Here is a 127,500-nt window from a genome sequence, read left to right on the forward strand (position 1 = left end):
ACTTGGGACAAGAACTTCTCAAGACTTGGGACAAGGACTTCTCAAGACTTGGGACAAGTGACTTCTCAAGACTTGGGAGTATAGTCCTGATAAGGATGGGACAGGTCAAATTTAGAAGGAAAAATTTTCAAATTTTTCGAAAAATCAAAAAACGCTGCAAACCTTCTGAAATGCGCACAAAACCAAAAATTTTCGGAATATTCGGAAAAAAATTAAAAGTTGAAATTTTTCAAAAATTCTTAGTTTTGTGCGCTTTTTGGACGATTTGCTACGTTTTTCGATTTTTTGAAATTTTTCGAAAAAATTGAAATTTCTCAAAGGGGTACCCCTTTGAGAATTTTCAAAAATTTTCGAAATTTTAAAAAAATTAAAAACGACTGCAAATGGCGCGAAACGCGAAGAAAACTAAGAATTTTCGAAAAAAATTGAATTCAATTAAGACAGGTGAGGCACAGCCCTAAACAAGCAGACAAGACTTGGGACAATAACTTCTCAAGACTTGGGACGAGTGACTTGTCAAGACTTGGGACAAGAACTTCTCAAGACTTGGGACAAGAACTTCTCAAGACTTGGGACAACAACTTCTCAAGACTTGGGACAAGAACTTCTCAAGACTTGGGACAAGAACTTCTCAAGACTTGGGACGAGTGACTTGTCAAGACTTGGGACAAGAACTTCTCAAGACTTGGGACAAGAACGTCTCAAGACTTGGGACGAGTGACTTCTCAAGACTTGGGAAAAGAACTTCTCAAGACTTGGGACAAGTGACTTCTCAAGACTTGGGACAAGAACTTCTCAAGACTTGGGACAAGAACTTCTCAAGACTTGGGACAAGAACTTCTCAACACTTGGGACGAGTGACTTCTCAAGACTTGGGACAAGTGACTTCTCAAGACTTGGGACAAGTGACTTCTCAAGACTTGGGACAAGTGACTTCTCAAGACTTGGGACAAGAACTTCTCAAGACTTGGGACGAGTGACTTCTCAAGACTTGGGACAGTGACTTCTCAAGACTTGGGACAAGAAATTCTCTACACTTGGGACAAGGACTTCTGAAGACTTGGGACAAGTGACTTCTCAAGACTTGGGACAAGTGAATTCTCAAGACTTGGGACAAATGACTTCTCAAGACTTGGGACAAGAACTTCTCAAGACTTGGGACGAGTGACTTCTCAAGACTTGGAACGAGTGACTTCTCAAGACTTGGGACAAGTGACTTCTCAACACTTGGGACAAGAACTTCTCAAGACTTGGGACGAGTGACTTCTCAAGACTTGGGAGTCTAGTCCTGACAGGGATGGGACAGGTCAAACTTAGAAGGAAAATTTTTTGAAATTTTTCGAAAAATCAAAAAACGCTGCAAACCTTCTGAAATGCGCACAAAACCAAAAATTTTCGGAAAATTCGGAAAAAAATTAAAAGTTGAAAGTTTTCAAAAATTCTTACTTTTGTGCGCTTTTTGGACGATTTGCCACGTTTTTCGATTTTTCGAAATTTTTCGAAAAAATTGAAATTTCTCAAAGGGGTACCCCTTTGAGAATTTTCAAAAATTTTCGAAATTTTAAAAAAATTAAAAACGACTGCAAATGGCGTGAAACGCGAAGAAAACTAAGAATTTTCGAAAGAAATTTGAATTCAGCTAAGACAGGTGAGGCACAGCCCTAAACAAGCAGACAAGACTTGGGACAATAACTTCTCAAGACTTGGGACGAGTGACTTCTCAAGACTTGGGACGAGTGACTCCTCAAGACTTGGGACAAGTGACTTCTCAAGACTTGGGACAAGGACTTCTCAAGACTTGGGACAAGTGACTTCTCAAGACTTGGGACAAGTGACTTCTCAAGACTTGGGACAAGAACTTCTCAAGACTTGGGACGAGTGACTTCTCAAGACTTGGAACGAGTGACTTCTCAAGACTTGGGACAAGTGACTTCTCAACACTTGGGACAAGAACTTCTCAAGACTTGGGACGAGTGACTTCTCAAGACTTGGGAGTCTAGTCCTGACAGGGATGGGACAGGTCAAATTTAGAAGGAAAATTTTTTGAAATTTTTCGAAAAATCAAAAAACGCTGCAAACCTTCTGAAATGCGCACAAAACCAAAAATTTTCGGAAAATTCGGAAAAAAATTAAAAGTTGAAAATTTTCAAAAATTCTTAGTTTTGTGCGCTTTTTGGACGATTTGTCACGTTTTTCGATTTTTCGAAATTTTTGGAAAAAATTAAAATTTCTCAAAGGGGTACCCCTTTGAGAATTTTCAAAATTTTTCGAAATTTTTAAAAAAATGAAAACGACTGCAAATGGCGTGAAACGCGAAGAAAACTAAGAATTTTAAAAAAAAATTCAATTCAGCTAAGACAGGTGAGGCACAGCCCTAAACAAGCAGACAAGTCTTGGGACAATAACTTCTCAAGACTTGGGACGAGTGACTTCTCAAGACTTGGGACAAGAACTTCTCAACACTTGGGACAAGGACTTCTGAAGACTTGGGACAAGTGACTTCTCAAGACTTGGGAGTCTAGTCCTGATAGGGATGGGACAGGTCAAATTTAGAAGGAAAATTTTTTGAAATTTTTCGAAAAATCAAAAAACACTGCAAACCTTCTGAAATGCGCACAAAACCAAAAATTTTCGGAAAATTCGGAAAAAAATTAAAAGTTGAAAATTTTCAAAAATTCTTAGTTTTGTGCGCTTTTTGGACGATTTGCGACGTTTTTCGATTTTTCGAAATTTTTCGAAAAAATTGAAATTTCTTTGAGAATTTTCAAAAATTTTCGAAATTTTAAAAAAATTAAAAACGACTGCAAATGGCGCGAAACGCGAAGAAAACTAAGAATTTTCGAAAAAAAATTGAATTCAGCTAAGACAGGTGAGGCACAGCCCTAAACAAGCAGACAAGACTTGGGACAATAACTTCTCAAGACTTGGGACGAGTGACTTGTCAAGACTTGGGACAAGAACTTCTCAAGACTTGGGACAAGTGACTTCTCAAGACTTGGGACGAGTGACTTCTCAAGACTTGGGACAAGAACTTCTCAAGACTTGGGACAAGGACTTCTCAAGACTTGGGACAAGTGACTTCTCAAGACTTGGGAGTCTAGTCCTGATAAGAATGGGACAGGTCAAATTTAGAAGGAAAAATTTTCAAATTTTTCGAAAAATCAAAAAACGCTGCAAACCTTCTGAAATGCGCACAAAACCAAAAATTTTCGGAAAATTCGGAAAAAAATTAAAAGTTGAAATTTTTCAAAAATTCTTAGTTTTGTGCGCTTTTTGGACGATTTGCCACGTTTTTCGATTTTTCGAAATTTTTCGAAAAAATTGAAATTTCTCAAAGGGGTACCCCTTTGAGAATTTTCAAAATTTTTCGAAATTTTAAAAAAATTAAAAACGACTGCAAATGGCGCGAAACGCGAAGAAAACTAAGAATTTTCGAAAAAAAATTGAATTCAGCTAAGACAGGTGAGGCACAGCCCTAAACAAGCAGACAAGACTTGGGACAATAACTTCTCAAGACTTGGGACGAGTGACTTGTCAAGACTTGGGACAAGAACTTCTCAAGACTTGGGACAAGTGACTTCTCAAGACTTGGGACGAGTGACTTCTCAAGACTTGGGACAAGTGACTTCTCAAGACTTGGGACAAGAACTTCTCAAGACTTGGGACAAGGACTTCTCAAGACTTGGGACAAGTGACTTCTCAAGACTTGGGAGTCTAGTCCTGATAAGAATGGGACAGGTCAAATTTAGAAGGAAAAATTTTCAAATTTTTCGAAAAATCAAAAAACGCTGCAAACCTTCTGAAATGCGCACAAAACCAAAAATTTTCGGAAAATTCGGAAAAAATTAAAAGTTGAAATTTTTCAAAAATTCTTAGTTTTGTGCGCTTTTTGGACGATTTGCCACGTTTTTCGATTTTTCGAAATTTTTCGAAAAAATTGAAATTTCTCAAAGGGGTACCCCTTTGAGAATTTTGAAAATTTTTCGAAATTTTAAAAAAATTAAAAACGACGGCAAATGGCGCGAAACGCGAAGAAAACTAAGAATTTTCGAAAAATTTTGAATTCAGCTAAGACAGGTGAGGCACAGCCCTAAACAAGCAGACAAGACTTGGGACAATAACTTCTCAAGACTTGGGACGAGTGACTTGTCAAGACTTGGGACAAGAACTTCTCAAGACTTGGGACAAGTGACTTCTCAAGACTTGGGACAAGAATTCTCAAGACTTGGGACAAGTGAATTCTCAAGACTTGGGACAAGAACTTCTTAAGACTTGGGACGAGTGACTTCTCAAGACTTGGGACGAGTGACTTCTCAAGACTTGGGACGAGTGACTTGTCAAGACTTGGGACAAGAACTTCTCAAGACTTGGGACAAGAACGTCTCAAGACTTGGGACGAGTGACTTCTCAAGACTTGGGAAAAGAACTTCTCAAGACTCGGGACAAGTGACTTCTCAAGACTTGGGACAAGAACTTCTCAAGACTTGGGACAAGAACTTCTCAAGACTTGGGACGAGTGACTTCTCAAGACTTGGGACAAGTGACTTCTCAAGACTTGGGACAAGTGACTTCTCAAGACTTGGGACAAGAACTTCTCAAGACTTGGGACAAGTGACTTCTCAAGACTTGGGACAAGAACTTCTCAAGACTTGGGACAAGAACTTCTCAAGACTTGGGACAAGTGACTTCTCAAGACTTGGGACAAGTGACTTCTCAAGACTTGGGACAAGAACTTCTCAAGACTTGGGACAAGGACTTCTCAAGACTTGGGACAAGTGACTTCTCAAGACTTGGGAGTCTAGTCCTGATAAGGATGGGACAGGTCAAATTTAGAAGGAAAAATTTTCAAATTTTTCGAAAAATCAAAAAACGCTGCAAACCTTCTGAAATGCGCACAAAACCAAAAATTTTCGGAAAATTCGGAAAAAAATTAAAAGTTGAAATTTTTCAAAAATTCTTAGTTTTGTGCGCTTTTTGGACGATTTGCCACGTTTTTCGATTTTTCGAAATTTTTCGAAAAAATTGAAATTTCTCAAAGGGGTACCCCTTTGAGAATTTTCAAAATTTTTCGAAATTTTAAAAAAATTAAAAACGACTGCAAATGGCGCGAAACGCGAAGAAAACTAAGAATTTTCGAAAAAAAATTGAATTCAGCTAAGACAGGTGAGGCACAGCCCTAAACAAGCAGACAAGACTTGGGACAATAACTTCTCAAGACTTGGGACGAGTGACTTGTCAAGACTTGGGACAAGAACTTCTCAAGACTTGGGACAAGTGACTTCTCAAGACTTGGGACGAGTGACTTCTCAAGACTTGGGACAAGTGACTTCTCAAGACTTGGGACAAGAACTTCTCAAGACTTGGGACAAGGACTTCTCAAGACTTGGGACAAGTGACTTCTCAAGACTTGGGAGTCTAGTCCTGATAAGAATGGGACAGGTCAAATTTAGAAGGAAAAATTTTCAAATTTTTCGAAAAATCAAAAAACGCTGCAAACCTTCTGAAATGCGCACAAAACCAAAAATTTTCGGAAAATTCGGAAAAAATTAAAAGTTGAAATTTTTCAAAAATTCTTAGTTTTGTGCGCTTTTTGGACGATTTGCCACGTTTTTCGATTTTTCGAAATTTTTCGAAAAAATTGAAATTTCTCAAAGGGGTACCCCTTTGAGAATTTTCAAAATTTTTCGAAATTTTAAAAAAATTAAAAACGACGGCAAATGGCGCGAAACGCGAAGAAAACTAAGAATTTTCGAAAAATTTTGAATTCAGCTAAGACAGGTGAGGCACAGCCCTAAACAAGCAGACAAGACTTGGGACAATAACTTCTCAAGACTTGGGACGAGTGACTTGTCAAGACTTGGGACAAGAACTTCTCAAGACTTGGGACAAGTGACTTCTCAAGACTTGGGACAAGAATTCTCAAGACTTGGGACAAGTGAATTCTCAAGACTTGGGACAAGAACTTCTTAAGACTTGGGACGAGTGACTTCTCAAGACTTGGGACGAGTGACTTCTCAAGACTTGGGACGAGTGACTTGTCAAGACTTGGGACAAGAACTTCTCAAGACTTGGGACAAGAACGTCTCAAGACTTGGGACGAGTGACTTCTCAAGACTTGGGAAAAGAACTTCTCAAGACTTGGGACAAGTGACTTCTCAAGACTTGGGACAAGAACTTCTCAAGACTTGGGACAAGAACTTCTCAAGACTTGGGACGAGTGACTTCTCAAGACTTGGGACAAGTGACTTCTCAAGACTTCGGACAAGTGACTTCTCAAGACTTGGGACAAGAACTTCTCAAGACTTGGGACAAGTGACTTCTCAAGACTTGGGACAAGAACTTCTCAAGACTTGGGACAAGAACTTCTCAAGACTTGGGACAAGTGACTTCTCAAGACTTGGGACAAGAACTTCTCAAGACTTGGGACAGGAACTTCTCAAGACTTGGGACAAGTGACTTCTCAAGACTTGGGACAAGAACTTCTCAAGACTTGGGACAAGAACTTCTCAAGACTTGGGACAAGTGACTTCTCAAGACTTGGGACAAGTGACTTCTCAAGACTTGGGACAAGAACTTCTCAAGACTTGGGACAAGAACTTCTCAAGACTTGGGACAAGTGACTTCTCAAGACTTGGGACAAGAACTTCTCAAGACTTGGGACAAGAACTTCTCAAAACTTGGAACGAGTGACTTCTCAAGACCTGGGACAAGTGACTTCTCAAGACTTGGGACAAGAACTTCTCAAGACTTGGGACAAGGACTTCTCAAGACTTGGGACAAGTGACTTCTCAAGACTTGGGAGTCTAGTCCTGATAAGGATGGGACAGGTCAAATTTAGAAGGAAAAATTTTCAAATTTTTCGAAAAATCAAAAAACGCTGCAAACCTTCTGAAATGCGCACAAAACCAAAAATTTTCGGAATATTCGGAAAAAAATTAAAAGTTGAAATTTTTCAAAAATTCTTAGTTTTGTGCGCTTTTTGGACGATTTGCTACGTTTTTCGATTTTTTGAAATTTTTCGAAAAAATTGAATTTCTCAAAGGGGTACCCCTTTGAGAATTTTCAAAATTTTTCGAAATTTTAAAAAAATTAAAAACGACTGCAAATGGCGCGAAACGCGAAGAAAACTAAGAATTTTCGAAAAAAAATTGAATTCAGCTAAGACAGGTGAGGCACAGCCCTAAACAAGCAGACAAGACTTGGGACAATAACTTCTCAAGACTTGGGACGAGTGACTTGTCAAGACTTGGGACAAGAACTTCTCAAGACTTGGGACAAGTGACTTCTCAAGACTTGGGACGAGTGACTTCTCAAGACTTGGGACAAGTGACTTCTCAAGACTTGGGACAAGAACTTCTCAAGACTTGGGACAAGGACTTCTCAAGACTTGGGACAAGTGACTTCTCAAGACTTGGGAGTCTAGTCCTGATAAGAATGGGACAGGTCAAATTTAGAAGGAAAAATTTTCAAATTTTTCGAAAAATCAAAAAACGCTGCAAACCTTCTGAAATGCGCACAAAACCAAAAATTTTCGGAAAATTCGGAAAAAAATTAAAAGTTGAAATTTTTCAAAAATTCTTAGTTTTGTGCGCTTTTTGGACGATTTGCCACGTTTTTCGATTTTTCGAAATTTTTCGAAAAAATTGAAATTTCTCAAAGGGGTACCCCTTTGAGAATTTTCAAAAATTTTCGAAATTTTAAAAAAATTAAAAAAGACGGCAAATGGCGCGAAACGCGAAGAAAACTAAGAATTTTCGAAAAATTTTGAATTCAGCTAAGACAGGTGAGGCACAGCCCTAAACAAGCAGACAAGACTTGGGACAATAACTTCTCAAGACTTGGGACGAGTGACTTGTCAAGACTTGGGACAAGAACTTCTCAAGACTTGGGACAAGTGACTTCTCAAGACTTGGGACAAGAATTCTCAAGACTTGGGACAAGTGAATTCTCAAGACTTGGGACAAGAACTTCTTAAGACTTGGGACGAGTGACTTCTCAAGACTTGGGACGAGTGACTTCTCAAGACTTGGGACAAGTGACTTCTCAAGACTTGGGACAAGAACTTCTCAAGACTTGGGACAAGGACTTCTCAAGACTTGGGACAAGTGACTTCTCAAGACTTGGGAGTCTAGTCCTGATAAGAATGGGACAGGTCAAATTTAGAAGGAAAAATTTTCAAATTTTTCGAAAAATCAAAAAACGCTGCAAACGGACAAGGACTTCTCAAGACTTGGGACAAGTGACTTCTCAAGACTTGGGAGTCTAGTCCTGATAAGAATGGGACAGGTCAAATTTAGAAGGAAAAATTTTCAAATTTTTCGAAAAATCAAAAAACGCTGCAAACCTTCTGAAATGCGCACAAAACCAAAAATTTTCGGAAAATTCGGAAAAAAATTAAAAGTTGAAATTTTTCAAAAATTCTTAGTTTTGGCCGCTTTTTGGACGATTTGCCACGTTTTTCGATTTTTCGAAATTTTTCGAAAAAATTGAAATTTCTCAAAGGGGTACCCCTTTGAGAATTTTCAAAATTTTTCAAAATTTTAAAAAATTAAAAACGACTGCAAATGGCGCGAAACGCGAAGAAAACTAAGAATTTTCGAAAAAAAATTGAATTCAGCTAAGACAGGTGAGGCACAGCCCTAAACAAGCAGACAAGACTTGGGACGAGTGACTTCTCAAGACTTGGGACGAGTGACTTCTCAAGACTTGGGACTTCTCAAGACTTGGGACAAGGACTTCTCAAGACTTGGGACAAGTGACTTCTCAAGACTTGGGACAAGAACTTCTCAAGACTTGGGACGAGTGACTTCTCAAGACTTGGGACGAGTGACTTCTCAAGACTTGGGACGAGTGACTTCTCAAGACTTGGGACAAGAACTTCTCAACACTTGGGACAAGTGACTTCTCAAGACTTGGGAGTCTAGTCCTGATAGGGATGGGACAGTCAAATTTAGAAGGAAAAATTTTCAAATTTTTCGAAAAATCAAAAAACGCTGCAAACCTTTTGAAATGCGCACAAAACCAAAAATTTTCGGAAAATTCGGAAAAAAATTAAAAGTTGAAATTTTTCAAAAATTCTTAGTTTTGTGCGCTTTTTGGACGATTTGCCACGTTTTTCGATTTTTCGACATTTTTCGAAAAAATTGAAATTTCTCAAAGGGGTACCCCTTTGAGAATTTTCAAAAATTTTCGAAATTTTAAAAAAATTAAAAACGACGGCAAATGGCGCGAAACGCGAAGAAAACTAAGAATTTTCGAAAAAATTTGAATTCAGCTAAGACAGGTGAGGCACAGCCCTAAACAAGCAGACAAGTCTTGGGACAATAACTTCTCAAGACTTGGGACGAGTGACTTCTCAAGACTTGGGACAAGGACTTCTGAAGACTTGGGACAAGTGACTTCTCAAGACTTGGGAGTCTAGTAATGATAGGGATGGGACAGGTCAAATTTAGAAGGAAAATTTTTTGAATTTTTTCGAAAAATCAAAAAACGCTGCAAACCTTCTGAAATGCGCACAAAACCAAAAATTTTCGGAAAATTCGGAAAAAAATTAAAAGTTGAAAATTTTCAAAAATTCTTAGTTTTGTGCGCTTTTTGGACGATTTGCCACGTTTTTCGATTTTTCGAAAAAATTGAAATTTCTCAAAGAATTTTCAAAATTTTTTGAAATTTTAAAAAAATTGAAAACGACTGCAAATGGCGTGAAACGCCAAGAAAAGTAAGAATTTTAAAAAAAATTCAATTCAGCTAAGACAGGTCAGGCACAGCCCTAAACAAGCAGACAAGTCTTGGGACAATAACTTCTCAAGACTTGGGACGAGTGACTTCTCAAGACTTGGGACAAGAACTTCTCAACACTTGGGACAAGGACTTCTGAAGACTTGGGACAAGTGACTTCTCAAGACTTGGGAGTCTAGTCCTGATAGGGATGGGACAGGTCAAATTTAGAAGGAAAAATTTTCAAATTTTTCGAAAAATCAAAAAACGCTGCAAACCTTCTGAAATGCGCACAAAACCAAAAATTTTCGGAAAATTCGGAAAAAAATTAAAAGTTGAAAACTTTCAAAAATTCTTAGTTTTGTGCGCTTTTTGGACGATTTGCCACGTTTTTCGATTTTTCGAAATTTTTCGAAAAAATTGAAATTTCTCAAAGGGGTACCCCTTTGAGAATTTTCAAAAATTTTCGAAATTTTAAAAAAAATAAAAAAGACTGCAAATGGCGTGAAACGCGAAGAAAACTAAGAATTTTCGAAAAAAATTGAATTCAGCTAAGACAGGTGAGGCACAGCCCTAAACAAGCAGACAAGACTTGGGACAATAACTTCTCAAGACTTGGGACAAGGACTTCTCAAGACTTGGGACAAGAACTTCTCAAGACTTGGGACAAGAACTTCTCAAGACTTGGGACGAGTGACTTCTCAAGACTTGGGACGAGTGACTTCTCAAGACTTGGGACAAGTGACTTCTCAAGACTTGGGACAAGAACTTCTCAACACTTGGGACAAGAACTTCTCAACACTTGGGACAAGGACTTCTCAAGACTTGGGACAAGTGACTTCTCAAGACTTGGGTGTCTAGACATGATAGGGATGGGACAGGTCAAATTTAGAAGGAAAAATTTTCAAATTTTTCGAAAAATCAAAAAACGCTGCAAACCTTCTGAAATGCGCACAAAACCAAAAATTTTCGGAAAATTCGGAAAAAATTAAAAGTTGAAAATTTTCAAAAATTCTTAGTTTTGTGCGCTTTTTGGACGATTTGCCACGTTTTTCGATTTTTCAAAATTTTTCGAAATTTTAAAAAAATTGAAAACGACTGCAAATGGCGTGAAACGCCAAGAAAAGTAAGAATTTTAAAAAAAAATTTCAATTCAGCTAAGACAGGTGAGGCACAGCCCTAAACAAGCAGACAAGTCTTGGGACAATAACTTCTCAAGACTTGGGACGAGTGACTTCTCAAGACTTGGGACAAGAACTTCTCAACACTTGGGACAAGGACTTCTGAAGACTTGGGACAAGTGACTTCTCAAGACTTGGGAGTCTAGTCCTGATAGGGATGGGACAGGTCAAATTTAGAAGGAAAATTTTTTGAATTTTTTCGAAAAATCAAAAAACGCTGCAAACCTTCTGAAATGCGCACAAAACCAAAAATTTTCGGAAAATTCGGAAAAAAATTAAAAGTTGAAAATTTTCAAAAATTCTTAGTTTTGTGCGCTTTTTGGACGATTTGCCACGTTTTTCGATTTTTCAAAATTTTTCGAAATTTTAAAAAAATTGAAAACGACTGCAAATGGCGTGAAACGCCAAGAAAAGTAAGAATTTTAAAAAAAAATTTCAATTCAGCTAAGACAGGTGAGGCACAGCCCTAAACAAGCAGACAAGACTTGGGACAATAACTTCTCAAGACTTGGGACGAGTGACTTGTCAAGACTTGGGACAAGAACTTCTCAAGACTTGGGACAAGAACTTCTCAAAACTTGGGACGAGTGACTTCTCAAGACTTGGGACAAGAACTTCTCAAGACTTGGGACAACTGACTTCTCAAGACTTGGGACAAGAACTTCTCAAGACTTGGGACAAGAACTTCTCAAGACTTGGGACAAGAACTTCTCAAGACTTGGGACAAGAACTTCTCAAGACTTGCGACGAGTGACTTCTCAAGACTTGGAACAAGAACTTCTCAAGATTTGGGACGAGTGACTTCTCAAGACTTGGGACGAGTGACTTCTCAAGACTTGGGACAAGAACTTCTCAAGACTTGGGACAAGTGACTTCTCAAGACTTGGGACAAGAACTTCTCAAGACTTGGGACAAGAACTTCTCAAGACTTGGGACGAGTGACTTCTCAAGACTTGGGACAAGAACTTCTCAAGACTTGGGACAAGAACTTCTCAAGACTTGCGACGAGTGACTTCTCAAGACTTGGGACAAGAACTTCTCAAGACTTGGGACAAGAACTTCTCAAGACTTGGGACGAGTGACTTCTCTAGACTTGGGACGAGTGACTTCTCAAGACTTGGGACAAGTGACTTCTCAAGACTTGGGAGTCTAGTCCTGATAGGGATGGGACAGGTCAAATTTAGAAGGAAAAATTTTCAAATTTTTCGAAAAATCAAAAAACGCTGCAAACCTTCTGAAATGCGCACAAAACCAAAAATTTTCGGAAAATTCGGAAAAAAATTAAAAGTTGAAAATTTTCAAAAATTCTTAGTTTTGTGCGCTTTTTGGACGATTTGCCACGTTTTTCGATTTTTCAAAATTTTTCGAAATTTTAAAAAAATTGAAAACGACTGCAAATGGCGTGAAACGCCAAGAAAAGTAAGAATTTTAAAAAAAATTTCAATTCAGCTAAGACAGGTGAGGCACAGCCCTAAACAAGCAGACAAGACTTGGGACAATAACTTCTCAAGACTTGGGACGAGTGACTTGTCAAGACTTGGGACAAGAACTTCTCAAGACTTGGGACAAGAACTTCTCAAGACTTGTGATGAGTGACTTCTCAAGACTTGGGACAAGAACTTCTCAAGACTTGGGACAAGAACTTCTCAAGACTTGCGAGGAGTGACTTCTCAAGACTTGGGACAAGAACTTCTCAAGACTTGGGACAAGTGACTTCTCAAGACTTGGGACAAGAACTTCTCAAGACTTGGGACGAGTGACTTCTCAAGACTTGGGACGAGTGACTTCTCAAGACTTGGGACAAGGACTTCTCAAGACTTGGGACAAGTGACTTCTCAAGACTTCGGACAAGAACTTCTCAAGACTTAAAACGAGTGACTTCTCAAGACTTGGGACAAGTGACTTCTCAAGACTTGGGACGAGTGACTTCTCAAGACTTGGGACGAGTGACTTCTCAAGACTTGGGACAAGTGATTTCTCAAGACTTGGGACAAGGACTTCTCAAGACTTGGGACAAGTGACTTCTCAAGACTTGGGAGTCTAGTCGTGATAGGGATGGGACAGGTCAAATTTAGAAGGAAATTTAGAAGGTAGTCTCGTGTGTGAATCACGTACGTCATTGCTAAAATAAACCCCTGCCTTGTCTTGGAAGTGGAAGTGTCAATGACTGATTTCAAATCAGATTAAAATTTCAAAACTCCTTTGCGTTCGTCGGACTCCGTGAGAGACAATAATAACTCTACATGATCGGAAAAATCAACTACCTTTGCACTACAATAATTTTATTCACCGTCTTTACACAAGCTTATAGATTGTTAAAATCACATAAAATTATAACATTTCAACATATGATATTGTTACATTTTAAAATGACGACATGTTTCCATGTTCATTCCATCATCGTCAGGTCTATCAATTAAAATTAAAAACTGTTGCACTTGCTGCCCTGCGTATACTGATTTGTTCTACCCGTTAGATTTTATTTGTTTAACCTCCAGGCTTCTTCCATTTAATTTTTGAAGACTGCGCCTGGATGTCTTAAATCTGCAAAATCAATTTTAATTTTCATATCCTGATCCTGGCTACTGACATAGGAAATGGAATAATTTTAAAGAATTACTCAATATATCGTAATACAAGCAAAAGAAAAGTAATCACAAAATATTTAAAGTATTATAACATACCGGGTTGTGTGTGAGGTGCGTGTCCGATATTAATCTACCAAATACGTTTAACATAACAAATTCTATAAAATTAATAAACGAAATCCAACAATTGAATTTTCATAATAATAAAAATATACAAATTTGTTCTTTTGACATCAATAATATGTATACAAATATTCCAACAATCATGCTACGAGATATTGTAAGAGATATTCTAAATAGACAGAATATAAATACAGATCTAATAAATGAAATTACAAATATAACTAACATTATTATTAACCAAAATTATTTCCAATTCAACAATGAATATTGGAAACAAGAAACAGGATTACCTATGGGAGCTCCCACCTCGAGCATATTATCTGAAATATTCTTACAATATCTCGAGCATGATTATATAGTAAATATATTAAACAAATATCAAATCAAATACTATAGTAGATATGTTGATGATATACTCATGATTTTTGATGCAAAAAATACAAATATAAAAAATGTTTTAAATGAATTTAACAACATAAATCAAAATATACAATTCACTTTAGAAACAGAACAAAATAACAAATTAAATTATTTAGATCTAACTATAATACGAAACGAAAACAACTCTGAATTCAAAATATACAGAAAACCTACAAATACAAGCACCATAATTCATGCCTCTTCATGCCATCCAAATGAACATTAACAAATGGCTATTAATTACTTAATAAACCGAAAAAATACATATCCCATGACCACAATAAACAAACAAATTGAATGTAACATAATAAAACAAATTCTAATAGAAAACGGATATAATAATTATGAATTAAAACCCAAAAATAAAATAAACAATGTAAACAACATAAATGAAGACAAAAACGAAAATAAACAAAACAAATGGGCCACATTCACATATATAGGAAAAGAAACCAAATATATAACAAAAACATTTAAAACAAATAACAAAAATAGCATTTAGAACAAAAAACACAATAAAAAACATCTTGAAACAAAAGCCACAAATAGACACAACAAATCAATACGAAAAACCAGGCATATATAGGTTAAAATGCAATGATTGCCCGTTAACCTATATAGGCCAAACCGGACGCACCTTTAGTCAAAGATACAAAGAGCATATTACAGCAATTAAACACAATAAAGATCATTCAGCATATGCAAAGCATATATTAAACACAGGACATACATACAACAAAATAGAACAAACAATGGACATTATAAAAATAATACAAAACAAGCGACATAGAGACACCATAGAAAAATATCATATACAAAGAACACATAAACAAAATCTTGCATTAAACGACAGTAACATCTACACGAACAATCCGATATTTAACATTCTACAGTCCATCGACCCAACCCCCTAAACAACTTTCACCCAATATATATAGCCATACACGATACTCACAGCTTAGTTGCAGTCTACAGCTCCGTAATATCGGACACGCACCTCACACACAACCCGGTATGTTATAATACTTTAAATATTTTGTGATTACTTTTCTTTTGCTTGTATTACGATATATTGAGTAATTCTTTAAAATTATTCCATTTCCTATGTCAGTAGCCAGGATCAGGATATGAAAATTAAAATTGATTTTGCAGATTTAAGACATCCAGGCGCAGTCTTCAAAAATTAAACGGAAGAAGCCTGGAGGTTAAACAAATAAAATCTAACGGGTAGAACAAATCAGTATACGCAGGGCAGCAAGTGCAACAGTTTTTAATTTTAATTGATAGACCTGACGATGATGGAATGAACATGGAAACATGTCGTCATTTTAAAATGTAACAATATCATATGTTGAAATGTTATAATTTTATGTGATTTTAACAATCTATAAGCTTGTGTAAAGACGGTGAATAAAATTATTGTATTGAAGAACACAAGCATGACGCAATTAAGATATAAGTTACCTTTGCACGTTGCACCAAGTACTACACCATACGCCATTCAAAGTAAGGTGATGAACGATACCGCAACACACACAAAGAGCCATTCGCCTCGAGTCCCCTCCAGAACAGGCCGCATCCACTCGTACGTGTCCGATGCACTGGCGTACATGAAACACAAACACAGATTATAAGTCAAACATACCAACCAGCAATCGCCAATGCTCAGAACTTGGATCCATAAAATGGAAAGAAAACAACACACTCGCACCATAATTTAACTGTATCACCCTTTTTTAAGTTAAAAGGGGGAGGCTCTTAGTGTCATTACATCCACCGGCAATCCCATTTTACGTAAACTGGATGTAAATGATCAATGATAAGGAGATATAAATACAATACCAATTTCAAAAGAATCAAACATGAGCATACATTTACAAAGTTCAAAAGCACGACAACGAAGACTCAACCAATCTGACTCAAGTGATATCTCAACCTCTCACAAGAAATAAATAAAACACTCTCTCAAAAAAAAGAAACTCGCCCTCAGTCTCTCACCGAGAGATAGGGAAGCTACCTTACCTATCCTGGAAATCCTCTTTCTTGGCCAAATTAAAATACCAATGCCAAACACATAAAATGAAGGCAGAGCTACCTCCAATGGAAAACATGGTAGAATACTATTATTATTATTATTCAGTGTTCTGTCTTACGACAAGTCCTTCAAACTGTGAAACTTGTTACAATGCAGATATCAAAACATCTTGTAAACATAAACAAGTGCATGTGCATGGTGGAATATTTCGCTATCTTGCCAAAGAATTTGATTGTGTGAATCATGAATTAGCACATTTCATAATCATATTTCTCGTATACTTACACAATGCATGTCAAGTAGACACAGAGATAAATCTCTCGCAGACATGAGGTCCTTCGTGATAACAGCCGATTGATTTCCTGTCGTCATATCAGTGAGCCAGCAAAGTGTTTCTGCACATACTCCACTCTTTTCCTGGCAAGCAGTAGTCATGTCAGGTGACGCATCCTTCAACCTCAGTAAAGTCCCATGGATCAATCAAGCTTCTTCTCTGCAGCTATTACCAGAAAAAAAATGCAATCACATTCAACACATCACCTAATTTAAAGGTTTCATAACCGATCCCCTTGCTCAAAATTAACCAAAAGCACAGAAAATATCCCAGCAGCTCCGGTCACTGTGCACAATACTCACACGTCAACAAAACTAAATTCCTTACCTACGCAATTAATCACTTATTAATTAGTAAACACATCACATTAAAGGCTCCACAGCACTACACACATCACACATGTAACAAAACCACTCATTAACAAAACCTTATCACAAATAGTCACCACCCTCGTCTACAAGCTATACCTAACCTCCAATTTTGATGTCCTATGAACAATATATTCACTAGAGAATCATGAATGCCTCTAGCATACCACAGATACAGCAATTATGCCAATCTCTCACCGCACATAGGTCTTTCAACATATCAAATCTCACATTTAAGTTCACAACATCTGAAGTACCTAATAAAATTGGACAGACTCATCTCTCTCACACGACAACCACATCAAATACATTCTAATGCTCATGTACTCACACAACGAATGCCTCGTTCAGACTGATATCAGTTTCTTGCGGATACGATGTTCCTTCTTTGTCCCAGCAGGTTTAATCTTCTGACATCAAGTCGGTCCGCCAACTGTTACCGCACGTACTTCAATGCTTGTCTGGCTGGCAGTACGCAGGTCACGTGACAAACAGCATGGTGCTCAGTAGAATCTGAAGGATCATTCTGTTTCTCGTAATCTGCTACTCCCAGAAAGAGAAAATACAGTCACATTCAAGAAATCAAGACATCACACTCTTCTAAGAGCACACAGTTTTACTTCACCAAGCAGTTAACACTCCTACCTTAGCCAATGAACAAGCACCTTCCATTTTCAGAAGACAAATTCTGTCAAGTTCATTACAAAACCATTCACAAGTTAACTTTAAATACGGGTCACGACAGTGTCACAACCAGCGACCTGACAAATTCTGAACTCCCTCACTCACAGATTCATACTGGAGCCTTTCTTTCCTCCCCCCCCAGCAAATTTAAAGCATTCGCCAAGTGGGCCATTATTCCACACGTCATAATACTGCAACTACAAACTCTACAACTCACACACATCACGTCAGTCCCACGCAACTTCTGTTGCCACTGATTCAGTGGATATTTAACGAACAGTTCGCTTGCCGTCTGTTTGGAACCGAGGATGTTGATCGCTGTCTCCAAGATACACGGCTCCCTCTCCTCGTGCCCCATTATGACAGCAAGGGAGTCTACAAACACCAGTCGGTCCATGCCCCTCAGGTTCGCCTGTTTTGATGTCATGGAGAAAGGACCTAAATGAAAGATTAAGAAATGGCAAGCCACTACAACACACCCAACATCTGTAGCACTTCTACTACTAAGGTGAATTCAACCGACAAGGGGCAAGAGGTAGCCGTAGCAATTAGATTTTTTTTCCATATCACCATCAGTAATGCCACTTTATCATACCTTCTGGAAGCAAAGGTGGAAACTTCACCATCAGTAATATAAATTGTTTCAATGTTGAACAATCTAAATTTATAAAACTGAACTCACCAGCTACCTGAGATATCGCCACCATTGTGTAGTGACAAACAAGGAACACACCGTCGTAACTCTTTCATGGCTGCAGCAACAAACACTCCTACCAACATACACAACAGGCCTTACTGGCTTTTCCAGATATGAAGCAGACGCTTTCAACAAGTTCACATACTAAATGTGGTTTTAAGAGAGATTTCAGGTTCTCACAGTGGTCTTTGGGTTCTAACACCACTTGGACTTACAGAAAACCAACACAGATTATGATTTTTAAACATTTAATGGTTCGCTATATCAGCTGCAGTTATCCTTGTGACTAAGCGCAATGCCATGAGGCAGTGGGAGCATGGAGGTACACTCCATGCATTCTCAATTATAGAACAATGTGGAGGTCAGCCTCAAAATGTGGTTCCTTAAACTGGCAAAGAAAAATCACGTTCTTCATTGTTTCTTTGTAGTCTCAATAGAAGAAATAGACAAGTTCTTTATTTCATTAAAACCATTTACTACTTTTCAGGAAAAAAGGTCTTCTTCTTTCAATAATGGCATTGCAATTCAGAAAATAAGTTCATTAAACAATTTACTCAAATGGATGAACTTGCCTGTGACTGCCATCTGGTGAGTGGCTCTGGCTTGCTTGTCCTGCAATCTGCACGCAATCCCATGGACTGCGGAGATCTCCACATGTGGATCATCAGAACTGCAACGGCGAATCACAATGAGTACAGATAATTACACTCACATCCTAATGTTCAGTGTACAAAATGTTGGTCACAACAGTGGCCAATGCAGTAGCTGCTTCCTAAATCAGCAACTGATGTAAAAGGGACAGAGCAAATGGGAAATCTGGGTTTATGATATGAGAAAGAAATACATTACGTGCAGATGCCTCCTGGTACTGGCAGGATACTAAACACAAACTAATTGTGATACAGCCTCTAACAGGCTCACTGTACCAGTAAATAATGAGTTCTGGGTGCTCAGAGAAAGATCTATACCAGTGCCTCATAGACTGCCATGGGACTCGCTTACAATTCTGCGTTGAAAAGCCAGTGATTAACAATCTGTTATGTCATGTTAGTACCATCAGGCTGGAAAAACATCTTTTATTTTGTACACTTTTTTAATATCAAGAATGAGGTTAGTTTTACAATATTCTTCTGCCTCCAACTGCTCTTATATACCTTGGACAGGAGAAAAGCTGCTGCACTGTATTCTCATCTTCATTAAAATTCAGGGATGCCACCAAGAAACAGCAAATTATTTCCCAGCACTGACGACGGTAACGGATCCGTCGTGCTTGACTTCAGAGCAATACATGCTGTCTCCACGACCTGGAAAACACAAGCAACAGTTTCAAGTTATAACGAGTGACAACGCAGGCCAGATTCACTGGTAAGGGAAGTCAAATGTTTTAGTTACAGTAACTTTCAAGTACTGCACTTACTGTAATACTCTAAACACCTTTTCTCCACATCAGGGCGCATGTCATATTTATTTCCAGAACCTTTGGGATTCATGGACACCAACATATCATTGACTAGACTTTTATTTTGTAAGTGGACTTTGACAAATCTCAACAATAAAATAAAAATTAATTACAAGTATATAATTTTTCTATAGTCTATGCTAACCGTAATAAACGTCAAAAAGGAACGTATTATACGCGTATCAAGTCATTTAATGATCTTCCACCAACAATTAAAACTCTAAATGATTTAAAGGTGTTCAAGCCTGCATTTAAATTATTTTTCATAATTGAATTGCAGAATCTGAAGGTTATGTACATTCACATGTGAAACACATCCTTGTAATTGTGTCAAAAGTACTGAAGTTTATATGTATTGTATGAAATGATTTGTTCTCCATCCTTTGGTTTAGTCCTAAGAAGGATCTATGGAATGTAAATAAACTGTACTCTCTAACATACCTGAACAATGCAATTCCTTATCCAAGTCACAAACACTACAGGTGCTTCGTTCTGTCTGGTTCTTCACATCTCCAACTCCAAAAAAGCTGCTTCCCCATCACGCACACAACTGATCTTCTGAAACGCTGATATTCAGACAAATTAGTCCTCCATGTCTTCGTTGATACCAGTAAACACACACTACAGCTACAGTTCACATGAAAGTTGCTACTCAGTACATCCCCTGATCTCAAACTACTCTTTGAGACAGACTAGGCACTCCCACTAAATCTATAACCGTACACCTCCTCGGAAAGCAAGGTAATCGCACGAGGGCCTGAGGTCTTCCTTGTGGCATTGTGAGGCATGCTACGAACACCCCATACTTGGTCACTAGGAATCAAAAGTGGGCAACGGCTATAGTATCCCACATGCTTGCAGGCACTCCTACCTGAAACAATACCAAATACCAAAATAAATATCCGCATTGTGACACCAGTCGTAACTGCTACTACGAATGCACTCTACACCTCATCAATAATCAACTGGCCAACTAAACCAACCCTCCATGCAACCAAAATATTTCACACTTATGTCCTTCACACAAGGGAAAGATGACACACATCAATTCAAATTAACTTCCACGCCCTGGCAATATATATGAGAGTAAATCTGCACTGGACTCAGAATGCATCCTAGCAACCAAAGAAATACAGAGGGGCAGAACGCCCACGCCATTTTATCATAGGCAGGGACGGCAACGTCTGAAAAACAGCGAACTCATCCGACCTCCTTGTCATAGCAGAGTAGTAGTAAACTACGTCTTACGCAGGAAAAGTCTGAGAACTGTTGGACAAAAAACAATCTTCCACGTGCCAAATTCCTGTTGCGATAAGAAGTGAGCCTGCCAAGTGTACTGAACATACTCCACTGATTTCCTGGCAAGCAGTAGGCTGGTCAGGTGACAGACAGCTTTTCCCCGAGTAAAATCCCAAGGATCAATTAAGCTTCTTCTCTCAGCTATTCCCAGAAAGACAAAATGCATTCACTTTTAACTAACACAAATGCAAAAATAAACAGCATTCTGATGACGCAGTTGATTGAACATGTACTTTTGTTCTTGGGGAGGGGGGCACACCACACACACTTCTGAGTATATAAATGTCACTTATCAATGCCGTAAACGCCTCATGGCGTTTATTTATTTGATTCCTCGGGAATCATCGACACATAACCTCAACCGTTAAACGAGAACACCCCATCATTCCGTAACCTGATGACAGCCCACCTAGTTCGCTGTTCGCACACATAAACTTACAGCACCTCCAAGACTCCGAAGACTAGACTCACGCTTACCAACACACACTCACTCTCACTCACTCTCTCTCACTCTCACTCTCTCTCTCACTCTCTCTCTCTCTCTCTCTCTCTCTCTCTGTGCGAACTTGACCACAGCGAATTATAGTAGCGAACCCAGTAAACTACGTATTGAGCGGGAACAGAAGGGCAGCCGAATGGCATCGGCAGTTCGAGACCCAGCGGATTCTTACAGTAGTATTAAGTGTAGTATTAAGTTCTAAATATAAAACGAGGGCAGGACTGAACCGATTTCTGATTTCTGCCCTCTAAAAAAATAATTGAGGGTTAGCGGGTGGGTGGGGAGCCGAAGATGAGAGAATGAGGGGGTTATGCAAAAATATATTTATGAGGGAGCAGCCAAAGGTGGTCCAAACAGACATCATATCAATCAACAATCTTTAACCAAAATGTGTTCAAAGCACTTGAGTCGAAAGAAAAAATCCAGCCAAATAAATCAACAAATCTGTCATCTACTGGGCATGAGATTTTTGCAAGCAAATCCAAATTCATAACAAACACCACACGCCAAACTTACAAGTTTACAAGTTTTAAAACCTTTATCCTTGCTTAACACACCACAAGCACAGAAAATACCCCGGCAGGTCACAGCACTACATAACAAAAACCAAAATCACTTCACAAATAGTCTCCACCCACGCCTACAAACGATACCTATACCAACTGGAAACAGCAATAATGTCAATCCCAAACTGCATTTACTTCTGTCAACATATCATCTCACACTTACAATCACAACATTTAAAGTACATCCTATAGGTCAGGTAATTACACACTTCATTCATTGTCCCATCAGGTTTCCTGTTCAGATATCAAGTCAGTCTGCGAACACACTCAACAGCTTACATGACAAGCATGCAGGTTTGATGGTTTGATTTATTTCGCTGGATTGTTTCTTTTTCGACTCATATGCTTTGATGTCTGTATGTTGTTGGTATACCCCCAACTGAGCCCCCTTTTATATATTTGTGCATAACCCCCCTCATTCTATCATATTAGGCGCCCCACCCTCCCGTTAACCCACAATTATTTTTAGAGGGCAGAAATCAGAAATCAGAAATCAGAAATCGTTTGAGTCCTGAGTCCTGCCCTCGTTTTATATTTAGAACTTAATACTACTGTAAGAATTAAGAATTAATACTACTGTAAGAATCCGCTGGGTCTCGAACTGCCGATGTCGTATTCCGCAGGCCAGCACGCTATCCATTCGGCTACCAGGCTCCTACAAGATTACGATTCTGGATCTTCCTGATATATCGATGCCCTGCATTTCCCGCTCAATACGTAGTTTACTGGGTTCGCTACTAGAATTCGCTGTAGTCAAGTTCGCGCAGAGATAGAGAGAGAGAGTTGGTAAAATTTGTTGCGTGAATCTAGTCTTAGGTGCTGTAAGTTTATGTGTGCGAACAGCGATCTAGGTGGGCTGTCATCAGGTTACGGAATGATAGGGTGTTCTCGTTTAACGGTTGAGGTTATGTGTCGATGATTCCCGAGGAATCAAATAAATAAACGCCATGAGGCGTTTACGGCATTGATAAGTGACATTTATATACTCAGAAGTGTGTGTGGTGTGCCCCCCTCCCCAAGAACAAAAGTACATGTTCAATCAACTGCGTCATCAGAATGCTGTTTATTTTTGCATTTGTGTTAGTTAAAAGTGAATGCATTTTGTCTTTCTGGGAATAGCTGAGAGAAGAAGCTTAATTGATCCTTGGGATTTTACTCGGGGAAAAGCTGTCTGTCACCTGACCAGCCTACTGCTTGCCAGGAAATCAGTGCAGTATGTTCAGTACACTTGGCAGGCTCACTTCATATCGCAACAGAAACCTGACCTGCCTACTGCTTGTATCACAATGTTGTTGCACATTAAATCCCTTACCAGCTGTAACATTAACTTCACAAAGTTTACAGAACAGAATTGTTCCATCAGAACTAAAATATTCCTCACCGAAATCTTTAATGAAAGCTCTTAACTTTGCACTTTCAGAACACCACTTTTGGCATCTGAACTAAATGAAGGATTCACTGTAAATGCCCGAGAAATGTAGTTTCAAGTAAGAATTTCATACCCAAAATATGAATTTTATCCTCAAAATATAACCAAAATGATCCTAACCATGAATCACCAGTATTGTTCCCAACAAACTGTGGTCAACCGGTGTCCTTGAAGATCTAAACATGATTTTGTGATTGTAAATAAAATTTTCATGAAGCAGAGTCCTTGAGAAGCTAATAGTAGATCATACAGTAAAGACTGCACCAAACCCTTAATTTAGTATGACTCCTTCTTGTTCCTGTACGAACAAATATCTTTGAACAGAATGAGCAGTTGATTGATCCACTGGTTGCTTAGCCGCCTGACTGTGATTAAGAGATCAAGTGGCTAAAAGGGTGAATGAACTGACTAATTGATTCGTAGGCTTTTTAATAATTATATTTCAACCGTACAAATTACTTAATACTAAATGGGATTAGGATTATTGTGAATGGAGGATCCAAGACATGAAATTGTAATCTGAACAAAATTAAACAAACAGCGATGCAAATACATAGTAATTAAATGGCTAATTTGAAGGAAAAAAAACATGCACAAACAATATTGATTATATAACTATCCACTGCTAATACTAAAGTGCCACTACATTCCTTGGGCAACACCAACCACCCACTGGTTTCTTGATTTGAACACTTTCCCAAAAAAACAGCACAATTCATGAAGCTCCTCATTATGTAATTTTCTCTCGCTGCCTGTATGTTTCTCTTAGTTACATGTATTCTGCTCATCACAGACATCAGTGCAAGACACCAAGTTTAACACCCACACAAAACAGCAGGTGAAATAAGTAGCCATTATTATCTGTAATTAAGAACTTTTCCAAAAGCAGGAACTTTGAACAATGAAGCATGAACTGGCCTTCAACCTAATAGAGGAAATAAATGTCTTAAATATACTGTCTCTTAGTATAACGATATTGCACAGTTCAGTATCACCTCACAATTGAATAAATATAGTCATTTCTTTCACTCTGATGTTGGAAACATACATGGCACCTATCACACCGTGCAAAGACGTCCATTCGACACAGCCCACACTGACAGGTTAATATTTCCCACTTATAGGACCACAGTTCCCTTGTTCTGTAGTGTCCTCTGTATCAATGAAACATTATGTCCATGTGACCATGCACTCTTTCTCCTACACAGTAACAATTCTAAGGCCATGTGATATCCCCAATTTCATCATGATCATGTAGTGACTGCTTACCATAATATACTACCAACATAATAAACAACAGGAAGCAGCAATTACCTGGCATGTCACAGCATTAGTGGGGGAGCCTACACAGACAAGACATGCAACATAAATCACATGCGTTGCGCATATGCGCATGCCAATCCAAATGTTCTTGGATCAGCACACAAGAACAAAACACAATTCTAACACACATGAAGAATCACAGCAAGGTGAAAAATCACTAACACACTGTCTGACCGGTATTCTACACTACTGTGAATGAAACAGTGATCCACAGAGCAATAAAATTAATTTAGTGTCCTACAAAACAACTCATTACAAAGATGGTTGCCTGCGACGTTGCACAAACTGATTTTTACATTAAATGGTGCAACAACCTGCAAGACAGCCACCTCCATATTCACTATCATAAGAACCTCAAAACTCAATTCAGTAATGGCAGATGACAAAGTTAAAATGAACAGAAGATCAAGAGAACTGAAATGGTAGATATTCACACCAAATTTCACAAAAACCAGTCAACTGCTGTGTAACTGAATCAGGCTAGATGGACATACACATGCAGCTTACTTAATTAATAAGACTGCTTTATAAGTCATTCAAAAACCACTGGATCAACTGGCATATTCTGATACACTATGATCAGATTCAACTGGAAGATCTGAGGAAACTGACAAAAAAAACCCTCTTCAGTCAGGACAGCAAATCCCCTGCTGAGACTTGTGCATAGGACGTAATTCATTTGAGAAACAGGAGTGCTAACACAACACTGCTATAATTTACTGGTAGAATCACTCCTTCCCAAACGAGGATTTGCACAGAATAGTTTTGTCCATGTACTACACAACAATTCAGATCATTTTTTCCTTACGCATAGGAGATATTTATTTATGGGGGATTTACACTAGTGACAGACTTCCTTCCTGTTGCTATAAAACAAGTTTGTGTCCCAAATTCCCCAAACCCTATTTCCTTCATGTATTCTAAAACACAGGTAACCCACAAATTTAGCATTCTGTACTTGCTATAGTACATTCTTTTCCAACTGAAACACATTTGCTCATCTTACATTCAGTTCACATATGAATAAAATGGGAAGAACCCTGAGAGAAGGCACAGACAGACCACAGAAATCACGTCCACAACATTCACAATAACACTCACCTGCGAGCTTCTTCATACTTAATCTGCTGTCGCAAGAACACCGCATTCTTCAGCAGTTCCTGTATGTTACCAAGGTTATCCTCTGCCCCCTCCATAGACTTCACTGCCCTGGAGAACAATACAACTGCTGAAAAAACTACACAAAGTTCTGGGAAGGTCTTGTGATTCTCACTTTTCTTCCAAATCATATATATATATATATATATAGATAGATAGACACATGCACACACACCATATTTGGCGACTTTGTGTCAGGACTCAGGATCTTATTCCTTTGCCAGGCAGAAATGTCAAATGAATGAAGGTCTAAAATCACTAAGTTAATTGATTAAATAATAAGCTTTCCTTGTAACATAAAGAAATTACACTTCACATAATTCAAAATGTCAACTAGAAATGAGCAAGATGCTGCTACAAGCCTGTGGAAAAGTATTCACTTGGGAACAAGGTTCCTCTTGAATACTAGTGAACGAACAGAATTTCCTTTAAACCTTACCCAATGGCATACTCCACATCGTAGCAACGTCCCTGCAACTCATGATGCAGTCTGGTAACTTCTACCCTCTTCTCCACCATCGGGGGCAGTGCTTTGCAATGTTACGTATATAAGTTCAACATAAACAACTCAATCCATGTTTGACACGTTTTCAAACCTTTTTTAACTTTCATTTCCAATTCCGGGTCTGATGACAGAGACATCGACATGATTCTCAACACAGTTACGTTATATTACCGATAACAAAGCACATCCATATGTGCCTAATAATTATTCCAAATAATCGCATACAAAGTACAGCCGATTAACAAACTACAGTTCTGAGTTACAAAGCATGTTACAAACTATGGAACTTCTAAACTTCCGTGTTTAACAGTGAAGCCAAAACAGTTTCATTTTAACATTGGCAACGGCTGGAACGGTATATTTTATCGTCATTAACTTTTAAATTGGTGACAATGAAGGGAACCGGAACTAATTTTTAAGTGCGGTCATTGCCAGTAGGAGTCGAATTACATGCTTTGTTGCTTGTGAGTTGGCAACGAGTTGGAAGTTTTGATAAAGAAGTGCCATTCCATTGGGAAAGATTCGAAGTACTCGTGCGTACAACACGTTGGGGAGTGTATAAATTAATATTTCGTTAAAAGTCTTGAAAGAATGAAATTTATAAGTATTTTTGTTCTCGCAGCCCTAGCTGCTTATGTAGATGGTAATGAGGAAGAAGAAACGGGTGCCAGATTGCTAATTTCGAAACAGATACTGAATAGATATCTGGTTGAAGACATGGACATAGTAGCTGGGATATTTAGATGTCATATTGTTTCAGAAACATTATCGTCCGGTTGTTTTTGCAGAATAGAAATTTTTACATATCATAGGCCGTTTATGTTACAAGCCAAAGAATATGGAGCATCTCATGATAATATTGTATTTAGTACCCATATAATACCAACATACCTCATAAACTTGTTTGATTATAACACACAACATTCTTTGCAGTACACACTATATAATGTTGGCACAAGTACTGCTCTTGGTGTTAAGCTGAGTGACAGTAGCTTTCACAAAGAGGCCTTCACTTTGGTGGGTGGTCAGCTCAACATCAAGATTGACAGGATCCCTGCAGGGACAAATGTATCTCATGTAGTAGCTGTCAGACCAAGGAAATATGGATACTTCAACTTCACAGCTGCAGAAGTCAACTACAGACCAACAGAGGATGCCTCTGAAGTGAGTTATCACTTGCATGGACCGTGGTCAAAATTTATAGAAATGTTTGTAATTTCCATTGTGCTGGTCCTAAATTATATATTTAGAATGTACAGGAAGCCATTGTAAAATAATGAGCATAAAACACAAATTCTTCAGATTGATAAAATGATTTTCATTTTGAAACATTTAAATATTATGTAAGACTTGAGGTTCTCACAGCGGTGAATATGAAGATTTCTGTCTTCTGGGTTATTGCGCTGTGTAGTCTGGTCGATGTTAACCAACGTTTCAGAGGTCATCCAGTTCACCATGGAGACTGAAAAGGACGGCCATCTCCCATTCCTCGACATAGACATTCACCGGAAACCTGACGGCTCATTAGGCCACAAGGTGTACCGGAAACCAACCCATACCGACCTTTACCTCAACTCCAATTCCCATCACCACCCGTCCAACAAACAGGCCGTGCTCTCGACCCTGGTACACAGGGCTAAAGCCCTTTGCGACCACGACAGCCTACAGAGTGAACTGGAGGCACTCACCACCACCTTCAGGAAAAACGGATACAGCAACCGTCAGATTCAGAAAGCTCTCAATCCGCCTGCGAGGCTGCCACCGCCTACTGAAAAACCAGCCTCGGTTGCCTTCCTGCCCTACGTCGGGACGACCTTCAACCGCATAAGCAGGTTGCTGGCCAGGCACGACATCAAGTCTGTTGGTCTTCCGCCAAAGAAAATTCCCAGTTTTCTCCGGCCGGTAAAGGACGACCTAGGACTGAAGACGCCTGGCGTATACAGAGTTCCCTGCGAGTGCGGAAAAGTCTACATCGGCCAGACAGGCCGTTCCGTTGAGGCCAGGATCAAGGAGCACGAACGCCACATCCGGCTCGGGCAGCCCGAGAAATCTGCGGTTGCTGAACACCGCTTCAACTTGGAGCACAAGATACAGCTAGAGGACACTTCTATCCTCTCCTCAAAAACCGGCTACATGGACCGGTTAATCAGGGAAGCCATCGAGATCGAACTTCATCCTGATAACTTTAACAGGGAAGATGGACTTCACCTGAGCCGGTCCTGGAAGCCTCTGATCCACACACTCCGAGGACTCCGAGAACGAGCAAGAGTGCGCCGCCAGAACCAACCAGACCACTAACTCGGCCCCTTTCAGGGCCTTTATCCATAAAACTACACTCACCTTTCTCTCTCTACTTTCTCTCCCTCTCCCACCCTCGCCCACGTGCTACCATTGGTCCACTCCCATACCTGCTCCCATTGGCTCGGGGCAGGCTACACCTTTCACTTCCCTGCCTATAAAATCCAACTCCTCACACCCTATTGGCATATTCATCGCCCTGATGACGGAGGCAGTATGACCTCTGAAACGTTGGTTAACATCGACCAGACTACACAGCGCAATAACCCAGAAGACAGAAATCTTCATTTAAATATTACTTGGAAAATCCATCTATGGACACCATACTTGTTTCTGTCTGCTTCTCTGATATTCAAAGCTCATAATTAAAATGAACTGAGGACTGAATATAGCTAACATCAAAGCTAAAATTGAATATTAATCTCCAAACTTCTTACAAGTCTTCCAAGTGGTGTTCCTCAGGTTTCACCATCAAATTTCTGCATACATTTCATTTTTCCAGAACTTCTTGACAAATACATATGCCACAAAGCCTGTAATCATGTAAAATTCCTAAGTTTATCTCTTGTTTTGTTTTTTGGGTTTCTGTTAACATCGTCACACACTGCTCCTGTAGGACGCAACAGAAATGCATAACAAGTCTTTCCGTTTCAGCTGCAAGTGGCCGTGACAAGCGAACCCGGCGAGGGTCTCATCATTGCCTTCCGTGACTATGATAAGAAAACCCTGTCTCTCAAATGAGATACAAACCCAAGATCTGCCAGATATGAAGTAGGAGAGTTAACCGCACAGACAAAACGTTTAACCGATGAAAGTTTTAAGTTAGTCTGTATAAAATTTACTCTCTAACAGTGCTGTAAATCCATGACAACTGTGTGATACATACTCCAGGTGGCAACAGTATTGCCATCTTTGGTGATGTTGTACTGGAACACACCACCGATCTTCTTGGCACGCTCTGGGTTTGCCGCAACCCGCTTTTTCAGCAAGTCAAACACACCATCCGAATCCAGCGCTGATGTGGATGCCTGCACCAACAATGCAACCTCACATTACAGTTTACAAAGCCACCAACATCATACACCATTTCTGCATGTCTCTAGGAACCTGTTAACTCTCTGGTGATAGAAAACGAAGGTCGAACATTGCCAATACCAAACAGTATCACTAGCTGCAGGACCAAGCCACTTTGGCACAGTTCAAACACATCTGTATTTGTCTAAGATCCAGCTTAATATTATCCTCCCCTTAAATTCTCAGTCTTACTTATGTCCAATTTTTTTAACAGGATTCCCACCAAACTATGCATACATTATGTGTTTTCATCTTATGAACAACACATTTAGTCCTTTAGTTCACTATCCTAAGAATCCACTTATTTGATCCTTCAAGATCCCAAATAATATTTGGTTGTTTTCAAACACAATTTAGGTTCTTCACACAAAGAAAGAAACCATATTTTACAACCATACAAAAGTGGAAAAATATGGATATGATGTAATTTGATCTTTAGCATTACTGAGAGTAGTTTCGATGGTTACACACTCTGTAATCAATAATGAGTACTTCCTGAACGTGTTAAATATTTATGAATACTATATTTTTAGCTTAAAAACAAATGCAAAACAATGTTCATATTTTCATTCTATGTCAGGACATGAGATGTGCCTCTCAACTACAAATTCCAGTTTTCACTTCCCTCACCTTGGTGGACCACATCACAGCAGGCATAGTGACTGACTGATGCAACCAGCATACATCAGAGCTACTCACTTGTGTTTCTTCCATGACCTTGAACACAGCTACTGTACTGTACTGTACTGTACATGTTATCAAGACAACCTTACATGTAGGCTAAAGTGCAAAGTCTTTCCTGCCTCCTTGACAGTGACTCAGCTAGTCAAAAAACTTACTGCTTTTACAAAACAAAGGTTCATTATTCTGTTACACAAAACACACACAAATGGCCATATCATGACTCGGCTCCACCCCCAGCTTCATGCCAAAATTTTTTTCCAAGTCTAAGCCAATTTCTGACCTAATGACATTTTACATAAACAAGTGTAGTGAAACAATGTATTCATGTGACAACTTCTCTTTGTCTCCCACAGTTCACTATTCACAAAGCACTAAGTGAACTGTACAAATCGTGAAGTTTGTTCCTCACTTTGCCCACTGAAGATGCAAATATCCTGAGAAATTGATTTGCAGATATTTACCATAAGCTGGAAATGTAACTAGGAAAGAGAAAACAAAGAAATTCCATAGAGCTCTTGAGTAACCTCTGAAGACCAACTAGGAAATTAAAGAAAATAATTAACCCCTTCAGCCACAGTGAAGGTGCATAATATTCTATCAATCCATTGTTACCTCAAAGAAAACACAACACGTCTCCACGACAACACTAAACTAGTTAATGCTGCTTAGAGAAATAAATTACTGTTTATTCTGAGATCAATATAAAACCCACATTATATATTCTGTGGGCAAAATGCAGAGATAATGACTGTTACAGCAGGTGGTACATACAGTTACAACTCAGCTTTAAAGGGTTAAAATGGATCTTACTGAAGATGTGATACTAGCAATGCTGTAATGTTTGGGATCTTAACAAAAAGGAAACATAACCTTGTCACTGAGAGTAAGAAATTGCTAGGCTGAACAATGCAGGTTATCACAAGATAACAGAATATCAGTTACACTTTATATCGATTATAAACACAACTTGCAATCTGTAGGAACAAACACCACACAGCTCAGGCCTGCCTCATGGACTTATCTTGAACCACTTGAACACAATCCACAACCTAACACCCAGTATTTTAAAGATCCATTTTAATATTACACTCCCATCTATGAGTTGGTCTCTGAAGCCATCTCTTCCCTCAGGTTTTCCACACAAAATTCTGTACTCATTTCATGTCTTGCTCATGCATGCTGTATGCCCTGCCCATCAGAGCTTTCCTATCATTTTACTAAAAATCCAGAATTAAATCTTATATTTGGCTCATTAAACCCACACTAAATTAAACATTCTCCAACACACAATTACAGAATTTACATCAAAATGTACATTTATATTAAGTAAGCTTTACATGCAAACAACACAGCTCAAATGCTTCGTCTTGTTTAGTAGCAGTGTACTGCATAATCAAATTGCATTTTTCTGTGAGGAACCTGCAATATGTGTGACTTTTTATTTCCACTGCGTAGACATGAAATTTGACACAAAAATTTCATTGGAAAAGCTGAAAGGAAAACAGTACTTGGGAGATCTACACACACACACACAGACATTACTAAAATGCACCTTAGAGAAATATGATGTGAAGAGATAGATAGGACTCAACCAGCTCATGACAGAGCATAAGGGCAGAATTATGTGAACGTGATGAAAGGCCAGCAGCAACGAAATTTCTCACCAGCAGAACAACCATCATCAAAGATGATCTTGGCCCATCAGTCAGCCACAAAAACGTACCTTGTGCTGCGGGACGGATGCCTCGGTGAGATCGACATATGCGCCAGATATCACCACGCTCCCCGTCTCTTTCACCTTGGTCTGAAAGTGGATACGGTTCCCCTGTTGCCACATGTCAGTCTGTAGTGTCTGCCCAGGGATAACCGGCTTGCTGAACCGAGCCTGTAAACCAGTGACAGTCATCATTTTCTTCATACCCTCACACTCTGATGGCCTGTGTAGTGCAACGATCTAAACCATATTAATGGGGATATCAGGTTGCATCTCAGTCCAGTTTCTGACTATCCTTCTCAGGCTAATCAGAGTTCTCCTCAGTCCCTCCAAAGAACTTCCAGCATAGTAACATGAAAATTAATATTACTGCCCCTTTCCAAATTCATACCCATTCATTATCCTCTCATTCTATCTGATGCTATATAACCTCTGAAAATGAAACACATTCATGAAATAACATCATATTTAACAATCTCTCTGATGGAAAAAAAGTACAAAGAACTTACAAAGCAACAAGATGATAAAATTAAAAAGAAGAGACTGAAATGGTAAAATGTTATGAACAGTCCTCCGGAATTACAACTTAGAAATCTACTATCAAGCCACACCATTGCACCATGCTTCACATGAATATTTTTTTACTTACCATAGGCCTCCCTTAACGTATCCACTGTGAATGGGAGTCACGGTTATGAAGTATTCCAACAGGGATGCGAGAAAATAGGAAAGCATGTGGAAAGAATAAGAAAGTACAATGACTGACATCAACTGAACTGTACATCAGACACGGAAGAGGCAAGTGAAAAATGCTGTGAACACAAACAATCCATAGAACAACAGAAAGAGGGTGCTGGAATGTTATCATGAGAATGTGAAAATAGGAAAGCCCCAAAAAGAGATGTTTCTATTACACACCTTTATGGCTTTGAATTTGGTTGGATCATTATCCACATACTGCTGTAGGACATGGCGGGCTGAGAAGCCCAGCGAACACAGACCGTGCAGGATGGGCCGATCAAATCCACCAAATGCAGCCACATTCGAATCAATGTGAAGTGGGTTGCGGTCTCCAGACAGTCGGTAGAGTGCAGCCTGCAGGAAATAATGTTGAAGTGAAGAAACATTGACAATTAATTTGTAGGTGTGTTTATGATCTCTCTCCATACTAAATTCTACAGACTTAGCTGCAGTGTTTCATTAGTCATAATTTTCACACACAGCAATAAGTGCAGATTCAAAGCAGTCAGCATTTTCAGTCTACATCAAATAATCTTAAGGATGCACATTTTACAAAGCTCTATCACCACAAATATGTCAAGATCTTAATTAGATTGTGCTTCTTCTCCATATTTCACACGTTAGTACTACTGACAGAAGAAACTAAAAATACATACACAGAATAAGAAAAGTTACATTCACCCCCCCCCCCCCCCCCCTCAAAGAAAAATAACCAAAGAGCCTCACACGTAACACATGCTACCCTCTATTCTGACCTGATCAAGAGACGTGTGTTGCTCAACAGACAAATCAGGAATCCGCTTTGGTGGTTCTGCTGTTGGCACATCATAGGGTGAAGTACGCTTGTCTGTAACACCCTTCATTCCAACAGCAAATGTTGTCAGCAGGGACTGTGCCACCTTCTCACCACTTTCATCAAATGTCTCCACTGCAATAATGACAACAGACAGCAACTGAATTTGTATCACCTTGAAGACTAGACTTTTAAACCACTTATATTCCCCCTAGCCTAGACAGATCAAAGAAAAAGAGACACGTTACAACTGCACGAACCAAGTTGACAGAAGTTACAAATGGAATGATCATACTGCACAATTTTATCTCACCTTCCACCAGCACAACAGTCCCGGATCCCTTGTCCAACACATCCACCACCTTGCAGTGCACCTCAAGAGTCCCTTCACTGTTGATGGGACGCAGAACCTCCAAGTACTGCTCACCATGCAACATCTGGCAACATAGCAGCAACACGATCCTCCTCAGTCAACTCCAATTATGTACTCAATCGTTTCTCATTCCTTTGTGCCTCATCAGCAACCCTAAGGTTCATAATCCAATCATTCTCTACGTCGAAACCACTGAACTATCTTTAAGTTAGCAGAACTTCTCGAATCCATTTAGTGGAAAGAAAGAAAGAAATACTTTATGATATATCTGCAAAAACAACTGAATACTGTCATTTGTTTACATGACCGAGTGGCATGCCAGTGGGAAGCATCTACACTCTGTGCAGCTAACTGAATCAGTGTGAATTCTATCCTCACTCTCTCTATGGTGCAGGATATTCTTTGAAAAACTGACTGTATACTTGGCTTCTCAAAAAATAGAACACTTTCTTTATAGAAGCCAAAGGTTCATCACTGAGTTCACAAAAGCCTGCCATAAGACTAACCTGAGCCAGCTGCATCCAGTTTGCTCCATAGATTCCTATCTCCCAAAGGTCCATCTCAACGCCATCCCACCTACGCCAATGTCTCACCCACAATCTCCTCCCTTCAGGCCTTCTAACCAATATCTTGTAAACACCCCACCCCTCCACAATGCGTTCCGCATGTCCCGCCCGTCTTATCCTCCTCGATTTAATCGCCCTAACAGTATCAAGTGAGGGGTACAGTCCGTGAAGCTCATAATGCAATTTTCTTCCTGCCTCTTAGGTCGAAATATCCTAAACACTCTGTTCTCAAAGACCCTCAATCTATGTTCCTCCCTCAAAGTGGGAGACCAAGTTTAACACCCATACAGCACAACTTTTGTATCTTTAGTTTTCTTGATGTGAGATGAGAGGACAAAACATTTTGGACTGAATGATAGCAAGCATTCCCCGAGTCCACACCACACTGCTCAATTACAACTTCACTAGCATAGAATACGACCTGAATGATCCTCCGTTGCACTGAACAGAAAAACAACTCACTGCAGTATTATTTTTGCAGAAGCTGGATCTGCTTTCATTCCATGAGGACCAGCAGACTTTTAATTTCTTCCTCACTGCATGTACAGTGAACTAAACAAGTCAAGTGCGATGGAGACTGGCTATTATATTCGTAATAGACAAAGCACAGGCAGTAAAATGTGCCTTGCGTTAAGATATATGGACATGTTCAGCTGCGAAGGCAAGAAATGCACATACAGAGATGAAAACACAGCAAGAAGATTGTGAGGTGGCTCAGGGTTGCATCCGAAGGCAGGCTTCGAAATGACCGATGCTGAACCTTGCGGTTATCCTCAAAAGAGTCTGCTTATCAAGACATAACCTCACTTACCCTGGCAGGATTGAAATCCCTGCCACTGAACACCTCAGCAGTAACACTAGACTCCATCACGGCAGACACGCCTTGCAACACGAGGAACGTCGGCAACGCAGAGAAGTCTGCGTGGCCTTCATACAGGAATCTCAGGTCACTTGGGTTGGTCACAGTGCTACCAACTGCAATAAAACAAACACATTACTTGTCTGTCACACTGTCACAAACACACGCACATAATGGCACATTACTCACCTCCCAGTGCATACAGGATCAGGTCACGAGGAGTGTATTGGAACTTTGTCACAACACTCTTCTGGAAAGGAAATCAGGACCTTAAACCATGTTCACAGAATAAGTGTCACCAAGAAGACAAAAGAAGTTCAAGTCTGCACAAACATTAGCCACCATCAATACTTGGATGGCAGCACCAGCCATTGCCAAAACTAATGTACACCTCATTTAACAAAATACTGGACCTCCAGTGGCGTAAGCCACAATGAAGCAGTCAGCTTCTTCCAACACCATACGCAAGAAACACACAACTGAAGTAACGTAAACCACGTACTACAATTATGGCGACGGGCTAAAACCCTGTACACAATAAACAAAATTAATTCTGCTCATTCATACGTCTTATACTACACTCCCTCTATACACCTCCACTGGATGGTGCTTAGACACAGGGGTAACTTGAATAATTACTATCTGAAAGCATATGTAAAAAACTACATCGAGTCATAACTCACGCCATCAGAAGAAAGCCCAGAGTTCGACTTCATCTGCTCCAGAACGGTCATCAGGGTACCAGATGCCTCCTGGATGGACTCCAATTTAACGGCAGCAGACATATCTTTCACCTTGCCCCAGTTCTCACGAACAGCCTCTGGTGTCACCAGCTCATTCATCTGTGCACGCAGCAGGCCGCCCGGTGAACGCACCAGATAACCTGAAGGTTGTCAGACAAGAACGCATCCTGATGGAAAGTTCTGCCGACACTCAGCACGGGAGGTAAACGGTTCTCTGCTTGTCTATCATTACTGCGTTTCATGGCTATTCCAAGCTGTCTCACTGAAATCAGGACCCTTGAAACATGAATCCGGTCATTCTACCGCTGTTGACACATCTACGGAAGTCCACATGCAGATTCTGCGACTTATCTACGATTGTGATTTGCAGTGAAAAAATCATTTCTGCATTTCACTGAAAGAGCAACAACAGACCCAACCTTCATGACCCTAATGAAATGCAGTCCTGTTTTGGACGGCATCACATCACTCAGAACCAGTGGTGTCGTTACAGGCATCGAGCATATTCCGAACAGGGGTGCCACTGACACTTACATTTTCCTGCCCAGCCAGCAGCAGACTCGATGATGGAGCCAGTCTCCTCACAGGATTCGTGACACAGCCACGTGACGACTGGCGCAATCAGCTCTGGGCGCAGCTGCGCAAAGAAATCTGTGCAACAAACAAGTGACTTATCAGTATCACATTAGTGTTTATAATCATGAGACAATATTAAAAACTGCTGATAACAGATCTCCAAAACATGAACTATTTATTACAACTGATAATATGACAAAAGGGTGAATATACTTCCAAAATGCACTGTTTGCATCACTTTGATGTTCATTTATTGTAAACAGAAGTGACACACTGTCAGGCTTTAGTATCAGCAGCACCCACCAGGTGGCAGGATGTCTTCAGTAAGCCGGGATGCCGCAGTTGGCACAATCACATTGCAGTGGATGTTGTCCTTCCTGCCCTCTATCGCTAACGTATTGTTCAGACCGACCAGCCCCATCTTGGCAGCACTGCAACCATAAAAAAAACATACATGGACTCTTCCCAAGAAATGCATAAAGCGGCCATCGCTCACACCAACTTTCTTATTTGAGAACAACTTTTCAGCCGCACGAATTACACAGTCCTGAAAGGAAGAGCGATGGTGAATGACGAACTGGAGAGGATGTAGAAGTGACCCTCGGTTATATAACACACTATCCCAGCATCTGTCTTGAGGAACTGTGGGGGAAAACAGTTTCTACCATTTCTGGCAACCAAAGACAAACTTTTATTTTTATAAATAACCAGAATGTTAAATCAATATTTCATAGGCGGGGGGAGGGGTGTATTGTAATTAATACTTTTAAATCCCAAAGATATTCAAAGCAGAACAGATTAATGTCCAAGATATCACGCACACATTATACAAATGATCAATCCTATGAAAGATAAATATACTAAAGTGTCACTAACACCGACCTGTAGTTTGCCTGCCCAAAGTTCCCATATAGACCAGAATTGGAGGATGTCACAATGACACGTCCATACTTTTGTTTACGGAAGTGAGGCCACGCGGCTCGAGTTGCCTTGAAAGCACCTGTTAGGTGTACGTCCTGAATTAAGCCTGCAACAGTAACAAATGATCATTAAACCTCAACAGCACTAGTAACTAGACAAAAAAGCATGCAAAACCATCCCTGAACTCAAGAAATCTACCATAGTCCCTTTTCTTTTGGCCTCCTATACAAAATCAACAACAGACAAAACAGCTCGGCATAGCAGACAGTATTTGTCAAGGTTTTCCTCAGCCTCTCTAGGCAAATGCCATGGACAGTCTCTTGAAACTGGTCAGAACCACAATGAGAATAGACGCTTGTGAATTTTAACTCTTTCAGAATTAGTCTCTGCAGAAAAATGATATTCCAATTTCACTGAACTATCAGACTTTAAGGTAAAATGGCCCCTGGGACAGCTACATAATATCCAGTCACTGGCGCTCTTAGTTTTCTGCCTGACTGACTGTAGCAGTCCAAATACACTGAAAGTACCCCACAATCTGATATTATGGCCAAGAATAAGATTTAATCTCAAACATACTCCAGTCTGCGTCACTAATCCTGGAGAATGACTTGTCCAGGATGCTAGCATTGTTCACTACCACATCTACTCGTCCAAACTCTTCCAGAGCCGTCTATATAATCTTCTCTCCATTCACCACAGAATCATAGTTGGCTACAGCCTTGCCACCTACCAGAAACAAAACAATCTACGATACAGATGCAATCCCGCGGTGCTGCGACTTCACCGTAAAACAGAAGTTGGAAAGGAAAGGGAATCAGACGGAGGTGGTAGAGGGGGACACAAGGAAGCAGTTTGTAAGAAGGAAGGAGAAAGAGAAGAGGTGAGAGGACAAACAAGAAACTTACATGCAAATGCAGTAGCAGCCAACAAGCATCATAATGCACTAAACCCACCTTTGTGCCGGATCTCTTCTACAACACTGTCTGCTGCACTGCTACTCTTCCCATCGCCATGGCGACCACCACCAAGGTCATTCACCACAACTGATGCTCCACGCTCCGCAAACAGCAGGGCATATGCTTTACCCAGGCCTGAAACATAAAGTCATGGCTGGTCAGAATTATGAGGAACTGGCACACAAGAAATGATAAGTGGGTGAAACGACACACAGAACTGTTCATTACAAGAAGTTGTAAGCAAATGCCATGATTAATACGATTATGAGACAATGGAAACAGACAAATGATAAAAGAGAAGGGTATTAACTCACCTCTGCAGTGCACACATCACATGGCATGTGGAGTCTCATCATACTTTAATATTATCATGACAACTTTTATCCATGGAAATGGACACACACAAACTGGTACAATTAAAACTGGAAACATACTGTTGTAGCAGCCCACACCCTTCAATTTCATATTTTTGTCTTAACAAATGAGGGAAAGAACTATATTTTTTTTGTACAATATAGTCATTAATGAAGCTGAAACCGCGAAGACAAGAACGATAACCTAAAATAATTTCGACAAGAATTAAATATTTCCGAAAGAAAGTCTTGCATACTAGAAAAGCGATCAGGCACAAACATTATTTTCGTGTACGATAATCACCTGCATCAGCTCCTGTAACTACAACCACTCGGCCATCGAATCGCAGATCTGTCATGCTTAATAGGGCCCTACAGAAGTCCGAACCTGAAACAAGACGAAGTTACGTGACCAAACACACGGATAAGGTAGTACAAGTGCAAGATTAACCAGTACTTCGTACCTTGTTTACTTTCGTGTGTATAACTGCGAAGTCATCGTCAAGAAATAATGTAACCGTTAAAATTATAATACAACGCACAAATTGCTAAATCTTACTACGTACGATAAATCCGCCGCTGTCTAGTCGTAGACTCCAAGACACAATCCACTACCACGAGATCATCACAGTTTGTGTGCTTGTTTTTTCAGACCTTCGCATCAGATACGGCCAGTCTGCTGTCTGACATAACTGCAAAACCTCTGTACAAGAAATATGTACTGTACTTCAAAACAGGTTACGAAAGTGATCGACGCAATTTCGCTAGTCATTCTTTCCCATATCGATATATTTAGATTAATGCAGTGCTACCAATAGTATCAGTAGATCTAGCGAAAATGTTCGAAAGCAACAAATGGCATTTTACCTGTCTGAATGTAGAGTTCCCAAATTGAGATATTTCCTTGCCCTACTTTCACATTTTATACATTGTATCATAATATCCCATAGAAACTGTACTTACTGCTTTTATTTTTCTTAACTCATGTCACAGTTTTCCTGCCTATGTTATTAATACAGAAAAGAAACATGACTAACTTAAAAGCATGAAGTAACAAGGGGAATATGCTTACTGCCTTCATCACCAGAGAGATCGCCTAATAATGGTGTCAATTTATATTACACTACACTGCGCAATATCCCACAACGCTGTCATCTTCACACTCTTTTCCCATGAGCATCTGCTCTACACAAGGAAGTTAAATCAGCAACTAGGATGTGTCTTACTGAAGAACATTAGGAAAGAGCATGCAAATTGCAACAATGAAAATTAAATGTGATACTGAAAGCTGAATAAAGCTAAAGCAGTGTTAAATGTATTTTTTATAAATTACTATGATATTTTAATGTCCCCAGTCCAAGACTGTGGGATTTCATGTCAGTGACAACTTCAGATCAATTTATAAGATGTCACTAGTAAGATGGGATGTCTTAAAATTCAAGGTCGTGCAGACACATGTTCATGAATTTCTTATCTCATACCATCACACTGACAGTCCCGAGTTTCAGGCACACAAAGTTACAGCATAACAAAAGCATGCGAGTCACAGTAAGAATTGAGGTTCTCACAGTGGCGAGTACGAATATGACTCGTTTTCTGTGTTGTAATGCTACAACCCAGAAGGCAGCCATCTTCATGTGACTCACAATTTATTTATACTTTATTTAACGATGCTGTCACTAGCTGAGACTTTATAATGTCGAGTGAGAGGATGATAGTAAACAGAGAATTGGAAAACATGTGGACAGAAGTGATCATGGCCTAATTTAAGGAACTATCCAAGCATTTTCTGGAGGGACTGAGGAAAACCACAACAAGCCTTCGTCACGATAGCCAGTCTGCAGGCCAAGATCTGAACCCAGGACCTGCCAAACATGTAGCAGGAGTACTAACCATTCAACTATGATGTTTTGTGTGATTCACAAGATACAAACAATTTTATTACACATAATCAACTGGTTACCGTAGTAAACCGACGTTTCGGGAACAAACTCTGTCCCCATCTTCAGGGTTTGTTCCCGAAACGTCGGTTTTACGTGGGCAAGGAACTGAGACAATTGTCTGTATGTCGGATCTCGCGTGGTGGCAGATTTTGAGCAACTTCAATTCTATCTCCGATAATGACAATGACTTCGTGGATTCAAACTTGTTACCCTAAAATATGAAGCCAGCGAATGTGAACATTTGCCAAGTGAACTCTGAAAACCAGAGATGAGCTAAATGTGGAGCGGAGAATTTCCCGAAGCGATGCCTACCGACGCCAGTTCGCGTTCAGTTTCATCAAAATCCGTTCAGCGCTGTTGAGGGCAGCAACCCGAAAGTTCGCTACGCGGGGCATTCTCCTCCTGAGCCAGCTTTATCCACACAACCTACTTCCCTCGCCGGCCCGCGGTAAATTCGAGTAAAGATTCCTGTTAGTCCCCGGGTCTGGATTAATCGAGCAGGGCGAGTTATTAAGCGAACGACCAACATTCCGTAATTCTTTGGCAGGCCCAGCCCTCGCACAACGCCGAAGGCCAGATCACAAATAGCGGTCAAGGTCAGGGAACCGTCTCCATGGAAACAACCGACAGTCGGAGAGACCCAGAAAAACGACTGGCGGCATTTCTCAGGAGCTACAAGAAAGGAATTAGCACGTCTCTCGAGCAACTGACAGTTGCCTACACTTCCGCGAAGGATCATCACCGCATTCCCCAGAAGCTGAGGTCCGAACTCCATCCGAATTAAATTCAGACACTGTGTAAGTTCCACGTATTGAGATTAAGCAGATGTAATATGAGAGCGCCCTCACAGCTCGCAACGCCTCCTGTGATAACAGTTTCCTTATGATGTCATCGCCTGTAACGAGATCACGTGTGAGGTCGCACTCATAAAGAGAATGACATCACGCCACCTTCTTCGATATTATACATAAACTTCATGGTCCCAGGGCGCGTGAACTTGATCTTGTCTTGAGACTGAATAAAACTCTTCATATTATTATCTACAAACTGACAATCTTCAGCTATTTCAATCTGCCCGCCAATCCTACGAAATACTACCAACGTCTGAGGAAGCCGATTACCAACTTTACCTCAGGCACTTCCAAGCGTATTACAACTGCACGACGCACCTTCACATTCTCCCGCCCGCAGTTCACAATCTTCTGTTTCCCGTCTCCTCTCTAACAACGAATGTTTCCTACTGTTTTGTATGGGTGTGAAACCCGGTCTTTCACTTCAAGCGAAAACACAGACTCGGGGTGTCTGAGAAGAGAGCGCTGAGGGTAATATCTGGACCCGAGAGGGATGAAGTGACAAGAGCGAGGAGGAAACTGCGTTATAAGGAGATAAGAATTTCGTTCAGAATTTGACTAGCCGACCGACCGAGGGCTGAAGAAGGACTCTGCTCCATGCAGCTCGTTCTGGTCAGACTTTTACATCGCCAAGGATGCTGCAATCAATAGGCGTTCGGTGTAACCCAGTTATCGGCAACGTAGTCTGAAATCGGTTGTCAGCTTTACTGCGGGGCGTGGTGGCAACTTAACTTTCACAGAATACATTTTTATACGCCAAGGAACGGGGTCCTGCTCGATGCCTGACAGTCACGAAATTTGCAGGACTCATAAGTTCACTGTCGCTTTCATAAATGCCAGACTTAACCCTCTAAATCCCGAAGCTCGCCTAATTAGACAAAAGTGGTTAGTTGTTTGCGTTTTTATAATACAATATAACGTCTTCTAGACTTAAACACGTCATGCAATGAATGGATTATTACCAGGTTTTTGCGATCTACTTCCCTAGAAACTGCACCAGCGTCTGACATGAGATATTTTCTCAACTCTTCTCTTATCTCGCCTCCTGCTCGAGATAAGGAGTGCGTGTTTGGTGGCGTTGTTTCCACGTCATTACTGAAGTGATAGAAAGTTTTTCCAGATTTTTACTAGGAATCCATCGCGTAACAGGCGACTAATATCAAATCATCACATGTCTCCGGCAAAATGTTTATGTGTGTATAAAACACTCAAAATACTTGGCAAATCAACCCAAATGCATTTTCCGATACCCTTCCGGCACGACAAAGGCGATAATTGGATGTCTGTTCAGTTACGTCATTCTTTGCAACTTCATCAGATACGCGTCGAGACCCGATGCTTCGCCTGAAAGTTAGAAATGGTTCCCGGAAGGCACTCAGGACCCGGAAGATTAAAGTTATTTCCAATAATCACCTTCTTTGCCATATGCACCGACGTCGACCGCAATAAACTTGTAATTAGCGTCCACGATGGCTAAAAGAACGATAGAAAAGAAAGCTTTGTAGTTGAAAGAGATTGGCTCCAACGGCGTTCGGAAAATTCCATTTTATCCAAAATTCGTTTGAAATGCGTTGAAACACTCGTTGCGTAGGTTCAGGCATGAGTTGAGGTACCAACTTGTTTCTTAGACACCTAAGAACCTCTTTCACGATTGGTGAAATATGACGCGCTGATATACGGTAAGCAAACGATAGTGAAGCGTAACTTTCGCCAGTCGCCATAAATCTGAAGGGAAAAAATTGTCAATCACTCAATAAGTGATATCGTACACAAAGAACACGCACACGAAAATGGGCGTATTTTCTCATTTCAGATGGAGACTGTAGAAAACGCTGGAAGTATATACGGGATTCATACAATCGATTTAAACGCAAAAGAAAAATGTCAACCGGATCAGCTGCACCACCGAAAAATTCTAAGTGGGATTTTTTCAAGAGACTCCAATTCTTAGAACCGGTTTCAACAGAAAGACCTACTGCATCTAATGTTGAGTCAGATTCAGCGGCAAACGCACAGTTTGAGACTCGGACTGAAAACAGCGAAGGTTGTCCAGATGAAGCATCGCAGTCCTCTGTACCACAGCCTCCACGACGAAAAAGACGCAACAACAATCATGATGATATTCTTGATAATCTCGTGCAACAGTTAAGTGCCAACACTGATACAGAAATTGAAGACGAAATTGCTTCATTTGGGAACCACGTAAAGGCTCCACGTTTGAAAATACAAGCTAACATTTTAAGTCACTATGAAGTGATTCAGATGGATATGCGAGGAGCAACATGGGATGTCCAACCCAAGTTCATCTGAGGTATTCTCCTATAAGAACTGCCTCGACCCCCGAACCAACCAACATCACAGAATGAAGACAATTGTCATTACATTTGTGACATAATTAGTAATAATACAATATAAGAAACTTAACCGTAACGTGAGCGACAGTTTTTGTTGTTTGTATGTTTTTTCTATTAAACTCAGTGCGTAACCAAACTGCTTTTGATTCAATCTGAAATAACTCCTGAAACTTTCTTCTTCTAATGATAAATGATTCTTTATTAACAGACAGAAAGACCCTTCTTCGCGTCTGGTTTTGAATATTGAACTCGTAGGTTTTCTTTCTTTCTTTCGCAACAAATAACACAGCAACACATCTTCTTCTTCTTCTTCGAGTAACCTTTTTAGAAGCATTTTTATACTCATTTTTCACAGAATATGTGCACGCGTCTCAACAAAACAAACACTTTGCCGCATGTCTCGGTCGTCACCTCAAAAGTGAGTGGCGGGAAGCTGCGATGAGTCCGTCTCTGTCGCGTGCAGCCAAATTGTACCTTAAGAAGACCCCATAAATATAACTGCAGGTGGTACATATAGTTACCACTGTGCTTCAAAGAGTTAAATGCATCTAAAAATATTTGAGACACGACCTGCAGTTTAACATTCCGTGATAAGAGAACTTTTCCATCACAGTGATCGTGTCGACAGCCATAAAATGCAGACGTCCTCTTCAGGAAATTCTGCCACGAGCTCTCGTACCGGATCCTGCCTGAAGCAAGAAATCGCCGCGTGAACCAATTACTTAGGTCAAGGCCAGCGGAAATCAGGCAGAGCCGTGCGTGAGACGACGCAGCTGCGATAATGATAAAACCTCCTCGTGATTATCTTTTTACAATTCAACGGATTACACAGCGTCGAATGAGAGGAAGACAATGAATAATGAATTAGAAAGGATGTGGAAGGAAGCGGTCGTGGCCTAATTTACGGTACCATCCCGGAATTTGCCTGAAGGGGCTGAGATAGCCGGGCTCTGAGCCGAGATTTTAACCCGGGACCTGCCGAACACGAAGCAGGCCTTTAACAGAACCCCGAGGATCAACAGAATCCTCCGTCTGTCCTAGTGCCAAGCCACACGGATCCAGTCCACGTACTCGCAACTTATTTCCATAAAACCAACCTCAATGGTATCCCCCATCTCCTTCTTGATCTTGCAAGTTGTCACTTTGCCAGAAACATCCTTGCTGTAAGTGAGATTTCAGCTTCTCACAGCGGCAAGTAATCTAGTAGAAACTGGCCGACGTTTCAGAGGTGCTTATTACCTACCATCATCAGGGCGATGAGTGCCCAATGATGCAGGAAGTAAGCACCTCTGAAACGTCGGTCAGTTTCTACTGTATTATACGGCGCGACATCCCGGAGAATTTTCGTCTTAATATTGCAACTCTGACACCAGATTCAATCGACCTACGAGTCCAGTCCGTCGAAACCTTTCACTGCATCAGCACAGCTGAGTGCGATGATGAAACCATTAATTCATTTTATGCCAAGTACCCAATGTTTCATGCTTTTCAACACAAAGCATTCGTCCAAAACGCAAAATGTAGGCGTTTGTGACACTGCATAAATGCCACTGACCAAGTTTCGCGTCGTAAATAATCCAAACACAAGAGAATTATTGAACATACATTAACTTGGAAATATCCAAGTTTCCCAATTAAAATCTGAGGGCCCACAAAATTGAGCCATCGTAGGTTTAGCTTCATGAAATTCTGTAGCCATTATTCAGTCTTTGTATAAATGTATTCAAATACATTAGGACTGTTCTCGTCACGTTATGAGCTCTAGATTTGACTGTGAAACAAACTATAGAACAGAATGCTTCTTGACAATGTAATAGTCGCTGGGCTATTCAAGAAATCTGACTTCTGGAAAAGTATTCTTGACTTCCGTGGTTTGCCCTATTAGATCACAGCGCATGGAGCATTATATTTGTTATTGACGCTGAGAACCAAGCAACGAACAGGCATCGACGCGCGGCTTGGGAACTGGGCGCTGTGGAATGGGGTTCGTACTCGGCAGGTTACTGGTTTGAATCCAAGCCTGTATGCTCTGCTGTTGTACTTAGTTACTGTGTTTTATGCGGAAACTCTGGATAATAAAGACAGGTGGATGGACTTTCGGACAGGTAGATAGATAGAGATCTGCTCTGCCATAATCTTAAGCTCAGAGGGGGTTCGAAACATTTATTACATGAATAACCATCCCCTCATACATAAAAAGTAAAGATCGAAAGAGGTGTGTTATACATCTAACGCACAGTAAATTTTATTTCAACGACAATTAACATGAAACACCCTGTTTCAGCTCAACCTTCTTTTAAATGGGGGGTCGAGGGTGTGGAGTCGCATAGCGTGTGTCACCAAGCAAGCTACCACAGCTGCAGTTTTAGTAAGTTCACTGTGACAAGAAATTCACGAACGCTAAAATTGTTGAAATAACACGCACGTTGCATTCTGCATTCATGGTCAGTTGCATCGTAACTCAGTAAAGGCCCAAAATTTAAAAAGTTTGCCTGCCGCATTTGAACGTTAAACAGTGAACGAAAATTCTGACAGCGTACAGAAGCCTGTCGTCATAACCGGCTCTTTTTAAATTCTAAATTACGCATGTCTTTTGAAAATCAGCCTCGAGCACGTGATAAAATAACTCCACCCCACAAAGTATTCTTGTACCCAATCGGTAATAGTCTCTACAAACCTCTAATTAGATCACGTGGCTAATAAAATATGCTCGGTACGGAATGATTTTCTGGATATGGACACTTGTTCTCGAGTCTTAGCTCTGTCTTCTTCTTCTTCTTTTTATCTTTAAGTTTCATTTTTACGTCTCGGCCTCTTAAAGCCGGGTCCACACTGACGCTCACTGCCATAACATAACAGCGGAAGGCGAAAATGTGGACCCAGGTTTGTGCCCGAAATATTCAACACAGTAATGTCAACGAAATTGACCATGTTTCGCACCCATACCACACAACAGGCAAAATTAGTATTTTGTATACTTTAATCTTCAGGTTCTTAGAAATCAGACGGGAAGACAAAATATTTTGAACTGAGAAGTAGCAAGCATTTCCCGAATTTAATCTCCTCCTAACTTCCTCGTGAGCATCATTTTGAATCGTTTTTGTTTTTCCCAAGTATTTGAAATCTGTCACACTTTCAAAGGATTTATGAGCCACCTTAATGTCTGTCGGGTACATCGCGGCTATTGGGAGGTTTCGGTTGTCGAATGTCAGAACGCAGATCCGTGGAAAATCCACACATGGAACGAGAGGTAAGATCACAATTATTATTGTGTTCCCTCTTGTTTCAGCTCCATCTTTTCCTATTCTCCTTCCCTGTTTCTTCTCCGTACATTTTATTCGTTCGCCGTTATCTGTCTCTGTTTTCCAATGAAACGATTCGAATTCAAAAGAAAAGTTACACAAATAGAAAAGGCATCGCTTACGCCCCACATTTCTGACTACGGTTTACGCCGAGCTCATAAGGAAGTCGGCGTCCGCTGAATTTCCAAGATGATATACAAAGTATATAAGTAACGCCTCCGTCAATCCGGATTGGGGCCTCTTTCAGGCTACTAGCTACGAACTGGGCGTTCGGGCTTCAATTCTTGGCAGGACGGGGGTTTCCTTCCCTTTGCCACAATGTCTGGGGACAACCTAGAATCTAGGTGAAGTTATTATAGGTCCATTAACCTAATTAACCAATCAGAGATTGTAAGAAAAAGTAAATTCTACAGCATCTTCTATGTCACTTTAAATTTACCATGAAACATAAGAGTAAGTTGAAGGATAATATTAAAATGGATTGTAATGAAGTTAAATGTTAGAGAGTGGGTTGAATTTGAATAAGGATAATCTTGTGAAGGCGGTGATGAACCTTTGGATTCAATGAAAGGCGGTGGATTTCTTGAGTGAGTAAGTTGCTATCGGATTCCGATGAAGGACTCTGATCCATGCAAAACAGAAATTAAAAAGTAGGAACAAGAAATAGACACAGCTTATAGCCCTTTTAGTGCAAAAGAATTTGGAATGTAATCGCAATAAACCTTCGTTAGACTCCCGTCTTTTGTTTAGATAGTTCTAGAAGATTTCCGGTTATGTGAAAAATGTGCAGTAGAAGCCCGTACTGACGATGGTTTTGAAGTGGCAGGCTCTAAGCCTCTTTCACAGTCAAAAGTTCTCTCCAGATGACCAATATTCATGGGCTGGTAATCATTATATCATATATTAATTATGAACCGAAAAGTTGAGTCATTATAAAATGGCATCGTTAAAGAATATTAACTTAAAATTCAAAGGAAGGCGACTGTCTTTTGGATATTTTGTCATGCCGTCTGGCATTAATTAATTTCTTTATTTACTGAGACGAGACAACAGATTTCCCGCGAATAAACTTTGTGTTGTTGGACCAAAAATGACCATTTGCTAATTACACGCCATAGTGAATTATGCTTATAGTTAAACACGTGCAAATTAATATACGTCGTCATTACATCCGCTGTACGAACAGGAAGTGGAAGTGTTGACACGCGCGCTATCTGTGTCTGCGAGCTGAAACTAGCTGCGTGCATGGTCTACATCAACATTCTCCTGCCATCTGGCGGACGAGGAACTTCGGGACGTTATTGATTTTTCTGCGCTTGAGGAAGGAAAGGTGGAGGATGACGACTGTGTCCTTGGTTGCAGCGCCGATCAGTAGTCAATCCAGAACGAAAGAAATTTCGTTCTTACCGCCGTGAGAACTTTAGATTCTGCTGGTGTCCTCGAAGAAATGAAACTGTTCTGTCTTGTAACACAATGGACTCGGGCCGGAATAAATGATGTGTTATGTTAACCACGTCCTGGTTAGTGGCGCATTCTGGTGAGGTATTGTCCAGGTTCGAGGCAGTTATAAGACGTGAAGTCTTCTTTCAGGCCCGGCTTACGATCTGTTAAGCTGATTCTGTATTTGATTTTATCTCGGAAACATGAATTGAGTTCCCCCTTTGATTAGAGCTGTATCATTTTCCTGTTACTCTGTATGTGCCTTAACGAAATTCAATTTTGTGTATTTTGTGGTAATATTTTGTGCTTATTCATTAAAATACCTAAAAATACCGTGAATAAATAAACACATCTGTTAACTGAAAGCACGGCATTTGAAGAGGTTGTGAAACCGTTCCCTTCTTCTTTGTAGATTGTTGCCAAGGTGGGTTTGGGTTCGATGAAGGGATTTATGAGACTCTTTTGCTGGGTTCACGGGGTTTAATTAAAGATCGCCTCAGCTGAGGCTTTAGTTATTTATTTTCAGGTGAAAAACAAGTTGACAAACAAGTTACAGAAAAAGACTCCGGACACCTGCAATTTCCCACGATGAGGCGCAGGGGAGGACGGGGAGGGGACCTTGAGACACGATGCACGTGCACTGAAAACAGGGGATCCGGACATAAGGGCTATAGCGATCTAATCAGCGCTGAACGTGGCAACGCTCAGCTACTTAATAAGTGCGTAGAAAAACTTACGAACTACGACTCGTAATTAAAGGACGGTGCAATCTGTAACGATCTGCTATGCATATTATTCCTGACTCACGGCGAAAGATTTGACCTCGGCAGTTCTGACCTCTGTAGAAGTCTGAGGGTTGTAAATCTGTGGCTTCAAACCGACGCTGCTTGATGCCTCCATCGTCAGGGCGATAAGACGACGTGATGATGGAGGCAGGAGGGACCTCCTACCAGACTTCGCGGCGCTACAACGCAGAAGACGGGCGTCTTCGTACTCCCCGCCGTGAGAACGTATTCTAGCTGAGAAAACATTTTCCTTATGATCTGCGCGCACTACCAAGGTCAAAGCTTTTCTCGTAACTGGCGACAAATCTCCCACAACATTTTCCGATTTAACGGGCTGTTCTCCATTTAGGTTTCTCCGGTCACGGAGCACGGAACACTACGTCTGTGTGTACGTGCTCCATCACGCTCTAAATTTATTTAATTATTTGACTGTACTTTGTAGAAGCTTCATTAAGTTACATCGCAGTAAATTTTACAAGTTATTATTTTGAATATTCGTGTTGCATTGAAGTAACGAAGACGACAGTGCATAATTGTTATGATACTTTGACATTCGGTCACAAATTGTCCGGATTTTTTATAAGCATACATTTATTTTAATTCGTACTATCAATTGCCCTGTTTTACATCGAATCTAATAAAAGTAACATAGAAGTCTAGTAACGCGAATACACGTCCACCAACACAACACGAGCAAGTCTTTCGCGGATGAATCTTAACTTTAATTACTGCACAAAAACACGCAGTACGCCTCTGACCTTGAAATTGAGACTAACCGTAAATGTACAGAGGTCAGGACAAAAGCAAAATCAAACACGGAAAAAGCTAATTTTGTTCTTAAACGAATTGAAAAGGGAAGTCATCAAGACGCCGCCTGAGATATTTACTGTAACTAAAATGCATTCGTAATTACCGTGGCACAAAGCACGAAACTTTCTCTGAACTCTTTCGAATTTGGATGATTCCGTTGTCGTAATGGAGTTCCAATTTCGACCGCACAAAACAGAAACAAACTCTCAGAGACAGAATCGAAACAGACGCCACGAGGAATTGATAAAGATGAGGCAATGAAATGTATCAAAGGCGACATTTTAAGCCCCTGAAAATATGACGTCAGGTGGACTTAAAACACAGCTCTCAGTCCAGTATCTTTTATACCATTTTACAATTCATAATTTCAGTTAATACTAACAATTTATCTCGTAAATAGTGACAGAAGTTTTAGCAACATCAATTTCAAAACAACATTTACACAGAATCAAATACGATGTACTAAGTACTAAGATTTGTGTTCATCCATCGCTCAGCGTTTCAGGAGCTCGCTTTGTTTCTAGGATATTGAACGACAGAGAAACAGCTGTACTGAATACATTGCACCACAATTAGAACACACGAGAATTATGTTTAAAAACACACGAAGGTTTGCTCCTAATATAATAGTCAATGCTCATCACAATTTGCTATGCGAGTGCGACGTAGGAGACCTTGGTAGCACGAGATGAAAACGAGGTGATGGTGGCGCCTCTTGTGGAACTGGGAGGAGTCTGGAGTAAGGCGCTCGGTTTTATTTACGTGTTTTTGGTAGTCGCCGTGAAGGTATTTTTACATTTAATTTACTCTAAAGAGAAATATTATAAATTGCGTAATTTTAATGTGATTTGTATTGATACTGCTGGAATAAATTGTGTTAACTGGACAAAGTTAAAATTAACATTTTACTGGACGGTAAAGAGGCTAATTGCACTTTCGAAACAAATATATTTTTGTTGAAAAAAACAACATTTCAGACGCTGGCTCTGCTTACATTATCCTGTAACACTAGAAAAACTCACTGGATGCAGCTCGTCTCAATCCCCAGGAAATATCCAAAAACATGCATCAAGTTAACAACAAAACTTCGTGATGATGAATTGTTGAAGGCGTAGCCGCTCTGCTCTGTGTTCTGGACGTCCTGTGCTCAAGAATTGGACTGCGGATGAGCTGTCCTGGTTTTTGTTAGTTGCTCCAGGTACCTGCAAGCGTAGTACCTTCCGATAAATCACAGATTTACGTACATCATTTTCACAGAATGTCAAAATTCAACTTGAGCTAGTGATGACACGAGTTACCTGAAACCTTTTGATGAACATTAAGCCCTCCATTCCACAATTCTTATACGTGACGTTAAGGCAAATGTTAGTGATAAAAGTCGAGTTAAGTGACTCATGTATAGTTAGAGAAATTATTATAAGAATGAATATTTCAGACATTAAATTTCAGAAACTGGATCCAGGCACTGCTATTACTACATACACGTGAATAATTTCGGAAAGATTCAGAAAATCTCTTCGGTTAACATTCAACACGTGACATCGCTAACATGAAAATAAATTTAAGGTTGCTAGGTTACAGGTTCAGACTGAAATGGCAGGATTTGTAAGAGGGAACTTCTTGAAAAGCTAAATACTGAATGCATTTGAAGCTGTAAACGAGGGCTTGGTGACCAGGAAATTATTTAAAATTATCAGGTTCATCCTGTTTGGCCAAGGAACGATGCATCCCCATAATTTCTAAATTACCAGATTCACGAATACAACTCAGTGGTCACACAACAGAGGTTTAACAGAAGTTTGTATCATCACACTTCCGTTGCTTGGCCAAAATATCAAAACGTTCTTTCATCATTCCGAGCATTTTTGGTCACCCTGTCAAATTTTTCAATTCTGTACATTCATGAAAGCAAATAATTGACACTTTTATAAGTGCCACAGAGTGTCACAATTAAGAAACCAAAACAATCCCCCTTGTCTGTGTTTTTTAAAGACCACCCATTAGTCTCATCGTATCCGTCCGCGAGTAATTGTCCAAATTACCCGAACCATGTTAATCAAAATCGATGAATCACAACTTCGTAAAATACTGCCCGGACATTTCCATTATAATTTCCACGTCACTTATGTGCATAAGTCGACTCTCCTATTCAAATCCTCACAACCTGGAGAAAATAAGACAGACGAACACGTGTCAATAGGCGACGCGAAATAACATTGAAACGTTTAAAGGACAATTAACTTGGGCAAATCACGAATCATAACCGCACACAGACGAAACAGTGTGACCAAAATGGACGGATTTCCGTCAAAGTAAAACCTAAAACCAATTTCGGGCGTGCATCGTTCTTTGTTGAGGCACAGGAAATGAGCGGGACCTGTAACAAACAAACAAACAAACAAACAAAACGACTTCTGTAAGAACGGCACAACAATCATACATTGGAAGTAAGAACACGAACTCAGAAAACTTACCTGTGCTGTTCGTTGACTCCGTGACTCATCTCTTCTGCTGTGCGCATGCGCAGAGTTCAGTAGCCATTTATGATTGCTCATTGCAGTTGTCCGTTTTGACAAGCGCAACTTCGAAGCGACACGACTGCAGGCCATCCACTTCGGCGAACGAAAACGCGGACTAAAATTTATCGAGCTTTTACGACGTCGCAATAAGATCGGAAATGAAACGAGAACACGAAATTCAGATTTGTCGCGCTGGAATGACGGTTCACTGAATCGAAGAACGAAACGTCGGAAACGAGGACCAAACAACGTCGAACCTCTCACCCACCTTTATTCTGTCACTTACCTTTACGCCCGTGCAAGGAGTTCGCCTTCCTGAAAAAAATAACAGCGACACGGATTCGCGGCCCGGAACAACACACGAAACTCCTAATTTGTTCAAACCAAAGCGCGTTATTACGTCGGCGAAGTTTTCGTCGTGCAAAATCCTAACTCCGGCGCCAATTCCGCGATTCTCGCGGACAAACGAAACGCAAAATGTTCGTGTAACTGACCTGCGTTCGATAACGCTGAATTACGCTTTCTTAAGAAAAAACACAATCGATGTCTTTCTCTAACGTCGAATAACCTGTAATTCAGTTCACAGAATAAAACACACAACAAAACATAATATTTCTCTTCAGAATTCCTGACAATAAATAACCTTACAGATTCAGACAAATCTTTCAGCACTGAAGCGAAAGACTGAAGAACCAAAATACGTATTTTGGCTTTACTGAATCTTTTTCCTTGCAATGCGATTTGTTCACAGGAAGAGAATGCAAAAGTTCTTTTTGTCTGTCTCTCCTTCTCGCATTGATTTCATTGGTCGTGCCGACCGAACCTGTCAAGTTGTGCACCCTGTGATAAAAAAAAACACACAGAAATATCAAACCCTCCTAACTGAACGTCCATTGCCATGGACACAAAAGCTAAGTGCACGCGACCTAACTTGGGCACCTATCGGGGAGGGCAGGGAGGACACTTACAAACTATAAAAAAAGTATAAAGTGCACAGGGTTGCCAACTTGACCTTAACCTAACATGCCCTCAGTCGTGGCGGGCGCCGCGTCAAATACAAGTTGCCTGGCACGGACCGACGTGGTTATCGTTGGCAACCTGGGGCCTGGCCGCTCTGATAAGACCGTGCCGATGCTATGGCGTACAAGATCTGCCGCGAGCACCCAGCCCATCCTCCAGCGGATGGGTCCTCGTCCACTAGGGGTTCGGCCGACACTGGTTTTTTCTCTTAACTTTACTGTTTGCGCGTTGCTCCTCTTGCCATGGTCCCTGGTTCGAAGTCTCTCGCTGGCACAACACAACACAACACAACCACAAATACTCAGAGGGCCGCTTCACTCACACACAGACTTTACACTCTTTCGAAACTCTGAGCCAATCTTTACTGAACACTAAACACTTCGAAATCCCTGACGAGCAAATATTCTCTTATATTTCCTGGTTTATCGAAAATCTTACCGCAATGACCAGAGCCTGCCTGCCTGTAATACACCGCGCGATATAACTACGAAATTTCGACATGTCTGTTAGTTCGCGATGAATGCGTGCGCCATCGAATTCGGCAAGTTATATGATCGTGTAACATGGCCTTTTAGTGTGAGAACATCACAGCCATAAACAAATCAATATGGTTACGATTGGCTGGGCATTTAGACAGCATACATAACACGTTGCGTATAAAATATAAGCTGTGGGGGGGGGAGGCTCTTCAATGGACAGACAACCAATTTTAAAAAGATTTGTTGCTGATGTCTGCAAATCTCAATTTAACAATAACAAAACAGTTTTGGTTTTCCGTGCTCCGTCCACCACTGGTTGCATTCATAAGCTCCTCTGATCAAAAACCTCCTCTTTGCTTGGTTTCGTGATTTTATTCAGTTTCACATAGCGAAGACGGCCGTCCGATGTTTGGTCAAAATGAATTATTTAAAGTTTTGATTCCGGGTCCATGGAATCATCTTTTCTAGCACAGAACAAATTAGAAAACTAAGGCAACGCCTACATAAGTTCATACTCTACAATAACTGAAATTATTCTCGACTCGAAGCATGATGATATAACAACGATGTATCAGTTGAAGGAGTTTCATTTATTTTATTCTTTCCTGTGATTACATCAAGAAGGCCACGCCCAAGGAATTTGAAACCTAGCAGAAAACTTTGACACGGAAACACGTGACACGAGCTAAGGGGCCTCGGAGTGGAGGAGAATATTATTAAAACGGAGTTAAGATCCGAATTTAAGTTAAATGGTTCGGACTAGGAGTAGAATTTCGGTTTTTCTGGTGACGAGAATTAACTTCCGTGTTCTTTTGTGGCAGTGAATTTCCCGAAAACGTTGTAATGTATGAAGACGTGGAAGAGAATCGAGAAGTTGGAACAGGGACAGAGAGCCTCAGCGTCGAGATGTAAATTAATTAAGAGCTCTTATTGAAATGTCAGGATAACATAACACCTGATATGGAAGCTGTGTTCAACATTTGCAAACTTCACTGTGGTAATCCTGACCGAAACTTCAGAACAAAACACATTAAATAGAAGGTTCTGTCCAACTACCCATCACACGTAACATATTTAGCGACATTTTTAATATTATCATACTACTCTTTATAATATTCCTTGAATTTGTGAGTGGGGACGCCTTTGGTCCCATTTATTTACTGTCGTGATTTCGACTGAAGTTCATTCTTAAGCTCTTTCACGAAACGAAATTTAAAATTTGTCTACATTCAAAGAAGCAACGGATGGCAGGGGCACACGAGAACGTACAAATCATGAAAAGTTAGTGTTCGCCGGCCATGCACACAGAAGGAAAGAATTATTAGGTTTATTAGTGAGTTAGTCATGCAGAAAGAATGATAATTTGTACGATTCGTGTGTGGAGTCTGCCATCAAATAACTTTATATCAATGTTTAATTTACGTGACGTCAGCGGATTTGACAGTTACTGCTCTTACTCAGTCACAATCCAAGAACCTTGGCTATAATGGGGAATAATTTGTTGGTGCAGGAGAACATGTTTCAAGTTTTGTACAAATCCTGAATGCAATGAACCGAACTTTTTAAACGCACTGCAGTTTAGACTTCGTAGCCTAAGTAGAACAAACGACGGGAGTTTACGAGGAGATGAAAAGTGTTCATGGTTTCCTATCCTGGAAGATGAAATAGTGGAAGAATTCCTGACTCTATGGATAATGGGAATATTTTACGCGAGAGTACAGGAAAAGCTGCAAAGATGTAACAAATCATTTAACGTGTCGACGTAAAGATAAAATGCAACGTAATTTTAAGGAATGGAATGGTGCAGACATCCTAAGAAATGAATTTCACAAGCAATTAGCTTTTTCATTTAATCACAGGAAGACAATTGTCCGTCATTCTATTGCACGCATCCCAAATCTGAAACATCCCAAAATAGTGCCCACGACTTAACTTTGGCACATTAGTGCTCACATCCTTATGCAGCTTCGAAAATAAAGTATAATATAAGACACAGTGACTAGTTATGCGCTGAGAAACTGGATAAAAACACGAAACCTTCTGTACCAGCTCTGGAATCTATCCGAGAGCCTTCCGGATGCAACAAGCAGTGAGCCGAGCGAGGTCATTTTACGGTAATGTCACATGTAAATAGCTGATTATAAATATGAAAACAAAACTATTTAATATTAGCAATGACATCTGAGTGCATCGTAACCCTATTTGACGGAAATGTACTCATCAAATTATATGAAACCGAACTGACATAATATTATCACAATAATTATTTAAGTAAGTGCATTTCAAATTATTTGCATAAAAATATGACAATAACTTTACAATGGGACCACTGAATTTTTAGACTAAATTATAAGAATGACAATCAACAATTAATTTGATTCCCAAACGTTCGCCAGAATTTTGAAGAGAAACTTCTAGAAACTTTGCAAAACTCATTCATTATAAATATGTAATATAATTCAGATCAGCTTGAATATTCATGTCGGAAAAATCAAAATGTCTACCACTTTTGCAACTAATTAATTATTCATATTAATGTGTACTCGGTACAGTTCCTATAGGCTACGCGGATTACAAAGCCACTGGTCAGCAGTAATTTTGTGTACGTGCTCAAAAGTCGGCAAACAAATTTAATATTTTGGAAAAGTTCTTCATTTCTGAATGACTTGAATATTTAATATTTCTGCATCGCAAAAAGACGCCATAATGGCTACCAACTTCGCACGTAATTTTCCATGTTGGAATGAATATCGTGAATAATGATTTTGCAATTATTGACCGAGCAACGTGAAATCAAAGTCGAAGTTATTTCAAATCACGAAACTGTTACGACGTTTTTAGTGAACACTTCTTCATTGTTTCACACGACCTGATTTGCACACACCACGAACTACTTTTTATCCAACTATACAAAGAAAAGTGAAGTAGCTTTTGGACGTTTCCGAGAACATTTAATTTGTCTCTATTAATACGAAATCACAATTAATTTCACGTAAACTATTTAATACAACTTATGAACACTAGTTGCTTATTCTACAATACCAGATTCGTACGATGTAGGCCAAGATAGACTGCAGGCAGGCTCACGTCTCACCCTTACGAAGGCTAATGGCTCTCTGATGCTACGCGATTAAAAAAATGAAGAGCGATTTCGCCCGTAAGATGTCACCCCACCTGACATCCTGTGACGGTTCAAGCTAAATCTAACAAACGGACGGCATTTAATGATCAAAATAATAAGTGCAGACGTCACTAAATATATTTAGTACGCCTATTATTTGGGTTTTAAAGTTCGACACACATAAAATTATATAAATTTTAACCTGGGGTAAGTGACGTTAGAGACCAGACAAGCAAATGGCGCGCCGCGGTTCCCACGCTATGTCACTCTGTATCCCTCCGCTGTTACTAGCCAAGTACCCAATGTTTCAAGCTTTTCAACACAAAGCATTCGCCCAAAACGCAAAATGTAGGCGTTTGTGACACTGCATAAATGCCACTGACCAAGTTTCGCGTCGTAAATAATCCAAACACAAGAGAATTATTGAACATACATTAACTTGGAAACATCCAAGTTTCCCAATTAAAATCTGAGGGCCCACAAAATTGAGCCATCGTAGGTTTAGCTTCATGAAAATCTGTAGCCATTATTCAGTCTTTGTATAAATGTATTCAAATACATTAGGACTGTTCTCGTCACGTTATGAGCTCTAGATTTGACTGCGAAACAAACTATAGAACAGAATGCTTCTTGACAATGTAATAGTCGCTGGGCTATTCAAGAAATCTGACTTCTGGAAAAGTATTCTTGACTTCCGTGGTTTGCCCTATTAGATCACAGCGCATGGAGCATTATATTTGTTATTGACGCTGAGAACCAAGCAACGAACAGGCATCGACGCGCGGCTTGGGAACTGGGCGCTGTGGAATGGGGTTCGTACTCGGCAGGTTACTGGTTTGAATCCAAGCCTGTATGCTCTGCTGTTGTACTTAGTTACTGTGTTTTATGCGGAAACTCTGGATAATAAAGACAGGTGGATGGACTTTCGGACAGGTAGATAGATAGAGATCTGCTCTGCCATAATCTTAAGCTCAGAGGGGGTTCGAAACATTTATTACATGAATAACCATCCCCTCATACATAAAAAGTAAAGATCGAAAGAGGTGTGTTATACATCTAACGCACAGTAAATTTTATTTCAACGACAATTAACATGAAACACCCTGTTTCAGCTCAACCTTCTTTTAAATGGGGGTGGAGTCGCATAGCGTGTGTCACCAAGCAAGCTACCACAGCTGCAGTTTTAGTAAGTTCACTGTGACAAGAAATTCACGAACGCTAAAATTGTTGAAATAACACGCACGTTGCATTCTGCATTCATGGTCAGTTGCATCGTAACTCAGTAAAGTCCCAAAATTTAAAAAGTTTGCCTGCCGCATTTGAACGTTAAACAGTGAACGAAAATTCTGACAGCGTACAGAAGCCTGTCGAAATAACCGGCTCTTCTTAAATACTAAATTACGCATGTCTTTAGAAAATCAGCCACGAGCACGTGATAAAATAACTCCACCCCACAAAACATTCTTGTACCCAATCGGTAATAGTCGCCACAAACCTCTAATTAGATCACGTGGCTAATAAAATATGCTCGGTACGGAATGATTTTCTGGATATGGACACTTGTTCTCGAGTCTTAGCTCTGTCTTCTTCTTCTTCTTTTTATCTTTAAGTTTCATTTTTACGTCTCGGCCTCTTAAAGCCGGGTCCACACTGACGCTCACTGCCATAACATAACAGCGGAAGGCGAAAATGTGGACCCAGGTTTGTGCCCGAAATATTCAACACAGTAATGTCAACGAAATTGACCATGTTTCGCACCCATACCACACAACAGGCAAAATTAGTATTTTGTATACTTTAATTTTCAGGTTCTTAGAAATCAGACGGGAAGACAAAATATTTTGAACTGAGAAGTAGCGAGCATTTCCGGAATTTAATCTCCTCCTAACTTCCTCGTGAGCATCATTTTGAATCGTTATTGTTTTTCCCAAGTATTTGAACTTTGTCGCACTTTCAAAGGACTTATTAGCCTCCTTAATGTCTGTCGCGTACATCGCGGCGTCCGCTACGACGTGGCTGGTCGCACACTGCGTCCACTCCCGGAGAGTGACGTAGCTGGTGGGATATTTCGGGGTTTTGATGGGTTGTCTCAGGGATTCTTAATTAGCTTAGCGAATCGTTAGGCATGGACTCGAGTCTCATTCGACGTCACGGCCAATTCATAACCTGCGTGATCGTTGATCTAGAAATGTTGATCCCGCGTCTCGCAGTCCAATCCTTGATGCTTTATGATCCACGGCGCACGCTTGAGATGGCTCCCTCGCCCCTTCCGGGTCTCCCACTGAGGCTTTATTCTCATTGCCTTGTTTCCGTCGGTCTCTCGACTCGCATCTGCTGACATGGGATTGTATCGCTCGCTCTATCCGTGGCTTCAGAGTCCTGTTCTGTCCTGGGTGTGACGCGAGGCTATGACGTCATTTACTAACCCATGCGGCATTACCAGCTGATCGGGGCAATGACCTCCCGCTCGCCGATGTAGTAAGCCATCTTTGTCAAGGTTTACAAAAACATGCCACACAAATTATGCGACCTTTGTTGCAGAACCGGGCAGTTAACAAACAAATTTTGGAAAAAGAAGGTTACGCCTTTTCATAAGCATAAAATTTTCGAGTTCTTCTCTCTCTGTAGAAGTAAAAGTGCGTAAGAGCTTACATGATTAAGGACTTTCCTGCCTAAGTTACACGTTTATATAAACCAAGAGCACAATACGTCATTTAAATTTATCAAATGAACGCGAGAATTACAGTTGGGAACAGTCACAAAATCTCAAAGTCGTTCTAACGCATGCGCAGATCGGGCCTACATCACGCTACTCTCAACCTGCAATGAGCAAGATATTCTATGGTTCTCGGCTTGTCAAAGAACATCCCACTTCCTTTACTGAACCAGATGATTCATTATCGTGTTCGGAAAGCCAATTCGCTACATCGAGTCTCCCTAAGATCCATCTTAATGTTATCCTGCCACCTACGCCGAGGTCTCCTCCCTTCAGGCCTTGTAAACACTCAACTCACCCTAACAACATCGGGTGAGTTGCTCGTCAAGTATTTTTCTCTCTTATCTGTCCCACTCCCGTTTTGGGTCCAAACATCTTCTTCAACACTCTGTTCTCAGAGCCCCTCAGTCTATGTTCCTCCCTCAAAGTGAAAGACCACGTTTTGCACCCATAAATACTTTGCACTCAATAACAGCAAACATTCCCTGGATTTAATCTGCTGATGTAGGGAGATTCGTCGATAATTAGGCTTCTAAATCCGAAATAAAAATTCTTCAGAGTTCCCTAAAACGCTTTAATAATGTCGATGTATCAGGAATTGTAAAGTGTTAGAATTATTATTCAGAATATGTACCCCACTTCTTAGCATCGACATATTTTTATTAAGATTCTGGGCCACGAAACACGTTTAATTCCTTTAAAATTGTAAAAAGTTAATTGCCTACTGGAATATTCTTTTATTATCAATGTTGCCGTGAACACACACAAGTCAATCTAATGTTAATTGAAATTGTGTTAAAAAGAAGACAAGTCTAATTCTCGTACACGAGTTCAAAAATGCAGATGAAAACATTAAATGTGATGAACAATAATAATAAATAGGAATCCCTTACCTCAAACTTTGTTCAATTGTAAGAGACCACGACGTCCACCAGCAATGATCGATCTAATCAAAACTAAAATGGAAAGAGTGGAGGGCAGTTTGACAGATTTCTTAATAATTCTTATTTAAGATAAGAAATTGTGATATTCTATATTAGTAAGAATTGCCACAAACAACATATTCCTTCCACCTAACATTTACCTTGTTACAGCTGAACCTAAACGATAACAAGCCGCTGCATCCAGTCTGTACAAAAAGTCATTATTTCATGGTCACCAACTCTGAAATGACAAATGTTCGTGTAAAAGACAGATCAATGAAAATGTCACCTTATATTTTAAACTGCGGCGTAGCTCAGTCTTTTGTGTGGAAGGAAACAATCTTGGATGAAGATAAATTCCTCTGACAGCATAGCCGAGTTTCCAGGAAATTCCAAAGTGCTATGGCCGTGACATTCCACATGTAACCAGATTCATTCAGAATGGAGTTGCCTCTTTCCACATCCTACGTCATTAGGAACCCTGCTTATTCCAAACTGCATTACAACACTGATATTTAAACACCGCAACCTATCTGCTGTCACACCACAGCGACCTGAATGGCATATCCAGATCACATCAGGTGTTCTGAGTAAAGGTGACAATTCTGAAAAAAAAGTAACACACACATCGCGAAGACAAGTTTACTGCAATTACTGTCATCATTATTGTCATCTTCTTCTTCCAAACATCTAATCTGTCTCACTGAAATCCTAACTGGTAATATTACACAATATCATATTTCAATAATAACTGTTTCCAAATCCAGACAACAAAAATGGATAAAAACTCAGATCATACTGGCTATACTACCAACTACAAAACATCTGTGCCTTCCTGGACAAACACGTAGTAGCTAGTTTTAACACTTTGCTTAGTATTCAAATTGAGCCGAGTTGTTTTTTAACGATTACGAGGACGAACAAGACCTCAAATCAATGTAGAAATACACGAATTCTGTCGGCCAATGTACAAACGTTCTAGGCTACACTTCGGCAAGTTGTCAAATGTCACTTTCATAAATTACAAAGGGACCCTTTTCCCCCGCCCAGTAACGTATCCAACGCAACGAATTATGGTCGTATCACGTAGGAAAATGGTGGGGACAAACGAAGTCAAATCAGACGACAAAACGATGAAGTAAAGCAAACGCAAAAAGCCGTTCAATATGACCTTCGTGACTGTGTGTTCGTAAATAATTTGTTTCAGTTACGGTAAACAAATGATCATTTCCTTGTTAACCAAAGCAACGCGCCATTCATTACGCTAAACTACGTTCAATTTTTCTGCTACCCTTTTTAAAACAATCCGCACACCTACGCCCACATCTTGGGGCAGATTTTTATTCAAAGTCTTGGTTACTCGTATGGTCACATTTCCAGCAATTACAGAAGCAGCAGTTTGCCAGAAGACAACTGCCTGCCTTCTCTCTCTCGCTCCACACCCAATTCACATAACATGATGGAAGGATGACTGTAAGTGCTAAAGAAACTGGCAGGGTGCTGGGGCCACCTACCCGGTCGCAAATACTTAGACATTCTGTAATATGGACGTGGGGATTCCCCACTAAGTAAAGGAGCCACCAAAAATTTCTTACTTTGAGGAAACATCTCTCCATGACACCAGCAGCAGCACTCTCAATGTAACAAGTAGAAACACAACAAAATAAAGAAAGCAATTCTACAAAACAATATTTTGTATCTGACATTACGTCAATAAACAGTTTTACGAGATGAGTTTTAGTGCACGCTGATTACGGAATTGCCAGCATGTCTACACGAGAATTTCTGATTGTGGTCACAATGTTTATTAAGATCCCGGGACCCCTTCAACATCATAATCGTATGTTGATTGACTACCCAATAACAAGATCAATAAAACGTGCAACAAACAAAGCTACGTTTTACCTCCAAGAATCATACGCAAAGGAATCTTCACTCACAGACGGCTCGAACATCTAATATTTTAACAAACATCCTGCAAAAGAGCTGTACCACTTAAAGTCCCCTCCCTTCCATTTCAGCACGGATTCTTACAGTAGTAATAAGTTCTAGAAATGAATGGAGGGGAGACACGGGTTTCGTATTGTATGCATTTCCTTCCTGATTTCTGCCCTCTAAAAAATAACTGAGGGTTTTCGTGGGTGCGATATGGGAGCCCAAGATAAGAGGAAGGAGGGGTTATGTAAAAATATATTTATGAGGGAGCAGCCAAGGTGGTCAACGAACACCAAACAGACATCATATATCATTTCATTTCCAGGTCAACAATCTTTAACCAAACTAAATGGTCAATAACTTCAGCCTGTCTCTCTCTCACACACACAAAAACACAATCTCTACATTCTTCCTAAGGAACACTCTGACTGACAACACTAACAAATTAGTCTTTCCTAAGCCAAGAACTCTTCACAACCATTTTACAGACATAAAATAACAATCCTGACGAACACCACCACTGGTACATTGTGACCCACATAAGTGGCACTGCCTTTCTATACTTGGTTCCAACCAACCACACCACTCCTCGATCCTAATGCAAATCCCCTTACCCCACCAACAACCACGGAATATACCAGAAGTAATACTGAGCCTCATCACATGTCCATGAGACTGACACCTGACAACTCTCAACATATGGTAAGTGTCAAATAAATGGAACCTCTGACAGTCATCTCCATTTTTGCAAGCAAATCCAAATTCATATCGAACACCACACCCCAAACTTACAAGTTTTGTAACCGATCCCCTTGCTCAACACAGCAAACTCTAAAATTAAGCACAAACACAGAAAATATCCCGGCAGCTCCGCTCACTGTGCACAAAACTAAATTACTTACACTGGCAAATGCTCACTTATTAATTAGTAAACAGACCACATTAAAGGCTCCTCAGCACTGCACACATCTCACGTGTAACAAAACCTTATCACAAATAGTCACCACCCTCGTCTACAAGCTACACCTAACCTCCAATTTTGATGTCCTATGAACAATATATTCACTAGAGAATCATGAATGCCTCTAGCATACCACAGATACTGCAATTATGCCAATCTCTCACCGCACATAGGTCTTTCAACATATCAAATCTCACATTTAAGTTCACAACATCTAAAGTACCTAATAAAATTGGACAGACTCATCTCTCTCACATGACAACCGCATCAAATACATTCTAATGCTCATGTACTCACACAACGAATGCCTGGTTCAGACTGATATCAGTTTCTTGCGGATACGAGGTTCCTTCTTTGTCCCAGCAGGTTTAATCTTCTGACATCAAGTCGGTCTGCCAACTGTTGCCGCACGTACTTCAACGCTTCTCTGGCTAGCAGTACGCAGGTCACGTGGTGCTCAGTACAATCTGAAGGATCATTCTGTTTCTCGTAATCTGCTACTCCCAGAAAGAGAAAATACATTCACATTCAAGAAATCAAGACATCACACTCTTCTAAGAACACACAGTTTTACTTCACCAAGCAGTTAACACTCCTACCTTAGCCAATGAACAAGCACCTTCCATTTTCAGAAGACAAATTCTGTCAAGTTCATTACAAACCCATTCACAAGTTAACTTTAAATACGGGTCACAACCAGCGACCTGACAAATTCTGAACTCCCTCGCTTACAGATTCATACTGGAGCCTTTTTTTCCTCCCCCCCAGCAAATTTAAAACATTCGCCAAGTGGGCCATTATTCCACACGTCATAATACTGCAACTACAAACTCTACAACTCACACACATCACGTCAGACCCACGCAACTTCCCTTGCCACTGATTCAGTGGATATTTTACGAACAGTTCGCTTGCCGTCTGTTTGGAGCCGAGGTGTCCCGGCTTACACGGCTCCCTCTCCTCATGCCCCGTTATGACAGCGAGGGAGTCTATAAACACCAGAAGGGTCCATGCTCTTCAGGTTCGCCTGTTTTGATGTCATGAAGAAAGGACGTAAATGAAAGATTAAGAAATGGCAAGCCACTACAACACAGCCAACATCTGTAGCACTTCTACTACTAAGGTGAATTCAACCGACAAGGGGCAAGAGGTAGCCGTATCAATTAGATTTATTTTCCATATCACCATCAGTAATGCCACTTTATAATGCCTTCTGGAAGCAAAGGTGGAAACTTCACCATCAGTAATATAAATTGTTTCAATGTTGAACAATCTAAATTTATAAAACTGAACTCACCAGCTTCCTGTGATATCGCCACCATTGTGTAGTGACACACAAGGAACACCGTCGTAACTCTTTCATGGCTGCAGCAACAAACACTCCTACCAACATACACAACAGGCCTTACTGGCTTTTCCAGATATGAAGCAGACGCTTTCAACAAGTTCACATACTAAATGTGGTTTTAAGAGAGATTTCAGGTTCTCACAGTGGTCTTTGGGTTCTAACACCACTTGGACTTACAGAAAACCAACACCGATTATGATTTTTAAACATTTAATGGTTCGCTATATCAGCTGAAGTTATCCTTGTGACTAAGCGCAATGCCATGAGGCAGTGGGAGCATGGAGGTAAACTCCATGCATTCTCAATTATAGAACTATGTGGAGGTCAGCCTCAAAATGTGGTTCCTTAAACTGGCAAAGAAAAATCACGTTCTTCATTGTTTCTTTGTAGTGTCAATAGAAGAAATAGACAAGTTCTTCATTTCATTAAAACCATTTGCTACCTTTCAGGAAAAAAGGTCTTCTTCTTTCAATAATGGCATTGTAATTCAGAAAAGAAGTTTATTAAACAATTTACTCAAATGGATGAACTTACCTGTGACTGCCATCTGGTGAGTGGCTCTGGCTTGCTTGTCCTGCAATCTGTACGGAATCCCATGGACTGCGGAGATCTCCACATGTGGATCATCAGAACTGCAACAGCGAATCACAATGAGTACAGATAATTACACTCACATCCTAATGTTCAATGGTCACAACAGTGGCCAATGCAGTAGCTGCTTCCTAAATCAGCAACTGATGTAAGTGGCACAGAGCAAATGGGAAATCTGGGTTTATGATATGACAAAGAAATACATTACTTGTAGAAGCCTCCTGGTACTGGCAGGATACTAAACCCAAACTAATTGTGATACAGCCTCTAACGGGCTCACTGTACCAGTAAATAATGAGTTCTGGGTGCTCAGAGAAAAATCTATAACAGTGCCTCATAGACTGCCTTGGGACTCGCTTACAATTCTGCGAAGAAAAGCCAGTGATTAACAATCTGTTATGTCATGTTAGTACCATCAGGCTGGAAAATCATCTTTTATTTTGTACACTTTTTTAATATCAAGAATGAGGTTAGTTTGACAATATTCTTCTGCCTCCAACTGCTCTTATATACCTTGGACAGGAGAACAGCTGCTGCACTCTATTCTCATCATCATTAAAATTCAGGGATGCCACCAAGAAACAGCAAATTATTTCCCAGCACTGACGACGGTAGAACGGATCCGCCGTGCTCGACTTCAGAGCACTAGATGCTGTCTCCACGACCTGGAAAACACAAGCAACAGTTTCAAGTTATAACGAGTAAGGGAAGTCAAATGTTTTAGTTACAGTAACTGGCAAGTCACACTTTTCGATCATAGGACAACTGCTATTGCGCATCTCCCGTTAACGACTGTTTGGAAACTCCCTCTCGGTGATGATCACTAAGTATTCCCGTTACCTCCCGCTTTGACATCTCTTTACAGATTTACATGAAGAAAATACAAACTAAGTAATGCGTGGTCAGCACACTTTTAAAGCCCTCCTGGGCCAGAGAACGGACACCCACTATTATCAAGACTGTCCGGTATAGCTATGCCAGAGATCTTCATCACCGCACTTCCTAAACGAGTGAAACTGCAGAGCCCCCCCATCTGCTTCCGAACAGATTCACAATGACTGACGTTTTGAAGATATTCCTGTGGCATTAGCTTGAACTGAGAATGTGAAATGGGATGAAGCAGATAAAAGGAAATAACACATTCTTTCCAGGAAGAGGAATCACATCTTTGGTGACAAGCTGCGGCCAAAGCCAAGAGCACCTGCAACTTACAGCCTTTCACACAGGACAAACTCTCTCTCATTCCAAGATGTGTTGGCCACCACACTATGAAGCAGACTCTTATCAACGCAATGTGATTGCGGCCGACATTTCTACTATTTTACTACACTCCGTAGAACACCCCACACACATAACTAGACATCCACACCTTACACGTTCACATGATTCATATCTAAGTTGCTATCACACTTGCAACACAATTACCACAACAGAGCAAGCCCCTGTCAATGGGTTAAATAACAGAAAACTGCACCACCTCTCCAGAGGCACACAAAATTTACATGCTGCATTCAGTCCTCTTCTCCATGTATGCACTCAGCAACAGGACGGCCAACCATCGGGGACACAAGCGGTCTTCTCTCGGATGTCAGTCTGTCTAGTGTTGGTGCACTCCTCCTGTAATATACCAGGAAAGGTGTAAGATACACAAGAAATCTAGAATCTCAAGGGGCCACTTTCACAGACATTGGAGGCAAAGTCGTCTGAAATGGCACAATCTCATGCCAACTTATTTTTCTAATGGGTGCCTCCTGCTTATTCAAATATTTAATCTGAAATGGGGGTGGGGGGTGAATGCTGTTCATAGACTTACCGGGGATTAGACACGTAAGATCAAACATCCAACATGCGGTCAGCCTCTGTCAGAGCATTACCGTTGCTTGACAGAAGAAGTATTCCTCTTCCAACTTGGTACATATTCCGAATATTCATCCAGATATTATTTTTTTTTATATGAAGTTGGTGTCCTTAATGCACTAGTTTCGGACATTAATGACGGGGAATCTTTCCCCAAAGGGTACAAATGTTAGTCCTTATTCTTTGTTTACTACGCCAACAAGTTGGTAACTTGTAAAGTGATTTATTGACAATGGAGTTTCATATCTGTACTCACTGCTTCTATGGCAAGCAGTACGCAGGTCAGATGACACACAGCATGCAGCTCAGTAGAATCTGAAGGATCACTCTATTTCCGCTACTCCTAAAAAGTGAAAATACATTCACATTCAACAAAACAAGATACCTCCATACATGCATCACACTCCTCTAAGAACACACAGTTTTACTTCACCACACAGATAACACTTCTATCTTAGCCAATGAACAAGCACCTTCCATTTTCACAAGGCAAATTTTGTCATGATCACTACAAACCCATTCACAAGTTATCACTTTAAATATGGGTCACGACTGTGACACAACCAGCCACCTGACAAAAATTAAACTCCCTCTCTTACAGATTCATATTACAACCTTTCTCTTCTTCCCCACCACCCCCCTAAAAAAATAGCCGTATGGGCTGACATTATTCCACACCACTTCATAATACTGTCACTAAAAACTCTACATCTCCTTCCCACACACACATCACATCAGTCCCATGCAACTTCGGTTGTCACTGATTTGTTACTGCTACATATTTTAGTTTTGCTGAGCATTAAAGCCTTTCTTTTTTCCACAAATATGGTGATATTCAAAATCTGATCACCAGGAAATACAACAACCAAGTTAAATATGGCACTGTAATGATGAACAGTGACACATATTCTTGGACAGACTTAACTCTATCACATGACAAGCACATCTAATACATCATATTGCTCGTGTACTTACACAGTGCACATCAAGTTGAGACAGATAAATCTGTAGCAGACAGGAGTGCCCTTCGTGATCACAGCCAAGTTTCTGTTGCGATATGAAGTGAGCCTGCCAAGTGTACTGAACATACTCCACTGATTTCCTGGCAAGCAGCAGGCTGGTCAGGTGACAGACAGCTTTCCCCTCAGTTGAATCCCAAGGATCAATTAAGCTTCTTCTCCTCAGCTATTCCCAGAAAGACAAAATGCATTCACTTTTAACTATCAAGTTTCCCCACCCAAACAGCATTCTGATGACGCAGTTGATTGAATATGCACTTTTGTTCTCGGGGCACACCATACATGCAGCATTGCTAAACAAGCATTAATTCACGTTCAAAGGTAAACATATTGAAATTATTCGAGTAACTGTACAAGGCACCAAACCCGCAAATAATAAACACTTCTGAGTATATAAATGTCACTTATCAATGCCTCGTGGCGTTCATTTAATCATTCCTCGACAATCATCGACACATAACCTCAACCTACAAATGAGAACACCCCATAATTTCCAGTCTCTTATTCCGTAACCTAATAACAGCCCACCAATATCACTGTTCGCACACAGAAACTTACAGCAATGATTCTTGCATTATGGCATTTTAAGAGACTGAATATTTGCCATTATGAACTGAAATAAATGTAGCACGCAAACATCTCCCAAGGCGAAACACTAACAACTCGCTACACACAACCTACATACTCCAGTCATACCACACCTCCAAAGACTAGATTCACGCAACAAATCTTACCAACTGCTATCTTCCTTTTTCTCTCTCTGTCTGCGAACTTGGCCACAACGAAATCTAGTAGCGAACGAATAAACTACGTACTGCATCGACATAAGTAATCCAACCAGAATCCCAATCTACCACACGCCTCGTAGCCGAAGAGGCAACGTACGAGACTGCGGAGGACGACGTCGGCAGTTCGAGACCCAGCGGATTCTTACAGTAGTATTAAGTTGTAGAAATAAAAGGAGGGCAGAAACGGGTTTGGTATTCTATGCTTTACCTAACTGATTTCTGCCCTCTAAAAAAAATTACAGAGGGTTTAAGTGGTAGGGGATATGGGAGCCTAAGATGAGAGAAGGAGGGAGTTATGCAAAAATATATTTATGAGGGAGCAGCAAAGGTGGTCCACAAACACTAAACCTACATCATATCATTTCCAGGTCAACAATCTTTAACCACATGTTCAAAGCACCGGAGTCGAAAAGAAAGAATCCAGCCAAATAAGTCAAACCAATACCCCACACAAAATTCTGGCAAACAATCTTCTACATTTTGCGGCACTATCGCTACACGCACAAGGAAGATCACACCAGGACTTCACTCTACATTCCTACACACTTTCCTGACTAATTTTCGTAAGACTCATTACTATACCAGCCTGCCTTCTCTTAATGTCGCTACAAAACTAACAAGACTGTCAATTATTCATTTTGCATTGCTTACACCAAATGGTTAATAACTTATGCCTGTTTCAGACAAATTCAAATTTAAATTATGTGACACACCAACCAGCTGGTGCCAACTTCGAGAAGGCACGAGCGCGCCATTAAGTATCACCTGCCTCTAAGGAGACGTATGGTGTCAGGCAATCGTGAGAGGGCTGGTATATAAGCTAGCGGAGGAGCTGTGTGCCTCATTCTCACCTGGAAGCAACACCACCAAGATGTCTGCTGTTCAACTGCTCGTCGTCGTCCTCTTCGTGGTTGCCACATCCTGCCACGACGTAGTAAGGTGAGTTCTAGAAGAAATGAAAATACTGTTAGAATTTAAACTGGGGAAATTAAGCAATTAACACGTGTTAAGAAAGGCACTAGGCCATTCAGACACACGTGCAGAACGAACTAAATACGGTGAGGGTATCTGGCGACTATGCCGCCAGCACGCCCTATCCGCTATGTGCGATCACAGCGACAGTTGCTGCCGTTCGTAGTCCCAGCGGACTTCGACACATATTTACCTGAACACAGTGAGATATTACATGAACACCTGCGGGTAAAATCAGAGCACGAGGTGATATTCAAATAGCGCAAGTCCCCCCCCTACCCGCATAAAGTTCAACAGCATTATTGCTTAGATCAATCTATGTATATAAAGAGGTAATCCTGTGAAACATCACGAATTGATCTAGAAATCTCATCATTTAAACCGTCCAACAATTCTGACTATTTCCATCGTCAGGGCGACTGCTTGTCTGCGATTCGACAGTCGGTACTTAGTACGGTCTTCCACAAAGAGAGGGCAGGGAAGTCTTTGCATGTTACGCACGACAAATATCGTTAGAAGTACTGGCTTTTTCGATCTGGGTTTGTCAGGTGAATAAGATCAGAAAAATAAACGTGATCGCCGTCTCTCAACATTAAAGTTAACTATTTGGGCTTTTCAATAGCGTAAAGTACATGTTACCATGAAAACACACAAACAGAAAAAGGTTTTTAACAGAAGCAGAATGCAAAGTGTTAAAATCTACGATTACAGCAATCCGGCCGCTACAAAAATTTACTCAGAAAGAAAGCGAGGGGTGTTTCTCGGGTATGCCATAGTCTAATGGAGTGGAAAAGAACGCACGGAAAACCGGGACATAGCAATACAAAAACGCGCAGCTTCTGACTCTTGTGTTCTTGTTTTCTGTCTAAACAGGGTTCCTTTACAACAAGTAGTTTTTCGGGGCGCCGAAAAACACCAGATTATAGCAGCAGATGGCACCACCGAGGAAGTGATAATGGCTCCCAAAGTAAGTAGATAAAACGCGTAGCATCCACGGGGCAGAGCCCTTCCTGAGAAGACGACTGTCTTTTGAGTGGCCTCGTCTGTCATGTAGCCCTAAGGCGTGTTCCCGTGTCTTCAAGAGGCCGCCACGGAATCCTGTCGCGAGACTGAATCGGGGTGGTCAAACTTTTCTCTGCCCTCAGGCCACAAATAATTTTTCCGCTCGACTGAGGTCCAAGGAACCCCCTCCTAGCAACATTTGTAAAAACTGATCACCAAATTCAATTATCCTTTACAAAATTTATCCAGAAATGAGAAATTAACAAACACCGAAATGTGAACACATTGCAAGAATTTAGCAGCAATTCATTTGTTCTTACTCTTCGACTTTTATTTCAGATCGGACTTCTGGGGCAGATCTACCTAGGGACTCCTCCCCAAGGGTTCAGGGTGCTGATGGACACGGGTCCGTCGAGATGTGCAAGTCGACGCCGTATTACTGCAGTACGTAGCCAAAATCGATGAAACTTCGAACACAATCTTCGCAGCTCAGCGGCAGGTGACGCCCCATTCTGTCACGGACAAATCTGTTGCCTCAGTAAATGCTTAAGATATTACTGATCTTTGCGATGAACATGTGTATCTTCCGGGTGGGAACTGAATACACAGACACAATGAGTTTTGAAGAAGGGCGAGTGAGCAATGCCTGGGAACCTCCACCCTCTCTCTCAACCCCAGGAACTCGAGCGAAACCCTTCCGGAACGCTGTGGCACTTACAAGGGTCCATTTTGAATTAATAATCATACCAAACGAATATTGTACGTTTGTACTTGCGATAAAATGAAGGGAGATTTAGGCGGGGACATTCAGAGTAAATACACACACTGGCAGATAATATTGTGTACATGCTCATTCGGTTTCAAAGACGCTGTATCAACGACAAGAGTCATGTAACAATGAAATGAATTATTAGATTTTTCGGAATTAGAGAGAGAGAGACAAGAAAGAGGTCGTGGTCTATTTTAAGTTTCTTTGCCAGATTTAGACCGGAATAACTAAGCAAACTTACGAACAACGTAAACACGAACCACGATTTTTCTCGGGAAATAAATTGTGAGGATGTGCGTAGAACTGACGAGGACTCCAGAGTCGGACTCTCTCTAGGTGACAGGCCCAAGTTTCTCGTTAATCCGCGTGCGTTTCTCTTGTGCTGCAGAGTACCACGACGTCTTCAGGGCGAACCTGTCAGACACGTACCACCTGGAGAAGCAGTACGGAAACATCTCCCTGTCGTACGCCGAGATAAAAGTGTACGGTCCTGTTGCCAAGGATACGCTGACAGTGAGTATGAATCATCAACCCTCGTACTCAGTTCAGAAAACCCAGGCTCCAGTTGTTAACATGTTTGCATTGCAAGTAAAGTGTTCACTGGTGAAAACGACAATTTATTTTTTGCGAAAAAAATAAATAAATTGCTCTCCTCTGCATAATCAGTGTCATAAGCTATTTCACGCAGGTGAGAAGTTTTCGCTGCGGCCATAATGTGGACTGCGGTCTTCTGAGTTGTGACGCCGTCTAATCCAACAGGTTTCGGAGAAATGCATTGCCTCAGCATTCCACCTTGGTCACCAGGTACAAGACTACAAGGCGTCACAATCTAGAAAGACAAATTTCCAACATATTTAGTTCACAAAAATGTTTCAATTTACCATGGAAGAGAATGTGACATGACAATATTATTGAAAAACGTAATTCTAGAAACATTTTCTGCAAGCACAAGCCTTCGAGAGAAAGAAAGACCACATGTAAAGCGAAACAAAAATACACAAGAAACCCACATTTTAAACATGTACGCTGTTCAGCTGTTTCACACAGCTCACAGGGCGCATACAAGTCGCAATCCATGCGTTACAGGTGGGAGGAATCCGCATCCCTGACTTCGCGTTCGTGCCAGCGAACGGTTTTTACCAAGCACCAGTTGACGGCATTTTGGGTCTGTCCTTCCAGGAAGGGTCCCAAGGCCCCTCGCGGGCCACCCCCAACAACAACTTAATCCGGGAGCCTACGTTCTCGCTGTATATCAAGAAGTGAGTAGCCTCTGCACAAACTTGTGGGCGTGCGGTCACCCGAGCACTCTTTAAGACTCGGAGGTACTTGTTGCTTCCACACGTCATAATACTGCAACTACAAACTCTACAACTCACACACATCACGTCAGACCCACGCAACTTCCCTTGCCACTGATTCAGTGGATATTTAACGAACAGTTCGCTTGCCGTCTGTTTGGAGCCGAGGTGTCCCGGCTTACACGGCTCCCTCTCCTCGTGCCCCATTATGACAGCAAGGGAGTCTATAAACACCAGTCGGTCCATGCCCTTCAGGTTCGCCTGTTTTGATGTCATGGAGAAAGGACGTAAATGAAAGATTAAGAAATGGCAAGCCACTACAACACAGCCAACATCTGTAGCACTTCTACTACTAAGGTGAATTCAACCGACAAGGGGCAAGAGGTAGCCGTATCAATTAGATTTATTTTCCATATCACCATCAGTAATGCCACTTTATAATGCCTTCTGGAAGCAAAGGTGGAAACTTCACCATCAGTAATATAAATTGTTTCAATGTTGAACAATCTAAATTTATAAAACTGAACTCACCAGCTTCCTGTGATATCGCCACCATTGTGTAGTGACACACAAGGAACACCGTCGTAACTCTTTCATGGCTGCAGCAACAAACACTCCTACCAACATACACAACAGGCCTTACTGGCTTTTCCAGATATGAAGCAGACGCTTTCAACAAGTTCACATACTAAATGTGGTTTTAAGAGAGATTTCAGGTTCTCACAGTGGTCTTTGGGTTCTAACACCACTTGGACTTACAGAAAACCAACACCGATTATGATTTTTAAACATTTAATGGTTCGCTATATCAGCTGAAGTTATCCTTGTGACTAAGCGCAATGCCATGAGGCAGTGGGAGCATGGAGGTACACTCCATGCATTCTCAATTATAGAACTATGTGGAGGTCAGCCTCAAAATGTGGTTCCTTAAACTGGCAAAGAAAAATCACGTTCTTCATTGTTTCTTTGTAGTGTCAATAGAAGAAATAGACAAGTTCTTCATTTCATTAAAACCATTTGCTACTTTTCAGGAAAAAAGGTCTTCAACACTTTCTTCTTCTTCTTTCAATAATGGCATTATAATTCAGAAAAGAAGTTTATTAAACAATTTACTCAAATGGATGAACTTACCTGTGACTGCCATCTGGTGAGTGGCTCTGGCTTGCTTGTCCTGCAATCTGTACGGAATCCAATGGACTGCGGAGATCTCCACATGTGGATCATCAAAACTGCAACAGCGAATCACAATGAGTAAAGATAATTACACTCACATCCTAATGTTCAATGGTCACAACAGTGGCCAATGCAGTAGCTGCTTCCTAAATCAGCAACTGATGTAAGAGGCACAGAGCAAATGGGAAATCTGGGTTTATGATATGACAAAGAAACACATTACTTGTAGAAGCCTCCTGGTACTGGCAGGATACTAAACCCAAACTAATTGTGATACAGCCTCTAACGGGCTCACTGTACCAGTAAATAATGAGTTCTGGGTGCTCAGAGAAAAATCTATATCAGTGCCTCATAGACTGCCTTGGGACTCGCTTACAATTCTGCGAAGAAAAGCCAGTGATTAACAATCTGTTATGTCATGTTAGTACCATCAGGCTGGAAAAACATCTTTTATTTTGTACACTATTTTAATATCAAGAATGAGGTTAGTTTGACAATATTCTTCTGCCTCCAACTGCTCTTATATACCTTGGACAGGAGAAAAGCTGCTGCGCTCTATTCTCATCATCATTAAAATTCAGGGATGCCACCAAGAAACAGCAAATTATTTCCCAGCACTGACGACGGTAGAACGGATCCGTCGTGCTTGACTTCTGAGCACTAGATGCTGTCTCCACGAACTGGAAAACACAACCAACAGTTTCAAGTTATAACGAGTAAGGGAAGTCAAATGTTTTAGTTACAGTAACTTCCATGCGGCATTGTTATAATACTTTCACGTACTGCACTTACTGTAATACTCTAAACACCTTTTCTCCACATCAGGGCGCATGTCATATTTATTTCCAGAAACTTTGGGTTTCATGGACACCTAGACTTTTATTTTGCAAGTGGAAACAAGTTTGACAAATCTCAACAACATTGAAATAAAAATTAACTACAAGCATATAATTTTTGTATAGTCTATGCTAACCCTAATAAACGTCAAAAAGGAACGTACTATACGCGTACCAAGTTATTTAATAATCTTCCACCAACAATTTAAACTCTAAATGATTTAAAGGTGTTCAAGCGTGCATTGAGAGGTCACCTCATCACTCACACTTTCCATTCTGCAGTTTATTTCACCTCTGCTGAAATTTCTTCAGTTTTATGTATATCTATAATCTATATTTAAAGTGGTTTTGCATTTCTATTTAAAATTCTGAGGTTTATGTATATTAATTTGTAATTTTTTTTAATACCTGTATTGCAGAATCTGAAGGTTATGTACATTCACATGTGAAACACGTCCTTGCATTGTGTCAAAAGTACTGAGGTTTACATATATTGAATGAAGTCCTGAAGTTTATGTTTATTGTATGAAATGACTTGTACTGCATCCTTTGGATTACTCCTAAGAAGGATCTATGGAATGCAAAGAAACTCTACTCTCTAACATACCTCAATAATGCAATTCCTTATCACACACACTAATAAGGCTTTTTACATGCAAAAGAAAATAATCACAACAATGGCAGGTGTCAAAAGCTGCTTACCTTATAGAGAATAATTTCGTAAATTTAATATACTTCCACTTGCAAGTGAATTTATACTCTGCTTGCTATCATTTGTGGTGGAAAAGTTGGATAATTTTAAAAGAAATACAGATGTACATAATTTAATTACAAGATGTAAACCCTGCTAAATGTCAAAGAGGAGTGTACTTTACACGTGTCAAGTTATTTAATAATCACCAACCAACAATTAAAACTCTAAATTGTGATATAAATGTATTCAAGCCTGCACTGAAATTAGCTTTCATACTTGAATTGCAAAATCTGAAGGTTATGTACATTCATATGTGAAACACGTTCTTGTAATTGTGTCAAAAGTATATTGAATGAAGTCCTGAAGTTTATGTTTACTGTATGAAATGACTTGCTCTGCATCCCATGGTTTAGTCCTAAGAAGGATCTATGGAATGCAAAGAAACTCTACTCTCTAACATACCTGAATAATGCAATTCCTTATCCAAGTCACAAACACTCCAGGTGCTTCGTTCTGTCTGGTTCTTCACAACTCCAACTCCAAATAAGCTGCTTCCCCATCACGCACACAACTGATCTTCTCAAACGCTGATATTCAGACAAATTGGTCTGCCATGTCTTCGTTGAAACCAGTCCACACACACTACAGCTACAGTTCACATGAAAGTTGCTACTCAGCACATCCCCTGATCTCAAACTCCTCTTTGAGACAGACTAGGCACTCCCACTAAATCTATAACAGTACACCTCCTCGGAAAGCAAGGTAATCGCACGAGGGCCTGAGGTCTTCCTTGTGGCATTGTGAGGCATCATACGAACACCCCATACTTGGTCACTAGGAATCAAAAGTGGGCAACTGTGGTGCAGTGGCCACGTAACCAACATTACAACCTGTAACCCTAGCTGCTTACTTCTAGCTTCTTCACTGCGATAAGCTCTTGCACAAATTTAAATCAACAGCTACTGAATTTCCACATGCAAGTCACAAAAACAGAGGCTGCCACCACGAGTCTGTGGGTCATCCCAACCGCATCGACTGATGAATTGTGTCCATCACGCACAATGGTCATGTCAGCTACCGGAGCAAAGTCTTGCTACCTCCGTAGTAATGATGGACTCGAAACTGCATAACGGCTGAAGTATCCCATATGCTTGCATTCACGCCTACCTGAAACAAAACCATGTACAGAAATAAACATCCGCATTGAGAGACCAGTATTAATTCTTACTACGAAGGCACTCTACACCACATTAATAACCTACTGGCAACTAATCCGGCCTTTCGTGCAACCAAAATATTTCCCACTTTACGTACTTCACACAGGAGAAAGATGACAAACATCAGTTCAAATAAACTTACAAGCCCTGGCAATATATGAGAGTAAAGCTGCACTCGACTGGCCATGCATCCTACCATCACGCCGTCCGAAGTAAACAATAACAGCAGAGGAGCTGCGCCATTTTCTCGCACGCAGGGACGGCAACGTCTGAAAAACAGCGAACACATCCCGTCACCGGCGGTGCATGAGGCATATTCAATGATCAATATGTGCGCACCCTGACGAACTGTCCTGTCATCTACCGACAATACACCTGAGGTACATGCCCGTCCACGAACACTACACGGCACTGCCGAACCAAATGCTGACTGAAATACCACTCGAAAGACTGTAAAATTATGAAGACCTCAAACTTTATTCCGTGACTACCATTAGTGACACATCTTCTCCCTTAAAAACGACAGGAAGTAAAGAAAAAAAAAGGCGAAACGAGCTACCAACTATAAGAAACCAACTACCAATCACTTCCATAACCTCAAAAATCATAATATAATTTATGTATCCAACCACACCCAATAAACTACAGCTCAATCAACTTAGCACGAAGCACTATGAAACAAGTAGCCCACAATTTGCATCTACATCGCCTACATCCTAGGGCACATTTGTCACATAACCTCTCGGTCGCCGGAATGTTACTGCACAGAGCAACCTTCGACACCCTGCTGAGATTGATACCAGACACAAATCTTGAATACATGCACGTCTACCTATAAATCACCCAGTGAAATCGTCCACGTCCTTTCCAACACGAACTTATCCTCCTCACATTTCATGTTGGCACTCAAGACATCACGCAAATTCAGCACCGACATTCTCCCTGCGCGATAATTTCTCACAAGTAATTGTGGGATTTCGTAAACTACAGCTCAATGAACGAAGCACTATAAACGATTATTGCATATGTCGCCACTACACAGCCCCTCTGCCACCAGGTTGTACTTCACGAGCATCTATAACACACCCAACGACCCAGCCCACTGGTGACCGTACTTCAACAACTCCAACTTCCCTTCGTCAGACTTCATTTTGGCACATGCAGCAATCAACACTTAATACACTACCAACAAAATTAATGCCGGCAATATTCGCTGAAAACCACTTGCAGAAAATCACACAGAATCCATAAAACTCATTGCACTTACCTGACTTACAAAAAGCAATCTCATCACTGGCAAGTCACACTTTTCGATCATAGGACAACTGCTATTGCGCATCTCCCGTTAACGACTGTTTGGAAACTCCCTCTCGGTGATGATCACTAAGTATTCCCGTTACCTCCCGCTTTGACATCTCTTTACAGATTTACATGAAGAAAATACAAACTAAGTAATGCGTGGTCAGCACACTTTTAAAGCCCTCCTGGGTCAGAGAACGGACACCCACTATTATCAAGACTGTCCGGTATAGCTATGCCAGAGATCTTCATCACCGCACTTCCTAAACGAGTGAAACTGCAGAGCCCCCCCCATCTGCTTCCGAACAGATTCACAATGACTGACGTTTTGAAGATCTTCCTGTGGCATTAGCTTGAACTGAGAATGTGAAATGGGATGAAGCAGATAAAACGAAATAACATATTCTTTCCAGGAAGAGGAATCACATCTTTGGTGACAAGCTGCGGCCAAAGCCAAGAGCACCTGCAACTTACAGCCTGTCACACATGACAAACTCTCTCTCATTCCGAGATGTGTTGGCCACCACACTATGAAGCAGACTCTTATCAACGCAATGTGATTGCGGCCGACATTTCTACTATTTTACTACACTCCGTAGAACACCCCACACACATAACTAGACATCCACACCTTACACGTTCACATGATTCATATCTAAGTTGCTATCACACTTGCAACACAATTACCACAACAGAGCAAGCCCCTGTCAATGGGTTAAATAACAGAAAACTGCACCACCTCTCCAGAGGCACACAAAATTTACATGCTGCATTCAGTCCTCTTCTCCATGTACGCACTCAGCAACAGGACGGCCAACCATCGGGGACACAAGCGGTCTTCTCTCGGATGTCAGTCTGTCTAGTGTTGGTGCACTCCTCCTGCAATATACCAGGAAAGGTGTAAGATACACAAGAAATCTAGAATCTCAAGGGGCCACTTTCACAGACATTGGAGGCAAAGTCGTCCGAAATGGAACAATCTCATGCCAACTTATTTTATCTAATGGGTGCCTCCTGCTTATTCAAATACTTAATCTGAAATGGGGGCGGGGGGGAATGCCGTTCATAGACATACAGGGGATTAGACACGTAAGAACAAACATCCAACATGCAGTCAGCCTCTGTCAGAGCATTACCGTTGCTTGGCAGAAAAAGTATTCCTCTTCCAACTTGGTACATATTCCGAATATTCATCCAGTTAATATTCTTTGTGATATGAAGTCAGAAGACAGTGTCCTACTTCTTGTACTGGTGCCTCTTATGAACAGACAGACAGACACACACACACACACACTCACTCACATCAAGTTATTGTAGCTCTATACATAAGCTGCACTTTGTGAGCCAATTAATATGCTCTCTCTTTGAGAAATGTTGGTCCAACGCCCTATCTTGTGTCTGGCGCACAACACAGAGGTTTTACTCGCCAGTAACAGGTCATCTAACTGCGGCCAATATCGTTCTGGTTCTTCACCCCAGCCTTGTCAAACAGAACACCCAGAGGGAACTGAAGGAGGTAACTTCATGATGACGGCATGGCCGGTGTCCTAGAACATTAATGAAAATACATACTTCAGTACCCCAACACAGAGCAAGCGAGCGGACATCACGGCGCACGGAACGACATCCATCAACACTGCACAATACATATGCCCGAAAACGTGAGTACAGAAGGGATGTGGACTGCCTGCAGGAATATGCCGGGGCACCGACAATGTCGGCGTGAACAACTCTGTAAGCTCCCGAGGTGAGCATTCCACCCTAGGGAATGTTGTGAATGTGCATGTACCTACGTACAGAGGCAAAAGGAGAGGTTACGGTGATGAGAAATTAATCGCGGAAGTTGAAACAAACAATTTCCTTGGCTTACAAGTTGACAACACCTCAGATTGGAAGAAGCACACTGAGTATATTATTCCCTAATTAAGCTCTGCGTGCCTTGCCATCAGAACAGTCATACCACCCATGACAATAGATACTATAAAGCTAGTTTACTTTGCTTATTTCCACTCTGTGGTGTCTTATGGATTAATATTTTGGGGGAATTCAACAGACAGTAATAAGGCTTTTTACATGCAAAAGAAAATAATCACAACAATGGCAGGTGTCAAAAGCAGCTTACCTTGTAGAGAATTATTTCGTAAATTTAATATACTTCCACTTGCAAGTGAATTTATACTCTGCTTGCTATCATTTGTGGTGGAAAAGTTGGATAATTTTAAAAGAAATACAGATGTACATAATTTAATTACAAGATGTAAACCCTGCTAAATGTCAAAGAGGAGTGTACTTTACACGTGTCAAGTTATTTAATAATCACCAACCAACAATTAAAACTCTAAATTGTGATATAAATGTATTCAAGCCTGCACTGAAATTAGCTTTCATACTTGAATTGCAAAATCTGAAGGTTATGTACATTCATATGTGAAACACGTTCTTGTAATTGTGTCAAAAGTACCGAGGTTTACGTATATTGAATGAAGTCCTGAAGTTTATGTTTATTGTATGAAATGACTTGTACTGCAGCCTTTGGATTACTCCTAAGAAGGATCTATGGAATGCAAACAAACTCTACTCTCTAACATACCTGAATAATGCAATTCCTTATCCAAGTAACAAACACTCCAGGTGCTTCCTTCTGTTTCGTTCTTCACATCTCCAACTCCAAAAAAGCTGCTTCCCCATCACGCACACAACTGATCTTCTGAAACACTGATATTCAGACAAATTGGTCCTCCATGTCTTCGTTGATGCCAGTAAACACACACTACAGCTACAGTTCACATGAAAGTTGCTACTCAGCACATGCCCTGATCTCAAACTCCTCTTTGAGACAGACTAGGCACTCCCACTAAATCTATAACAGTACACCTCCTCGGAAAGCAAGGTATATAATCGCACGAGGGCCTGAGGTCTTCCTTGTGGCATTGTGAGGCATGCTACGAACACCCCATACTTGGTCACTAGGAATCAAAAGTGGGCAACTGTGGTGTGGTGTGGTGTGGTGGCCACATAACCAACATTACAACCTGTAACCCTAGCTGCTTACTTCTAGCTTCTTCACTGCGATAAGCTCTTGCACAAATTTAAATCAACAGCTACTGAATTTCCACATGCAAGTCACAAAAACAGAGGCTGCCACCACGAGTCTGTGGGTCATCCCAATCGCATCGACTGATGAATTGTGTCCATCATGCACAATGGTCATGTCAGCTACCGGAGCAAAGTCTTGCTACCTCCGTAGTAATGATGGACTCGAAACTGCATAACGGCTGAAGTATCCCATATGCTTGCATTCACGCCTACCTGAAACAAAACCATGTACAGAAATAAACATCCGCATTGAGAGACCAGTATTAATTCTTACTACGAAGGCACTCTACACCACATTAATAACCTACTGGCAACTAATCCGGCCTTTCGTGCAACCAAAATATTTCCCACTTTACGTACTTCACACAGGAGAAAGATGACAAACATCAGTTAAAATAAACTTGCAAGCATTGGAAATATAAGAGAGTAAAGCTGCACTCGACTGGGCATGCATCCTACCATCACGCCGTCCGAAGTAAACAATAACAGCAGAGGAGCTGCGCCATTTTCTCGCACGCAGGGACGGCAACGTCTGAAAAACAGAGAACACATTCCGCCACCGGCGGAGCATGAGGGATATTCAATGATCAATATGTGCGCACCCTGACGAACTGTCCTGTCATCTACCGACAATACACCTGAGGTACATGAACGTCCGCGAACACTACACGGCACTGCCGAACCAAATGCTGACTGAAATACCACTCCAAAGACTGTAAAATTATGAAGACCTCAAACTTTATTCCGTGACTACCATTAGTGACACATCTTCTCCTTTAAAAACGAGAGGAAGTAAAGAAAAAAATTAAGGCGAAACGAGCTACCAACTTCGCCTATAAGAAACCAACTACCAATCACTTCCATAACCTCAAAAATCATAAAATAATTTATGAATCCAACCACACCCAATAAACTACAGCTCAATCAACTTCGCACGAAGCACTATGAAACAAGTAGCCCACAATTTGCATCTACATCGCCTACATCCTAGGGCACATTTGTCACATAACCTGTCGGTCGCCGTTATGTTACTGCACAGAGCAACCTTCGACACCCTGCTCAGATTGATACCAGACACAACTCTTGAATACCTGCACGTCTACCTATAAATCACCCAGTGAAATCGTCCATGTCGTTTCCAACACGAACTTATCCTCCTCACATTTCATGTTGGCACTCAAGACATCACGCAAATTCAGCACCGACATTCTCCCTGCGCGATAATTTCTCACAAGTAATTTTGCAGAAGGGCGAAAACGTCTCGCGACCTGAGTCATTTGAAAAGTCCGACCAACATCACCTATAAGACACCAACTAATAAACATTTCCATAATCTAAATATCTTCCATCATTTATGAAAACAGGTGGGATTTCGTAAACTACAGCTCAATGAAAGAAGCACTATAAACGATTATTGCATATGTCGCCACTACACAGCCCCTATGCCACCAGGTTGTACTTCACGAGCATCTATAAGACACCCAACTAAAGATTTTCGAAATTTTCGAAAAAAAATTTGAATTCAGAATTTTTGAAATTTTTTTGGTTTTGTGCGCTTTTTGGACGATTTCCCACATTTTCGATTTTTTGAAAATTTTCGAAAAAATTGAAATTTTAAATTTTTTTCGAAATTTTCAAAAAATTTAAAAAAGTGGCTGCAAACGGCATGAAACGCGAAGAAAACTAAATATTTTCGAAATTTTCGAAAAAAATTTGAATTCAGAATTTTTCAAAATTTTTTTGCTTTGTGCGCTTTTTGGACGATTTCGCACGTTTTTCGATTTTTCGAAAATTTTCTAAAAATTGAAAATTTAAAAAAATAACCTAACCTAACCTAACCTAACCTAACCTAACGTAACCTAACCTAACCTAACCTAACCTAACGTAACCTAACCTAACCTAACCTAACCTAAACTAACCTAACCTAACCTAACGTAACGTAACCTAACCTAACCTAACCTAACATAACGTAACCTAACCTAACCTAACCTAACCTAACCTTACCTAACCTAAATTAACCTAACCTAACCTAGCTTATTCGACGATTTCCCGTTTTTCGAAATTTCCGAAAATTTCCGAAAAAATTGATATTTTCAAAAATTTTCAAAAAATTAAAAGTTGCTGTATATGGCATGAAACGCGAAGAAAACTAAAGATTTTCGAAATTTTCGAAAAAAAAATTGAATTCAGAATTTTTGAAATTTTTTTGGTTTTCTGCGCTTTATGGACGATTTCCCACGTTTTTCGATTTTTCGAAAATTTTCGAAAAAATTAAAATTTTCAAAATTTTTCGAAATTTTCAAAAAATTAAAAGTGGCTGTAAATGGCATGAAACGCGAAGAAAACTAAATATTTTCGAAATTTTCGAAAAAAATTTTGAATTCAGAATTTTTCAAAAATTTTTGGTTTTGTGCGCTTTTTGGACGATTTCCCACGTTTTTCGATTTTTCGAAAATTTTCGAAAAATTGAAAATTTAAAAAAATAACCTAACCTAACCTAACCTAACCTAACCTAACCTAACGTAACCTAACCTAACCTAACCTAACCTAACGTAACCTAACCTAACCAAACCTAACCTAACCTAACCTAACCTAACCTAACCTAACATAACCTAACCTAACCTAACCTAACCTAACCTAACCTAACCTAACCTAACCTAACCTAACCTAACCTAACCTAACCTAACCTAACCTAACCTAACCTACCATTTTCGACGATTTCCCTTTTTTCAAAATTTCCGAAAATTTTCAAAAAGTTTCAAAAAATTAAAAGTTGCTGTAAATTGCATGAAACGCGAAGAAAACTAAAGATTTTCGAAATTTTCGAAAAAAAATTTGAATTCAGAATTTTTGAAAATTTTTTGGTTTTCTGCGCTTTATGGACGATTTCCCAAGTTTTTCGATTTTTCGAAAATTTTCGAAAAAATTAAAATTTTCAAAAATTTTCGAAATTTTCAAAAAATTAAAAGTTTCTGTAAATGGCATGAAACGCGAAGAAAACTAAATATTTTCGAAATTTTCGAAAAAAATTTTGAATTCAGAATTTTTCAAAAATTTTTGGTTTTGTGCGCTTTTTGGACAATTTCCCACGTTTTTCGATTTTTCGAAAATTTTCGAAAAATTGAAAATTTAAAAAAATAACCTAACCTAACCTAACCTAACCTAACCTAACCTAACCTAACCTAACCTAACCTAACCTAACCTAACCTAACCATACCTAACCTAACCTAACCTAACCTAACCTAATTTAACCTAACCTAACCTAACCTAACCTAACCTAACCTAACCTAACCTAACCTAACCTAACCTAACCTAACCTAACCTAACCTAACCTAACCTAACCTAACCTAACCTAACCTAACCTACCATTTTCGACGATTTCCCTTTTTTCGAAATTTCCGAAAATTTTCAAAAAGTTTCAAAAAATTAAAAGTTGCTGTAAATTGCATGAAACGCGAAGAAAACTAAAGATTTTCGAAAAAAAATTTGAATTCAGAATTTTTGAAAATTTTTTGGTTTTCTGCGCTTTATAGACGATTTCCCAAGTTTTTCGATTTTTCGAAAATTTTCGAAAAAATTAAAATTTTCAAAAATTTTCGAAATTTTCAAAAAATTAAAAGTGGCTGTAAATGGCATGAAACGCGAAGAAAACTAAATATTTTCGAAATTTTCGAAAAAAATTTTGAATTCAGAATTTTTCAAAAATTTTTGGTTTTGTGCGCTTTTTGGACGATTTCCCACGTTTTTCGATTTTTCGACAATTTTCGAAAAATTGAAAATTTAAAAAAATAACCTAACCTAACCTAACCTAACCTAACCTAACCTAACCTAACCTAACCTAACCTAACCTAACCTAACCTAACCTAACCATACCTAACCTAACCTAACCTAACCTAACCTAACCTAACCTAACCTAACCTAACCTAACCTAACCTAACCTAACCTAACCTAACCTAACCTAACCTAACCTAACCTAACCTAACCTAACCTAACCTAACCTAACCTAACCTAACCTAACCTATCCTACCATTTTCGACGATTTCCCTTTTTTCGAAATTTCCGAAAATTTTCAAAAAGTTTCAAAAAATTAAAAGTTGCTGTAAATTGCATGAAACGCGAAGAAAACTAAAGATTTTCGAAATTTTCGAAAAAAAATTTGAATTCAGAATTTTTGAAAATTTTTTGGTTTTCTGCGCTTTATGGACGATTTCCCAAGTTTTTCGATTTTTCGAAAATTTTCGAAAAAATTAAAATTTTCAAAAATTTTCGAAATTTTCAAAAAATTAAAAGTGGCTGTAAATGGCATGAAACGCGAAGAAAACTAAATATTTTCGAAATTTTCGAAAAAAATTTTGAATTCAGAATTTTTCAAAAATTTTTGGTTTTGTGCGCTTTTTGGACGATTTCCCACGTTTTTCGATTTTTCGAAAATTTTCGAAAAATTGAAAATTTAAAAAAATAACCTAACCTAACCTAACCTAACCTAACCTAACCTAACCTAACCTAACCTAACCTAACCTAACCTAACCTAACCTAACCTAACCTAACCTAACCTAACCTAACCTAACCTAACCTAACCTAACCTAACCTAACCTAACCTAACCTAACCTAACCTAACCTAACCTAACCTAACCTAACCTAACCTAACCTAACCTAACCTAACCTAACCTAACCTAACCTAACCTAACCTATCCTAACCTAACCTAACCTACCATTTTCGACGATTTCCCATTTTTCGAAATTTCCGAAAATTTTCAAAAAGTTTCAAAAAATTAAAAGTTGCTGTAAATTGCATGAAACGCGAAGAAAACTAAAGATTTTCGAAATTTTCGAAAAAAAATTTGAATTCAGAATTTTTGAAAAATTTTTGGTTTTCTGCGCTTTATGGACGATTTCCCAAGTTTTTCGATTTTTCGAAAATTTTCGAAAAAATTAAAATTTTCAAAAATTTTCGAAATTTTCAAAAAATTAAAAGTGGCTGTAAATGGCATGAAACGCGAAGAAAACTAAATATTTTCGAAATTTTCGAAAAAAATTTGAATTCAGAATTTTTCAAAAATTTTTGGTTTTGTGCGCTTTTTGGACGATTTCCCACGTTTTTCGATTTTTCGAAAATTTTCGAAAAATTGAAAATTTAAAAAAATAACCTAACCTAACCTAACCTAACCTAACCTAACCTAACCTAACCTAACCTAACCTAACCTAACCATACCTAACCTAACCTAACCTAACCTAACCTAACCTAACCTAACCTAACCTAACCTAACCTAACCTAACCTAACCTAACCTAACCTAACCTAACCTAACCTAACCTAACCTAACCTAACCTAACCTAACCTAACCTAACCTAACCTACCATTTTCGACGATTTCCCTTTTTTCGAAATTTCCGAAAATTTTCAAAAAGTTTCAAAAAATTAAAAGTTGCTGTAAATTGCATGAAACGCGAAGAAAACTAAAGATTTTCGAAATTTTCGAAAAAAAATTTGAATTCAGAATTTTTGAAATTTTTTTGGTTTTCTGCGCTTTATGGACGATTTCCCAAGTTTTTCGATTTTTCGAAAATTTTCGAAAAAATTAAAATTTTCAAAAATTTTCGAAATTTTCAAAAAATTAAAAGTGGCTGTAAATGGCATGAAACGCGAAGAAAACTAAATATTTTCGAAATTTTCGAAAAAAATTTTGAATTCAGAATTTTTCAAAAATTTTTGGTTTTGTGCGCTTTTTGGACGATTTCCCACGTTTTTCGATTTTTCGAAAATTTTCGAAAAATTGAAAATTTAAAAAAATAACCTAACCTAACCTAACCTAACCTAACCTAACCTAACCTAACCTAAAATAACCTAACCTAACCATACCTAACCTAACCTAACCTAACCTAACCTAACCTAACCTAACCTAACCTAACCTAACCTAACCTAACCTAACCTAACCTAACCTAACCTAACCTAACCTAACCTAACCTAACCTAACCTAACCTAACCTAACCTAACCTAACCTAACCTAACCTAACCTATCCTAACCTAACCTAACCTAACCTTACCTAACCTAACCTAACCTAACCTAACCTAGCATTTTCGACGATTTCCCTTTTTTCGAAATTTCAGAAAATTTTCGAAAAAATTGAAATTTTCAAAAATTTTCAAAAATTTTCAAAAAATTAAAAGTTGCTGTAAATGGCATGAAACGCGAAGAAAACTAAAGATTTTCGAAATTTTCGAAAAAAAATTTGAATTCAGAATTTTTGAAAATTTTTTGGTTTTCTGCGCTTTATGGACGATTTCCCACGTTTTTCGATTTTTCGAAAATTTTCGAAAAAATTAAAATTTTCAAAAATTTTCGAAATTTTCAAAAAATTAAAAGTGGCTGTAAATGGCATGAAACGCGAAGAAAACTAAATATTTTTCGAAATTTTCGAAAAAAATTTTGAATTCAGAATTTTTCAAAAATTTTTTTTTTGTGCGCTTTTTGGACGATTTCCCACGTTTTTCGATTTTTCGAAAATTTTCGAAAAATTGAAAATTTAAAAAAATAACCTAACCTAACCTAACCTAACCTAACCTAACCTAACCTAACCTAACCTAACCTAACCTAACCTATCCTAACCTAACCATACCTAACCTAACCTAACCTAACCTAACCTAACCTAACCTAACCTAACCTAACCTAACCTAACCTAACCTAACCTAACCTAACCTAACCTAACCTAACCTAACCTAACCTAACCTAACCTACCATTTTCGACGATTTCCCTTTTTTCGAAATTTCCGAAAATTTTCAAAAAGTTTCAAAAAATTAAAAGTTGCTGTAAATTGCATGAAACGCGAAGAAAACTAAAGATTTTCGAAATTTTCGAAAAAAAATTTGAATTCAGAATTTTTGAAAATTTTTTGGTTTTCTGCGCTTTATGGACGATTTCCCAAGTTTTTCGATTTTTCGAAAATTTTCGAAAAAATTAAAATTTTCAAAAATTTTCGAAATTTTCAAAAAATTAAAAGTGGCTGTAAATGGCATGAAACGCGAAGAAAACTAAATATTTTCGAAATTTTCGAAAAAAATTTTGAATTCAGAATTTTTCAAAAATTTTTGGTTTTGTGCGCTTTTTGGACGATTTCCCACGTTTTTCGATTTTTCGAAAATTTTCGAAAAATTGAAAATTTAAAAAAATAACCTAACCTAACCTTACCTAACCTAACCTAACCTAACCTAACCTAACCTAACCTAACCTAACCTAACCTAACCTAACCTAACCTAACCTAACCTAACCATACCTAACCTAACCTAACCTAAACTAACCTAACCTAACCTAACCTAACCTAACCTAACCTAACCTAACCTAACCTAACCTAACCTAACCTAACCTAACCTAACCTAACCTAACCTAACCTAACCTAACCTACCATTTTCGACGATTTCCCATTTTTCGAAATTTCCGAAAATTTTCAAAAAGTTTCAAAAAATTAAAAGTTGCTGTAAATTGCATGAAACGCGAAGAAAACTAAAGATTTTCGAAATTTTCGAAAAAAAATTTGAATTCAGAATTTTTGAAAATTTTTTGGTTTTCTGCGCTTTATGGACGATTTCCCAAGTTTTTCGATTTTTCGAAAATTTTCGAAAAAATTAAAATTTTCAAAAATTTTCGAAATTTTCAAAAAATTAAAAGTGGCTGTAAATGGCATGAAACGCGAAGAAAACTAAATATTTTCGAAATTTTCGAAAAAAATTTTGAATTCAGAATTTTTCAAAATTTTTTGGTTTTGTGCGCTTTTTGGACGATTTCCCACGTTTTTCGATTTTTCGAAAATTTTCGAAAAATTGAAAATTTAAAAAAATAACCTAACCTAACCTAACCTAACCTAACCTAACCTAACCTAACCTAACCTAACCTAACCTAACCTAACCTAACCTAACCTAACCTAACCTAACCTAACCTAACCTAACCTAACCTAACCTAACCTAACCTAACCTAACCTAACCTAACCTAACCTAACCTAACCTACCATTTTCGACGATTTCCCTTTTTTCGAAATTTCCGAAAATTTTCAAAAAGTTTCAAAAAATTAAAAGTTGCTGTAAATTGCATGAAACGCGAAGAAAACTAAAGATTTTCGAAATTTTCGAAAAAAAATTTGAATTCAGAATTTTTGAAATTTTTTTGGTTTTCTGCGCTTTATGGACGATTTCCCAAGTTTTTCGATTTTTCGAAAATTTTCGAAAAAATTAAAATTTTCAAAAATTTTCGAAATTTTCAAAAAATTAAAAGTGGCTGTAAATGGCATGAAACGCGAAGAAAACTAAATATTTTCGAAATTTTCGAAAAAAATTTTGAATTCAGAATTTTTCAAAAATTTTTGGTTTTGTGCGCTTTTTGGACGATTTCCCACGTTTTTCGATTTTTCGAAAATTTTCGAAAAATTGAAAATTTAAAAAAATAACCTAACCTAACCTAACCTAACCTAACCTAACCTAACCTAACCTAACCTAACCATACCTAACCTAACCTAACCTAACCTAACCTAACCTAACCTAACCTAACCTAACCTAACCTAACCTAACCTAACCTAACCTAACCTAACCTAACCTAACCTAACCTAACCTAACCTAACCTAACCTAACCTAACCTAACCTAACCTAACCTAACCTAACCTAACCTAACCTAACCTAACCTAACCTATCCTAACCTAACCTAACCTAACCTTACTTAACCTAACCTAACCTAACCTAGCATTTTCGACGATTTCCCTTTTTTCGAAATTTCAGAAAATTTTCGAAAAAATTGAAATTTTCAAAAATTTTCAAAAATTTTCAAAAAATTAAAAGTTGCTGTAAATGGCATGAAACGCGAAGAAAACTAAAGATTTTCGAAATTTTCGAAAAAAATTTTGAATTCAGAATTTTTGAAAATTTTTTGGTTTTCTGCGCTTTATGGACGATTTCCCACGTTTTTCGATTTTTCGAAAATTTTCGAAAAAATTAAAATTTTCAAAAATTTTCGAAATTTTCAAAAAATTAAAAGTGGCTGTAAATGGCATAAAACGCGAAGAAAACTAAATATTTTCGAAATTTTCGAAAAAAATTTTGAATTCAGAATTTTTCAAAAATTTTTGGTTTTGTGCGCTTTTTGGACGATTTCCCACGTTTTTCGATTTTTCGAAAATTTTCGAAAAATTGAAAATTTAAAAAAATAACCTAACCTAACCTAACCTAACCTAACCTAACCTAACCTAACCTAACCTAACCTAACCTAACCTAACCTAACCATACCTAACCTAACCTAACCTAACCTAACCTAACCTAACCTAACCTAACCTAACCTAACCTAACCTAACCTAACCTAACCTAACCTAACCTAACCTAACCTAACCTAACCTAACCTAACCTAACCTAACCTAACCTAACCTAACCTAACCTAACCTAACCTAACCTAACCTAACCTAACCTAACCTAACCTATCCTAACCTAACCTAACCTAACCTTACTTAACCTAACCTAACCTAACCTAGCATTTTCGACGATTTCCCTTTTTTCGAAATTTCAGAAAATTTTCGAAAAAATTGAAATTTTCAAAAATTTTCAAAAATTTTCAAAAAATTAAAAGTTGCTGTAAATGGCATGAAACGCGAAGAAAACTAAAGATTTTCGAAATTTTCGAAAAAAATTTTGAATTCAGAATTTTTGAAAATTTTTTGGTTTTCTGCGCTTTATGGACGATTTCCCACGTTTTTCGATTTTTCGAAAATTTTCGAAAAAATTAAAATTTTCAAAAATTTTCGAAATTTTCAAAAAATTAAAAGTGGCTGTAAATGGCATGAAACGCGAAGAAAACTAAATATTTTCGAAATTTTCGAAAAAAATTTTGAATTCAGAATTTTTCAAAAAATTTTGGTTTTGTGCGCTTTTTGGACGATTTCCCACGTTTTTCGATTTTTCGAAAATTTTCGAAAAATTGAAAATTTAAAAAAATAACCTAACCTAACCTAACCTAACCTAACCTAACCTAACCTAACCTAACCTAACCTAACCTAACCTAACCTAACCTAACCATAACCTAACCATACCTAACCTAACCTAACCTAACCTAACCTAACCTAACCTAACCTAACCTAACCTAACCTAACCTAACCTAACCTAACCTAACCTAACCTAACCTAACCTAACCTAACCTAACCTAACCTAACCTAACCTAACCTAACCTAACCTACCATTTTCGACGATTTCCCTTTTTTCGAAATTTCCGAAAATTTTCAAAAAGTTTCAAAAAATTAAAAGTTGCTGTAAATTGCATGAAACGCGAAGAAAACTAAAGATTTTCGAAATTTTCGAAAAAAAATTTGAATTCAGAATTTTTGAAATTTTTTTGGTTTTCTGCGCTTTATGGACGATTTCCCAAGTTTTTCGATTTTTCGAAAATTTTCGAAAAAATTAAAATTTTCAAAAATTTTCGAAATTTTCAAAAAATTAAAAGTGGCTGTAAATGGCATGAAACGCGAAGAAAACTAAATATTTTCGAAATTTTCGAAAAAAATTTTGAATTCAGAATTTTTCAAAATTTTTTGGTTTTGTGCGCTTTTTGGACGATTTCCCACGTTTTTCGATTTTTCGAAAATTTTCGAAAAATTGAAAATTTAAAAAAATAACCTAACCTAACCTAACCTAACCTAACCTAACCTAACCTAACCTAACCTAACCTAACCTAACCATACCTAACCTAACCTAACCTAACCTAACCTAACCTAACCTAACCTAACCTAACCTAACCTAACCTAACCTAACCTAACATAACCTAACCTAACCTAACCTAACCTAACCTAAGCTAACCTAACCTAACCTAACCTAACCTAACCTAACCTAACCTAACCTAACCTAACCTAACCTAACCTAACCTAACCTAACCTAACCTAACCTAACCTATCCTAACCTAACCTAACCTAACCTTACTTAACCTAACCTAACCTAACCTAGCATTTTCGACGATTTCCCTTTTTTCGAAATTTCAGAAAATTTTCGAAAAAATTGAAATTTTCAAAAATTTTCAAAAATTTTCAAAAAATTAAAAGTTGCTGTAAATGGCATGAAACGCGAAGAAAACTAAAGATTTTCGAAATTTTCGAAAAAAATTTTGAATTCAGAATTTTTGAAAATTTTTTGGTTTTCTGCGCTTTATGGACGATTTCCCACGTTTTTCGATTTTTCGAAAATTTTCGAAAAAATTAAAATTTTCAAAAATTTTCGAAATTTTCAAAAAATTAAAAGTGGCTGTAAATGGCATGAAACGCGAAGAAAACTAAATATTTTCGAAATTTTCGAAAAAAATTTTGAATTCAGAATTTTTCAAAAATTTTTGGTTTTGTGCGCTTTTTGGACGATTTCCCACGTTTTTCGATTTTTCGAAAATTTTCGAAAAATTGAAAATTTAAAAAAATAACCTAACCTAACCTAACCTAACCTAACCTAACCTAACCTAACCTAACCTAACCTAACCTAACCTAACCTAACCATAACCTAACCTAACCTAACCTAACCTAACCTAACCTAACCTAACCTAACCTAACCTAACCTAACCTAACCTAACCTAACCTAACCTAACCTAACCTAACCTAACCTAACCTAACCTAACCTAACCTAACCTAACCTAACCTAACCTAACCTAACCTAACCTAACCTAACCTAACCTATCCTAACCTAACCTAACCTAACCTTACTTAACCTAACCTAACCTAACCTAGCATTTTCGACGATTTCCCTTTTTTCGAAATTTCAGAAAATTTTCGAAAAAATTGAAATTTTCAAAAATTTTCAAAAATTTTCAAAAAATTAAAAGTTGCTGTAAATGGCATGAAACGCGAAGAAAACTAAAGATTTTCGAAATTTTCGAAAAAAATTTTGAATTCAGGATTTTTGAAAATTTTTTGGTTTTCTGCGCTTTATGGACGATTTCCCACGTTTTTCGATTTTTCGAAAATTTTCGAAAAAATTAAAATTTTCAAAAATTTTCGATATTTTCAAAAAATTAAAAGTGGCTGTAAATGGCATGAAACGCGAAGAAAACTAAATATTTTCGAAATTTTCGAAAAAAATTTTGAATTCAGAATTTTTCAAAAATTTTTGGTTTTGTGCGCTTTTTGGACGATTTCCCACGTTTTTCGATTTTTCGAAAATTTTCGAAAAATTGAAAATTTAAAAAAATAACCTAACCTAACCTAACCTAACCTAACCTAACCTAACCTAACCTAACCTAACCTAACCTAACCTAACCATACCTAACCTAACCTAACCTAACCTAACCTAACCTAACCTAACCTAACCTAACCTAACCTAACCTAACCTAACCTAACCTAACCTAACCTAACCTAACCTAACCTAACCTAACCTAACCTAACCTAACCTAACCTAACCTAACCTAACCTAACCTAACCTAACCTAACCTAACCTACCATTTTCGACGATTTCCCTTTTTTCGAAATTTCCGAAAATTTTCAAAAAGTTTCAAAAAATTAAAAGTTGCTGTAAATTGCATGAAACGCGAAGAAAACTAAAGATTTTCGAAATTTTCGAAAAAAAATTTGAATTCAGAATTTTTGAAATTTTTTTGGTTTTCTGCGCTTTATGGACGATTTCCCAAGTTTTTCGATTTTTCGAAAATTTTCGAAAAAATTAAAATTTTCAAAAATTTTCGAAATTTTCAAAAAAATTAAAAGTGGCTGTAAATGGCATGAAACGCGAAGAAAACTAAATATTTTCGAAATTTTCGAAAAAAATTTTGAATTCAGAATTTTTCAAAAATTTTTGGTTTTGTGCGCTTTTTGGACGATTTCCCACGTTTTTCGATTTTTCGAAAATTTTCGAAAAATTGAAAATTTAAAAAAATAACCTAACCTAACCTAACCTAACCTAACCTAACCTAACCTAACCTAACCTAACCTAACCTAACCTAACCTAACCTAACCTACCTAACCTAACCTAACCTAACCTAACCTAACCTAACCTAACCTAACCTAACCTAACCTAACCTAACCTAACCTAACCTAACCTAACCTAACCTAACCTAACCTAACCTAACCTAACCTAACCTAACCTAACCTAACCTAACCTAACCTAACCTAACCTAACCTAACCTAACCTAACCTATCCTAACCTAACCTAACCTAACCTTACTTAACCTAACCTAACCTAACCTAGCATTTTCGACGATTTCCCTTTTTTCGAAATTTCAGAAAATTTTCGAAAAAATTGAAATTTTCAAAAATTTTCAAAAATTTTCAAAAAATTAAAAGTTGCTGTAAATGGCATGAAACGCGAAGAAAACTAAAGATTTTCGAAATTTTCGAAAAAAATTTTGAATTCAGAATTTTTGAAAATTTTTTGGTTTTCTGCGCTTTATGGACGATTTCCCACGTTTTTCGATTTTTCGAAAATTTTCGAAAAAATTAAAATTTTCAAAAATTTTCGAAATTTTCAAAAAATTAAAAGTGGCTGTAAATGGCATGAAACGCGAAGAAAACTAAATATTTTCGAAATTTTCGAAAAAAATTTTGAATTCAGAATTTTTCAAAAATTTTTGGTTTTGTGCGCTTTTTGGACGATTTCCCACGTTTTTCGATTTTTCGAAAATTTTCGAAAAATTGAAAATTTAAAAAAATAACCTAACCTAACCTAACCTAACCTAACCTAACCTAACCTAACCTAACCTAACCTAACCTAACCTAACCATACCTAACCTAACCTAACCTAACCTAACCTAACCTAACCTAACCTAACCTAACCTAACCTAACCTAACCTAACCTAACCTAACCTAACCTAACCTAACCTAACCTAACCTAACCTAACCTAACCTAACCTAACCTAACCTAACCTAACCTAACCTAACCTAACCTAACCTAACCTAACGTAACCTAACCTAACCTAACCTAACCTATCCTAATCTAACCTAACCTAACCTTACTTAACCTAACCTAACCTAACCTAGCATTTTCGACGATTTCCCTTTTTTCGAAATTTCAGAAAATTTTCGAAAAAATTGAAATTTTCAAAAATTTTCAAAAATTTTCAAAAAATTAAAAGTTGCTGTAAATGGCATGAAACGCGAAGAAAACTAAAGATTTTCGAAATTTTCGAAAAAAATTTTGAATTAAGAATTTTTGAAAATTTTTTGGTTTTCTGCGCTTTATGGACGATTTCCCACGTTTTTCGATTTTTCGAAAATTTTCGAAAAAATTAAAATTTTCAAAAATTTTCGAAATTTTCAAAAAATTAAAAGTGGCTGTAAATGGCATGAAACGCGAAGAAAACTAAATATTTTCGAAATTTTCGAAAAAAATTTTGAATTCAGAATTTTTCAAAAATTTTTGGTTTTGTGCGCTTTTTGGACGATTTCCCACGTTTTTCGATTTTTCGAAAATTTTCGAAAAATTGAAAATTTAAAAAAATAACCTAACCTAACCTAACCTAACCTAACCTAACCTAACCTAACCTAACCTAACCTAACCTAACCTAACCTAACCTAACCTAACCTAACCTAACCTAACCATACCTAACCTAACCTAACCTAACCTAACCTAACCTAACCTAACCTAACCTAACCTAACCTAACCTAACCTAACCTAACCTAACCTAACCTAACCTAACCTAACCTAACCTAACCTAACCTAACCTAACCTAACCTAACCTAACCTAACCTAACCTAACCTAACCTAACCTAACCTATCCTAACCTAACCTAACCTAACCTTACTTAACCTAACCTAACCTAGCATTTTCGACGATTTCCCTTTTTTCGAAATTTCAGAAAATTTTCGAAAAAATTGAAATTTTCAAAAATTTTCAAAAATTTTCAAAAAATTAAAAGTTGCTGTAAATGGCATGAAACGCGAAGAAAACTAAAGATTTTCGAAATTTTCGAAAAAAATTTTGAATTCAGAATTTTTGAAAATTTTTTTGGTTTTCTGCGCTTTATGGACGATTTCCCACGTTTTTCGATTTTTCGAAAATTTTCGAAAAAATTAAAATTTTCAAAAATTTTCGAAATTTTCAAAAAATTAAAAGTGGCTGTAAATGGCATGAAACGCGAAGAAAACTAAATATTTTCGAAATTTTCGAAAAAAATTTTGAATTCAGAATTTTTCAAAAATTTTTGGTTTTGTGCGCTTTTTGGACGATTTCCCACGTTTTTCGATTTTTCGAAAATTTTCGAAAAATTGAAAATTTAAAAAAATAACCTAACCTAACCTAACCTAACCTAACCTAACCTAACCTAACCTAACCTAACCTAACCTAACCATACCTAACCTAACCTAACCTAACCTAACCTAACCTAACCTAACCTAACCTAACCTAACCTAACCTAACCTAACCTAACCTAACCTAACCTAACCTAACCTAACCTAACCTAACCTAACCTAACCTAACCTAACCTAACCTAACCTAACCTAACCTAACCTAACCTAACCTAACCTAACAAACCTAACCTAACCTAACCTAACCTTACTTAACCTAACCTAACCTAACCTAGCATTTTCGACGATTTCCCTTTTTTCGAAATTTCAGAAAATTTTCGAAAAAATTGAAATTTTCAAAAATTTTCAAAAATTTTCAAAAAATTAAAAGTTGCTGTAAATGGCATGAAACGCGAAGAAAACTAAAGATTTTCGAAATTTTCGAAAAAAATTTTGAATTCAGAATTTTTGAAAATTTTTTGGTTTTCTGCGCTTTATGGACGATTTCCCACGTTTTTCGATTTTTCGAAAATTTTCGAAAAAATTAAAATTTTCAAAAATTTTCGAAATTTTCAAAAAATTAAAAGTGGCTGTAAATGGCATGAAACGCGAAGAAAACTAAATATTTTCGAAATTTTCGAAAAAAATTTTGAATTCAGAATTTTTCAAAAAATTTTGGTTTTGTGCGCTTTTTGGACGATTTCCCACGTTTTTCGATTTTTCGAAAATTTTCGAAAAATTGAAAATTTAAAAAAATAACCTAACCTAACCTAACCTAACCTAACCTAACCTAACCTAACCTAACCTAACCTAACCTAACCTAACCTAACCTAACCTAACCTAACCTAACCTAACCTAACCTAACCTAACCTAACCTAACCTAACCTAACCTAACCTAACCTAACCTAACCTAACCTAACCTAACCTAACCTAACCTAACCTAACCTAACCTAACCTAACCTAACCTAACCTAACCTAACCTAACCTAACCTACCTATTTTCGACGATTTCCCTTTTTTCGAAATTTCCGAAAATTTTCAAAAAGTTTCAAAAAATTAAAAGTTGCTGTAAATTGCATGAAACGCGAAGAAAACTAAAGATTTTCGAAATTTTCGAAAAAAAATTTGAATTCAGAATTTTTGAAATTTTTTTGGTTTTCTGCGCTTTATGGACGATTTCCCAAGTTTTTCGATTTTTCGAAAATTTTCGAAAAATTAAAATTTTCAAAAATTTTCGAAATTTTCAAAAAATTAAAAGTGGCTGTAAATGGCATGAAACGCGAAGAAAACTAAATATTTCGAAATTTTCGAAAAAAATTTTGAATTCAGAATTTTTAAAAATTTTTTGGTTTTGTGCGCTTTTTGGACGATTTCCCACGTTTTTCGATTTTTCGAAAATTTTCGAAAAATTGAAAATTTAAAAAAATAACCTAACCTAACCTAACCTAACCTAACCTAACCTAACCTAACCTAACCTAACCTAACCTAACCATACCTAACCTAACCTAACCTAACCTAACCTAACCTAACCTAACCTAACCTAACCTAACCTAACCTAACCTAACCTAACCTAACCTAACCTAACCTAACCTAACCTAACCTAACCTAACCTAACCTAACCTAACCTAACCTAACCTAACCTAACCTAACCTAACCTAACCTAACCTAACCTAACCTAACCTATCCTAACCTAACCTAACCTAACCTTACTTAACCTAACCTAACCTAACCTAGCATTTTCGACGATTTCCCTTTTTTCGAAATTTCAGAAAATTTTCGAAAAAATTGAAATTTTCAAAAATTTTCAAAAATTTTCAAAAATTTTCAAAAAATTAAAAGTTGCTGTAAATGGCATGAAACGCGAAGAAAACTAAAGATTTTCGAAATTTTCGAAAAAAATTTTGAATTCAGAATTTTTGAAAATTTTTTGGTTTTCTGCGCTTTATGGACGATTTCCCACGTTTTTCGATTTTTCGAAAATTTTCGAAAAAATTAAAATTTTCAAAAATTTTCGAAATTTTCAAAAAATTAAAAGTGGCTGTAAATGGCATGAAACGCGAAGAAAACTAAATATTTTCGAAATTTTCGAAAAAAATTTTGAATTCAGAATTTTTCAAAAATTTTTGGTTTTGTGCGCTTTTTGGACGATTTCCCACGTTTTTCGATTTTTCGAAAATTTTCGAAAAATTGAAAATTTAAAAAAATAACCTAACCTAACCTAACCTAACCTAACCTAACCTAACCTAACCTAACCTAACCTAACCTAACCTAACCTAACCATAACCTAACCTAACCTAACCTAACCTAACCTAACCTAACCTAACCTAACCTAACCTAACCTAACCTAACCTAACCTAACCTAACCTAACCTAACCTAACCTAACCTAACCTAACCTAACCTAACCTAACCTAACCTAAACTAACCTAACCTAACCTAACCTATCCTAACCTAACCTAACCTAACCTTACTTAACCTAACCTAACCTAACCTAGCATTTTCGACGATTTCCCTTTTTTCGAAATTTCAGAAAATTTTCGAAAAAATTGAAATTTTCAAAAATTTTCAAAAATTTTCAAAAAATTAAAAGTTGCTGTAAATGGCATGAAACGCGAAGAAAACTAAAGATTTTCGAAATTTTCGAAAAAAATTTTGAATTCAGAATTTTTGAAAATTTTTTGGTTTTATGCGCTTTATGGACGATTTCCCACGTTTTTCGATTTTTCGAAAATTTTCGAAAAAATTAAAATTTTCAAAAATTTTCGAAATTTTCAAAAAATTAAAAGTGGCTGTAAATGGCATGAAACGCGAAGAAAACTAAATATTTTCGAAATTTTCGAAAAAAATTTTGAATTCAGAATTTTTCAAAAATTTTTGGTTTTGTGCGCTTTTTGGACGATTTCCCACGTTTTTCGATTTTTCGAAAATTTTCGAAAAATTGAAAATTTAAAAAAATAACCTAACCTAACCTAACCTAACCTAACCTAACCTAACCTAACCTAACCTAACCTAACCTAACCTAACCATACCTAACCTAACCTAACCTAACCTAACCTAACCTAACCTAACCTAACCTAACCTAACCTAACCTAACCTAACCTAACCTAACCTAACCTAACCTAACCTAACCTAACCTAACCTAACCTAACCTAACCTAACCTAACCTAACCTAACCTAACCTAACCTAACCTAACCTAACCTAACCTAACCTAACCTAACCTAACCTAACCTAACCTATCCTAACCTAACCTAACCTAACCTTACTTAACCTAACCTAACCTAACCTAGCATTTTCGACGATTTCCCTTTTTTCGAAATTTCAGAAAATTTTCGAAAAAATTGAAATTTTCAAAAATTTTCAAAAATTTTCAAAAATTTTCAAAAAATTAAAAGTTGCTGTAAATGGCATGAAACGCGAAGAAAACTAAAGATTTTCGAAATTTTCGAAAAAAATTTTGAATTCAGAATTTTTGAAAATTTTTTGGTTTTCTGCGCTTTATGGACGATTTCCCACGTTTTTCGATTTTTCGAAAATTTTCGAAAAAATTAAAATTTTCAAAAATTTTCGAAATTTTCAAAAAATTAAAAGTGGCTGTAAATGGCATGAAACGCGAAGAAAACTAAATATTTTCGAAATTTTCGAAAAAAATTTTGAATTCAGAATTTTTCAAAAATTTTTGGTTTTGTGCGCTTTTTGGACGATTTCCCACGTTTTTCGATTTTTCGAAAATTTTCGAAAAATTGAAAATTTAAAAAAATAACCTAACCTAACCTAACCTAACCTAACCTAACCTAACCTAACCTAACCTAACCTAACCTAACCTAACCATAACCTAACCTAACCTAACCTAACCTAACCTAACCTAACCTAACCTAACCTAACCTAACCTAACCTAACCTAACCTAACCTAACCTAACCTAACCTAACCTAACCTAACCTAACCTAACCTAACCTAACCTAACCTAACCTAACCTAACCTAACCTAACCTAACCTAACCTAACCTAACCTATCCTAACCTAACCTAACCTAACCTTACTTAACCTAACCTAACCTAACCTAGCATTTTCGACGATTTCCCTTTTTTCGAAATTTCAGAAAATTTTCGAAAAAATTGAAATTTTCAAAAATTTTCAAAAATTTTCAAAAAATTAAAAGTTGCTGTAAATGGCATGAAACGCGAAGAAAACTAAAGATTTTCGAAATTTTCGAAAAAAATTTTGAATTCAGAATTTTTGAAAATTTTTTGGTTTTCTGCGCTTTATGGACGATTTCCCACGTTTTTCGATTTTTCGAAAATTTTCGAAAAAATTAAAATTTTCAAAAATTTTCGAAATTTTCAAAAAATTAAAAGTGGCTGTAAATGGCATGAAACGCGAAGAAAACTAAATATTTTCGAAATTTTCGAAAAAAATTTTGAATTCAGAATTTTTCAAAAATTTTTGGTTTTGTGCGCTTTTTGGACGATTTCCCACGTTTTTCGATTTTTCGAAAATTTTCGAAAAATTGAAAATTTAAAAAAATAACCTAACCTAACCTAACCTAACCTAACCTAACCTAACCTAACCTAACCTAACCTAACCTAACCTAACCTAACCTAACCTAACCATACCTAACCTAACCTAACCTAACCTAACCTAACCTAACCTAACCTAACCTAACCTAACCTAACCTAACCTAACCTAACCTAACCTAACCTAACCTAACCTAACCTAACCTAACCTAACCTAACCTAACCTAACCTAACCTAACCTAACCTAACCTAACCTAACCTAACCTAACCTAACCTAACCTAACCTAACCTAACCTAACCTAACCTAACCTAACCTATCCTAACCTAACCTAACCTAACCTTACTTAACCTAACCTAACCTAACCTAGCATTTTCGACGATTTCCCTTTTTTCGAAATTTCAGAAAATTTTCGAAAAAATTGAAATTTTCAAAAATTTTCAAAAATTTTCAAAAAATTAAAAGTTGCTGTAAATGGCATGAAACGCGAAGAAAACTAAAGATTTTCGAAATTTTCGAAAAAAATTTTGAATTCAGAATTTTTGAAAATTTTTTGGTTTTCTGCGCTTTATGGACGATTTCCCACGTTTTTCGATTTTTCGAAAATTTTCGAAAAAATTAAAATTTTCAAAAATTTTCGAAATTTTCAAAAAATTAAAAGTGGCTGTAAATGGCATGAAACGCGAAGAAAACTAAATATTTTCGAAATTTTCGAAAAAAATTTTGAATTCAGAATTTTTCAAAAATTTTTGGTTTTGTGCGCTTTTTGGACGATTTCCCACGTTTTTCGATTTTTCGAAAATTTTCGAAAAATTGAAAATTTAAAAAAATAACCTAACCTAACCTAACCTAACCTAACCTAACCTAACCTAACCTAACCTAACCTAACCTAACCTAACCATACCTAACCTAACCTAACCTAACCTAACCTAACCTAACCTAACCTAACCTAACCTAACCTAACCTAACCTAACCTAACCTAACCTAACCTAACTTAACCTAACCTAACCTAACCTAACCTAACCTAACCTAACCTAACCTAACCTAACCTAACCTAACCTAACCTAACCTAACCTAACCTACCATTTTCGACGATTTCCCTTTTTTCGAAATTTCCGAAAATTTTCAAAAAGTTTCAAAAAATTAAAAGTTGCTGTAAATTGCATGAAACGCGAAGAAAACTAAAGATTTTCGAAATTTTCGAAAAAAAAATTGAATTCAGAATTTTTGAAATTTTTTTGGTTTTCTGCGCTTTATGGACGATTTCCCAAGTTTTTCGATTTTTCGAAAATTTTCGAAAAAATTAAAATTTTCAAAAATTTTCGAAATTTTCAAAAAATTAAAAGTGGCTGTAAATGGCATGAAACGCGAAGAAAACTAAATATTTTCGAAATTTTCGAAAAAAATTTTGAATTCAGAATTTTTAAAAATTTTTTGGTTTTGTGCGCTTTTTGGACGATTTCCCACGTTTTTCGATTTTTCGAAAATTTTCGAAAAATTGAAAATTTAAAAAAATAACCTAACCTAACCTAACCTAACCTAACCTAACCTAACCTAACCTAACCTAACCTAACCTAACCTAACCATACCTAACCTAACCTAACCTAACCTAACCTAACCTAACCTAACCTAACCTAACCTAACCTAACCTAACCTAACCTAACCTAACCTAACCTAACCTAACCTAACCTAACCTAACCTAACCTAACCTAACCTAACCTAACCTAACCTAACCTAACCTAACCTAACCTAACCTAACCTAACCTAAACTAACCTAACCTAACCTAACCTAACCTAACCTATCCTAACCTAACCTAACCTAACCTTACTTAACCTAACCTAACCTAACCTAGCATTTTCGACGATTTCCCTTTTTTCGAAATTTCAGAAAATTTTCGAAAAAATTGAAATTTTCAAAAATTTTCAAAAATTTTCAAAAAATTAAAAGTTGCTGTAAATGGCATGAAACGCGAAGAAAACTAAAGATTTTCGAAATTTTCGAAAAAAATTTTGAATTCAGAATTTAGTTGAAAATTTTTTGGTTTTCTGCGCTTTATGGACGATTTCCCACGTTTTTCGATTTTTCGAAAATTTTCGAAAAAATTAAAATTTTCAAAAATTTTCGAAATTTTCAAAAAATTAAAAGTGGCTGTAAATGGCATGAAACGCGAAGAAAACTAAATATTTTCGAAATTTTCGAAAAAAATTTTGAATTCAGAATTTTTCAAAAATTTTTGGTTTTGTGCGCTTTTTGGACGATTTCCCACGTTTTTCGATTTTTCGAAAATTTTCGAAAAATTGAAAATTTAAAAAAATAACCTAACCTAACCTAACCTAACCTAACCTAACCTAACCTAACCTAACCTAACCTAACCTAACCATACCTAACCTAACCTAACCTAACCTAACCTAACCTAACCTAACCTAACCTAACCTAACCTAACCTAACCTAACCTAACCTAACCTAACCTAACCTAACCTAACCTAACCTAACCTAACCTAACCTAACCTAACCTAACCTAACCTAACCTAACCTAACCTAACCTAACCTAACCTAACCTAACCTAACCTAACCTAACCTAACCTAACCTAACCTATCCTAACCTAACCTAACCTAACCTTACTTAACCTAACCTAACCTAACCTAGCATTTTCGACGATTTCCCTTTTTTCGAAATTTCAGAAAATTTTCGAAAAAATTGAAATTTTCAAAAATTTTAAAAAATTTTCAAAAAATTAAAAGTTGCTGTAAATGGCATGAAACGCGAAGAAAACTAAAGATTTTCGAAATTTTCGAAAAAAATTTTGAATTCAGAATTTTTGAAAATTTTTTGGTTTTCTGCGCTTTATGGACGATTTCCCACGTTTTTCGATTTTTCGAAAATTTTCGAAAAAATTAAAATTTTCAAAAATTTTCGAAATTTTCAAAAAATTAAAAGTGGCTGTAAATGGCATGAAACGCGAAGAAAACTAAATATTTTCGAAATTTTCGAAAAAAATTTTGAATTCAGAATTTTTAAAAAATTTTTGGTTTTGTGCGCTTTTTGGACGATTTCCCACGTTTTTCGATTTTTCGAAAATTTTCGAAAAATTGAAAATTTAAAAAAATAACCTAACCTAACCTAACCTAACCTAACCTAACCTAACCTAACCTAACCTAACCTAACCTAACCATACCTAACCTAACCTAACCTAACCTAACCTAACCTAACCTAACCTAACCTAACCTAACCTAACCTAACCTAACCTAACCTAACCTAACCTAACCTAACCTAACCTAACCTAACCTAACCTAACCTAACCTAACCTAACCTAACCTAACCTAACCTAACCTAACCTAACCTAACCTAACCTAACCTAACCTATCCTAACCTAACCTAACCTAACCTTACTTAACCTAACCTAACCTAACCTAGCATTTTCGACGATTTCCCTTTTTTCGAAATTTCAGAAAATTTTCGAAAAAATTGAAATTTTCAAAAATTTTCAAAAATTTTCAAAAAATTAAAAGTTGCTGTAAATGGCATGAAACGCGAAGAAAACTAAAGATTTTCGAAATTTTCGAAAAAAATTTTGAATTCAGAATTTTTGAAAATTTTTTGGTTTTCTGCGCTTTATGGACGATTTCCCACGTTTTTCGATTTTTCGAAAATTTTCGAAAAAATTAAAATTTTCAAAAATTTTCGAAATTTTCAAAAAATTAAAAGTGGCTGTAAATGGCATGAAACGCGAAGAAAACTAAATATTTTCGAAATTTTCGAAAAAAATTTTGAATTCAGAATTTTTCAAAAATTTTTGGTTTTGTGCGCTTTTTGGACGATTTCCCACGTTTTTCGATTTTTCGAAAATTTTCGAAAAATTGAAAATTTAAAAAAATAACCTAACCTAACCTAACCTAACCTAACCTAACCTAACCTAACCTAACCTAACCTAACCTAACCTAACCATACCTAACCTAACCTAACCTAACCTAACCTAACCTAACCTAACCTAACCTAACCTAACCTAACCTAACCTAACCTAACCTAACCTAACCTAACCTAACCTAACCTAACCTAACCTAACCTAACCTAACCTAACCTAACCTAACCTAACCTAACCTAACCTAACCTAACCTAACCTATCCTAACCTAACCTAACCTAACCTTACTTAACCTAACCTAACCTAACCTAGCATTTTCGACGATTTCCCTTTTTTCGAAATTTCAGAAAATTTTCGAAAAAATTGAAATTTTCAAAAATTTTCAAAAATTTTCAAAAAATTAAAAGTTGCTGTAAATGGCATGAAACGCGAAGAAAACTAAAGATTTTCGAAATTTTCGAAAAAAATTTTGAATTCAGAATTTTTGAAAATTTTTTGGTTTTCTGCGCTTTATGGACGATTTCCCACGTTTTTCGATTTTTCGAAAATTTTCGAAAAAATTAAAATTTTCAAAAATTTTCGAAATTTTCAAAAAATTAAAAGTGGCTGTAAATGGCATGAAACGCGAAGAAAACTAAATATTTTCGAAATTTTCGAAAAAAATTTTGAATTCAGAATTTTTCAAAAATTTTTGGTTTTGTGCGCTTTTTGGACGATTTCCCACGTTTTTCGATTTTTCGAAAATTTTCGAAAAATTGAAAATTTAAAAAAATAACCTAACCTAACCTAACCTAACCTAACCTAACCTAACCTAACCTAACCTAACCTAACCTAACCTAACCATACCTAACCTAACCTAACCTAACCTAACCTAACCTAACCTAACCTAACCTAACCTAACCTAACCTAACCTAACCTAACCTAACCTAACCTAACCTAACCTAACCTAACCTAACCTAACCTAACCTAACCTAACCTAACCTAACCTAACCTAACCTAACCTATCCTAACCTAACCTAACCTAACCTTACTTAACCTAACCTAACCTAACCTAGCATTTTCGACGATTTCCCTTTTTTCGAAATTTCAGAAAATTTTCGAAAAAATTGAAATTTTCAAAAATTTTCAAAAATTTTCAAAAAATTAAAAGTTGCTGTAAATGGCATGAAACGCGAAGAAAACTAAAGATTTTCGAAATTTTCGAAAAAAATTTTGAATTCAGAATTTTTGAAAATTTTTTGGTTTTCTGCGCTTTATGGACGATTTCCCACGTTTTTCGATTTTTCGAAAAAATTAAAATTTTCAAAAATTTTCGAAATTTTCAAAAAATTAAAAGTGGCTGTAAATGGCATGAAACGCGAAGAAAACTAAATATTTTCGAAATTTTCGAAAAAAATTTTGAATTCAGAATTTTTCAAAAATTTTTGGTTTTGTGCGCTTTTTGGACGATTTCCCACGTTTTTCGATTTTTCGAAAATTTTCGAAAAATTGAAAATTTAAAAAAATAACCTAACCTAACCTAACCTAACCTAACCTAACCTAACCTAACCTAACCTAACCTAACCTAACCATACCTAACCTAACCTAACCTAACCTAACCTAACCTAACCTAACCTAACCTAACCTAACCTAACCTAACCTAACCTAACCTAACCTAACCTAACCTAACCTAACCTAACCTAAGCTAACCTAACCTAACCTAACCTAACCTAACCTAACCTAACCTAACCTAACCTAACCTAACCTAACCTAACCTAACCTAACCTAACCTAACCTAACCTAACCTAACCTAACCTAACCTAACCTAACCTATCCTAACCTAACCTAACCTAACCTTACTTAACCTAACCTAACCTAACCTAGCATTTTCGACGATTTCCCTTTTTTCGAAATTTCAGAAAATTTTCGAAAAAATTGAAATTTTCAAAAATTTTCAAAAATTTTCAAAAAATTAAAAGTTGCTGTAAATGGCATGAAACGCGAAGAAAACTAAAGATTTTCGAAATTTTCGAAAAAAATTTTGAATTCAGAATTTTTGAAAATTTTTTGGTTTTCTGCGCTTTATGGACGATTTCCCACGTTTTTCGATTTTTCGAAAATTTTCGAAAAAATTAAAATTTTCAAAAATTTTCGAAATTTTCAAAAAATTAAAAGTGGCTGTAAATGGCATGAAACGCGAAGAAAACTAAATATTTTCGAAATTTTCGAAAAAAATTTTGAATTCAGAATTTTTCAAAAATTTTTGGTTTTGTGCGCTTTTTGGACGATTTCCCACGTTTTTCGATTTTTCGAAAATTTTCGAAAAATTGAAAATTTAAAAAAATAACCTAACCTAACCTAACCTAACCTAACCTAACCTAACCTAACCTAACCTAACCTAACCTAACCATACCATACCTAACCTAACCTAACCTAACCTAACCTAACCTAACCTAACCTAACCTAACCTAACCTAACCTAACCTAACCTAACCTAACCTAACCTAACCTAACCTAACCTAACCTAACCTAACCTAACCTAACCTAACCTAACCTAACCTAACCTAACCTAACCTAACCTATCCTAACCTAACCTAACCTAACCTTACTTAACCTAACCTAACCTAACCTAGCATTTTCGACGATTTCCCTTTTTTCGAAATTTCAGAAAATTTTCGAAAAAATTGAAATTTTCAAAAATTTTCAAAAATTTTCAAAAAATTAAAAGTTGCTGTAAATGGCATGAAACGCGAAGAAAACTAAAGATTTTCGAAATTTTCGAAAAAAATTTTGAATTCAGAATTTTTGAAAATTTTTTGGTTTTCTGCGCTTTATGGACGATTTCCCACGTTTTTCGATTTTTCGAAAATTTTCGAAAAAATTAAAATTTTCAAAAATTTTCGAAATTTTCAAAAAATTAAAAGTGGCTGTAAATGGCATGAAACGCGAAGAAAACTAAATATTTTCGAAATTTTCGAAAAAAATTTTGAATTCAGAATTTTTAAAAAATTTTTGGTTTTGTGCGCTTTTTGGACGATTTCCCACGTTTTTCGATTTTTCGAAAATTTTCGAAAAATTGAAAATTTAAAAAAATAACCTAACCTAACCTAACCTAACCTAACCTAACCTAACCTAACCTAACCTAACCTAACCTAACCTAACCATACCTAACCTAACCTAACCTAACCTAACCTAACCTAACCTAACCTAACCTAACCTAACCTAACCTAACCTAACCTAACCTAACCTAACCTAACCTAACCTAACCTAACCTAACCTAACCTAACCTAACCTAACCTAACCTAACCTAACCTAACCTAACCTAACCTAACCTAACCTAACCTAACCTAACCTACCATTTTCGACGATTTCCCTTTTTTCGAAATTTCCGAAAATTTTCAAAAAGTTTCAAAAAATTAAAAGTTGCTGTAAATTGCATGAAACGCGAAGAAAACTAAAGATTTTCGAAATTTTCGAAAAAAAATTTGAATTCAGAATTTTTGAAATTTTTTTGGTTTTCTGCGCTTTATGGACGATTTCCCAAGTTTTTCGATTTTTCGAAAATTTTCGAAAAAATTAAAATTTTCAAAATTTTTCGAAATTTTCAAAAAATTAAAAGTGGCTGTAAATGGCATGAAACGCGAAGAAAACTAAATATTTTCGAAATTTTCGAAAAAAATTTTGAATTCAGAATTTTTCAAAAATTTTTGGTTTTGTGCGCTTTTTGGACGATTTCCCACGTTTTTCGATTTTTCGAAAATTTTCGAAAAATTGAAAATTTAAAAAAATAACCTAACCTAACCTAACCTAACCTAACCTAACCTAACCTAACCTAACCTAACCTAACCTAACCTAACCATACCTAACCTAACCTAACCTAACCTAACCTAACCTAACCTAACCTAACCTAACCTAACCTAACCTAACCTAACCTAACCTAACCTAACCTAACCTAACCTAACCTAACCTAACCTAACCTAACCTAACCTAACCTAACCTAACCTAACCTAACCTAACCTAACCTAACCTAACCTATCCTAACCTAACCTAACCTAACCTTACTTAACCTAACCTAACCTAACCTAGCATTTTCGACGATTTCCCTTTTTTCGAAATTTCAGAAAATTTTCGAAAAAATTGAAATTTTCAAAAATTTTCAAAAATTTTCAAAAAATTAAAAGTTGCTGTAAATGGCATGAAACGCGAAGAAAATTAAAGATTTTCGAAATTTTCGAAAAAAATTTTGAATTCAGAATTTTTGAAAATTTTTTGGTTTTCTGCGCTTTATGGACGATTTCCCACGTTTTTCGATTTTTCGAAAATTTTCGAAAAAATTAAAATTTTCAAAAATTTTCGAAATTTTCAAAAAATTAAAAGTGGCTGTAAATGGCATGAAACGCGAAGAAAACTAAATATTTTCGAAATTTTCGAAAAAAATTTTGAATTCAGAATTTTTCAAAAATTTTTGGTTTTGTGCGCTTTTTGGACGATTTCCCACGTTTTTCGATTTTTCGAAAATTTTCGAAAAATTGAAAATTTAAAAAAATAACCTAACCTAACCTAACCTAACCTAACCTAACCTAACCTAACCTAACCTAACCTAACCTAACCTAACCTAACCTAACCTAACCTAACCTAACCTAACCTAACCTAACCTAACCTAACCTAACCTACCATTTTCGACGATTTCCCTTTTTTCGAAATTTCCGAAAATTTTCAAAAAGTTTCAAAAAATTAAAAGTTGCTGTAAATTGCATGAAACGCGAAGAAAACTAAAGATTTTCGAAATTTTCGAAAAAAAATTTGAATTCAGAATTTTTGAAATTTTTTTGGTTTTCTGCGCTTTATGGACGATTTCCCAAGTTTTTCGATTTTTCGAAAATTTTCGAAAAAATTAAAATTTTCAAAAATTTTCGAAATTTTCAAAAAATTAAAAGTGGCTGTAAATGGCATGAAACGCGAAGAAAACTAAATATTTTCGAAATTTTCGAAAAAAATTTTGAATTCAGAATTTTTAAAAAATTTTTGGTTTTGTGCGCTTTTTGGACGATTTCCCACGTTTTTCGATTTTTCGAAAATTTTCGAAAAATTGAAAATTTAAAAAAATAACCTAACCTAACCTAACCTAACCTAACCTAACCTAACCTAACCTAACCTAACCTAACCTAACCTAACCATACCTAACCTAACCTAACCTAACCTAACCTAACCTAACCTAACCTAACCTAACCTAACCTAACCTAACCTAACCTAACCTAACCTAACCTAACCTAACCTAACCTAACCTAACCTAACCTAACCTAACCTAACCTAACCTAACCTAACCTAACCTAACCTAACCTAACCTATCCTAACCTAACCTAACCTAACCTTACTTAACCTAACCTAACCTAGCATTTTCGACGATTTCCCTTTTTTCGAAATTTCAGAAAATTTTCGAAAAAATTGAAATTTTCAAAAATTTTCAAAAATTTTCAAAAAATTAAAAGTTGCTGTAAATGGCATGAAACGCGAAGAAAACTAAAGATTTTCGAAATTTTCGAAAAAAATTTTGAATTCAGAATTTTTGAAAATTTTTTGGTTTTCTGCGCTTTATGGACGATTTCCCACGTTTTTCGATTTTTCGAAAATTTTCGAAAAAATTAAAATTTTCAAAAATTTTCGAAATTTTCAAAAAATTAAAAGTGGCTGTAAATGGCATGAAACGCGAAGAAAACTAAATATTTTCGAAATTTTCGAAAAAAATTTTGAATTCAGAATTTTTCAAAAATTTTTGGTTTTGTGCGCTTTTTGGACGATTTCCCACGTTTTTCGATTTTTCGAAAATTTTCGAAAAATTGAAAATTTAAAAAAATAACCTAACCTAACCTAACCTAACCTAACCTAACCTAACCTAACCTAACCTAACCTAACCTAACCTAACCATACCTAACCTAACCTAACCTAACCTAACCTAACCTAACCTAACCTAACCTAACCTAACCTAACCTAACCTAACCTAACCTAACCTAACCTAACCTAACCTAACCTAACCTAACCTAACCTAACCTAACCTAACCTAACCTAACCTATCCTAACCTAACCTAACCTAACCTTACTTAACCTAACCTAACCTAACCTAGCATTTTCGACGATTTCCCTTTTTTCGAAATTTCAGAAAATTTTCGAAAAAATTGAAATTTTCAAAAATTTTCAAAAATTTTCAAAAAATTAAAAGTTGCTGTAAATGGCATGAAACGCGAAGAAAACTAAAGATTTTCGAAATTTTCGAAAAAAATTTTGAATTCAGAATTTTTGAAAATTTTTTGGTTTTCTGCGCTTTATGGACGATTTCCCACGTTTTTCGATTTTTCGAAAATTTTCGAAAAAATTAAAATTTTCAAAAATTTTCGAAATTTTCAAAAAATTAAAAGTGGCTGTAAATGGCATGAAACGCGAAGAAAACTAAATATTTTCGAAATTTTCGAAAAAAATTTTGAATTCAGAATTTTTCAAAAATTTTTGGTTTTGTGCGCTTTTTGGACGATTTCCCACGTTTTTCGATTTTTCGAAAATTTTCGAAAAATTGAAAATTTAAAAAAATAACCTAACCTAACCTAACCTAACCTAACCTAACCTAACCTAACCTAACCTAACCTAACCTAACCATACCTAACCTAACCTAACCTAACCTAACCTAACCTAACCTAACCTAACCTAACCTAACCTAACCTAACCTAACCTAACCTAACCTAACCTAACCTAACCTAACCTAACCTAACCTAACCTAACCTAACCTAACCTAACCTAACCTAACCTAACCTAACCTAACCTAACCTAACCTAACCTAACCTAACCTATCCTAACCTAACCTAACCTAACCTTACTTAACCTAACCTAACCTAACCTAGCATTTTCGACGATTTCCCTTTTTTCGAAATTTCAGAAAATTTTCGAAAAAATTGAAATTTTCAAAAATTTTCAAAAATTTTCAAAAATTTTCAAAAAATTAAAAGTTGCTGTAAATGGATGAAACGCGAAGAAAACTAAAGATTTTCGAAATTTTCGAAAAAAATTTTGAATTCAGAATTTTTGAAAATTTTTTGGTTTTCTGCGCTTTATGGACGATTTCCCACGTTTTTCGATTTTTCGAAAATTTTCGAAAAAATTAAAATTTTCAAAAATTTTCGAAATTTTCAAAAAATTAAAAGTGGCTGTAAATGGCATGAAACGCGAAGAAAACTAAATATTTTCGAAATTTTCGAAAAAAAATTTGAATTCAGAATTTTTCAAAAATTTTTGGTTTTGTGCGCTTTTTGGACGATTTCCCACGTTTTTCGATTTTTCGAAAATTTTCGAAAAATTGAAAATTTAAAAAAATAACCTAACCTAACCTAACCTAACCTAACCTAACCTAACCTAACCTAACCTAACCTAACCTAACCTAACCATACCTAACCTAACCTAACCTAACCTAACCTAACCTAACCTAACCTAACCTAACCTAACCTAACCTAACCTAACCTAACCTAACCTAACCTAACCTAACCTAACCTAACCTAACCTAACCTAACCTAACCTAACCTAACCTAACCTAACCTAACCTAACCTAACCTAACCTAACCTAACCTAACCTAACCTAACCTATCCTAACCTAACCTAACCTAACCTTACTTAACCTAACCTAACCTAACCTAGCATTTTCGACGATTTCCCTTTTTTCGAAATTTCAGAAAATTTTCGAAAAAATTGAAATTTTCAAAAATTTTCAAAAATTTTCAAAAAATTAAAAGTTGCTGTAAATGGCATGAAACGCGAAGAAAACTAAAGATTTTCGAAATTTTCGAAAAAAATTTTGAATTCAGAATTTTTGAAAATTTTTTGGTTTTCTGCGCTTTATGGACGATTTCCCACGTTTTTCGATTTTTCGAAAATTTTCGAAAAAATTAAAATTTTCAAAATTTTTCGAAATTTTCAAAAAATTAAAAGTGGCTGTAAATGGCATGAAACGCGAAGAAAACTAAATATTTTCGAAATTTTCGAAAAAAATTTTGAATTCAGAATTTTTCAAAAATTTTTGGTTTTGTGCGCTTTTTGGACGATTTCCCACGTTTTTCGATTTTTCGAAAATTTTCGAAAAATTGAAAATTTAAAAAAATAACCTAACCTAACCTAACCTAACCTAACCTAACCTAACCTAACCTAACCTAACCTAACCTAACCATACCTAACCTAACCTAACCTAACCTAACCTAACCTAACCTAACCTAACCTAACCTAACCTAACCTAACCTAACCTAACCTAACCTAACCTAACCTAACCTAACCTAACCTAACCTAACCTAACCTAACCTAACCTAACCTAACCTAACCTAACCTAACCTAACCTAACCTAACCTAACCTAACCTAACCTATCCTATCCTAACCTAACCTAACCTAACCTTACTTAACCTAACCTAACCTAACCTAGCATTTTCGACGATTTCCCTTTTTTCGAAATTTCAGAAAATTTTCGAAAAATTGAAATTTTCAAAAATTTTCAAAAATTTTCAAAAAATTCAAAGTTGCTGTAAATGGCATGAAACGCGAAGAAAACTAAAGATTTTCGAAATTTTCGAAAAAAATTTTGAATTCAGAATTTTTGAAAATTTTTTGGTTTTCTGCGCTTTATGGACGATTTCCCACGTTTTTCGATTTTTCGAAAATTTTCGAAAAAATTAAAATTTTCAAAAATTTTCGAAATTTTCAAAAAATTAAAAGTGGCTGTAAATGGCATGAAACGCGAAGAAAACTAAATATTTTCGAAATTTTCGAAAAAAATTTTGAATTCAGAATTTTTCAAAAATTTTTGGTTTTGTGCGCTTTTTGGACGATTTCCCACGTTTTTCGATTTTTCGAAAATTTTCGAAAAATTGAAAATTTAAAAAAATAACCTAACCTAACCTAACCTAACCTAACCTAACCTAACCTAACCTAACCTAACCTAACCTAACCTAACCATACCTAACCTAACCTAACCTAACCTAACCTAACCTAACCTAACCTAACCTAACCTAACCTAACCTAACCTAACCTAACCTAACTTAACCTAACCTAACCTAACCTAACCTAACCTAACCTAACCTAACCTAACCTAACCTAACCTAACCTAACCTAACCTACCATTTTCGACGATTTCCCTTTTTTCGAAATTTCCGAAAATTTTCAAAAAGTTTCAAAAAATTAAAAGTTGCTGTAAATTGCATGAAACGCGAAGAAAACTAAAGATTTTCGAAATTTTCGAAAAAAAATTTGAATTCAGAATTTTTGAAATTTTTTTGGTTTTCTGCGCTTTATGGACGATTTCCCAAGTTTTTCGATTTTTCGAAAATTTTCGAAAAAATTAAAATTTTCAAAAATTTTCGAAATTTTCAAAAAATTAAAAGTGGCTGTAAATGGCATGAAACGCGAAGAAAACTAAATATTTTCGAAATTTTCGAAAAAAATTTTGAATTCAGAATTTTTAAAAAATTTTTGGTTTTGTGCGCTTTTTGGACGATTTCCCACGTTTTTCGATTTTTCGAAAATTTTCGAAAAATTGAAAATTTAAAAAAATAACCTAACCTAACCTAACCTAACCTAACCTAACCTAACCTAACCTAACCTAACCATACCTAACCTAACCTAACCTAACCTAACCTAACCTAACCTAACCTAACCTAACCTAACCTAACCTAACCTAACCTAACCTAACCTAACCTAACCTAACCTAACCTAACCTAACCTAACCTAACCTAACCTAACCTAACCTAACCTAACCTAACCTAACCTAACCTAACCTAACCTAACCTAACCTATCCTAACCTAACCTAACCTAACCTTACTTAACCTAACCTAACCTAGCATTTTCGACGATTTCCCTTTTTTCGAAATTTCAGAAAATTTTCGAAAAAATTGAAATTTTCAAAAATTTTCAAAAATTTTCAAAAAATTAAAAGTTGCTGTAAATGGCATGAAACGCGAAGAAAACTAAAGATTTTCGAAATTTTCGAAAAAAATTTTGAATTCAGAATTTTTGAAAATTTTTTGGTTTTCTGCGCTTTATGGACGATTTCCCACGTTTTTCGATTTTTCGAAAATTTTCGAAAAAATTAAAATTTTCAAAAATTTTCGAAATTTTCAAAAAATTAAAAGTGGCTGTAAATGGCATGAAACGCGAAGAAAACTAAATATTTTCGAAATTTTCGAAAAAAATTTTGAATTCAGAATTTTTCAAAAATTTTTGGTTTTGTGCGCTTTTTGGACGATTTCCCACGTTTTTCGATTTTTCGAAAATTTTCGAAAAATTGAAAATTTAAAAAAATAACCTAACCTAACCTAACCTAACCTAACCTAACCTAACCTAACCTAACCTAACCTAACCTAACCTAACCTAACCTAACCTAACCTAACCTAACCATACCTAACCTAACCTAACCTAACCTAACCTAACCTAACCTAACCTAACCTAACCTAACCTAACCTAACCTAACCTAACCTAACCTAACCTAACCTAACCTAACCTAACCTAACCTAACCTAACCTAACCTAACCTAACCTAACCTAACCTAAACTAACCTAACCTAACCTAACCTATCCTAACCTAACCTAACCTAACCTTACTTAACCTAACCTAACCTAACCTAGCATTTTCGACGATTTCCCTTTTTTCGAAATTTCAGAAAATTTTCGAAAAAATTGAAATTTTCAAAAATTTTCAAAAATTTTCAAAAAATTAAAAGTTGCTGTAAATGGCATGAAACGCGAAGAAAACTAAAGATTTTCGAAATTTTCGAAAAAAATTTTGAATTCAGAATTTTTGAAAATTTTTTGGTTTTCTGCGCTTTATGGACGATTTCCCACGTTTTTCGATTTTTCGAAAATTTTCGAAAAAATTAAAATTTTCAAAAATTTTCGAAATTTTCAAAAAATTAAAAGTGGCTGTAAATGGCATGAAACGCGAAGAAAACTAAATATTTTCGAAATTTTCGAAAAAAATTTTGAATTCAGAATTTTTCAAAAATTTTTGGTTTTGTGCGCTTTTTGGACGATTTCCCACGTTTTTCGATTTTTCGAAAATTTTCGAAAAATTGAAAATTTAAAAAAATAACCTAACCTAACCTAACCTAACCTAACCTAACCTAACCTAACCTAACCTAACCTAACCTAACCATACCTAACCTAACCTAACCTAACCTAACCTAACCTAACCTAACCTAACCTAACCTAACCTAACCTAACCTAACCTAACCTAACCTAACCTAACCTAACCTAACCTAACCTAACCTAACCTAACCTAACCTAACCTAACCTAACCTAACCTAACCTAACCTAACCTAACCTAACCTAACCTAACCTAACCTATCCTAACCTAACCTAACCTAACCTTACTTAACCTAACCTAACCTAACCTAGCATTTTCGACGATTTCCCTTTTTTCGAAATTTCAGAAAATTTTCGAAAAAATTGAAATTTTCAAAAATTTTCAAAAATTTTCAAAAATTTTCAAAAAATTAAAAGTTGCTGTAAATGGATGAAACGCGAAGAAAACTAAAGATTTTCGAAATTTTCGAAAAAAATTTTGAATTCAGAATTTTTGAAAATTTTTTGGTTTTCTGCGCTTTATGGACGATTTCCCACGTTTTTCGATTTTTCGAAAATTTTCGAAAAAATTAAAATTTTCAAAAATTTTCGAAATTTTCAAAAAATTAAAAGTGGCTGTAAATGGCATGAAACGCGAAGAAAACTAAATATTTTCGAAATTTTCGAAAAAAAATTTGAATTCAGAATTTTTCAAAAATTTTTGGTTTTGTGCGCTTTTTGGACGATTTCCCACGTTTTTCGATTTTTCGAAAATTTTCGAAAAATTGAAAATTTAAAAAAATAACCTAACCTAACCTAACCTAACCTAACCTAACCTAACCTAACCTAACCTAACCTAACCTAACCATACCTAACCTAACCTAACCTAACCTAACCTAACCTAACCTAACCTAACCTAACCTAACCTAACCTAACCTAACCTAACCTAACCTAACCTAACCTAACCTAACCTAACCTAACCTAACCTAACCTAACCTAACCTAACCTAACCTAACCTAACCTAACCTAACCTAACCTAACCTAACCTAACCTAACCTATCCTAACCTAACCTAACCTAACCTTACTTAACCTAACCTAACCTAACCTAGCATTTTCGACGATTTCCCTTTTTTCGAAATTTCAGAAAATTTTCGAAAAAATTGAAATTTTCAAAAATTTTCAAAAATTTTCAAAAAATTAAAAGTTGCTGTAAATGGCATGAAACGCGAAGAAAACTAAAGATTTTCGAAATTTTCGAAAAAAATTTTGAATTCAGAATTTTTGAAAATTTTTTGGTTTTCTGCGCTTTATGGACGATTTCCCACGTTTTTCGATTTTTCGAAAATTTTCGAAAAAATTAAAATTTTCAAAATTTTTCGAAATTTTCAAAAAATTAAAAGTGGCTGTAAATGGCATGAAACGCGAAGAAAACTAAATATTTTCGAAATTTTCGAAAAAAATTTTGAATTCAGAATTTTTCAAAAATTTTTGGTTTTGTGCGCTTTTTGGACGATTTCCCACGTTTTTCGATTTTTCGAAAATTTTCGAAAAATTGAAAATTTAAAAAAATAACCTAACCTAACCTAACCTAACCTAACCTAACCTAACCTAACCTAACCTAACCTAACCTAACCTAACCTAACCTAACCTAACCTAACCATACCTAACCTAACCTAACCTAACCTAACCTAACCTAACCTAACCTAACCTAACCTAACCTAACCTAACCTAACCTAACCTAACCTAACCTAACCTAACCTAACCTAACCTAACCTAACCTAACCTAACCTAACCTAACCTAACCTAACCTAACCTAACCTAACCTAACCTATCCTAACCTAACCTAACCTAACCTTACTTAACCTAACCTAACCTAACCTAGCATTTTCGACGATTTCCCTTTTTTCGAAATTTCAGAAAATTTTCGAAAAAATTGAAATTTTCAAAAATTTTCAAAAATTTTCAAAAAATTAAAAGTTGCTGTAAATGGCATGAAACGCGAAGAAAACTAAAGATTTTCGAAATTTTCGAAAAAAATTTTGAATTCAGAATTTTTGAAAATTTTTTGGTTTTCTGCGCTTTATGGACGATTTCCCACGTTTTTCGATTTTTCGAAAATTTTCGAAAAAATTAAAATTTTCAAAAATTTTCGAAATTTTCAAAAAATTAAAAGTGGCTGTAAATGGCATGAAACGCGAAGAAAACTAAATATTTTCGAAATTTTCGAAAAAAAATTTGAATTCAGAATTTTTCAAAAATTTTTGGTTTTGTGCGCTTTTTGGACGATTTCCCACGTTTTTCGATTTTTCGAAAATTTTCGAAAAATTGAAAATTTAAAAAAATAACCTAACCTAACCTAACCTAACCTAACCTAACCTAACCTAACCTAACCTAACCTAACCTAACCATACCTAACCTAACCTAACCTAACCTAACCTAACCTAACCTAACCTAACCTAACCTAACCTAACCTAACCTAACCTAACCTAACTTAACCTAACCTAACCTAACCTAACCTAACCTAACCTAACCTAACCTAACCTAACCTAACCTAACCTAACCTAACCTAACCTAACCTAACCTACCATTTTCGACGATTTCCCTTTTTTCGAAATTTCCGAAAATTTTCAAAAAGTTTCAAAAAATTAAAAGTTGCTGTAAATTGCATGAAACGCGAAGAAAACTAAAGATTTTCGAAATTTTCGAAAAAAAATTTGAATTCAGAATTTTTGAAATTTTTTGGTTTTCTGCGCTTTATGGACGATTTCCCAAGTTTTTCGATTTTTCGAAAATTTTCGAAAAAATTAAAATTTTCAAAAATTTTCGAAATTTTCAAAAAATTAAAAGTGGCTGTAAATGGCATGAAACGCGAAGAAAACTAAATATTTTCGAAATTTTCGAAAAAAATTTTGAATTCAGAATTTTTAAAAATTTTTTGGTTTTGTGCGCTTTTTGGACGATTTCCCACGTTTTTCGATTTTTCGAAAATTTTCGAAAAATTGAAAATTTAAAAAAATAACCTAACCTAACCTAACCTAACCTAACCTAACCTAACCTAACCTAACCTAACCTAACCTAACCATACCTAACCTAACCTAACCTAACCTAACCTAACCTAACCTAACCTAACCTAACCTAACCTAACCTAACCTAACCTAACCTAACCTAACCTAACCTAACCTAACCTAACCTAACCTAACCTAACCTAACCTAACCTAACCTAACCTAACCTAACCTAACCTAACCTAACCTAACCTAACCTAACCTATCCTAACCTAACCTAACCTAACCTTACTTAACCTAACCTAACCTAGCATTTTCGACGATTTCCCTTTTTTCGAAATTTCAGAAAATTTTCGAAAAAATTGAAATTTTCAAAAATTTTCAAAAATTTTCAAAAATTTTCAAAAAATTAAAAGTTGCTGTAAATGGATGAAACGCGAAGAAAACTAAAGATTTTCGAAATTTTCGAAAAAAATTTTGAATTCAGAATTTTTGAAAATTTTTTGGTTTTCTGCGCTTTATGGACGATTTCCCACGTTTTTCGATTTTTCGAAAATTTTCGAAAAAATTAAAATTTTCAAAAATTTTCGAAATTTTCAAAAAATTAAAAGTGGCTGTAAATGGCATGAAACGCGAAGAAAACTAAATATTTTCGAAATTTTCGAAAAAAAATTTGAATTCAGAATTTTTCAAAAATTTTTGGTTTTGTGCGCTTTTTGGACGATTTCCCACGTTTTTCGATTTTTCGAAAATTTTCGAAAAATTGAAAATTTAAAAAAATAACCTAACCTAACCTAACCTAACCTAACCTAACCTAACCTAACCTAACCTAACCTAACCTAACCTAACCATACCTAACCTAACCTAACCTAACCTAACCTAACCTAACCTAACCTAACCTAACCTAACCTAACCTAACCTAACCTAACCTAACCTAACCTAACCTAACCTAACCTAACCTAACCTAACCTAACCTAACCTAACCTAACCTAACCTAACCTAACCTAACCTAACCTAACCTAACCTATCCTAACCTAACCTAACCTAACCTTACTTAACCTAACCTAACCTAACCTAGCATTTTCGACGATTTCCCTTTTTTCGAAATTTCAGAAAATTTTCGAAAAAATTGAAATTTTCAAAAATTTTCAAAAATTTTCAAAAAATTAAAAGTTGCTGTAAATGGCATGAAACGCGAAGAAAACTAAAGATTTTCGAAATTTTCGAAAAAAATTTTGAATTCAGAATTTTTGAAAATTGTTTGGTTTTCTGCGCTTTATGGACGATTTCCCACGTTTTTCGATTTTTCGAAAATTTTCGAAAAAATTAAAATTTTCAAAATTTTTCGAAATTTTCAAAAAATTAAAAGTGGCTGTAAATGGCATGAAACGCGAAGAAAACTAAATATTTTCGAAATTTTCGAAAAAAATTTTGAATTCAGAATTTTTCAAAAATTTTTGGTTTTGTGCGCTTTTTGGACGATTTCCCACGTTTTTCGATTTTTCGAAAATTTTCGAAAAATTGAAAATTTAAAAAAATAACCTAACCTAACCTAACCTAACCTAACCTAACCTAACCTAACCTAACCTAACCTAACCTAACCATACCTAACCTAACCTAACCTAACCTAACCTAACCTAACCTAACCTAACCTAACCTAACCTAACCTAACCTAACCTAACCTAACCTAACCTAACCTAACCTAACCTAACCTAACCTAACCTAACCTAACCTAACCTAACCTAACCTAACCTAACCTAACCTAACCTAACCTAACCTAACCTAACCTATCCTATCCTAACCTAACCTAACCTAACCTTACTTAACCTAACCTAACCTAACCTAGCATTTTCGACGATTTCCCTTTTTTCGAAATTTCAGAAAATTTTCGAAAAAATTGAAATTTTCAAAAATTTTCAAAAATTTTCAAAAAATTCAAAGTTGCTGTAAATGGCATGAAACGCGAAGAAAACTAAAGATTTTCGAAATTTTCGAAAAAAATTTTGAATTCAGAATTTTTGAAAATTTTTTGGTTTTCTGCGCTTTATGGACGATTTCCCACGTTTTTCGATTTTTCGAAAATTTTCGAAAAAATTAAAATTTTCAAAATTTTTCGAAATTTTCAAAAAATTAAAAGTGGCTGTAAATGGCATGAAACGCGAAGAAAACTAAATATTTTCGAAATTTTCGAAAAAAATTTTGAATTCAGAATTTTTCAAAAATTTTTGGTTTTGTGCGCTTTTTGGACGATTTCCCACGTTTTTCGATTTTTCGAAAATTTTCGAAAAATTGAAAATTTAAAAAAATAACCTAACCTAACCTAACCTAACCTAACCTAACCTAACCTAACCTAACCTAACCTAACCTAACCTAACCATACCTAACCTAACCTAACCTAACCTAACCTAACCTAACCTAACCTAACCTAACCTAACCTAACCTAACCTAACCTAACCTAACCTAACTTAACCTAACCTAACCTAACCTAACCTAACCTAACCTAACCTAACCTAACCTAACCTAACCTAACCTAACCTAACCTACCATTTTCGACGATTTCCCTTTTTTCGAAATTTCCGAAAATTTTCAAAAAGTTTCAAAAAATTAAAAGTTGCTGTAAATTGCATGAAACGCGAAGAAAACTAAAGATTTTCGAAATTTTCGAAAAAAAATTTGAATTCAGAATTTTTGAAATTTTTTTGGTTTTCTGCGCTTTATGGACGATTTCCCAAGTTTTTCGATTTTTCGAAAATTTTCGAAAAAATTAAAATTTTCAAAAATTTTCGAAATTTTCAAAAAATTAAAAGTGGCTGTAAATGGCATGAAACGCGAAGAAAACTAAATATTTTCGAAATTTTCGAAAAAAATTTTGAATTCAGAATTTTTAAAAAATTTTTGGTTTTGTGCGCTTTTTGGACGATTTCCCACGTTTTTCGATTTTTCGAAAATTTTCGAAAAATTGAAAATTTAAAAAAATAACCTAACCTAACCTAACCTAACCTAACCTAACCTAACCTAACCTAACCTAACCTAACCATACCTAACCTAACCTAACCTAACCTAACCTAACCTAACCTAACCTAACCTAACCTAACCTAACCTAACCTAACCTAACCTAACCTAACCTAACCTAACCTAACCTAACCTAACCTAACCTAACCTAACCTAACCTAACCTAACCTAACCTAACCTAACCTAACCTAACCTAACCTAACCTATCCTAACCTAACCTAACCTAACCTTACTTAACCTAACCTAACCTAGCATTTTCGACGATTTCCCTTTTTTCGAAATTTCAGAAAATTTTCGAAAAAATTGAAATTTTCAAAAATTTTCAAAAATTTTCAAAAAATTAAAAGTTGCTGTAAATGGCATGAAACGCGAAGAAAACTAAAGATTTTCGAAATTTTCGAAAAAAATTTTGAATTCAGAATTTTTGAAAATTTTTTGGTTTTCTGCGCTTTATGGACGATTTCCCACGTTTTTCGATTTTTCGAAAATTTTCGAAAAAATTAAAATTTTCAAAAATTTTCGAAATTTTCAAAAAATTAAAAGTGGCTGTAAATGGCATGAAACGCGAAGAAAACTAAATATTTTCGAAATTTTCGAAAAAAATTTTGAATTCAGAATTTTTCAAAAATTTTTGGTTTTGTGCGCTTTTTGGACGATTTCCCACGTTTTTCGATTTTTCGAAAATTTTCGAAAAATTGAAAATTTAAAAAAATAACCTAACCTAACCTAACCTAACCTAACCTAACCTAACCTAACCTAACCTAACCTAACCTAACCATACCTAACCTAACCTAACCTAACCTAACCTAACCTAACCTAACCTAACCTAACCTAACCTAACCTAACCTAACCTAACCTAACCTAACCTAACCTAACCTAACCTAACCTAACCTAACCTAACCTAACCTAACCTAACCTAACCTAACCTAACCTAACCTAACCTAACCTAACCTAACCTAACCTAACCTAACCTATCCTAACCTAACCTAACCTAACCTTACTTAACCTAACCTAACCTAACCTAGCATTTTCGACGATTTCCCTTTTTTCGAAATTTCAGAAAATTTTCGAAAAAATTGAAATTTTCAAAAATTTTCAAAAATTTTCAAAATTTTCAAAAAATTAAAAGTTGCTGTAAATGGATGAAACGCGAAGAAAACTAAAGATTTTCGAAATTTTCGAAAAAAATTTTGAATTCAGAATTTTTGAAAATTTTTTGGTTTTCTGCGCTTTATGGACGATTTCCCACGTTTTTCGATTTTTCGAAAATTTTCGAAAAAATTAAAATTTTCAAAAATTTTCGAAATTTTCAAAAAATTAAAAGTGGCTGTAAATGGCATGAAACGCGAAGAAAACTAAATATTTTCGAAATTTTCGAAAAAAAATTTGAATTCAGAATTTTTCAAAAATTTTTGGTTTTGTGCGCTTTTTGGACGATTTCCCACGTTTTTCGATTTTTCGAAAATTTTCGAAAAATTGAAAATTTAAAAAAATAACCTAACCTAACCTAACCTAACCTAACCTAACCTAACCTAACCTAACCTAACCTAACCTAACCTAACCATACCTAACCTAACCTAACCTAACCTAACCTAACCTAACCTAACCTAACCTAACCTAACCTAACCTAACCTAACCTAACCTAACCTAACCTAACCTAACCTAACCTAACCTAACCTAACCTAACCTAACCTAACCTAACCTAACCTAACCTAACCTAACCTAACCTAACCTAACCTAACCTAACCTAACCTATCCTAACCTAACCTAACCTAACCTTACTTAACCTAACCTAACCTAACCTAGCATTTTCGACGATTTCCCTTTTTTCGAAATTTCAGAAAATTTTCGAAAAAATTGAAATTTTCAAAAATTTTCAAAAATTTTCAAAAAATTAAAAGTTGCTGTAAATGGCATGAAACGCGAAGAAAACTAAAGATTTTCGAAATTTTCGAAAAAAATTTTGAATTCAGAATTTTTGAAAATTTTTTGGTTTTCTGCGCTTTATGGACGATTTCCCACGTTTTTCGATTTTTCGAAAATTTCGAAAAAATTAAAATTTTCAAAATTTTTCGAAATTTTCAAAAAATTAAAAGTGGCTGTAAATGGCATGAAACGCGAAGAAAACTAAATATTTTCGAAATTTTCGAAAAAAAATTTGAATTCAGAATTTTTCAAAAATTTTTGGTTTTGTGCGCTTTTTGGACGATTTCCCACGTTTTTCGATTTTTCGAAAATTTTCGAAAAATTGAAAATTTAAAAAAATAACCTAACCTAACCTAACCTAACCTAACCCCTAACCTAACCTAACCTAACCTAACCTAACCTAACCTAACCTAACCTAACCTAACCTAACCTAACCATACCTAACCTAACCTAACCTAACCTAACCTAACCTAACCTAACCTAACCTAACCTAACCTAACCTAACCTAACCTAACCTAACCTAACCTAACCTAACCTAACCTAACCTAACCTAACCTAACCTAACCTAACCTAACCTAACCTAACCTAACCTAACCTAACCTAACCTAACCTATCCTAACCTAACCTAACCTAACCTTACTTAACCTAACCTAACCTAACCTAGCATTTTCGACGATTTCCCTTTTTTCGAAATTTCAGAAAATTTTCGAAAAAATTGAAATTTTCAAAAATTTTCAAAAATTTTCAAAAAATTAAAAGTTGCTGTAAATGGCATGAAACGCGAAGAAAACTAAAGATTTTCGAAATTTTCGAAAAAAATTTTGAATTCAGAATTTTTGAAAATTTTTTGGTTTTCTGCGCTTTATGGACGATTTCCCACGTTTTTCGATTTTTCGAAAATTTTCGAAAAAATTAAAATTTTCAAAAATTTTCGAAATTTTCAAAAAATTAAAAGTGGCTGTAAATGGCATGAAACGCGAAGAAAACTAAATATTTTCGAAATTTTCGAAAAAAAATTTGAATTCAGAATTTTTCAAAAATTTTTGGTTTTGTGCGCTTTTTGGACGATTTCCCACGTTTTTCAATTTTTCGAAAATTTTCGAAAAATTGAAAATTTAAAAAAATAACCTAACCTAACCTAACCTAACCTAACCTAACCTAACCTAACCTAACCTAACCTAACCTAACCATACCTAACCTAACCTAACCTAACCTAACCTAACCTAACCTAACCTAACCTAACCTAACCTAACCTAACCTAACCTAACCTAACCTAACCTAACCTAACCTAACCTAACCTAACCTAACCTAACCTAACCTAACCTAACCTAACCTAACCTAACCTAACCTAACCTAACCTAACCTAACCTAACCTAACCTAACCTAACCTAACCTAACCTAACCTAACCTAACCTAACCTAACCTAACCTAACCTAACCTAACCTAACCTAACCTAACCTAACCTAACCTAACCTAACCTAACCTAACCTAACCTAACCTAACCTAACCTAACCTAACCTAACCTAACCTAACCTAACCTAACCTAACCTAACCTAACCTAACCTAACCTAACCTAACCTAACCTAACCTAACCTAACCTAACCTAACCTAACCTTACTTAACCTAACCTAACCTAGCATTTTCGACGATTTCCCTTTTTTCGAAATTTCAGAAAATTTTCGAAAAAATTGAAATTTTCAAAAATTTTCAAAAATTTTCAAAAAATTAAAAGTTGCTGTAAATGGCATGAAACGCGAAGAAAACTAAAGATTTTCGAAATTTTCGAAAAAAATTTTGAATTCAGAATTTTTGAAAATTTTTTGGTTTTCTGCGCTTTATGGACGATTTCCCACGTTTTTCGATTTTTCGAAAATTTTCGAAAAAATTAAAATTTTCAAAAATTTTCGAAATTTTCAAAAAATTAAAAGTGGCTGTAAATGGCATGAAACGCGAAGAAAACTAAATATTTTCGAAATTTTCGAAAAAAATTTTGAATTCAGAATTTTTCAAAAATTTTTGGTTTTGTGCGCTTTTTGGACGATTTCCCACGTTTTTCGATTTTTCGAAAATTTTCGAAAAATTGAAAATTTAAAAAAATAACCTAACCTAACCTAACCTAACCTAACCTAACCTAACCTAACCTAACCTAACCTAACCTAACCTAACCATACCTAACCTAACCTAACCTAACCTAACCTAACCTAACCTAACCTAACCTAACCTAACCTAACCTAACCTAACCTAACCTAACCTAACCTAACCTAACCTAACCTAACCTAACCTAACCTAACCTAACCTAACCTAACCTAACCTAACCTAACCTAACCTAACCTAACCTAACCTAACGTAACCTAACCTAACCTAACCTAACCTATCCTAACCTAACCTAACCTAACCTTACTTAACCTAACCTAACCTAACCTAGCATTTTCGACGATTTCCCTTTTTTCGAAATTTCAGAAAATTTTCGAAAAAATTGAAATTTTCAAAAATTTTCAAAAATTTTCAAAAAATTAAAAGTTGCTGTAAATGGCATGAAACGCGAAGAAAACTAAAGATTTTCGAAATTTTCGAAAAAAATTTTGAATTAAGAATTTTTGAAAATTTTTTGGTTTTCTGCGCTTTATGGACGATTTCCCACGTTTTTCGATTTTTCGAAAATTTTCGAAAAAATTAAAATTTTCAAAAATTTTCGAAATTTTCAAAAAATTAAAAGTGGCTGTAAATGGCATGAAACGCGAAGAAAACTAAATATTTTCGAAA

General features: G+C 37.1%; 6 protein-coding genes and 1 long non-coding RNA gene across 23 annotated transcripts; 2 read left to right on the forward strand and 5 right to left on the reverse strand.

The window, feature by feature from the left end:
* Positions 1–13,163: 13,163 nt before the first annotated feature.
* On the reverse strand, positions 13,164–21,173 carry LOC147871123 (transcription-associated protein 1-like). Of its 7 annotated transcripts, none has more exons than XM_087341120.1 (8): positions 20,855–21,173; positions 20,048–20,477; positions 19,302–19,451; positions 18,720–18,817; positions 17,668–17,862; positions 17,098–17,309; positions 16,350–16,563; positions 13,164–15,630 (listed from the first exon to the last, which is right to left on the reverse strand). In XM_087341120.1, exons 3-6 carry the CDS (start codon positions 19,342–19,344, stop codon positions 17,247–17,249), a joined length of 399 nt encoding a protein of 132 aa, XP_087197246.1. In that variant the 5' UTR covers positions 19,345–19,451; positions 20,048–20,477; positions 20,855–21,173; the 3' UTR covers positions 13,164–15,630; positions 16,350–16,563; positions 17,098–17,246. The 7 variants fall into 7 exon arrangements, with proteins under 7 accessions (XP_087197246.1, XP_087197248.1, XP_087197247.1 ...); XM_087341122.1 differs by lacking the exon at positions 20,855–21,173 and adding an exon at positions 20,650–20,838; XM_087341121.1 differs by lacking the exon at positions 20,855–21,173 and adding an exon at positions 20,590–20,838.
* Positions 21,174–21,734: 561 nt separating this feature from the next.
* LOC147871124 (translocon-associated protein subunit beta-like) lies at positions 21,735–30,312 on the forward strand. Its single transcript, XM_087341112.1, has 2 exons — positions 21,735–27,549; positions 29,338–30,312. Exons 1-2 carry the CDS (start codon positions 26,977–26,979, stop codon positions 29,422–29,424), a joined length of 660 nt encoding a protein of 219 aa, XP_087197238.1. The 5' UTR covers positions 21,735–26,976; the 3' UTR covers positions 29,425–30,312.
* On the reverse strand, positions 28,960–39,812 carry LOC147871125 (peroxisomal multifunctional enzyme type 2-like). The gene is made up of 15 exons (XM_087341111.1): positions 39,606–39,812; positions 39,344–39,427; positions 38,684–38,821; positions 37,689–37,833; positions 37,110–37,237; positions 36,765–36,881; positions 36,171–36,370; positions 35,677–35,737; positions 35,440–35,603; positions 34,003–34,126; positions 33,652–33,824; positions 33,074–33,250; positions 32,165–32,326; positions 29,570–29,711; positions 28,960–29,216 (listed from the first exon to the last, which is right to left on the reverse strand). Exons 2-15 carry the CDS (start codon positions 39,396–39,398, stop codon positions 29,155–29,157), a joined length of 1,848 nt encoding a protein of 615 aa, XP_087197237.1. The 5' UTR covers positions 39,399–39,427; positions 39,606–39,812; the 3' UTR covers positions 28,960–29,154.
* Positions 39,813–39,899: 87 nt separating this feature from the next.
* LOC147871126 (uncharacterized) lies at positions 39,900–44,317 on the forward strand. The gene is made up of 2 exons (XM_087341119.1): positions 39,900–41,779; positions 43,647–44,317. The coding sequence occupies exon 2, from the start codon at positions 43,715–43,717 to the stop codon at positions 44,141–44,143; it is 429 nt and encodes a 142-aa protein (XP_087197245.1). The 5' UTR covers positions 39,900–41,779; positions 43,647–43,714; the 3' UTR covers positions 44,144–44,317.
* A 2,002-nt stretch (positions 44,318–46,319) lies between these two features.
* On the reverse strand, positions 46,320–68,285 carry LOC147871127 (transformation/transcription domain-associated protein-like). 11 transcript variants are annotated; one of them, XR_015532779.1, is made up of 7 exons: positions 68,251–68,285; positions 67,640–67,754; positions 66,651–66,802; positions 66,081–66,178; positions 64,496–64,695; positions 61,464–61,543; positions 46,320–51,726 (listed from the first exon to the last, which is right to left on the reverse strand). XR_015532779.1 is itself a non-coding variant. In XM_087341116.1 (7 exons), the coding sequence occupies exons 3-7, from the start codon at positions 66,691–66,693 to the stop codon at positions 64,645–64,647; spliced, it is 402 nt and encodes a 133-aa protein (XP_087197242.1). In that variant the 5' UTR covers positions 66,694–66,802; positions 67,640–67,754; positions 68,251–68,285; the 3' UTR covers positions 46,320–64,644. The 11 variants fall into 11 exon arrangements, 6 of the variants coding, with proteins under 6 accessions (XP_087197242.1, XP_087197241.1, XP_087197240.1 ...); XR_015532778.1 differs by having other exon boundaries at positions 46,320–61,335; XM_087341116.1 differs by adding exons at positions 65,042–65,187; positions 65,496–65,581 and having other exon boundaries at positions 46,320–64,695; positions 66,081–66,156.
* Positions 68,286–73,140: 4,855 nt separating this feature from the next.
* Positions 73,141–75,716, reverse strand: LOC147871128 (uncharacterized). Its single transcript, XM_087341127.1, has 5 exons — positions 75,544–75,716; positions 74,974–75,071; positions 74,374–74,459; positions 73,555–74,103; positions 73,141–73,373 (listed from the first exon to the last, which is right to left on the reverse strand). Exons 2-4 carry the CDS (start codon positions 74,984–74,986, stop codon positions 73,681–73,683), a joined length of 522 nt encoding a protein of 173 aa, XP_087197253.1. The 5' UTR covers positions 74,987–75,071; positions 75,544–75,716; the 3' UTR covers positions 73,141–73,373; positions 73,555–73,680.
* Positions 75,717–78,210: 2,494 nt separating this feature from the next.
* Positions 78,211–82,695, reverse strand: LOC147871129 (uncharacterized). The gene is made up of 4 exons (XR_015532781.1): positions 82,462–82,695; positions 81,652–82,366; positions 80,364–80,608; positions 78,211–79,940 (listed from the first exon to the last, which is right to left on the reverse strand). It is a non-coding gene; the product is annotated as an uncharacterized LOC147871129 (long non-coding RNA).
* Between the last annotated feature and the right edge of the window lie 44,805 nt (positions 82,696–127,500).

This window comes from Zootermopsis nevadensis, unplaced genomic scaffold, assembly GCF_977971745.1.
Source record: "Zootermopsis nevadensis isolate Lab colony 2312 unplaced genomic scaffold, Znev_1.0 Znev_ptg000063l, whole genome shotgun sequence".
Taxonomy (NCBI): Eukaryota; Metazoa; Arthropoda; class Insecta; order Blattodea; family Termopsidae; genus Zootermopsis; species Zootermopsis nevadensis.

Bases quoted from the DNA above. Each gene is read 5' to 3' on its own strand.
- LOC147871124 (XM_087341112.1), top strand. From the start codon at position 26,977: ATGAAATTTATAAGTATTTTTGTTCTCGCAGCCCTAGCTGCTTATGTA. The intron at 27,550-29,337 runs GTGAGTTATCAC...TTTCCGTTTCAG, and splicing joins CAACAGAGGATGCCTCTGAA to CTGCAAGTGGCCGTGACAAG.
- LOC147871125 (XM_087341111.1), bottom strand. From the start codon at position 39,398: ATGACAGATCTGCGATTCGATGGCCGAGTGGTTGTAGTTACAGGAGCT. The intron at 37,238-37,688 runs GTCGGTGTTAGT...TTATGGTTGCAG, and splicing joins TTTGGGCAGGCAAACTACAG to TGCTGCCAAGATGGGGCTGG. The intron at 32,327-33,073 runs GTGTGTAATAGA...ACTGGTTTACAG, and splicing joins CCAAATTCAAAGCCATAAAG to GCTCGGTTCAGCAAGCCGGT.
- LOC147871126 (XM_087341119.1), top strand. From the start codon at position 43,715: ATGTCAACCGGATCAGCTGCACCACCGAAAAATTCTAAGTGGGATTTT.
- LOC147871127 (XM_087341115.1), bottom strand. The intron at 66,179-66,650 runs GTATATAAGAGC...TCGCTGTTGCAG, and splicing joins CAGCTGTTCTCCTGTCCAAG to TTCTGATGATCCACATGTGG. The intron at 64,696-66,080 runs GTAAGTTCATCC...TTCTGGGAGTAG, and splicing joins TCACCAGATGGCAGTCACAG to CAGATTACGAGAAACAGAAT.
- LOC147871128 (XM_087341127.1), bottom strand. The intron at 74,104-74,373 runs GTGAGTTCAGTT...ACATCAAAACAG, and splicing joins GGCGATATCACAGGAAGCTG to GCGAACCTGAAGGGCATGGA.
- LOC147871123 (XM_087341120.1), bottom strand. From the start codon at position 19,344: ATGAAGATGAGAATACAGTGCAGCAGCTTTTCTCCTGTCCAAG. The intron at 18,818-19,301 runs GTATATAAGAGC...TCGCCGTTGCAG, and splicing joins CAGCTTTTCTCCTGTCCAAG to TTCTGATGATCCACATGTGG. The intron at 17,310-17,667 runs GTGAGTTGTAGA...TTCTGGGAGTAG, and splicing joins GTGGGACTGACGTGATGTGT to CAGATTACGAGAAACAGAAT.